At 40.7% G+C, this 121,896-nt stretch overlaps 2 protein-coding genes across 2 annotated transcripts; one reads left to right on the top strand and one right to left on the bottom strand.

The window, feature by feature from the left end:
- Positions 1–645: 645 nt before the first annotated feature.
- On the top strand, positions 646–73,942 carry FAM193A (family with sequence similarity 193 member A). Its single transcript, XM_065735847.1, has 22 exons — positions 646–1,125; positions 31,292–31,357; positions 34,264–34,509; positions 36,482–36,648; positions 36,930–37,097; positions 40,226–40,460; positions 42,768–42,892; positions 48,315–48,459; positions 52,827–52,904; positions 54,316–54,428; positions 54,584–54,826; positions 56,719–56,872; positions 56,966–57,145; positions 57,888–58,139; positions 60,478–60,676; positions 61,945–62,217; positions 62,557–62,839; positions 63,950–64,136; positions 65,798–66,028; positions 67,669–68,512; positions 71,198–71,279; positions 73,061–73,942. The coding sequence occupies exons 1-22, from the start codon at positions 856–858 to the stop codon at positions 73,152–73,154; spliced, it is 4,635 nt and encodes a 1,544-aa protein (XP_065591919.1). The 5' UTR covers positions 646–855; the 3' UTR covers positions 73,155–73,942.
- A 37,194-nt stretch (positions 73,943–111,136) lies between these two features.
- TNIP2 (TNFAIP3 interacting protein 2) lies at positions 111,137–118,693 on the bottom strand. Its single transcript, XM_065735846.1, has 6 exons — positions 118,197–118,693; positions 115,785–116,090; positions 113,956–114,039; positions 113,151–113,432; positions 112,676–112,807; positions 111,137–112,223 (listed from the first exon to the last, which is right to left on the bottom strand). The coding sequence occupies exons 1-6, from the start codon at positions 118,653–118,655 to the stop codon at positions 111,942–111,944; spliced, it is 1,545 nt and encodes a 514-aa protein (XP_065591918.1). The 5' UTR covers positions 118,656–118,693; the 3' UTR covers positions 111,137–111,941.
- Between the last annotated feature and the right edge of the window lie 3,203 nt (positions 118,694–121,896).

Below are 121,896 nucleotides of genomic sequence, written 5' to 3'. Positions count from 1 at the left end.
CCTGGCCGGGGCAGCAGGGTGTGAGGAACAGGGCCTTCTGCCTGCAGCCCACTGTGCCTAACCTCCATTTTAAGCCTTCCCTGCAGGGGCTCGGTGCCTCCTCACGCCCTGCACCCACGGGGGATGATAAAACGCGGCTCCCGCACAGCTCTTTATTGCAGGGACTCGGCCGGTGGTGCCGCTTAAATCTGGCTTCGCGGTGCTCACGTGAAGGAGGTATCGTGAGGCGGCCGCCATTCCCTGCGTTAGCCCCAGGGGAAGGCGGCCCCGCGCGCCTCAGCTTCCGCGGGAGCGCCCGGCCGCTGTGGCCCCTTTAAGACGCGGGGGCGCGCGTCACGTGCTTCTCGCTGGCTGCTGGGCGGCGGTGTAGTCCCTTGACCGGGGTGGCGACGTCGGCCGGCGGGGCTAACGGCGCCGGGCGGGACTACAGCTCCCAGGCGGCCTCGCGGCGGCGGCTGACGTCAACGGCCGCACCCGGCGGGATCCCGCGGGGCACGCCGGGAGTCGTAGTCCTCCGTCCCGCTAGCAGCGCGTTGGCGGGGAGCGAGAGAACTACGCTTCCCGGCGCGCCCCGCGGGGCGGGTTCCCGTCAGCGCGAGGGGGAGCCCCCCGACGTAAGGGGGGGATCACTTTCCCCTTGTGTCCGCCATATTGGACGGTAACTCTGCTCAGCGGCGCTGGGGCCGAGGGAGTCCCCGTTGCCGTGACAGTCGGTGCGCTCCGCTCCTCGGCGTGCTCCGTGCCCCGGCCCCGCCCGCCCCCTCCGCACCCGGGCTCTCGCCGCTGCCCCACGCTCCTTCCCCTCCTCCTTCTCCTCCCCCCCGCTCCCTCCTCCCCGCCCGGGTGTCAGGCGCGATGAGTCCGGCCGACGCCAAGCGCGGAGCCAAGCGCCGGAAGAACAAGCGGGGCGGCGGCCTCGGCAGCAGCGGCGGACCGGGACCCAGCGGCGGCGGCGGCGGCGCCGGAGCTCTGGGCAAGGCCGGGGCCGTGGCGGGAGCGGTCCCTCTGCGGGCTGCGAGCCAGGCGGCGGCCGGCGCGCCGAGCGCGGTGGGCGGCCTGCTGACAGCACCGGCGGCCGGCAGCGGAGCCCTGGGCGGCGGCGGCCAGGCGGCGGGACACGGCGAGGTGAGGCGGGACGCGGCCGCACATCCCCGGGGGCTGGGGGTGGGGGTGAGAAGAGCGCCATCCGCCCTCTCCTCGCCGCCCTTCGCCGGCCCGGGGGTGGGGGGCAGCTGGGGAGGGGCCCCCGGGGCTGTGGGGATGGGAGAGGCCCCGGCTCCTCGGCCTTTGTGGGGGAAGGGCGGCGCGGCGCCCTGCTGAGAGCCCCCGGCTGCGGGGTCCGCGCTTCAGGCCCCACCTTCGCGGAGCAGCTGGAGGGACGGGCCTCGGGGAGTGGGAATCGCGGAGGAGAGGGCTGGGAGCGCGGAGCGGAGCTGTGTTGGCACTGGGCAGCTTGGTTGGGCGTACGGCTACCTGGGAGGTTGGGCTGGGGCCTCAAAATCGGGTAGATCTGGTCCGTTATTCCAGAAGATGGTGACTCTTAGTAGGAGCTGAGCGTGGGGTGTAACTGGTTCTTTTTTTTTTCCCCCAAGAAATGGCTCGAGGATTAAACCTTTAGAAGGTGTCAGATGGCTCAAGTGATGAAGGAGTAAATAAGTTTATGTGCCTTTCTCTTATAAAGGTTGCCTCAGGTTTTTGTGTTGTTCACACAAAGGTCGTGTTGAGGTATTATATTGACAAAAGGATTTCCTGCTGACAGCATCTTCAGCCGGCCATGTGTGTCATGCATGCTCCGCTTCCTCTCTTGCCCTCGTGAACTTGTACACATGAGGGGGAAATAGAAGAAATGGCTTTTGTGCCATGGGGTGGTTGAAATGCCATTTGTGTAACGAATGGTCTATTTTTTTTTAACTTTCTATTTAATTTTTTACCTGTCTATTTTGCTAGGCCAATAAGCAATTGGGTAATTGTAGGTGAACTTTTTTCTTTTTAAAGCTTGCCTTTTTGTGCCATCATCTTTCAGTTACCTGAGGCTCACAGTGGTTCAGAGGAACCATCTGTGTGTTCTAATCTGATGCTTGCTTCAAGTGTTACTTCTGTTTGGGACAGTACCACTTATATGACTTATTCAGAAGAACATTGTGCGTAATGGTGAAGAGATGTGGAAGTTATTTGTAACTTTGTATATTGTCGCTGAGCTCTATTTTGGTGCAACCTCTTGCCAGGAGATGCATCTTTTTGTTTGATGTCTTAGAATGCAAGTTCTTCCTGGCACAGGTTCCTAGGTATCACTGGAATAAACGTGATAACGCCAAAGGAAGCAAACAATTGAATGATGCACAGAACAGCACAAGTGCGATTCAAATAGCAAAGGCTCCACAATCCCTGATATTTTGATCTCTTTGTGTCTTGTGGTTAGATGCAGGCCAGGACTTTGGTTGTCAAGTGATTGTACTCTATCAGATCTTTTGCTGAGATTTGCCTTAAAAGGCAGCAGCACTTCTAGGTTTTCTACTTTGTGGTTCTTCTTCATTTTGGACCAGGTAGTTCTTAGTAAGATCTCTTAGCCTTCAGGGGTCTTTGATTGAAGAAATTAAGTTGTACTTCCCAAATTAAATGCAGTATTTTGGCACTACGTTTCTGGAAAGTACTATTATCTATCACTTACACTAATGCATTATTTGTACTCTTCCTAGCGTGTGCAATATTATTTTGAAAACATTTGTGACTTTATCTAGTTTCTAAGAATTGTTTTGCTTATACTCTCGGATGTGCATATGATTTCATCAAATGTTTCTGTGTTTTACTTGTTAGCGTGGTAGGAGTGATCCTGAAGACTGGTGGACAGATGGGGAATTAAGAAATTTGTCAAATAAACCATTTAGTTAAGCTAGAATAAACCTGTGGCAAGGATCTTATTTGATCAAACAGTAAACATTAGAATTGGCTCATAATGGGGATAGGTAAATCCCAGCGCTCAGTTTCCAAAGGGTAAATGCCTGTGCGTAGAGATGCACCTTTAAATTTGGCATTGCTTCCTCCATACTTGTTACAGTGGCTTTTGATGTTTCCAATACCTCTCCAGTGATGCTGAAGCACAGAGTTCCAATACTTAACAGTTAAATGGTGATTTTGCTTCAGACATGAAATCTTAAAGCACCATTAACTTGTTACTTACTTGAAAATGTGATATCCTTAATGGTTAATAATTTGCTAATTAAGGGTACACAGTAAAAACAAGAGCGTGTTCTGTGAATGAAGGACTAGCATATGTTACTTCTGGATGGAGTTGAGAAAGAAAACTGTGTATTTTAGATGACTGATCACTTCTAAATTAGGTGCAATGTTTGTTTTGGCTGGCTGGAAAGTAAGCAACACACTAATAGCTGTAAAGTAGTAACCAGACTTGCTTTACTTGCATCTTACACAGCACGTTGTAAAGTTCCTGTTAGTGGGCAAGAAAACCAACAGCCAGTTCTCTGCTGGTCTTTTCTATTTGGAAATATAAGAAATAAGTATGTATATAACATTGAAAAAGAAAAAAAGGAAGGGGATGTTGGTATTTTTTGTAGAGTTTTCTAGTTCTGTGCTTTCTGTTCCATCTTGCATCGCTTCCCTGAGGTTAGGGCATCCATTCTGGTTATAGTAGGCACACTCTTCTATTGAAGTTGCATTAAATGCTTCTCTCAAAAGTTATCTAAAATACGCAATGAAATGGGAGGTTTAAGAGATGATTCTGTATGTGTTCTATGTTCTTCTCAATCCATAATTGTTTGGAATTAAGTATATATTAGGTATCTTTCATAAAACTGCTTTATTTCTGATTGAAACTGAAAGTGTTTGTTCCAGAATTGACATTCTAGCTGAGGCTATTGTAGCTAAGTAGTATATTTTAATTGAGCCTCTTATACATCGTCTTTGGAATATTATTTTTAAGACTGGAGACCAAATCATGTATTAGAGTGCATGCTAAGTGTTGTTCTGGGCTTCAGGTGGGTGACACCTAACAGAACCTTCCCGGAGGCTACCCTGCCCCGTGCACATGCTTTATTGGGTCAGAATTCACCCTTCACAGCACCAGCCTATGTTCTAGAATGATAGCAAAATGAAAGATGCTATGGCAATGTTTTGGTGCAAGGGAATATCTTGGTACTGGGAACTTGTAGCCATGTCTAATGGAACTGGAATTGGAACCCAAGTTATTTGTTCTGGTGTGGTGCTACAGCAACACTTCCCTAAGAGCTATGTTTCTTGTACAGAACTAATCACAGCAGCGTTTGGAAGAGTCTAGTATCCTACCAGTAATGGTCATTCGTAATCAGAAAATAAAATATTTTGAAGTTTCACGTGTATATCTAAAGAAACAGGCTATACTGTCTGCTTTAAATCATTTTAAACTCAATCGTATGTTGCATTAGGCCTTCTTAGTTTCTTCATTTTCATTTTTGGATGTTGGTTGGATTATTGATGCAGTAAGGAGCGTTGCATTATCTGAACCAACAAGTGCCCAACCACGAGTACCACCACTGTAGGAAGCTGGGCTGTACTTGATGTATTGGAGCACTTGGGGGTGAAGGGCTGGTATGTGTGGCTGTCCAGCTGCAGTGGGGTCTGCTTCAGCCCTGGCTGTCTTGTATTCAGCTGCATAATTCAGAAGCCATTTTACCATTTTCTTTCTTCCTTTTCTCAAGGTATTGTTTATATCTGTCAAGTGTAGTGATTATTAGATCTTGTATTTGAGAGCTGTCATAATGTCTGTAAAATATTTTGCAGGACTTCTCTTGTCTTAGAAGATATTGTTTCTTAAGTAGATATTCTATTCATAGCAAACTGTACCTTGCCACTCTGTACAGCAGGTTTGCTCATCAGCTTTGTAGTTCAGTGCTCCAGTTGATTGCATTTTACAGGTATCTGTGCTTGATTTGTTGTTTGAGGTTTTCCCTTTTCTCTCTTTCCCCCTCAGTGATTCAAACATTCAAAAGAAAAAGTATATGAAAGTGAGCTTTGTCATGAGCTCAGCTATCGATTTAATAGCTGGCATTTGTACTTCTCTGTGGCCCCAAAAAAGGCAAATGTATTTTTATCAATTTTTATTAAGGTTCAGGTAAATTAGATAATAATAATAATTAGTGTTGTAACTTCAGGTTGAGGAAGTAGATATTTTTATAAACTCAAAATACTTATTTTATGACAAAGAATCTTTGGACACTCCAGGAGCACATTTATTCCTCTAAATGTGGTTCAGTCTTCTTTTTTTTTTAAATTGAGGTGCAATCTCTGCCTTGAAAAGCTTATGCTCTGCTTGCTCCTTAATAAAAGGAGATGCAAGAGAGCAGATGAAACTATTAGGATTGGTTTTAGTTGGTATGGTTGAGTGAACTTGCTAATTTAGAAGGGGAATCTGTTGTGTTTAGAAGTTTGAAGTGTTCTAGTTAGATTCGTTTAAAGCAAGCTTAATGGTTGCATAACGTTCACATTAATAGCCTTTCTTAGCGTCTTCTCATGATCAGTTAAGGCATATTTCTGCTAATAGATGCGAGGCCACAGGCATACCCATTAGCTGTTCGTTCAGATCGTGTAATGCCGCTCCTGGGAAGCGTGTGCCTGCGTGTACTCATGACCTTGACGTATTTCCAATCCCCGATGGCACCATTTCTCCCCCACCTCCTGCACCTGCTGTATCATGGTCAATTGATAACGAGAGTAATTGGTTGTGAGTTGTGAAATGAAACGTGGGGAAAGTGTGTCCAAAAAAATTGCATCTGGGCAGTCGTGCCTCGTCTGTACTAGTGAGGTGTCCTACTATGGCTTTGTTATGATGGCAATGGATTTGTTTTTTCTTGCTGCATTGGTTACAAAGTGGTTGAGAGATTAAAGAGATATTTTTGACTATTTTAAAAAAAAGTAACTCCATTCCCCTCTCGTCTTTTGCTTCCTGACTGTAAGTGAAGCCTTCTTGGTTTAGGTTAGTTAAATTAACGTGAAAAGTTCCTCTTGAAATGGGTGCATATTGGTAACAATATTCAGGGTTCAGTCCAGTCTTGCCTTTTTTTACTGATCTAAAATAGTACTGAAGCTTCATTTTATGTATTTAATCTCATATTTTCTTTGTTACTTCATTTATCCTTTCGTGGTGGATTCCCACCATGAGGGGAGTCCTCAGGTCCCTTCTTATTTCAGTTTATGTATGGAAGGGATGATTCTTCTTCCCTGGCATTGTTGGGAGTATATGAAATTTCAGTTTGGTGGCACTGGGTACCTAAATGGGTCATGGTTATTCCCTGATGTATTTTCAGCAAATGTGGTCCTTAAAAAATAGAGATTTGCTGCAGTTTTGTTGTTAAGAAGTCATTAGGAGAAATAACTGAAAATCATCTTGATTTCTTAGGATATACAGAGCTTCTTTTGTGTGATAGCTGGGGCTCTGGAATTTATGTGGATCCTGGTAATCAAAGAAGATGTACTATTTGTTGGGCTTCTTCAGTGTTGGGAAGAAGAGGCCATTTGTCATCTTCTGAGTTATGATAACAGTTCCTACGCTTTTCTTTCTTGTGGTAATTTTTTACTGTAATAGTGACCAAGGTAGCTTTGAACTGCCCTGTTTTGAGGAAGAGCATTCTATATGTAAACTTTCTAGGATAGTTAAAATAAGGAAATATTTGAGTTAAATGCTGCAGTCCAGTTCCCTCTCTCTGTTAATAACTTCATCTGCAAGTTTTTTGTGCTGCAAATGAGGAGTTCAGCTGGGAGATGACATTTGTAATGCTGCCCTTAATGTTATTATGGGAACCGCCAAAATTGAGGCTTGTCAGGGAATGCAATAAAATAAATACACCATTATTTTCTTGACATGAGAGTTATTTAATTTTATATTGTTGAGATTCAAGGCAGCCTGTGACATTATTGACCTTCACCTCATAGCTGTGTGAGCAAATAAACCAGAGATAGTATGAAAGCTATGTCTGAGCAGCATAGTAATTCTCCTGAAGTACATTTTCTTAGGGCAAATAATTTGGTGTAGAATATACAGCTGATCTAGTGGTGCAGAGCTTAATCTGAGCACCACCTTAGAAAGTGAATTTCGGGTGAACAGATCACTGGGGTTGCCTGTGAGCTGTTCGAGACTGTTGAACTGAAGCTGTTTGTGTTTGGTAATAGTACTGGAGAGAGACTTCCTCGCAGTGTGAGCTTTAGCTGTGTTCTTATATAATCAACTTCTATTGTACAAACTACGCAGCTTAGGGAAAATGTAGTTCTCTCCATGCCAATAATAATAGGGGACACTTGAGTACCCGAGAGGGAGGCACTTCTGAATCATGCTGTGGAAGAACCATCTCTCTCCACTCTTTGTTATAGAAAGTCCTGGGGGAATTTGGTACAAGCTGGGTGTAGAGGGTTGGATAGTGAGACAATCTCTGTAGGAAATGGTATTTATCCTTTGCCTCTTCAGTTATGGCTTCCTCGTTGAAAATAAAATAGAAGTGGAGCTCAGAAGGGTTGAGATAACTCAATTTCCACTGTGACTGTTTCTTAAAACTGAAGGAAAAAAAAAAACCCAAAACAACTTTGCTCACTTCTAGTAAGTAAGAAAGGGCTGACAATTTCACATTTCTTGGAAGAAATGCTCCGAGTACCTCTATGAAACATACTATGTATATTCTTTTCTAAAACCTAGAGAAAGAAAATAGAGAAGGCTGTGGATGCTTCGATAGATCTACAGTGTTATTACATTGGCACATCATGAGGTAGATCCTCTCACACGATGCCTCCTGGCAGTAGTCATCCTTGAACACATCCATTTGTTGAGCTGCTTTGTAGTAGCTTTGTCAAGTGTGTGCTTCTTAAGGAGCTTCAGAAACACGAGAGCCCAGTCATTCAGGTAAATAATTAAATCTTTACAGGGTTACAGAAATCTTAATTCTGGAATCCAGAGCTTTGACCTTCATTTTGGTCTAGATCAGGTTCATCAGCAGTGGCATCTGGGCTTCAGGACTGTGGCTGGGGAGGTGGATTGCTGCTACTGCAGGAGGGCTGGGAGCCTGCCCTGCCAGGGGAGCAAGCACCGGTTGCTGCGAGTGCGCGTGGATGGCAGCAGCTTTTAGAAGAAAGCGGCTGGATATTTTTTAACTGATTTGGCAGCAGTTCAGTGGTCTGTGAGCTGTGAACAGATGGAGGATGTGATCAGCTGTTGGGGCAGTGTTTGCTGCCCTAAATAGCACTTGCTTGTCTTCTCCAGGGAAAAGGTACCAGGCTGGGTAGGTGTGTCCAGTTGGCAGCCCAGGGGACTTTGCTGTTCTAGATCTAAATCTTGAGATACCCATCTTTATTCTTCTATGCTAATTATGCCTGTGCTATCAAAAGTGTTGGTTAAATGATGCCTTGCAGTAGAATGTCAGCTATGTCAGCCTTCACTCATAAGTCAGTTGTTGCTCATTTTGGAAATTAGAGCTTCTTCTCTATTTAAAAATTAGTTCCTTGAATACCCCCAGGGTCGGTGCCTCCACCGCTGGGCAGCCCATTCCAGTGCCTGACTACTCTTTCAGAAAAGTGTTTCTTAACATCCAGTCTAAATCTCCCTGGTGCAACTTGAAGCCATTCCCTCTACTCCTGTCCTTAGCTACAAGAGAGAAGAGGCTGACCCCCAGCTCACTACAACCTCCCTTCAGAAAGCAGTAAGGTTTCCCCTGAGCCTCCTCTTGTCCAAACTGAACAATCGTGGTTCCCTCAGCCATTTCTCATAAGACTGTGCTCCAGACCCCTCATCAGCTTTGTTGACCTTCTCTGGATATGCTCCAGGGCTTTGATGTCTTTCTTGCAGTGAGGAGTCCAAAACTGAAAACAGTAGTCAAGGTGCAGCCTCACCAGTGCCGATTACAGAGGGACAGTTATTTCCCTGCTCCTTCTTGCAGCACTATTTCTGATACAAGCCAGGATGCCATTGGCCTTTTTGGCCACCTGGGCACACTGCTGGCTCATGTTCGGCCAAGTATTGAGCAGTACCCCCAGGTCTGTTTCTTCTGCACAGCCTTCCAGCCACTCTGCCCCAAGCCTGTAGCATTGTCTGGTGTTGTTGTGCCCAAAATGCAGGACCAGGCATTTGACTTTGTTGAACCTCGTCCTATTGGCTTCAACCCAGCTATCCAGTCTGTCCAGATCCCTGTATAGGGCTTCTGGGTTGGAGAGTGGAGTATCCTGAGAATAACTGGTCTTTTAAAGACAGACATAAAGAAGGCATAGCAAACCTCAGCCTTTTCCTTTATCGACAGTGGTCATGTTTCCAGTTGCATCCAGTAAAGAATGGAGATTCTCCTTGGTCCTCCTATTGCTGCTGATAAATTTGTAGAAGAGTTTCTTGTTCCCTTTTACCCCAGCATCCAGGTTGAGTTCAAGATGGGCTTTTGCCTTTCTAATTTTCTGTCTGCACATATTAGCAATTTCTTTGTACTCTTTCTGAGTTGCCTGTTCCTTCTTCCATAGGAGGTAGATTCTTTTTTTTCTCTCGGAGCCTAAGGAAAAGCTCCCTGTTCATCCATGCTTGTCTTCTTCCCCACCAGCTCATTTTGCGGCTCAGAGGGACAGCCTGCTCCTGTGCTTTAAAACTTCCTTCTTGAAGAGCAACTAGCTGTCCTGGACCCCTTTACTCTCCAAGACTGAATCCCAGGGGCCTTCCCCTACCAGTCTTCTGTACAGTTCAAAGTCCGCCCTCTGGAAGTCTCAGGTAGCAGTTTTGCTGTACCCCCTCCTGGTTCCACCAAGAATTGAGAATGCTACCATTTCATGGTCACTATCCAAGACAGCCCCTGACCTCCACATCTCCCACCAGACCTTCTCTGTGAACAGCAAGTCCAGTGGGGCAGCTTTTCTGATAGGCTCTCTCATCAGCTGCAGAAAGAAGTTATCTTCCATACACTCACTCTAGAAACCTCCTAGACTGAAGTCTACACTAGGGCTTTTAGCACTTAGACTTCTGTGGACAGCAGTGAAATAATTGAGATGTGTTTTTGTTTACTTCTCTTTTTTCTCTACCCCTGAAGGTGTGCTCACTCACCTTCCTTAGGAAATCCACTGGCGTAGTAGAGGTAACCATTGAAATTATTCCCCAGGCAGAGTATTGGAGATGGAAGGATAGAGCAGTAGGCGTGTTCCTCTACGGAAGCCTTAGGAGACTGGCAATGGTGGGAGTCCCATTTAGTTTATAATAGTCAGCTTTTGGGGAGAAAAACAGATAGGCATGTTGTGTTAGGACAGTCCATCTCATGAGGTAGCTTTCTTCTAAAATTGGTCATCTAAGGTAAGAAATGATCTGGCTTTACTCATCTGTCCCTCAGGTGGACTTGCCACAGGTGTGCAGTAGTGTGGCTGTCTAGCTGGTGTGTACTGCCATTACCGCCACTCACAACTGTTTAGGAGTTGTGAACCTGGGTGCGTACAAAGAGACCAAGTTCTGAACAAGACCCAGAAACAGCATCTTGATGTAATTCTGATCTCGGGTTGGTGTTGGGTTTTGTCACCATACTACTTATCCCAGTCTGTCAGAAGAAACGGGTGGCATTTTCAGATCTGGTACATTAAAGGAAATATGAGTCTGTTTTGTGGTTAGTGAATGAGGAAGGAAAGAATAAGACTAAAATGGTATTTCTTTTCCTCCCATGTGCCATGGGAGAAGGGTTCATTTGGATGAGGAGAAAGAACTGTAAAAGAGCAAATATTATTGATGTTACATGAAAAGAAGCTTAGCCTTTTGAGATACATGAATGAGCCGAGGAAGGAAGGACTCTCAAACGTCAGCTAAGCATGACTTTATGTAACCTGCTACTATTGAACGTGACTAATGAGGTTTTTTTTTAATGTATTGCTAATGACAGACACTCAAAACCTACAAAGGACATGGCCAAAACTGAAATATATTGGCATTGTAAACTGACTGAAAGAAGGCAGTCCATTGAATCCCAGCTATGGGAGACATCTTAATGCAAGCCATGAGTCTTTAAAATATGCTTTTCTTTTTAAGTTAAAACATAATCTTATTTGTAGCACTGGAATTTGTTGGAAAGTGCATGAAAAATAATGTAGGTGTAATGTTCTGCAAAGCGCTGTGAGGCTTCACCTTGGCTCCTGTTCTGCATGAAGCTTTGTGCAGTCAGGCTGTGGCAGTGGCAGCTCCTCGCAAACAAAAGAAGCGGCGTTGGGCAGAGGTGCCAGACTTGAATGCGCTCTGCCACCCGCTTCTCCTCTTTGATGCTTCTTTCAAAGAGAAGTAGTGCAAACAGCTGCGTGTTGGTGCCGCTGGAGTCGGTGTGCTAACTCTGGTCATTGCAAACTTTTTGCTTTCTTCTGTATTTTGGGACTGAAGTAGTTTTGCTTTTCAACAAAGATTTTTCTTCCTGAGTACAGAAATAGTAGCAGTAGCTCTCAGACCAGAGCTCTTTCAAGGCTATGAAGGTGGTCTTCTGCTGAGTTGTACACAAATGCTCAGCTATTTCTTAACATTATGTGGTAGCTGTTTATTTTCCTTTAAAAAAAAAATCTTGTTTTATTTTTCTCCCTGTGGCCTGGATGCAGCAAGCTAATAGTAACGGTGTGAATTTAGCAGTACTTGGAATTAACAGTTGCTGTAGCAAGCTTTGGATCAATGAGATTTAGTTAAGGAACCTCTTTCTAATTCTATAACCTTATCACAGTAGCACCCATTAGTTGGCGGCTTCAGACTTAATGTGGGGAGCTTTCCACCCAGGAGAAGGTGAGACTCTGCATTTGGATAATACTGATGTTGGTGTGAGCCCAGAGACTTTCACGGGCTGATATGTGAGAGTGCATGCTCATACGTGTGCGCACCGGTGTCCTCTCTCTTTTAAACGTGGTGTTCTTGAACGCGGGTTAATGATATTGCTCTCAAGATGTAGGTGTGAACTAAATTTTGTGTGCATGTAAATATTTTTGGATTAGGAGAACCTGTACGTATGTGAATGTTAAGTCGTCCTAAGTAAATGCTTGAAGATGTTTTGTTTTAATGCTGAGTTGCATAGTGAAGCCAATCATTTGGGAGCACAAGTTTGCCTGGAAAAGCAGATCTGAGCTGCTGTACAATTTTGCCAGCGTTTAGTGTTTAATTGGTGTGGAGTTAATGACCAAAAGATTTCTTAATTGCAGTAATGCTTCCAGGCTGCTTATCTTCAATAAGCTGCTACCACAACAGATGGCAGGTTAGTGGTTTAGCTGAGATTGACTGGAAGTTTTTCACCACTTTATTGGCCATAACTTATGTATGTGACTATAGAAAGTACATAGCTGAAAACGGAATTTTCATTGGAAAAGGTATCAGGTGAATTTTTGTTTTTATTTTGTCACTTAGCTAAAGATAAAACCGTGAAGTTCCTTCTGACTGTACAGAAGCGTTCTGTTTGTGTGATCATCTGTATTTCATCTTTGCTTCTTTTTCCTGGCTATTCCCATGATTTGTCTTCACTGACTGTGATTCTGTGCTCTTTGTCACGGACTCTGAGGAGTTGCACCAGTGTGTGCTGTGATTTGAGGCAGCTCGGAGCAGTGGGCTGGGGCAGATGGGTTTCAGTTGGCACTGTGCTGGCTGAGAGGCTAAAACACAGGAGGAGGAGTGGACAAACTAAAACTTCCACCACTTACCGATACACATTACTTAAAACAAACAAACAAAACCCCATTCACTTCCATTTTCAATGTGAAAAGGCAATGATATTTTTTTCTGTCCTGGAAGCAGACTACCATACTTGTACTCTTTACTTCCCTGGCTTGAATTTTGAAACCTTATGTAGGAGAGGCAGGAACTTTGTACTGAGGAACGTAGAATTGTAATGAAGTTAAATATTAATTACTATCTAATGTTTTAGGAAGGGCTGTCACTGGCTTTCAGAGTTAAGGGGGCAATCATGACCTTAATGATGCATATCTCGAATACTATGTCTGTTGCATATCTTTAAACTTGGCTGACATACGTTTTACAGTGAAAATGAAGAGGAATAATATTCTGTAGGTGTTTAAAGTTATTCTGAGCCTATATTTTCATTTATTTCCACTTTAGAGTATCACTTACAACTGTTCCATATCCGTGCTTTGCCTTTTGAACTTGGAGCTGGCTGAATAGCCCGCCTTGCCTCTAGTCTGCAATAACTCCTTACTCTGAAAACGCTTTGCTACATGCCTACCAAAATACTTGCCTTCACTGTCACTGTGTAATAAAGATATTGTTGCTGAATAGTTGGGAGGAGCGTTCATGGGTGTGGGTCTTGGAGGCTTTCTTGTTAAGGAGCCCTGTAGAATCTTGTTCTTGCGAGGTATTTGTGTATTGCAACAGAATTCCCCTCAAATTCCTTTCTCATAATCCAAGCTTGTTAGACTCTCAGTAGCTCTCGGTGGGAGCTCTGGCTGCTGGATAGTCCTTTGGTTCCTTCTGCACTTCTAAAACTATCTTCCTGTTTCATACCAGAGCTGAATGTAATGTTCCAGAACTTACCTGTGTTGTAAAATCTTAATTTCAAGTTTCGTTCCCTTTTACCTCATTCATTTCTCCCTCTCCTGGCCAACAGAGACAGCATTGGTTACATTTCTGCCAGCTGTTTGCGTATCTGCTCTCATAGTGACCTTATTGATGGAGGCACTACACTCTCACCAAGCAGCTCATTTTTGTCCTGAAATACTTTGCTGTTAGTTTTCTACTGTACGATCTGACTCTCCCTTGCTGCAGTTCAAGTACTTCATTGTTCGTTCTGTTTGAGAACTGACTGTTCCTCCCTGCAGTAAGCTGGGTGTCCCTGCCTCCTTCAGCCCGCCCTGACAGCTAATATTGCATGGATGTCATACTTGTTCTCTTGTAGTGTTTCTCTGTGCTGTTCATGTCTGCCTTGAAGAACTGCTCAGAATGAGTTGCAGTTCTCCATCTGAGACCTTCTGGAGCAGTATTAGGTGGAAGGATTATGTCATGTGTCGCATAAGCTTTATGTCCCGTTGTAGCATTAGCCTTTTTCCAAGTCTGACCTTGCTGACTCCCATGCATACTATTGCCTGCATCTGTTTGGAAATTCAAAGCAGTTCTATCTGATTCTTGATTTTTGTCTATTAAACAGTTTTCTCAGCAAGGCTATCAAAAACTTGATTAATCAAGTAAATAATGACTTTTTTGTTTTATTTTGTAAGTCTGTCATGGAAAAAAAAAAATGTACTGATTTGATGGCACTTGATTTTGACAAACCAAGAGTGGTGCTCCTCTTCTCAGTATCATCAAAGTGTTTAAGAAAAGTAGGTTCAGTGTACTTACTTGACCTTTCTGGGAGCTGAAGCAAGGCAGAATTGTTCCCTCGATGTATGTCCTTCATCTTCTTTTATTATTATTATTATCATTGTTTATTCCTTTTAAAGGAAGGTTTCACCTTAATCTAAACTTCTGGTATCTTGGGCATCCCCTTAAGTTTTTGAAGATGGTGTTATTGATTTCAAGATGGCACAAATGGTTTCCTGAGCAACTCAGTTGAATGCTATCAGATAGAGCCAACTTGAGCAGGAAAAAAATGAAACAGAAAACCACATGATATGGCTGTTCCCAACAGTAGTCTGACTCTGAGTGGGTATTTTTCCTCATTTGTTGGTGCTGGTTGTGCGAATCATATGCTTGTAGCTTTTCTCTGTAGTGAGAACCTGTTCTTTCTAAATTTGTTTTTTCCTCTTCAGTAACGGACTGATTCTTTCTCATTATTACTAATGCAGTGGCATACCAGTCTCAAACTGAGAAGTATTTCATTTTGTGCCTTTAGCCTTTTTGATTTGTCCCCTCCATTCTCTTGCTCTTGTTACGCATGTTATTCATTTTCTGTATGCTTTTTCTGAGTCATTATTCTCTTGCTCTGTTTTCTGTTCTCTCGCTGTGCTTGGTTGTCTTCACTTTGTTTGTGTCTTTTGCGCCATTTGGGAATTAGCTCTTCCCTGCCTTAGACTTATCTTCTCCGAGTTCTTATTTAATGATGTTAAATCTGTCTCAGTTTGTCTCTTGCTGTTCTTTTTTCCTTTCCTTCTTCAATAACCATTGACTTTATTGTTGCTTTTAATGAAACTGTCTCTGTGTTTACTGTCAACCACTTCTTTCTTGCTGTCTGCAGCTAAAGGGAGACTCTCTGGTTACTGTATATGTTCTGAAACTAGAAGTCAGCAAGTTCTTCAACTCCTGGTGGAGTTTTCTGTGTTCTGTTTCCAGCAGGTGCTTAAGTTGTTACTTTGTTGTGAGAAGAGATGTAGGTGTGGATGTAGTCTACCTTGATTTCAGCAAGGCGTTTGACACTGTATCCTTAGTCCACAGTATCCTTAAAAGAAAGCTGAGGAAATGTGGAAAAGATGAGTGGACAGCGAGGTGGGCTGAAAACTGGCTGACAGGCAGAGCTCAGAGTTGTGATCGGTGACACAGACTCAAGTTGGAGGCCTGTACTCAGCGGTGTTACTCAGGGATTGGTGCTGGGTCTGGTCCTGTTCAACATCTTCATGAGGGGATAGAGTCCACCCTCAACAAGTTCGATGATGATACAAAGCTGGGAGGAATGGCTGACACATTGGAAGGCTGTGCTGCCGTTCAGCGAGATCTGGACAGGCTGGAGAGTTGGGCAGAAAGGAACCAGATAAAGTCTAAGAAGAGCAAGTGTAGAGTCTTGCACCTAGGGAGGAATAACCGCATGTTCTGGTATGGGCTGGGGGATGAGTTGCAGGAGAGGAGCTCTGAGAAGAGGGACCTGGGTGCCCCGGTGGATGACAGGTTGGCCATGAGCCAGCTGTGTGCCCTGCTGGCCAAGACGGTCGGTGGGATCCTGGGGTGCATTGAAAAGAGTGTGGCCAGCAGGTCAAGGGAGGTGATCCTCCCCCTCCATTCTGCGCTGGTGAGGCCTCACCTGGAGCATTCCATCCATTTCTGGGCTCCCCAGTACAGAAAAGACAGGGATCTCAAGGAAAGAGTCCAGCAGAGGGCTACAAAGATGATAAAGGGCATGGAGCACCTCTTTTATATGAGGAAAGGCTGAGCAACCTGGGTCTGTTCAGCCTTGAGAAAAGAAGACTCAGATGTGGATCAGATCCCCTCTATAAATATCTAAGGAGCGGGAGGCAAAGGGATGAGGCCGAACTCTTCTCAGCAGTGTGTGGCAATAGGATGAGGGGAAATGGCCACAAACTGAAGCATAGGAAGTTCTGCACGAATGTGCGTGGGAGCTTCTTCACAGTGCAGTGACGGAGCACTGGCACAGCTGCACAGAGAGGTGGTGGAGTCTCCTTCTCTGATGTTCAAGACCCTCCTGGATGCCTACCTGTGCAACCTGGGCTAGGGAGCTGCTTTGGCAGGGGGTTGGACTCTGTGATCTCTAGAGGTCCCTTCCAACCCCTACAATTCTCTGTGACAATGGTACATGGGCTGCTTCAGCCCGGTTCTGTGATGATTGGGATGGGTGACCCACGCCCTGGGGAGAAGGAAGGGGAAAGGGAAAAGACGATAGGGGAGATGGGCCTAAAAACAAAATGATGATCCGAGGAGGAAAGCTAATTTACCTAAATAAGGTATCAGAATGCAAATTAACACAGTATAATTGGGATTGAAGCTAATAAATCAAATAAAATGAGAGGAGAGGGTGTCTGAAACACTAAACGCTGAAGGCGAGACGGCAGCGAGCACCCGCTGCTGGGTGATCTGAAAGGGAAGAGACTGTGTCTCATGACACGCAAACAGTTCTTATCTTTCTCTCTGAGTGGAAAACAGATTAAATGCAAAGCAACACAAAGTCCTCTGGAGTACGTAGTTCTTCTCTATTCAGACAGATGTACCTGGAGCTGTTGATGATCCATGGAGCTGGAACATTAATTCATTAACTCTCACTGCCCTACATGATGTTATGATGTGAAATACCAATACCAAATATCATAAAAACATGACACATGATTCTGTGAAGAGATCCTGTGCTTTTCCTTGCTCTGCCTCATGCTCAGAAGAAGTATCATCCACTTATTCACTGTTTCTGGCGGTGTGTAGTAAGGTTGCAGCTTGGTAGTGCTCATGTGCTTTGTGGTATTTATATCCGTTAGCTATACGGCATAACATCACCTGGCTTTTGGAATTAGTTTATTTAGTATTTTTTTCTTCTGTGAACTGATTGTGTCCCCATTTTGTTATTCTTCAAACTGGGAATAGACTTTGAGGCAGTAAATCATAGTCCTGATCATGTTTCTGTCTCATTTTCTCATCATATGCTAGAGTGCACATCGTTAACATGGTGCATTGGTTGCTTGTTTCACATCAACTTGATGTGGAAAATTACATTCTCTAGCTTCTTGGTCTTTTGTTGGGTTTCCAATGCTTATTTTGAAACATTTGTGTTTGCTTGTTTAATGAAGTAAATTCTTTGCACACAATCACCGAATCATAGTGGTTGGTAGGGACCTCTAGAGATCATAGAGACCAGCTCCCTGCACCAGGTTGCACAGGTAGGTGTCCAGGCAGGTCTTGAACTCCTTGGAGAAGTTTCCACACGCATTTGTGCAGAACTTCCTGTGCATCAGTTTGTGACCATTTCACTTCATCCTATCACCATACTTAGGTTAGCAAGCAGGATAGGCTTTTTTAATGTCTTAATTCCTTGAAATCTTCCTCGTTATTGCTCTTCAGCCTGCGGAGCCTCATCATGGGATTAGATAAAGCAGTTTCTTTCTGGTACCATTTCCAAGCACATGGGATTGGTGTTGTCTGCATGATTAATTAGTTCATCTCTGAGTTGTGGTGTGAAGGGCTGGTTGGGAACTTTTCAGCCTCTGCTTTCTTCAGGGATGTGTTACTGCTTCTTTCCTGTTCTCAGTCTGTGTTAGCAGTGTAACCAGTACCTGCATGTAAGATCAACCAGGAGCAGTAGCTGATGTGATGAAGGAACACTGAACAGACACCTTGAAGAAAGTATATGTCTGTCTGTAGGTTAGACTTGATATACATAATTTCTGTTTCCCTTAGTAGCTGCTGCAGTGAGTTACTTGGGGCTGAAGGAGGGCAGAGAACAATTACAAGAGTGGAAGGTGGAGCACACCAGATGTTATGGTTCAGTAGTGTATTTCATTTGGCTGTGAGAAAATTAATAAACTGTATGATGTATGAATATACAGTGGACAGCTGGAGCTGGACAGTTTTGGGATAATGAGGTGTTAAGACAGATAGTGTGATATGGATGCTAGCTCAACTTGCAGTTCATTAGCTCCATGTTCCAAGTAGGGCCTCTAACTGATTTTTTCAGTTCCCATGTTAACACTTACTTGCTGTGTCTTCTGTAATTCTGATGATTGTTCTTTAAGTCTGGCTATTACACTAGGGCTCTGCACCTTACTGATGCTCATCTTGCAGGATTGAAGGCACCTGGAACCAGAGAGCTTTCTCTGCCTTAGTTGTCTGTTCCTGTCCAAATACAGCATGTGCGATTTACCTGACAGCTTCATTCCTCAGTTGTGGGGGGAAAAGGAACCTAACTGGTTTCACATATTGTTTTTAGTTGGACCTACCACAGTAGGAAAATTTAGTTTTAGTTGGAAAAAGCTATTTCTCATGCATGGCTTTTCCTTCATGTCTCAGGAGACCTTGCTGTCAAGAGTGAGCATGGTTAACCCTTTACCAGTGTTCCTGATTAATCAGTTAAGGCCTGTTCTAGAGCATCTGCAGATTTCTCTGAAGATATCTGGTCAAGTAATTAATTCCTAAATGTTTGTCTTAGGTATCTTAAACCTGCCTTTGAACAAGCACAGCTTATTTTTCGGAGGGAAAGGCTGACACATTCTTAGGGCTTTTTGTTTTGCTTCAGTCCTCTTAGTTTTATGTATTCTTGTTTGGGATTGAAGTATGAACAGCAGATTAAACTCTGACAGCTGTGTGTTAGGAAAGAAAAAGACATATGCATGGTTGGTTCTTGCCAGCTCTAGTTGAGTGAATTCTGCATCTTTTAACTGCTCAGAACACTTCTGGCTGTTATACTGGGGAGGGAACACGTGTTTGAATGATCTTAACTATTAGGTTAATTATTAGCTTTTGGTATTTCTTTAGCATATGCTGCTGCATATTTACTGTAAAACTGTGGGGCATTGGTTTAGGAGAGGGAAGGCAGAACCTGATAGAAGGTAGATTGGTTGTGTTGGACTGTGTCATATTTGGCTACAAAGAAGGTGAGGGTTATGTGTGGAGTGTGTGCATCTAGTGAATTTTGGACGTGAGCAATTAAAACAAGATCTCTCTTTTTACCTGGAAAAGCCTGGGTTTTGGGGACTGCGCAGCTAGGCAGTACAGATGCAAATCTCCTTCACTCAAGTCTGAGCTTCTCCGCTATTAAGTTCTGTTACTCTGTATTTCTTCTGCCATTTCACTTGTCAACTGGGGAACTACATTTAAGGTTTGCAGGAAACAGTTAGAATACAACTAATTAATATATTTTAATAAGTAAAAGACGTGATTCTTCTCCTCCTGTTGTAGCTTAGTATTAAATTTGATTTTATTTCATACCTTATATTTCCAATTGTCAATACATTTACGAAACTCAAGTTAGTGAGCATTTTTGAGGGCTTCAAGCAGCACTGGTACTTAACAGTGTCTAAAAAATACAGCACAATGCATCTTAGAATCATGTTTCCTTATAGCAGTCTTTGGGATGAGCTCAAACCATTAAGGCAAATCCTTTTGTCCATTCAATTCCAAGTCCTGGTAAAGAATTCATATCTCAGAGAAAGTGTTTGGTTGCAAATACTGCAGGAGATGCTTGTGAACCCCCGAGCTCTTCTGAGTTATTTGGTGTTCCTTTAAGATGAGAAATATTTTGATTTTGGAGGAAGCTAGTGACTGAAAAATTGGAAGTGTGAAGTATAAAGATGATGATAATAACTTAAGATGAAAGAAAGAGTTATCAGTACAAATCATAAAGTATGGGTGCAGTCATAATGCTTAAAAACAAAAGTAGAAACAAAACTATTTCTGATATTTGTTTTCCAGTTTCCACACAGTATCCCAGATGGATGCAATACAAAATTTGGAGATGATATTAATGATATTAATTGCTGCTGGCTTTAGTTGAATGAATGTTCTTATTCAGCTAAGTAATCGATGGCACACAGGCATACTGTAGTTTTTTGGCTGCACAGCTTAAGAGCTGAGAGCCTCATACTGCCATTTGCTGGGTTTTGTTGAAAAATGCCTTTTCTTGTTGTTGCTGTTAGGGAAAGAACTAAGATAAAATCATAGACTGGATGAGCAAAGCTTATGTCCTTATGTGCTGGTTTGTGGCTTTCTGGTTTGTATGGCATTTCTACTTAAAAACATAGGGTTTTGATTCTTCCTGTCACTGCAAAGGAGCAGTGAACATGAAGGCATGTCATTATTTTGTTGAAGTAAACTGTAATATTTCCATGTTAAATCCATTTTCCACTTGTTCTCTTTCATTCAACGTAAGCATAGATTTTATGACCAAGATTAATGTTCTGTTTTTGTTCTGAAAGTGAGTTTTTCTGTTGTTGATGATGCTGTGAGAAAATGGCTCATGGGCTGAGGCTGTCCATTTGAACAGTGATGCTGTTTAAAAAGGAAACTTGACAGTTGGATAAAACTACTGTTGTCCCCCAGGGGCAATATCTTTCATCTGTTCCAATACAGTATGAATTTCACTATGGTAGATGATGTGTATTTCACTAGTATGTGTTTATGGTTTTAAACGTGGTGTCAGTTATCATTCTGAGACTTTAAGCTCTCTTGTGAGCTGAGGTGGATGGCTTTGGGCTCAAAGGAAGGGAAGACAAGATCAGACCTGCAAGTAAGAGGTGTTTCTCATGGCATCCAGGACCTCTTGCTTTCTCCTGCAGCAATCCTTCCCCACTGAAAGGCAATTAACCATTAACCACAGGAGGCGTCACGCAGCACTGCTCACCGTGCCATTAATAGCTGTTGCTTGGAAGCCTTCATCCTCCTCCGGGAAGGACGTGTGCTGGGCTGCAGAGACAGGAAAGCTTTGTCTTCTCTATGGCTTTTATCTTTTTGTCCTGGAAAGCTGTTGGTTATTAATTACTGTTGCAGCTGTAAATGGGTATGCGCCTGGTGGGTTTAGGGAACTGTGGTAATACTGTGAACTTGTGTTTCTGTTGCCTTGGAAGAAAACGTGAAACTTTATTCAGTGAAGTTTCTAAAGGGTAAAGTGTCTTGGATTAAAATAAATAAAAAAATCTCTCAAGTATATAGGATGAAGAAGCAGTTTTGATGCAAGTGTGGCCATGTATCATGTTACCCCAGATATATAGACGTTTGTGGTTGCAGTGCTGATGGCACCTAGGTACAAAAGCAGTGATTATTTTGTCATAAAAACCCCACCGAGTAGGTTGGGCCTTGACTCTACTTGTAATAGTATCCGATGGAGGAATAGGATGGTTATTTTGTATCTGGCACTGAATTCTTCCTGAGCGCCTGCTCTTCTGACTGCTTGGTAGGAGGGATCCTGAGGAAGGTGCTCCTGGCTTTCAAGGGCCAGGAGCTTTCTAGCTTTGCTGCTCCTCTGAAAGAATAAACTCTTCATCAGATGAAGTATCTGAATGCATAATGAAGAAAAAGAGGTGATAGAATAAAAATTGCTGAGTATTTGTAGCCTAGATGAATTCTGGTTCATATCACTTGCTTCCCGCAGTCTTGAAATAGGGTTTATGCTAGATGGTGTCTTTTGAGGAAACCTCCAAGCAGGAATTAATTCAGGAATTAATGCAGGAAGATTCTTGGCCTTTGTTAGACAAATTTTGCATGGCGCGGGCAGTACTTAAAAATATTTAAGTATGACTTATGTAGGCTTGCTTGTATTGGTGGAATTGAACTTAGAATTGTCTACAGATTTAGGAAGCACTTCAAGTAGGATCTGGACACTTGGTTCTACAACGCAACTGCATATTTAGTTTTTATGGTTTTTATTTTTTCCCTTAGGATTATATTTGGTAGTTATTAGTTGTCACATCAGACTTGAGAAAAGGGGAAAGTTATTGCTGTGCTTGTCATGAGAATAAATATACCCATCTGTAAGTTTCAGAGAGTTAACAGTTGAAGGTCTGCATCATTCAAATTAATTTACAAGGAAGGCATTTCTCCTTGTTTACTAAATGTAAATAAATGTATAACTCCTCTTCAGTATAATGTTTCTATAATTTCCAGCTTAAATGTCAAATGATTTCTGGTCATGGCCTTATGAAAGTCTGATCTATGTTCCATCACCTTTACAGTTCTTTTATGAATGCCACTTACTCTCTTAGAAATAGTAGCTTTTTTTCTGTGTGCAAACATTTTCCTGTTGTTGGGACTATAACTCATGAACTCTGTATTTCCTAGCAAGTGCTCATTTCCTGAAGGATGTAATTCAGATTGATTCAGCTAAAAGAGAAATTGAGAGTACAGGAGGAAGAACTAAAATATAGACATTACTCCTTTGCAGCTCATTACAGGATAAGGGTATCAGCATTCTTTTGGAAGTACAGCTTCAAAGTTGCCTGTTGTAGGTACTGTTTAAGGGGGAGGGGGGGAAGAAACTGCCAAACCTTCCCTAGAATGCTTGCAGTATTTTTGCAGTGTAGCCCATGTTGTTTAAAATGACTGTTCCTGAGCGTATCGTTTTGTCAAGGTTTGATGGATTTGTGTTCCTGTGTTTGAGGCTGCTAAGAGTTCAGTCTGTTCTGATTACTGTATTAGAGTAGAAATGTTATATCTTGACTCTGACAACCTGAAGGGGAAAAAAAAATGCATCTGGTTAATAAACAATTCTGTGTACATTCACAGGAAGTGTTTTTCAGAGGTCCTGCATTCTTAAAGAACTTAAAGTTGGAAGGTTTATTTTGGTTTTTTTTAAGCTACTCTGCTTTGTTCAGTGCTGTATTTCCTTCCTGCTGTATTTCTGAGATTGGTTGTGTGTGTGTATGTAAGTCATCTCAAAAGCAAAACAAAACTTTGATTATATATACTTTTTTTACAGTTATTTATTTTTTAAACCTACATATTTGATCTGTCAGTTGCTAACAGTGCATGGCTAGCAGTTTTCTGAACAGTGGAAAAACAAATGCCTTGTGGTTGAGTAGAGGTTGACTTGCTGCTCCCCTCCAGCCCAAGTTGGCCAGGTAACTAGGGGTTGAGTTTTAGCAGGAGGTAGGAGAGGCTTGTCATTTTCTTTTTGGGTAACCCTCCAATAGTGAGACAGGGACAACCTCCCACCGAACTCCACCCTCTGCATTAACCCTGTTGCTAAACCAGAAGGTATTGGTCTCTCTGGACAAATCCAGAGTATGCCTAATAATTATATTTCCATTTTTTAATAATTTCTCTCTCTAGGCTGAACCCCTGCAACGATAAATGCTTCACATTGCAAGAAGTATTTCCTTTGTAATAATTTCAGCTTGTTGAAAAGTCTCTTAACAATCTTTCACCTAATATTGAACATCCTAAGGAACTGCTGTTGGAAAAGAAGCACAAGTTGTATCTGGCATCTTGTGGGTGGGAGAAGGACCACTTTGCAGGGGTTTTCAGTCATTCGTAGTAAGCTTGGTTCAAATCTATATGCAGGGTAGATGAAGTTTTCTAGGTAAAGCCACCTCAGCTTGTCAGCTGGCTTGATCTCATTTATCACTGACGCAAATTTATTTTAGATACATTCTTCACTAAGCCACTGAGTTAGTATTGTTTACATAAATCCAAGTGACAACTTTTTAGTAATAAGACTTGTCAGAGGGAAGCCTTCAAAGAACCTGTCTTGCAAGTTAGTCCTATTCAGTAATTTTAATGGATAGGTGAAGCACTGCAATTCCACATTGCTACATCAGTTAAATAAAAGTGGCAATAGGAGTGTCACCAAACTGAATTCTTGTAGAGCTGATAGTGTATGAATAATGAGCATTTGTGAGGAAATTATAAACAAAATACATATAATAATGATAATAAACTATTGGCTAAGATGAAGTTTACTTGGGATCACACAAGCTTTCTTTTGGTGGTAGCATAATTTAAACTAGATAAAAGCCACTTTGTTTATAGATACTTCATGTGGAAGCACTTGGATAGCAAGTACCAGATTTTGAGTTAACATGATGATTACGTGATGCCAGCTGTATCTCAGAAATTTAATAGATTTGTGTTAATATCTTGTTCCTAACATGCTGAAAATTATATGCTTTACCTTTCAGAGAGTGAAATAAGTGACCTACTTGGCAACAGCCTTGTTAGCTTCTGGAACTGAGTGTTTGTTTTGTAATTGAGAGCAATACTTATGCTATCTGCTCAGCATTTTTCTGTCTTCTGCTTGTCTTTACAGACAAAACAAGTGCCGATTCTCTCAAGTTAAATGAATCATCTTTTTGTGATGCCAACATTGTCTCTCTTCCTCCTTCCCCATTACAACTGATTTCCTGTGCTTAGGTACATCATTCCCAGTGAAGCACGATGCAGGCATTGTACTGCAGCTGGCCAGTGTGCTTTACAGTCACAAGATGTCCAGCCTGCTGCAGCCACCTGTCTGTACACAACATCTTAAATCAGTGTTAGTGCCATGCTGCTGGTTGTCATGGCCAGATGATGCATGTTGTGGCTAATGTGCTCTTCTGCCACAAATCTCATTTTGATTCCTCTTGTTTCCCCAAATGTCCTCTGTGACCTCGAGGGGTTTGTGCAGTTCCCCTGTGCTACTCCCTGGCTGCCAAGTGGAGATTTGGTGATTTCTACTTGTGATCAGTATGGTGAGATGAAATGTTCGAGCTCTCTGACATGCTATGATATTAATGATTTCTATTAAGTACTATAGCCGTTAAGTGTAAATGTGCTCTGTGTTGGGCTCCAGCATAGGTATGGATTAACTGGACACATTAGCTGTATTGATGTGGAGGGCTTTCTGCCATCTGGAACTGGTGCCAGATTTCTCACTAATGCAGCTTGGCAGCTGTTCAACTTCTGGCAATTTCTGTTTCTCCCACTACGTAATTATTTCAGAGCTAAGAGGTAGTTTATCCACATTTGAGAATAACATTGAAATTCGGTGCTTCAAATTTTGGGGTATAATGAGAGTCGCCAAAGCCTTATAACGTTTCTCAGAATGCTTGCCTCTCCCCAGGCTTCGTTAATTCAGGTGGATTCATTGTAAAATGGCAGGCAGTCCAGTAGCTGTTGAAGGAAGGTGAAGGGGCTGGCGTGTCTCACTGACTGATTTATGGTTACGTTTTCCTTAATTGGAAAGTTTTCCCATCTCAACAGTTTGGACTGTGCTAGAATAAAACTCAGAAGGGATCATAGAGGAGGCTGTGAGTTTGTACTTGAAATACTATGCTCGGTAAAATGGATTAGTGGTCTGCACAATTAATCAGTAGGCTGAGTTGATACGGATACTTGAATTTTGATTATCACCACCTTATCTGTGATTTCTCTGGTTTCTGTTCGTACCTCTGCAATCCATATAGTAGGAACAAAGATCGTTTTTTGTGGGAAACCTTCCCAGCATTCCCTGTTGGTGCCTCTCAGCTGGTGACTCCTGCAGCTCCTCAGTAATCACTTCCTCTGCCCCCTGCAATGCTGAGGCTCCCTGGCAAGCAAGCGTGTGTGAACAAGTACAAGTGCATTCTGCTCTGTGTCACTAAAATGTGTAATTATCGCATTCACATCAGGTGTTATAGTATCGGTTTTCAAAGCAGGACACTGCTACTTCTAAATCAGTGTTGGATGCTATGGTATTTTGTACTTTTATCCCTGTAATAACCAAAACTATTTGCAGATGTTTATTCGTATACACCTTGCCCCCCTAAAAATGAAGCTCACTACAGTTTTGCTACTGTGTCATGTTAAACCATGGTAGGTAGGAACCTCCAAGCTGTTCACTGTTGCCAGTCACATATTTATACCAATTTACAAGTTACTCCTTAAAAGCTTTTTGGAATTAAATCCAAAAAGGATTTCTTTTTGTCTAAAACAATAATTAACTCTGATAGCTTCCTGAGTTTCATGAGCGTTGCTGTGCTAATAAACCTGGAAGTGTGTTACGCGTTGCTGATTACTTTCCTGCTTGTTAATTTTACATTCACCGTACTGTAGTGCTAGGAAGAAAACTTAATCCTCTTTAAATATGATTTTGGTATGGTTTCTTAAAAGGACTTGACCTCTCACTGCAAAATCTCGAGTTACTTAACAATGGAAAGCAAAATGGAAAAAACAAAAGTGTAGATATCTGCCTTCTGTTACTAAAACTTTATAGTCAAGGGCCTCTGTGGGGTGGGATTTCCTTGACTGTGGACAGGGAGTGGTGGTCACCTCCATGGAGGTGTATTGATGGTTTATTGCATTGTTGTATTTTTTTTTCACAATGTTGAAGATATATTATACTGTAATATCAGTTAGCTGCAGAGGTTATAGTCACCACTGAGAACGCTAAGGAACAGTGTTTGAAAACAATCCACAAACCTTGCTGTGCTAGAGGCCTGGCCAGCATGCTGTCCTGCCTGGCAGTGATTGGTACTAGAGGAATGGAGAGAGGAGCAGTGGTCTGTGTGTAGAGTACCCTTCTGTGTTAGCTTTCCGAGTCATAACAGCCCAGAGATATCCTGCATCACATTTTCTTTAGAATCGTGTTGAACCTGTATCTCACGCACGTTTTACAATCATTCTTTGAGGTGATCTGTGTGCTTGACTTCCATGATGCCCTATCCTTAAATCAATTAGGGGTTTGGGGCACAGATCTGGTTTCAGAAAGTGAAAATTTAGGCTATCTTCTTATATCTCTCAAGGCACAGGGAAAACTTTCTGCATATCCAGAAATCACGTAGGATTTTGTCAGCTCCATTCATCTGCCTGCAGAAGCTCAGTGACATACTGAGCTGTGACTTGAAGAGGAGGTGAACAGCTCTACCTGTGCCTGGACAGCACCCAAGGCAGAGCTCCACTGGGCTGCACAAGGGAGGTGTGCCCCCAGGAGGAACCGAGGCTGCTGCGTGCAGTGGGTTTGCTGGGGGTGGGCAGTGCTGTATGGGGAGCTGCTGGGATGGGATGGGTGCTCCCAAGAGAGCTTGGTGCAGAGCAGCTGTGGGGAATGTTTTTGGTCCAAGTGCAGGCAGGAGATCATACGGAATGGATTAGATATTCTGATGGCTTTCTGGAGGCTTTTCTGGGAGTGGAAGAGATAAGAGTGATAGGTTGCTTTGGTATTACTGTGACACTCATAGAAAGCATAGGCTCAGATGTTTCAACAAATGCAATTGTTTAGCTCCCTGTAAAAATAAATAAATAAATAAACTAATACACTGAATTAGTATAGAGTACCTTTGTTACATTAGGACACGTAGAATGAAATGTGTCCTTAATCTGTGCTCAGTGACGTCATTGTCTTCAGTGTGTGTCATTCCTAATGCACTTGACAGAGTCAATGCAAGTGCTATCTTTTTTCCTGTAGGAGAAATCTGATTAAATGCTGTGTTTGGAGCAGGCTGCCCAGACATGTGACGGTGTTGCTGTCCCTGGAGGTGTTCAGGAAGCATACAGATGTGGCACTGAGGGATGTGGTTTACTGGACGTGGTGATGTGTTGATGTTTGAGCTAGATGATCTTATTGGTCTCCTTCAATCTCAGTGGTTGTATGTTTCCATGATTTTTTTTTTCAGCAACACATTGCTGTTGAACTGCTGAGAGCTCATTGCTGATGAGTTGAATTTAATTTATTATTTCCTCTGCTTTTCCTCTTTTCCTGAGTTTTCATGAGACTTTCCATCTCTGTTTTTGTGGGGTGTGACATAACCAGGCTTCCACTCCAGGAAAGCCTGAGGTGTGTTTCCAGTGCAGTAATTCACCCCTCGGCTCTGGCTTTGGTTGCAACGTGCTGTTACAGCAGATTATGACAGACTTTGTTTGAGTGTGTGTGCTCTGATTGCTCAACCAGTTCGTCAAGGTCACTCAGGTGAGCTCGGAGTGTTGGTCACAACTGGGATTCTCACTTTCTTTGTAGTCTCTGGTGCAAATTATCCTGTGCAAATAGTCTGCCTGTTCTCCGGAAAATTCAGATTATAAAGAGGTGAGTTATTGTGGCAGCAGCTTGCAAGAAAGTGTTTGGTTTTTTTTCCATTGTAAGTAATGTCTATAGAAAGGAAAGGAAGATAATATTTTCTCCCAGTTAACATGGAGTGAAGAGGACATGCACAGTTCCTGTTTTCCTGATCTATTCCAGCTTTCCTTCTGGCATTTACCTGTACAAAATAGCTTTTTGAAACTAGAAGCTTTACAATAACTAAAATGCAGATCTATCTATCTATAAGTGTATACATGTATACACACACATACATCTTTTAATTTTTTTTTAAGAGCTTTTGGTTGTCCAGATTTGACAGTTGTCTAGATTTTTCCTTCCTTAAATTTATGCACACTGAATTGTATCTGTCAACATACTGCTCAGTAATTAGATCTTGTAAGGTCCTTCTGCCATCCTGCAGCATCTTGAGTAATGCGAAGAATTGGAAGTAATTGGTTAACTTGGTCAGATCAGGTACTTCCTTGCTAAAGACTTAGGACAAGGGTGGTTTCCATGTTTTGCTGTGGGATCTTAATAGATATTTTAGATACTTTTCTCCTTTGTTAGTGGTGAAGTAGGAAGCATGTGTTTTTGTATTGTAATTATTAGTGCAACTGTTAGATCATTAGGCTTCTCTAGGACTCTTGGTTGACTGATATCTGCTCTTGATGGCTGGTTCACGTATGTCCTGTTGCCCCCACACCTCCTGTCAGTGCCTTGCTTGGAAGGGGATCCTTCAGTGCATTTTCATCAAGGCTTTCCCTGGGAGGATATCTTTCAGCTCCTCCATAGTGAACAAGAAGAACGCATTCGGTGTTTCTGCCAGGACCTTTTCTTGTTTGAGCATTTCTTTACGCATCTGATGTTTGTTTACTTTAACCTTATAGGTCCTGACAGGCTCTTTACTCCCTATATTACTCAAGTGCTTTGAGAAAGGTGAAGGTTATAGTATTCATGCTTTTCTCCTCGTTTCTTTAAATTCTGGGTGAGAGTATCTCATTGTATTTTTTTTCTGTCTGTTTTAAGCTTGCTATTGTTTCAGCCCCATTTGGACTGCTTTTACAAGATTCTTCTAATATTTCCTCTAATATGCTATTCAGCCATCTCCCTCTCTTCCCTGTCAAGTCATTGTTCCCTTCCTGCCCATTCCTAAGTCTTTGCTGTGTATTGTTTTTTTTGTGATATTTTGACTGTTTCACATAATGTTGTAAATCTCCTTATTGCCTACAGACATTTTACTCCTAATGATTCTGTTTGTTTCACCTTGTGTAGTTTAAAAAAAACCCAAACAACGAAACACCCTTATTTTAAATTTCTTCGCGTTTGTTTCTCTTCCAGATATTATCACCACCACAAAATTTGGGGAGTTTGATACTAATATTTTGAATCGAGTAATGCACAGTGCCTAAGATCAAGAGGCACTGTGCTACTAACAGAAGACAAGGCAACTTGTTCCACGGAGCAGGCATTCCTGACATCCAGTATTGCCTTGCCATTTAGCGGATATTGGAAACATCCCAGTATTTTTCTCACCTTTTTCCAGTGTTTCTGGGTGCTCTTCTGGTCCCTGAACACCAACATGTTTCAATACTACAGCTGACACTTTTTTTGTGTGATTGTGGTCTTTGAGTGTAGAGAATGGAAATGTATTTCCTCAGTGTAAAAGTGGAGATTTGGGATGAATTTGTTCACTAGGATTTTCTCAGAAAAATGTTCTTAGAGCCGCAGATAGCAATTTAGTTCTGAAGTCTGAAATAGATTCTTTGTTTTCAAATACATATATATCCCACTGAGCAGTCAACCTACAGTACTTGGAAGTTCTCTTTCCTTGAAGAAATATTACTTTTTTTCCACTTTCCAAAAAGTGAATTAAAAAATAATAATAGCAGTGAACTTGTTACAGTTTTTGTTACCATCATTCCAGACCTGAGCTGCTTCAGTTGAGTGAGACGGAGGTGTTTCTTAAAATACCTGCTCTTCAAAGTTTGCGTGTAATACATTAGTAGTTGGGTTGTTTCCTATTTGTATCTTTCCAAGCAATTGTTTGAAGATTGTGTGTTATCCTCTGCCTGCCTGAAGATGCTGCCTTTCCAGAAATCTGAGTGGTTCATGAAGCAACTACTCACTGGTCTGGAGATGAGTGAAACCAAAGGGTGGTACTTCATATTGTGGAACTTCATTTTAAGTCTTGGGTTTGTTAGCAGGGCAACAATATTGTCTGACACGTCCGAGTGTTACCAGAGGTGCTGAGGTTCCCAAGTTAAATAGTGGAGTTGCTGTAGCTGTCTTGGAAGTGGTCTCAAAAATAATATCAGACAGTAGTGGGTAGAAAAATGAAGAGCAAAAAGAGGTTACCAAAACTAGGAGGGATGGAGTGGAAGCATGGGTTAAATTATGTCTGAAATTCAAGAGATGAACCAGTGCTCACAAGGATGGACGATGGGGGAGAAAAAAGAAGTAGAAAAAATTTGACTACCTCTCCTCCTCCCTTCCTTTTTTCAATCAAATGCCTTTACATTCCTCTTCCCATCACTGTGGTCTGGGGCTCTTTGCCATCATCGACTTCAGTTTGTGTGCTGTCTTAACTTTGCTCTTGTTCTAGTGTCTGCAGATAATACTCTATGAAAACACTTGTGGCTTTTGAAAAGCACTTCATTGCTATCTGGTGTAGCTTCTGTAACACAGTGCAGAAGAGATCTGAGAGATTTCTGTATGAATTATGACTGGCGTAGGAGGAAAGCTACTGCAATGCAATAGCTGGATGCAATTCAGTGGCTTCCTATGGAAGAGCCTTCCTGGTTAACATGGCACATTTTTCTAAGCAGTATTGTATTCAGCTTTCTAAAGGAAGGAATCTTTGGTAATTGTCTCAGTTCACAATAGAAGCTTAAAAGCAGAGAGCAAACAACCAAATACAGAGGGGAAGAAAGTTGTTTTGCTTTTGACTTAGTTTTTCCTGTATAAGTTCTTTCTGATCAGAGATGGATTGCTAATAAAATAGCTGTACTGCAAAAGCTTGAAAGACATAACTTGTTCAGTTTTGCATCTGTAGAATTTTATTACAAAAAAAAAAAAACTTATCCGTGTTTACGGTCAATCACTGAAATTTCAGAAGTTGTTTTATCAGCCCTCAGATTCAGGGGCAAGGTTATTTATTTATTTATTTTATTTGTAATGCTGTTTTTAGCATATAATTTGATTATTGTAACCATTCTGCTATTGATTTTTTCCAGGTTTCGCTAAATGGTGCACAGTTTACAGACGGTTCCGTTGGATCAGAGTTCACAGGTGTTTCTCAGGTAAGCACAGCCAGATTTTGTGGGTGTGTATGGCAGCAGACTCGTATTAATGGGAGAGAGAATTACAGTGTGGCATACAGAAGAAAACCCTGGAAAAGATCTGCAGTTTTGTTTGCATTAAGGATTTTGAGAACTGAAGTCAGTTTCTGATCACTTCACAGTTCGAGCTTTAAAAAGCAGGGAAAATAAAGTTTTATTGTTATAATAAGCTTGAAATTGGACATGGGCGTGAAAAAAGCTATGCAGTTTTATGGTAATAAAGCTATTCTTGGAAATAAATCTAAATACATAGCAGAGGCAGTTATTTCTGTTCCAGTTTGTCCTACTTCCAACTTTCCTTTGTGAATGTTATATCTGAACATGTTTCAGAGAGAGAAAGTGAGACTGGATGTTTTCTTGCAGAGATCCAGCTCTTTTTTTCATTATTTTTTTTTTGTTAAGCTTGACCGATGAAAAAGTCTCTTGCTTTGCTTAAAATACACCCTTAGCTCAACTCTGATTAAGCTAAGGAGAAATACAAAATATTTGCATGACCAAAATCTAAGCTGTTCAGAAAGCTAGTCACAGTTGTTCACTGCATTCATAATCTGTAAATACAGAATGGCAATTCATAGCATGCTTTTAGCATAACAAAACTAGTACAGGAATTGGTGATCTGTGTGATCTAGATTTTTGTCCAGGTTCTAGCTATTATCCTTTTAAAAGTAAACTACTTAGTGTCAGCACTTACATGTGTGGCCATCCCACTTTTCATTCTTAGCATGTTGACTACATCTTGCTTTTGTTTGGATCTTAAAATCTTTCTTTAAAGTTCTTGTCTGCAAGTATCAGCCAAGTTGGGAGACTCTGTTAGGATTTTACTGAGTCAGCAGGTTAGCAACCATTAAGATGCTTGTTCCTGCTCTGTTTGCCATTGTGTGTTTTTGTTTGTTTAATGGTACTGATAAAAACTTGCATAATTTAAGTTGTAGCTTCTAGAGGACCTTGTAGTGTGTCTGGGGTCTGTTTACCCTGAACTTTACCTTACTGGAAGTGTCAGGTTGCCTTCACTTCTGCATGTTTACATTGTTTCCTCTACTTTTCCTCCTTGTTGGAAGGTGTTCTGCAGCTGATGTTCGTAAGATTTTGCCTTCAGAAGCTGTAGAAGTGTCTTCCTCGTATCCACAGAGACATAATCTGGCTTTAGAAATGTATTCTAAGAAGGAGACTTTCAGGGCAGCCTCAGCAGCCTGCTGTGGTTTCTGTGCTGGGTTTAAGTATCAATATAGTATCTGCAGTTCAGGCAAGAGGAATGCTTAATTTCAGAAATCTGTTTGTGCTTGTAGAGGCAATAGGGGGATGGCCCCAGACCTCCAGGAGGCAGAGCAAGTCTTTCCTCTTAAAATCCAACAACCTGCATTAACACCTGGTAAAGATGTGTACTTGACTTGGTTAAGCATGAGTTCTCATTAAAACTGTTAAAATAAGTTTATCTTCAAGTTCTGAAAGGAGGAGTATTTGGGAACATTATTAAAATGTGGAGTTTTAAGGTCTGGAACTTAGTCTTTTTTTCCATATCACTGAATTAATTTTATAAATTCAAACAACATAAAAATTAGGCTCGTTAATGCTATGCCGTTTCTCTTCATATGTCAGCAACAGAGAATGGATTTGACTTACTGTGAAGACAAGCAGTCACTTGTGTTGTAGCTTGACTTAGTTCTTTTCTCTATAGCACTTGTTTCACCTATGCTTGTGCAGTACAGGCCTGCAGGATCATACTGCTGAATTTAGAGTAGTACATAGATAGATGCTTGTATGCTTTATTTGAATTGTGCCTTTCCTTTCAGAGAGAATATAACTGTTTTTTTCAGTATCTAAAAAGGGCCTACAAGAAAGCTGGAGAGGAGCTCCTTTGTCAGAGAGTATAGTGATAGGACAAGGGGTAAGCAACTCCAAGAGGATATGTTTAGATTAAATATTAGGAATAATTTTTTCAGTATAAGGGTGATGAGGCACTGGAACAGGGTACCCAGACAAGGTGTGAATAGTGCTGTCCCTGGAGGTGTTCAAGACCAGGTTCTATGTGGCTTTGAGCAACGCTGTCTAGTGAGAAATGTCCCTGTCCATGGCAGGGGGTTGGAACTAGATGGTCTTTAAGATCTCTTCTAACTCAAACATTTCCATGATTTTATGATTTTGAGGCTTGCATGGTGGATGTTAATAATGAGGGCAGAGCTAGTAGCTGTCCAATGGGACGAATCTGAGACTGTGCCTTTATAAAATCATAGGATAACCAAGGTTGGAAAAGACCTCCAAGATAATCTAGTCCATGTTTTGTTTCATCAGTTATAATTTTGCTGAGCTCCTGTGAAGTTATTTGGCTTGCTTTGCTTGACACGTTGTAGTGCACCAGGGCTGAACCACGATTTCATGCACAGTAGCATCCTGGAAGAGAATCTTGGTTGCCTCTGTCCTCATAAGTATATTTTATTCAGTAGTTGATTAGTGGCTTCACTGATCAATTTTGTTAAGGTGAAACTAAGCTTTTCTTTTACAATAAGCTGAGCTAAAAGTGTCTTTGATGCAACAAGTATTTCAAAAGGGAGGTGACACCGAACTTCAGAGCTATTACTTTCCTTTTCAATTCTGAGAATGACAACAGTAAAAGCAATAATACTTTTTATTTTTACTTAGTAGTTTTTCTGCTCTTAGACTTAATTATTTTAGAAAGGCAAGCCTCATCTCTGATTCTTAGATAGAATTTATTCATAATTGCAATTGTTTGCCAGGCTGTGGTATTTGATCTTAAGACAATCCAAATAGTCAGTGCTGAATGATAAGTTTTACTTTGAGAATCTCAGAATATATTTTTCGGGTATGTGTTCTGTGAATAACTGGTTCTCTCTCCCACCATTTATTTGTAGACACCATTTACCTTTGGCTTGGGCCAAAGGGCACCGTATACAACTGGTGAGCATTGTCTTCTTTGTAGAAGTGAACGAAAAGATAGTTCGCTTTCAGAGAGCGGAATAAAGAATTCTAGCAAAACAGCACTTTCCACATCTCCAAAAGCAAACAATATGCTGCATCTTCCACTGTGGGTGTGTCCAGACTGTAGACGAACAGTCGAAAAGGAGGAGAGGCATGCTACAATAGAGCAATCTCTTGTGGTAAGTTGAAGTACTTCAGTAGACTATGAAGATGTGCTATAAGATGCTGAATATGACTTTGTGCTTTGGCACCACTTAAACTGCAATTGCAGAGAGAGTATTTTAGTTGATGCTGAGTTTTTAATGTGAGCTAAATGAAACAGGTGAATTGTTCCATGCGTTCGAAAAATGGGAGGTTTCAAGTCTGGGATTTGGATAGCTGAATAGAGAAGTTCCTCTTGCTGTTGTTGCTTTTTCTTTCCTTAAGAAAGAAGGACAGCTTTTTGTAGTGTGCATGTAACAATAACTCATTCACAGCACTGCAAACACTGCTTTAATGTCCAGTGTAAGTATTTCAAGCTATGCTTTTTTTTTTTTAAGTATTAAAGAGTGTTCTCAAATGAGAATTCAGCCTCACTTAGGGGTGTCTTTGTCATGAAAAGACAAAAAAAAAGTTTGATGCCATGTCCAGCAATCCCCCATTTAAATTGAACTATCATACTATGTGGAAAAAACAAGTGTTCACAAATGATTTGGGAAGCTTTATGTTTCTGATAGTAGCCTGTAGGCATATACAGATTTTATTTCAATAAGCAAATCAGTGTGAAATAAGATTGTTTTTGTATAGCATATGCTGTTAAATTCATATTAACAGAGGGGTTCATGTGGGTTGTAATACAGAAGATTTAAGAGTATATTACTTGTGCTTACAGCTGAAGTTTGCTGATTTCCTTACTGTTAACAAGGGTTAGGAAAACTAATCCCAGAAGATTACATCAAAGGGGATTATATTAGTAGCTGCATGGTAACATATTGTAGAGATGACAAAGAACAGTTAAACTGAAGCACATTTTTGTTTAACTGAGTAAAAAGCTTTGACACATTTCACTGTAACTGAGCTCAAATAGTAAAGAAGTCATCCTGCATGTGCAAGCAAGGCAGAACTTGCTTTGTAGAAGTCTCATTAAGTCTTGGTGTCTGGCAAGAGAAATTTTTAAAAGCAAACTATTCTCAAGTTTCAGCAACTTTAAAAAGCATGTAAGTGGATTATACGGCTAGTCACATTTGGAAGAAACAGGTAGGAAAAAAAAAGAAGCTCAAAAATCTGTTCGGTCACTGCAAGCCAGAGTGTGAGTAGCTTGCTGCAGATGTTCTTGTGCACTGGCTGCTGTTGCTGTCATTACCTTGATGTTCTGATGCTTGATTTGCCTCAACACCAACCACAGTTGCTGCTCGTGCTGTCGGAAGTGGATGCATACAAGTTTGTTTTTATATCTGTCTTTATCCTGCTCCAGGATCAGGGTTGAAGCACAAAAAAACTTCCTGCTTCTGATCTGGGAGAGGTTTCTACCTGTCATCAAGGACAGCTGGTGGCAACCTGGGGAGGGTGCTGAAGGGGAAGCGTGGTTCAGAGGGTGGAGCATAGTGGAGAAACAGAAACTGGAGATCAAAATACCAGCAGCCTCTGGAGAGAGCTGTGTCATTTGTTAGCAGTGAGCAGCACTGCACGCAGGAGATGGAAAGCTGCTGTTACTGGGAACTGATGCTAACATCCATTACGGTCAAGTAGTATGTCTTGCTGTTATATACAAGGAGATTTTATGCTTTCTGTGGAATGGGTTGTTAAACTAAGAGAGTCAAACACACTGTCAAATAAGAGACTGAAGAGCTATTACTGGTTTATGTGGTTAATCGTGGATGATGCAACCCTTCTTTTAGCTTAGTTCATTGTTTATGCTGGACTGCATAAAAGTGATAATTATAACTAACGTGCTTCAGTTATTTGAAATGAAACTATTTACGTTGCTGGCTTTCTCAAGTCTATCTTGTGCATTTATTGGGCTCTTCGAAGATAAATTCTTTGTGGCTGGTTGTCTTCTCCCAAAATATATTCAGCACTAAGAATTGTCATGTTACTTGCCTATGTATTAACATTTCACACTTGAATCTTGGAAACCAAAGTTGCTGCCAGTTGTTTTTTTTTTTCTTTCAGAGCCAAGACTTTCTTTTGCACATGCCTCTTGGAAACAGTGGATCACAGCAGGAATCTGTAGGAGGAGGAAGGATAACTGTTGGTGCACAGACAGTGCCTGCTGCCGATCTTAACAGTTCCTCTCCTTCAGACATAGCATGCAACTGTGAGGCCTGTAATGAGCGCAGGTAAGAACTGAATTCAGACTTAAAACAATGCCTGTACTCAGCCTGTCAGCTGTCCTGTTGCTTATTTGTCAGCATATGCTTAAACTAATTCAGTGGGGCTGTCTGACAGTAGCATGAACTTAGGAATGATGGCTTTTATCCAATTTTTACTTTATTTTTGGCATGTGCTCTGTTTTAGGTATTTCTAGACATGATTTCCCTGATAAGTGGCTTCGGAATAGTGGGAATCGATACACTTGCATGATGTACAAATTGAGAGGGTTTTTTGTCATTGTTTGCAGAGAAATTTCAGCAGAGACTGAACGTGAATCTCAGCAGCTTCAAAATTACTGGTCAGAAGTAAGGTACATGGTTCGATGTATCTATCGCCAAGCTGGGACCCCTTTGGCAGACGACCAAGACCAATCTTTGGTACCAGATAAAGAAGGAATGAAAGAGCTGGTGGATAGGTATAACACTTAAAAAAATACTTATTAAGTACTAACAGTTTTTTCTAATGGGTTGTAATTTACTTAGAGTGGTTTTTTTAGAATTTTATTTACCAGCTGTAAGTCTGATAGCTTAGAATGATCGTCTCTCCACTAGAAGGAAAGGTTATAGAAGTCAGCTGTATTCCATGCAGGATTTTAAAGTGCTGGATTGAGTGTATGAAATGTGTGAGAAGTGTTTGTATGTGTCTGCAATAGGGATATGAGTGCCTAATTGTGAAAAGATCCCCAAAACCTTAATCCTTAAAAGTTATTGAGATGATTACTGCTACTAAAAAGATGCTGTTTAGCTTGCATTTCCTCCACATGAAACACCTTACTTTGTTGAACGAACTCAATTTTACAGCAGTGATTGCATTTATGGTAGCTGTAAGAGCTAGAAGTTACAGAAAGAAGATTTTGGCTGTTGATCATTAGGTGAGGAAGATTATGAGAAGTTTGTTCTCATTTCAGAAATTGAAAGTGCATCTTTTTCTAGGTATGGAGTCAGTGATGTGCTTTGTGTTCTTCAGTTGTCAGTTTGTTGTTTTTTTTTCCCTTAGGTGAACACTGTAGCTGTCTCCCAAGTGCTCCAGCATGTTCATTTTATTTTCTGTACAGTTCAGTGTGTGGACAAAGAGTAGATTCTCTCACTGGCTCTGTGCTTACTTAATTTACAAAGGTCTGACTGGACTAAACAACTGTAGATCTTAAGCAAAGTTTCTATTTGAGACGGTGCTGGCAAGGTAGAGAAACTTCTGAAAGATTTTAATCCAGTACAGCTCTTTGTGACTGTATTTCTGAATGAATCTTAGTAAATAATTAAATAAGCTTTTTGTGCTTCTGCTATAAAGATGGAGTGCTCTTTTTTGAACGTGAGTTGTGTGACTGTAGAGAAATACAGTATACCTTTCTGTTAGTCACACTCGGTTTATTTAAATTAAGCCATCAAAACATGCAGTGTAGTTTTTAAAAGAAAAGATTCTTAAATGTAGTGTAGTGTTTAGGTAATTAAACCTGAATCACAGCTATAGTTTTCCTCAATTGGAAAGCTTTGAAAACTGTAGCATGTGCTGTGTAGCTTTCTTACATACATGTTCTGTGTACATGGATGCCTTTCTCTAGAACTGTTTGGCACTGTTTGGAAGCATGATTAAAATATAAAAGGCAAGAAAAGGATTCCAAGGAATAAAATTTTCAATGTTACTATGATGTTTTTTTTTCACTCTAGAATTTCTTGTGGTCTTCAAATTATGAAATGAAATTAGGATGCTGAGATTGTATAGACACTGGTGAGTCCAGTCTGTGATGCTGATGGTCACACAAATTCAGCAGAACTAGTCATTGTAGGTACTGCAAACAATTTTTGTTTATTTCTAAAAAGGAATAGAAAGGAAAAAGGGTGTAGGTAGCATACCAAACATGCTGTGGCTAATTTAAAAGGCAAATTCCTTATTAGTAACTTCATGCTCAGCTGTGTTAAATGCGGCTGGCAAGAAAAAAATTACCTGCTTTGTTGAAAGTAGGCTGTAGTGCCAAATACTGTCCCTACTTTAAATCAGCGTACTTCATGACAGTGCAATAGTACTCTTATTTTGTAACTGATGAAGGAAGAGCTGGGACTAGGCAGCAGTGAATTTATTCATTTAAGTTGTAACTACTTATCTAGTCTCTTTGTTCTTCTCCACTTCCCTGCACTCCAAAAACCTGAGATGAATGCCTAAACTCCAAGCCACAGGACTTTAAATAGTACAATTTCACTTTAAAGTGCTTCAAAGCAACCATCATGTCCAGTGGCTCATTCTGAATATTGCTTTGATAGGAAGCTCTGAAGATGGCTGACTGAGATCCTGTTCTTCCTTTTAACTTAAGTGCCCACTGAGAATTATGAATTATGAAGTCCTTTCAAAGTCTGGTGACTAAACCTTTGTTAAGTATGAAAACTCTCTTATCGTATAGCTCTCTTCTGTATGTCAGTTCAGGCTCGTGTTATCTTCCATCCACCAAGTAGTTGCACCCAGACACACCATCAGCAGGAGAGAAATTCTAGAGTGTTGGATCTTTCGGTGTAGCCACCAAAGCACCTGTCCAGGAGCCAGAGAACCGTTTTCCTCTGTGTGAGGTGGTTCAAACCCATGTCTCATTTCCAGAATAGTGTCAGGCAGCTCGGTGCCATGCTTAGCTGTGCCTTTCAATATCTGCAGTGCTTCTTATTGGAAGACTGAAAGAGTGCACAGAGGGCAGTGTATTTCTGGAGCTTTTGTGTTAGTCTTCTTTGAGACAAAGAGTTCTCAAGTTCTGGTCTCTATGTTGGATTCAAAACAAAACTAAAATACAATCACTTGTCACTTCTAATGATTGCAGCTTGTGTGCTGTCAAGGCAGTACTGTAAGTCATGTTCTGTGAAGGACATTACTTATGGTCCTGTGAATCCTATATGTCTCTCTCTGTAGTAACATAGTTTTAATAAAAATGTAAAAAATGTTTTTGTACAGAAGATCTGCAACTTAGGGTAAGAAACTTGATGAAAATGAGAATCAGTTTAATGAATGTCTTAAAAATTTGGTGATTATATGAATTGTCTCTTTCAGTTGAATTTAACAATAGAGGAGTCTCACAAAGCAGTCACTGTTGAGTCCAGTCTGGTTAGTAAGTGTTTAGTCAAATGCTGACTGCCCAATGTGTCAAACATCTCCAATGGCTTGAGGTAAAAGACTATCCTACATACATTAATAGAGCCTAGATCTGGTTGTTCTAAATGGGACGTTTATTAAGGCTGTATGGAAGAATATGAAGAAGTTGTAACTAAGTATCTCTTTAAGGCTGTATGCCAAATAAGTAAGGGGTTTTGGCTCACAGCTAGTAGTGAAACACTGAGGTCCTAAATGAGTCCGTTCCTCAGGTGCAAATTTTCTTTGCTAGTCTTAAAGCTACTCAGTTCCATGGCATAGGGTTGTATTCTCCCAAATCTAAGGTAGTTCTGTAAACCCTAATAATTGTTTCTTTTTTTGTAATAATAATGAAGATAACCAGTAAGTATTTTTAGGAGAGTGAAAATTGTTCATTCGATTATTTTATTTTTTTTAATCACAAATATTCTAAAACTGCAGGCTTTGTGAAAGAGATCCATATCAGCTTTACCAACGATTGGAACAGCAAGCTAGAGAATACGTACTTGAAATGAAGGTTCGTCTGCTCAGACACTTGTCACTGGGATCTAAAGTTGCATCAACATTAGCAATACAAGGGCCACCCCAGGCACATCAGTTCATCTCACTCCTACTTGAAGAGTACAGCGCGCTCTGTCAGGCAGCGTGCACAATCAGCGCCTTCCTAGTTACTCTGGTAAGACTGAGAAAACAACCTGCTCAGAGTGATGCTAGCTGAGCTGCTTCTGGGTTCTTTAGGAAGTCGTCCGAGATTTGTGAACTATAAGGGCTGTGTCACACGTGGTTGGAAGTGAGGGCGTTCTGAAAATGCAAATTCTGTTTTTCACAGATGTGGGTCAGACATCTCTTAAAATGAATGCAGTGAAAATTGTGTGAAGAAAAAGGTGGTGTGTTGTTGTATTTGTTCTGAAATCTACAACATTTTAGATAACTCCACTGAATGGTTACAGCATTTCTCTGTTCTCTTCTCTTGAGAACCTCATGTAAAGGATGCGGAATTTTATTTGTAGCACTAAATCAAATTGTTTTAATATTTTTTTTCTGTGTTATTTTCCTTAAAATTAAGAATTGCTACTTGTAAAGATGACCTTTTCTCAGGAATTAATATTCTGCTCAATTGTTTTTGTCAGCTGATCGTGCTGACTTGTATTGGCAGGTAGAAAATATGTAATAGCTTTAAATCCTCTGTTCTTGGGTAACCGTGCAAGTAATACAGTAAACAAATGTCACAGTGACTGAGGTTATTAGTACATTCCTTGTACATGCATTTCCAATAGCCATGTCCAGTGCTTCCTTTTTCTTGGAAGTGGTGGAATTTTTTATCATGAGTTAGCTAAAAGTGATTGCCTGGGAATGTCAAGAAAGGAAAAGAGTCAGTAACAGATGATCACAGATAAGAAAGATGAGATGGAGGGAACCTGAGTGTCACTTCTGAGGTGGATCTGTTGTGAAATGGAATTGACCAAAGCAGGAAGATGTTTCTATGTAGAAACACAGCATATTTGGTGCTTTTTCCTGTTGCCTGTATTTTTTATTTGGCGTATAATCTTTCTCAGTTTTATCACTTTGATGCAGATGTGTGGTCACTGCCATTTCCTGTTAATTGGCATCTTTTAAGTCATCAAAACTAGGTGCTGGAGAGAAGAAACTCTTCAAGCTGAGTGGCACTGAACGTAGGAGTTTTCAGCTGCAAAGTGAACGGATTGCAGTACAAAAATTTGCTTTATCACAGTAGGATGACCAGTAATGAATTCAACAGTGCCAGCTGATCAGAAAATAATCTTCTCTATTTTTCCTCTGGTGATTATTATCAGTCAGTATTCAAGAAAACTTTTCAGCTATATGAAAATGAGATAATGACTTTGAGGCTATCCTCACCAATCTCTTCCTTTTCAGGCAAAACTCAAAGTAAAGCAAAAAGCCTCTTGTCTTACAAGTAATAAAAGAAAAAGGGCATTTTATAGTAGTTGTGAATATTTTGAAGTCACTATTCAAATTGAAGTAGTGCGTGTCTCTTGTGCAACTGGGAGGCAAAAAAAAAAAGCAACATATCTAAATAAGTACTAAAAGGAGAGCCTCGAACTTCTCAATTCTTTTTTTTTTTAAATCTTGATATTCTAGTATTTAGATCTTATAAGCATGTTTTATTTTTTTAAACCACCATGCTTAATAAAATTTTGAAATTCTGAAGTACTGTTATATTTCTGGCTACTTGACACTATAGTACATAGGCCTCACTTGCTGATCTGAAAGGACAGTTGCATTTAACTTTGCTGTATTAGCGAGTACTGCTGTAGAAAACTGTTTACTGCTGTCTGTATCTGGAAAGACTTAACTTGAAGGAAACATTGTTCCTGTCTTCGGTTCTGATGTCATGATAACAGATTTACTTTGTAGGTCTTGATATTCAAGGCATTTGTATATTAAGTAACATTAAATAGAATAACATTCTGCTTGTTAGAGAATTACAGACTGTTGGTCTCTTGGCTACTTAGAAAACCTGCAGTTTTGAAGCAGTTGCACTTTGAAAGAACTCTCTACTTGGCTTATATCAATTTTGAATAAAAATTACAACCTATCATCATATATCTGTTACTAGATAGGTTAAAAGAACTGAAAAACAACTGGTGATAGACAGTTGCTTGACAGGAGCCTGCTAATAACTGATTCATGAAATAAATCTTACAGTGCAGAAAAGAGTGGAAGCTTTCAACAGCACAGTCTGTTTATTGTGTGGTTGTTTTTTTTCCCCAATTCATGACAATTTAGAAAAGGTATGAAGCTGTGTCTACATAAATCATTAAAGAACTGCACAATAGTTTGAATATTAAAATGGAGTAATATCTCAACTGGATAATGCAGCCTGCTGGTTGAAGGGTTTAATAGAATATATATTTACATACATATATATTATAACCTGCAAAAAGCATTTCTTTACTTTGTTTTATAATATGAGCTTATTTGTGGTTGTTATTCATTATAGGAAAACGAACATTTGAAGAAATTTCAGGTGACATGGGAATTGCACAACAAGCATCTGTTTGAAAATCTGGTATTCTCTGAGCCACTCCTGCAGAATAGCTTGCCAACATTAGTGTCACAGCTAAGGTAAAGATTTAAACTTCACTTTTGTAAATTGAAGGAGAGAGCAAAATCTATGTTTGTAACCACCACTTTAAAACAACGACAGAACAGAACAACAGAAGTCTGCTACTTGTCCAGTTTGATAGGTAAGAAGCCTTTATCATAAGGCCAGTGGGATCCTGGGGTGTATTGAAAAGAGTATGGCCAGCAGGTCAAGGGAGGTGATCCTCCCCCTCTATTCTGCTCTGGTGAGGCCTCACCTGGAGTATTGTGTCCAGTTCTGGGTTCCCCAGTACAAAAAAGACAGGGATCTCAAGGAAAGAGCCAGCAAAGGGCTGCAAAGATGATAAAAGGCATGGGACACCTCTCTTATGAGGAAAGGCTGAGCAACCTGGGTCTGTTCAGCTTTGAGAAAAGAAGACTCAGAAGGGATCTGATCCACATCTATAATATCTAATGAGTGGGATGCAAAGGGACAAGGCTGAACTCTTCTCAGCAGTGTGTGGCGATAGGATGAGGGGAAATGGCCACAAACTGAAGCATAGGAAGTTCTGCACAGTGCAGTGACGGAGCTCTGGCACAGGCTGCACAGAGAGGTGGTGGGGTCTCCTTCTCTGGGGACATTCAAGACCCTCCTGGATGCCTACCTGTGCAACCTAGGCTAGGGAGCTGCTTTGGCAGGGAGGTTGGGCTCTGTGATCTCTAGAGGTCCCTTCCAACCCCTACAGTTCTGTGATCTGTATTCTGTTGAGCCAACCTGCTGGCATGACTTGCTTGTTAGAAAAATTACTACACTAATCTCCTTATTTGTAGGTTACCTAGTAAGATGACAGTGTCATATGAAAATGATGGTGTCTTGGCTGAATAGTAATGTCCTCTCTTGTCATAGGCACTGATACTGTTTCCATTGCTCTACGAGTGACTAGATGGCTATAAGACAAGACACACAAACGAAACAAAAAAGCCACCCTTGCTATGTGCTTGTAGATTGGATGGCATACTGCATTTCCTGGGGCTTTGAAATGTATACTTTGTTGTCAGGGTGGTTCTGTTTGTGTTTTGTGTACTTGAAAGTGCTTGTTTTGTGCAGGAAAAGTATTATTAATGTACAGAAATGTTGCTTTTCATCTCGAGTTCTGTTTAATCTTCATGATCTACAGCCATGCAGTGCTTGTGTTGACCTCTCTGACTTGTTTCTGATCAAGGTCTTAGTACTTCTGTGTATTTTTGTCTCACATGCTGTTTTGGATATTTTTTCCAAGCTACTAGAAACAGTTTGATTTAATGTCTCAGTTGCAAGAAATATTGCTTGTGACAAATGAGGAAACTTCTGAATTATGCTTTTGCAAGCAGTTGTTAGAAAGGAAAGCAGGATGACTTAATTGTCTCTAGACTGAGTACTGGGTTATTACCAGGACCCCATTTTCCTCTTCCAGGCAGGCAATTCTGTCACTCTGTTAAACAACATGTTGTTCAGATGCATGCTTTCCCTTTGATCACTTTGATCTGTGCTTGACTTTCCAGTACTGTTTTCAGTGACGCTGTTCTCAGGCATCTTGCTTATTTTCTGCCAAGGCTTCTCTGCGCTTCTTGATCCATCAGTTCTAGTTTATTGAGGCTGTTGATACTTCCTTTACTTATGGATATGAGAATGGTCTTATGTGAAACTTGGAGTCATTTCTTAACAGAAATGTTGGATTGCTTGCATTTACCTTTTCTCAAATGCTACTGGAATTCAAACCTAAGCAACAGATTTTTTTTTTTTTTTTTTTTTTTGTAGAGCTTCACTGTAGTGGCAGCTATCATCAAGTTTTAAAGACAGAATCCTCTTCCTTCAGGGATTCCTTTCTGGATATATCTGTGCTCCCTAGATAGTTTTAAGGGTGTTTCAGTTAAGGAACAAGGGTATTGCCAAGATTGATTCTCACAAGCCTTTTTGAAAGGAAGGATTCTACACAGACTTTTCCTGTTCCTTGATTTCTATCCTGTTTCTTTGGTAAGCATAGAGTACTGCTGTTACTTTTCACATGTCACATGTTTTTTACTCATCAGTTTTTTAGGCCTTAGTCTTCCCTAAAAAATGAGAGTAATTTGCCTTCTATTGTGAATTTGGTACCTTGTAGAGTAGAGGAATATCATAGCAGAGGCCTCATGTGGGCAAGCATCAGAATCAGCCTAGCCTTCCTGATCAGGTCTTCTTGAGTAGGAGACAAGTATTAACTTTTTTCACTGTTTGCTGCTGCTTTAAGAACCTTTATTTGAAGGAATAATGAACACTTCACAAACTGGGGTGCATTTGTATGTTGGTGATCTGTAATGTGTACACTAGAAATTCTCAAGGGTGAGAGAGGCTCCACCATTTCAGAGTGGGAAGATCTGAGTGGTTTGTCTCTTAACAGGTGGATAGGTAATTTTCCATAGATTTTATACCTAAAATCCTTTTTACGCATGCATATATAGACTTTGAGAGCCATTAATCTCTTAATTGGTCTTATTTCTAGATGTTGCATCTGTTAATGCTTCAAGAAGCAGGCAGAGGAGAAAACTTCTCGGTTGGGATTGAGCTCTAGGATAAATCTTTCCACCTATCACAGAAACATTCGTAAGCTCAGACATCAGTAGTTTTGGAAACTCTATTTGACATGATACAATTACAATAAATACTCACATTTTGATTGTTCCTGTAACTGTCATGAAGAGATTTGTCTGTCTGAAATGTTCAGAAATTTGAGACTCATTTTAAGTTTTTCTTATCTCCTTTTGAGTCATTGCCTTAAATGCATAGTTTGTTTTAACTGCATAGTGGTAAAAAAGCCTTTGAAGAATTCACACAAGTATTATGTTGTCTATTTTTTCTAGAAAATGGCATTTTAAACTTAACATATTTTCTCGACAGAAGCCTGTTCCTCATATGAATTCTAAGAGTAAGCATCTGCTTTCTCTCAGACTTACTGAAGGATAGGTAGTCTTGCTCCTTGTTCAGGATACAAAACGGACCCTTTTTTTTTTTTTTTTTTTTTTGGCCACAGTCAAGATTCCTGGATAGGCAGACCCTCTCACTTCTTCCCAACCCACACAGAATAGCAAATGGCAATAACATTGTCTGGATGGGATCAGCAGACTGGTAATCATCACTGACACTTAACCCTTTTCCAGTTTTGCCTTATTATGGTTAGAAAGTCTTTCTTTTAGGCAATAGATAAGGTGCTGCCAGAGTTCCATGACAGAAGACATTGGCTTTCTTGTTTTATTTTTCTCAAAATGTGAAATAGTGTTGTTTTGGCATCTTTGCTTCATATAGATTTTGAGCATTCACCCCATTTTCTCATCCCTTATCTGAATTACTTTATCATTTGTACATCTCTGGCTTTTTCAAAAGGCTTGGCACACCAAGGCACACCAACTAAGATATTTATAAAGCATGTTTGACATCTATAACAAATTCTCTTAAGGATGTTTAAATACAGCAGTCTTGAGGGGAGGTAGGTTAACTAGATGATGCAAGGTTAGCTGTGCCAGGAGTGATCATCTGCTCAGTGTGGACTACCAGGGTCTTAGTGGGTTGCAGCTTGTTCTGCTGCCTCTGATTTCTTTAGGAGTTGTGTAGAGTTGTACTGTGTGTAGACCAGCAGTAAGAGCTGTCTGTACGCTTGGAAACAATTAATCAGTAGGACTTTTAGATTAGATACTGTAATTGATAAGGGCTTATTTTCACTATTTAAGGTAATCCCATCACCTATTGCTTTACACATGCCTTGGGAATTCCGGTACATTTAGTGATAGCATGTAAATACGTGTTGATCTGTACTCAAGAGTCACAGTAAAAATTGAAAGTATTAACTCTGCTGCAGTGTTAATGGAAATTTTTTACAAAGAGTTTTGCTTGTAGCTTTAAATCTTACTTAAGTTAGATTTTGTGCAGAATTAATCTTTGTAAGAATAGTGCTATTCAACAACAGCTCTGAAAATAAATGTGACTCCTGAGAAGCAAGGATCAGAATTATGCATAATGTTGTCGTATCAAAAACACAGGCTGTAGGAAAAGGAGTGAATTGTGATCTTGGATTAGGAATTGTCAGTGTTTGCACTGATAATGAGGAAAAATTGTTAAACATTGATTCTTAAAGTTGCCATATGCCTTTGAAGTGGGTTTGCACCCTATCACAGAAGCATTTTCTGAGCTTCTAATGTATGGAATTATTCACATAGCTTTCTAAAGTGGTTGTGTTGCAGGTTCTAGGCAAAAACAACAGTAAGAAACTTGAGTTCATTGGTGAAGTGATGCTAATGGCCATAAGTTAATGATTACTGAGTTGTCTGTGCAGCTTGTTTATGCTTCATCACCCCTTAAATTTAAGGGCTTACAGGCAGAGCGTTAAGTTCTTTGTTTGGATTAGTGTCCAATTGCAGCTGAAATTTGTGACAAACCTCCCAGAAATGCTGGACCTGGGCTTTCATGTCAGCTGTTAAGGTATCTGTGCTTTGGTTTTGGCAGTGGCTTGTTAAGCCTTTTGACCAATGTACAACCTCTGTGCCTGGTTAAGTACCAGCTGGTTTCTCCATAATTACCCAGTAAGAGTAACATTGAGAAGGTTAGGTTTGTTTGAGCCAATTCATAGATCATTCCAATTCTGTGTGCTTTAAACTTACACCTAAGAGAATTTTGACTTCTCCCTGATTTTGTAGTCAAGATTTAGGGAGCTTGCTTATTTACTTGAGTTTTGCAATGATGTACTCTACAGCAAATACCTTTTTAAAAAACAAACAAACAAAAAACCAACCAAACAACAACAACAAAAAAACACAAATCCATTACAAAAGTGAACTAGTGGAAAGAAAACGAAGTCTTTTTCCTGTTCCTGGGACCCCTCCTGGGAACAGCCATCAATGAATGGTATAAGTGCATTTTGGAGTTGATGTCGCATCTTAAGTGATCGTAGATTACTGCACACAACCAGGTTATCTCTCTTGCGTCATTCCACAGTGTTTTACCTCCAGTTTGCCTAGTAATGTTTTTAGTATTGTTCATGACAGTTTAGGTTAACAAGCTTCTGCCTTTATTTTTACAATCTAACTGTTCAATAAATAGTCAACAGGTATATTTAACCTATAGGATTTGAAAGGATAAATATATCAAGGATCAAAATTTGAATAAATATTGCTCATCTGGTTACCCATGGAAAAGAGGCTCCAGAAAGGTTGCACTTCCCACATTCTTACTATTATTGGTTATAGAACACTGGAACAATTGGGTATTTTTTTTGAAAATTGATGAAAAATATTGATTTTGAGATGCAAGCAGTTATGTGGACCTAGGTGTATCAGTAATTGCGCTTCAGCATTTTACAGTCTGGTAGACCTGTGTGAGATTGTTTTTGTGGTTTTTTTTGTTTTTTATTTTTCCAGTCATATATCTCGTGTAACAAATGCTGCTTGATCTTTGTAGGCTTGGAACAACGCATGATTCCTGTAGTGAAGATATGTATAGTACCTTGCTACAAAGGTATCATCAGCTGGAACAGGAAATGGGGCAAGTTGCTGAAGCATGGCTTGAATGCCAGAAAAGAATAGATGATTATGTTGATGAACAGGTAAGAACTGTGTAAACAGTTCCATGACTCATTATGTTGGGAGTGGCCCATGGAAGGCTGTGCCTCTGGTGATGAATTTCTTTGGTATTGCTTTACAGAACTTTGAAGCTACAAAATATAACTTTTGTAGTGATGTCAGTCTTCCAAAATAGAGAAGAACTCTAATATGCCAAAATGGAACAGTAATTTTACAGAAATACCATCAAATTAATGAAGCAAGTTGTTATACTGTGGCTTGGAGATAGACTAAAGCCATTCAAAAATATTCAAAGACTATAAAATGCTCACAGTGCACTAATATGAATCTTTCTTCCCTAGTTGTTACTAGGGGAAAAAAATCTCTGTACACTGGACTTCAAAAATAATTACATTAAATGAAATTAATAAGAAGGGATGGCTTTAAAATGACTTTTATTTACACAAGTTGTGTAGTGTGACAGTGACCTTTGTACAGCATCAAAAAGCAGAACTTGTAAGTCTCACTACTTAAGTATTTGAGACATCTGTAGTTACCTGCTTTTTAACTGTGAATTTTTGCAGCTGATTATTGTCTGTGCTATGTTAGAGAACATAATGTTTTTGTACTGATTTGTATATTATCAAGAGCTTACTTTCAGAAAAGTTTGCTGTTCATTTTGAAAGTGATTATTTATGCTTTTCTAAAATTACTTGCTTGATTTTTGTCTGTAGTTCAAACAGTTCAAACAACTTGAGTAACTGAAGATAGAGTTTTATAGATTTTGTATAGATTTTTATAGATATTTGTATTATAGTTTTACGAACATTACAAGCACGGAGATCTAATTTAAGTCTTATTAATGCTGTGCTTTTATGGATAGTAAGGTGTTTTCATGTGTTATAGTTCACTGTAAATGTCCTTCAGAGGCTCTGCTGTGTGATGAAGATTTCTACCAGTAATTTCATTGCCTTCAAGACTGAGATAGGGCAGAAATAACTTTATTTTTGGAGATTGTTCTATATTGGGGTCTACATCACTGGGCTATCAGTCACGAAGTTTTCTCTTGGTCAGGCTGCTTTTGTGCACTTCAATAATAGATGGAAGCACTCTGAAATTTCACTTCTTGTGTTACTAATGTTCATTTTCCCCGTGGTGTCAGGGTGCTGTGGCTGTCCAGTAAGAAAGGGAACCCAGTTCAGTTCTCATCATATTGGAACTTTAACATGAATACATCCTATAAAATTTGCTTATTTAACTATATACAATAATTTTAATGGTCTTTTATTAAAACTGATGTTGGTGTTATCCATGGTAGTTATTATACTTTCTTAACCAAAAATAAATAATTCAGTCTGACCATCTTACCTGAATGTGCAGTGATATTGTTGTCAACAAGGCAGAAATCAGGGAGCCCAGCTACTACGGAAACTGTGGATCTTAACTGTGCATGCATGTTTGTTATTTGTTGCTTCTTGGCTCAATGAAGCAGTGAAGTTCTGCTGCTGCTGTATCAAAGACTAGAACGTGCAGATCAGCACAGATCAATGACCCTTCATCATCTTTGGAACTATATCTCAATGTTCAGACAAGTCATCAATGGAGATAGTACAGACCTCTCCTACAGTGTTTCACTGCTTGTTCTTGGGGAATAAAAGTAAATGCCTTTTGCAAGCAGTACAAATAATACCATTTTTTAAAGACTCTGTAAGACAGTCTTATAGTACTAATACACTCCTGTATTTGTATGTAATAAAACTCCAGAAAATCATTTATTCATATCAACACCTTTATTTGTGACAAGGTAAGGTTCTGAGGAAGATGTTCAAAGCATCTGAAATGCAAGAGTTTAAATATATTTAGTCTTTACCTCGAGGTCCTAGTGTTTTCCTTACCAAATTTAGATTGTATTTAACTTGGAAAGTCTTAAATATATTTGGACTGTTTCCATAAGTAATGGCTAGATAATCATATGTATTTTGTGGGCACTTCCATTTTTAATACTGCTGGCTCGAACAGAATGAAGGAATACAGAGCTCCCTTTGCATAGTTCCTCGAAAGTACAGAGTTTCTTGCTCAACTCTCTCTGTTGAGTTGGTTGGAGTCCTGGTGAGCAGAGTAGAAAATTATATTTTACTGGTATACTTGTTGGCGTTATTTTGTTATCTTTATACTACCTACATAAATCAATGAAATCTCTTTCTGGTTTTGGACACAGGGAGTTTGTGTTAAGAATTGTTTTATATTTCTTATGAAACAGGGTAGGAAAATAGATCCATTTGACAGATGGAATTTAGGGTGCTCAAAAGTACTATCTACATTTGATAGATTTTAAAGTTTGGAAGCATTGAGCATCCTGTGGAATATGTGCACACATCAGAGTTTCTTGTAGGAGATCTATTCTTATATATTAGTTCTGACTGAACTGTTAGTTTTGTTTTATGATTAAATCTGTTTCAGAGTGAAAGAATACTTGCTCACATGCCTGTCTCACTTTACCTTGTCTGATTGCTCTCCAACACTTTTTAGCCTTTAAATAAACAGGGTAGAAAGTAGAAGCATGGTGGTGGACATCTTTTTTCCATTGGGCAGCATTGCTGGCATGTTCACTGCAGATGTGTGAGGTTGAAATATAAATTTTCTGATAACATCTGAATTTGGGTTTCTTGCTTCCTGAAAGATATCCTGGGCATAAATCATGTGGTTTGTGTTGAAGCTCTTTTTCTCTACTGAAATAACAAATATTCATGAGGCAAAAAAGAAAAATGGTAGAAGTTATACCCTATTATTCACGGAATTAATAAAATACTTGCAGATATTCCTATAGGAAAGATTGCTAAGCTGGAAGTAGGAAAATGTTAATTTCAGCTCCTTCTTCCAATTAATACTGAATACCAAGTTCCAAGAGTTAATCTGTGTGATTTTCCCTGTCAGTTTCTTGGCAGGCTTGATTGACTAGGCAGCTCCCAAGTGATGCGCTGGGTGTTTTAAACAAGTGTAGGTGCTTGTCTTTCATGGTGAGTGTCTGGGCATCTAAAGCAATGAGCTCTGTTGGCTTTGAATGTAGCTTAAAGGTGCTCAGAGTGTGATAGTATAACTGAGATGAAATCTCTAGCTCTTCTGGTCTCAGGCCCTGCAGTAATTAGTAGTGTGTCTAAGAAATGGTACCAATGGTTCAAGGATATTTTGTACATGCTGTTCTGTTTAAAAAGGCACATGCATGAACATGATTAACTCTTTTTTCTTTTTCTTTTTTTTTTTTTGCTATTACTGTAACCTTACAGTACCAAGGGAAATCAAAATTCACAGTAGTAATTAGAATTGCATGCTGCTGATTGTGTTACAAATTGATTAGGTGAAACTCTGCCACTTAACACTGTTCCATATCCCCCATTTTAGAATTCCATTTTCCCTAGTTAAATAGTGTTAGAAGCAATAACTCGAATTAATATTCATGCATACAACTTTAGTTTGAGTTTTTGGAGAGATATTTCTGAAGAAAAAAGATTGCTAGTGACACAACCTACTGGACTCTGTTTTTGTTTTTTTTTTTAACAAATCTTTATGAAGGAGGTTGGTATATTCTAGTGTTAGAATTCTCTTTATTAACCAGGTAAGTGAAAAAAACACAAAAGATAACCTAAATAATTGCTTTTACGCACTAATGAGCTAGTGCTCTTAAAAAGGTGCAACGTATGGCAAGAGATTTTTTGTTCTTGTGTTTTGTTCTGCTAGAGTTTATGGAAATTTATTGGTTTTATCAGTGAGTTTGTTCACTAAATTAAAAAAAATAATAAATTGTTTCCATATAAGAAGTTATGGATTCTGCATTTGATTCAAGTGTGATTTGAGGCTTAGTAATTATGAAATATTTTTCCAGCTTTAGTTAAATCACAGGCATGAAATACATTGAGATAACAGGAGTAGTGTTAGTCTAGGTCACTACTTCATTTTGTTTGCTCTTATAATTTTTTTCACTCCTAAACTGGATGGTTAGTTCTACTTGTGGTTGGCACGGAGCCTGTGTTGAGGCCTTGTCAAAACTCCTCACTATATTTTAATGGATTTCAGTGGATTTGAGATGTGGAAGATTTAATGCCAAGCGCAACTGATGAAAAATACTATGAAAATACTTAATTTTTGGAGGGGAAGAAGCAAATACACACAAATCCTTAAGGAATACTAGTGGAAAAATCTGACTTCAAGTGTAAATGAATAAAAATTATATATTTAACAGATTCAAGTAGTGGGATTAGCAAATAAAAGAAGTGTCACATTGTCGAGTACACAAGTACTTTAAAAATGGTTACATTTAGGTAGGTTACATTTACAAAACTTTGATAGAACAACTGACTACAAGTGTATGATTTCTGTGATTAAACCAGTGAGTTTTCCTTAAATTCTGTTCTAGATGGCAATGAAAACAAAACAACGCATGCTAAAGGAAGACTGGGAATTTTTTAAACAGAGACGTTTTATTGAAGAGCAGGTAGGATTTTTTTTAACTATATTGAATAATACCAAGGCTCCATGAGTATTTTCCAAATGTAAATGTTTGTGTGTAGTATACTGTACTAGTTCCATATGATCTACTTGTGTGACTGTGCTGGGCTTTAAGCTTGATCAGATAAGATGCAAAGCAAGATCCAAGAAGAATATGTAAGCTTAGTTACTAAAAGGTAAGAATGTAAGCACCGTGGTCTTAGCACTGAATATGGAGTGTTAAAATTTTTGATGCTCCAGAAGGGGAATTTTCTGTGCCTTGGAGTGGGATCCAAAACAGCCAATACAGTGAACATGGAGCTGCCTCCATGTATGTGATAGGGGGTATTGTGTTCGAGAATGTATCAAATTCTCTTGTTTGTGCAGAGCTGGTGATTGAAAGAAACAGCAGCAGGGTAAGATGATTGCATCTATTCAGACTTTGGAGCTGGGAACCCTGGAGATGGCTCTTAAACCTGTTCTAGGGGTAAAACCTGAGCAGAGTTACCTGCTTGTTTTTAAGCTGTAGCCATAAGATTATAGATTGAATAGGCTAAAGCCAAGATTGGGTCTCTGTTCACGTACCACTATATAGAAGGAAATGCTAGTCATGAATCAGAGTGTATGATTATATGTTCTAATAAGCTTAAATTGCTCAGAACAGTCATCAGTGCCTTCTTCTATATGGAACGTAAGCATTTGTTAGCCACGTCTTTGGAACATCTGTTGGACAGGGCTCCTCAGATGACTTGAGGAAGAATCCTCTTTTTACTTTATCCTAATTGGGCTGAAGTGAGCTGTTAGCAAATGTCTGTTTAGGTAAAGGGCAGGTCTGAAACTTAGACACATCCTTGTTTAACCTAAGGTTTGTAGATGTCTAATTAAAGTAGGTGCTTTCAGGATTAGCCCTCTGCCAATTGGAGGTTATTTGGATTCTCTTTCTTTTCATTAATGTGGTGAAATCTTGTTTTGGGCAGCTTCTTCTTTGCTTGAGTTAATCCAGTTGTGGCTACACAAAGTCCTAATTTTTTTTGCAAGCTAAGGATGAGTTTGCATTCTTTCTTCATTTGTCATCAGTGTCATATTGTGCAGTGAAACGAGAACTGCTCAAGTTCAGTGTGTCAGCAGAAATACCATGCAGGATACATTTACATATGATTAAAGGAGGTCAACGTGACTACTTTACTTTTTCATAGAAGAAACAGTTTCTTTGAGGAGTTTCAGCACCACAAGTGTGTTGTTTGTAACTTGGAATCTTTTTAACTTGTGATCAAAATGCTGCTGTGATAAAACTTTATTTTAAAATATTTTGCCCAAAGAACCCTTTTTTATTATGTCATTTGTTAATCTGTTATACCATTGAATTGTTAATGGGAAGACTTGCACTACTAAAACAATGCCTTTATAATTTACTTCAGCTTAATAACAAGAAAGCACTAGCTGGGGAGAACAACTTCACAGATACAATGAGGCACATGCTGTCATCACGTTTGAGCATGCCTGACTGTCCCAACTGTAATTATAGAAGAAGGTGAGCAGATGTTTTTAACTTGAAATCATAATAAATCATTCATTTCTTGTGTTAGAGGAAAAAAAGGAAACACATTATTGCAAGAAAGAGTCTGGTTACTTCAAATGAATGCTACTTGAAGGTCGTAAAAGTCTGTAATCTTAATTCTTGAACAGATGTACTTGTGATGACTGCAGCCTTTCACACATTTTAACGTGTGGCATCATGGATTCTCCTATAACGGATGATATCCACATTAACCAGTTACCACTGCAAATTGATTCTGCTCCGGATTATCTATCTGAGATTCGCCCACCTAGTATGTCTTCAGCAAGTTCAGGATCGGGTTCCAGCTCGCCTATAACAATTCAGCAACATCCAAGGCTGATCCTCGCAGACAATGGTTCTGCACCAACTTTGTAAGTTCTCAGTTTTAAAAATTTGGGATAGTGAATTGAACTAAAGAAGGCAAGTTATACCGGCTGACCATCGTTAGATAATGCTGTTTTTACGTTAGAAAATTATAAGAAAATAAGTTAATCCTGATGCTGAATTCAGGAGCCCCCAAGTCCAATCTTATCTGTTGTGGAACAAAACAAATCTTAGAGGTTTTATTTTTATTTTTTAATTTCCAAAGATTTGGACTTGTTAGCACTACTAGAAGTATGCGTTATACATACTCTTCTGCTTTGAGATTACAGGGATGCTTTAAAGTGTCAATTTAAAAGAGAACATTTTCTTAATTTCAACAACGTAAATGGTGATATTTTTTCGTTGAGGAATGGTTGCTTCCTATTAATTTTTCTAGTTCCTAGGAAAGATTTTTTAGGCTCGCTGAAGGTGTTGTTAACTTGAGAATTGCATCAAGAATTCTTACTGTCAGAAGTACTTGCCATCCATTTTTATTTTGTTGAGATCACAGTGAGATTTGAGGTTTTAGTCTAATGGTAGGCTTCTGCCTCTACCATAATTCTGAACATATAAAACTGATTAACTGACTTCTGTATGTAGCTTGGGTGGAACTAGCCATCAGACTCTAATCATGTGATATTCTGGAATAGTATTTTAAAGAGGGGAGATAAAAACCTTCTGGTACTGGTGGGAATGTTACTTGAAGTACATGATGATTCTACAGTCAAGGAATAGCCATTAGGACTGTGTTAATGTGGTATGATGAATAATGGGAGAACAGATGCCTGGGATGCTTCTGATGAATATGACTTCACTAACTTAAGTTTCCTATTGCATCTGCTGTGATCTATGGTTTACTCTTCCACAACAGGACTAGAGTTTCTGAATCAATATGGGGCATGTTTGAAAACAGATTATGTGGCAACACAGTTAGCTGTGTAAGCATGTGCTTTGCTATTTCTGTAAACTCTCATGAGCTTTAATGCTGAAATTGAAACAAATAATGCAGAATTCAGAAAATAATCAAGTTGAATTTCAAGTATATACTGTAAGTAGGTTCTTTTGTTTTGTTTTGTTTTTTAAAGGGAAATATCACTGCTTCTTGAAGGAGAGATGTTTCTCATATTGGGCCTAAGCCTGCTTGTTTTATTTCCTCATTACACATTTGCCTTATGGTGCCATCATTTAAATTTTGGTCAAGTGTCCCATAGAAGCAAAAAGATACAGTGCCCAGTGTGAGAGCTCTGTTTTTTAAGAGCTTTCCAATTGCTGTAAAAACATGAACTGAAGAATCTTTGCAACACTTCCCTGGAATGGATAATAAAACACGCGTGTTCTAGCTGTCTGTAAAAAGAGAGAGAAGACTTTGGTTAAGATTGAGAAGTAGGATAACAGGAAAGCATTTAAGTGAGGAGTCATTTAGGAAGTCATTGTAGCTGAGAAATTTAAGGTTTGTTCAGTGCTGATTACTTACAGTTACTTGTTTTACATATTGTGTACATATTGTATTTTTTGGATCTTCATGCTTTCTTTAAGCAAAATCACTGGCATAAGTATTTTTCATCAAATTAAAGGTCATCTGTATCTTGTCATTATTAAGACAATAGATTTCATCGTCACAAGACATTGCTGGAATAATACACAGAAATAGCGGAGAATCCCACTTATAGTATCAATTAGCTGTTCAGGCATGAAGCTACTATATTTAGTAGGATTATACATAGATTGCTTGACTTTTATTTGAAAAATAAGGTCAGTTAACTCAAAAGAATGTAGTTGGCTTCCTAATTGGGGATTTTATACAAGTGATGTTCTCAATTTTATTTCATTTTGGTGACTGTTTTCTCAGTGACTGAGGTTACTGAGCACTGTGATTTATCTAAGCCTCTTTTCCTCTCAGTGGTAGTGATGATGAAGATGTTGCACCATTATCAGCAAAGTTTGCTGATATCTACCCATTAAATAATTACGATGATGCAGAAGTGGTAGCCAACATGAATGGAATTCACAGTGAGCTAAATGGCGGAGATGAAAACATGGCACTGAAAGATGAGGTACAACACTTAGATGGTCTTTTATTTGACATTTGGATCTTGCTGCTGAAGAAAAGCTTGTCCTTCGCTCCTGTGTTAATTAATTTTATACAGTCTCCTCAGGTGAGCAGTACCAGCAGCAGTTCCTCAGAAGCAGACGATGAAGAAGCGGATGGCGAGAGTAGTGGTGAACCACCAGGGACTCAAAAGGAGGAAATGCCTTTAGGAAAAAGGGCATTAAGGAAAGATGAAGCAAAAATTGATAGTCCACCACCTTCTTACCCCAGTCAACAGGTATTGTAACCTATGAAGGAGAAAACTACAACCTTTTAGTAACTACAGAAATTTGGCTGTTTGAGTGATAATACATTTATATCTTCAACCTGAGTTGTATCTTTGAATGTATTATCAGCAGGTAGCTGTGATACCTAGAATATGTTTCAGTTGATTGTATGTTGTCCTAGGTAATATCCTGCCTTTTTTCACAGTCTGAAATATGTTAGTTCTATTGAAGAGGGAAATCTAGAGCAGAGAGAAAAATTCCCTTAACTTACTGGCCAGGCTTTCCCTAAATCTTAGAACTTCTTCCAGCTTTGTCAGCTAATCAGCCCTTACCACTACTGTTGCATGTACTGTTTTTCCATATACTTGAGAACTTGTGAAATATAAACATCCAATTCCATGTTTGTAGATAGTTGCTAGGTTAATCCACTAATGTTATCGAGGTTTCCTATTCCTGTCTGCCCTTGATCATTTGTATCAAAATTTTGCTTATTGTCTCTGATAGTAGGCATTCAAAATCTGGTATCAAACTGTTAATCTTGAGGGCATTCTGTGCATAACTAAGATGAAGATCCTCCATTAGTGCTTTTAATTAATATTATTTTCATAATGAAGGAATTCTGTGGATGCTCTGGATTTATTAATGGATGTATTCAAAAGCAAATTGTATTTATGATTATTAAGAAAAAGGACAGAGGGAACTGTCTGATTGTATTGTCAGGTATATTGATTGTATTTTATTTTGCACTTTCAGGCTGACCAAGGTCCAAATGCTTGTGAATGTCATGTTTGCAAACAAGAAGCTTCTGGTCTAACAGCCTCTGCACTTGCAACTGGACGCCTGCCTGCTGGCCATCAGTTTATGAATCCTGAAAAGCCTGCACATCCTGCACTTCATCTTTATCCTCATATCCATGGACATATACCATTGCATACAATTCCCCACCTTCCTCGTCCGCTTATCCATCCCACCTTGTATACAGCTTCCCCCTTTACACACAATAAGGTAAGCCTGCCAAGGTAGATGCCTCCTGATCCTAGGAAATTACTGTATACTGGTATAAATGAGCAGGTGACTGAGTATCAGTAAAGCTGTAAACATTGCTTTTGAAACTGTGGTCTGTTCAGACTCTGGTAGGAGTCCTTTTAGGGGGGTATAGTGAAGTGTAAGGAACAGGGTATATTCAGAACTGGCGAAAGGCTCGTACAACAGAGCTAAGAGTAGCTTTCATCAGGAAGACTGATCATTTCCTTGCTTTCATTAGAGGGAATTTAAAGTCAAATGAGTCTTGAATGGTGGGGAGAGTAATGAGACTTTAGTCAGTGTAATAGGACTAATTAAATCTTCATTTAATATATATTGGAGGTCAAAATTTAATATTCCATTTTGGCGATAATGTTCTGAGATTTTTAGTTCAAAATACTAGCACTTTTTTATTTTTAGACAATTAGGCATAGGAGTCTTTTAAATGATTTTTGTGCTTTGAGAGAACTTGGTTTTTTGCACATTCTGCAAAATTCTTTCAACTCAAAGCATGTAAGTAATGAAAGAGAGAGAAGTGCAGAGCAGGGATTTAGACCTAATACCTCCTTTTAGGAGTATGAATCAAAAATCAAGAATTAATATTGATATGGTGCCATTTCACGTATTTCATTTAGTTGATCTATGGGCCCTGCTGAAAGGGGCAAAGACTCTGGTTACTACGATGCATTCCTCTCACCCTCTTTTTTTTGAACCCGAGATCTTGTGGTTGCAAGGAGAGAAGATAACTCACTGCGATGACCACTAATTATTTCTTAACATTGCTATTAACACATAAACTTTGTTTGTCCAATCTTATTTTTGTCTCTTCCCTCTCTGTTGTGTTGTGCTGACATTCCTTAACAGCCCATAGCCTTTCTTCTGAAATCCCAAATTGTTGTCCCCCACCTTCTGCCATCCTTCCTGCACTCTTCCCCCTCCCTTTTTAGCAGTCTTCTCAAGCTGCCATCCATGTGATACTCTCATCTCTTCTGTCATTCTTTTCAAAAGATCTTTGCATAGGGAAACATCTGCCATGTATTTTTGAGGCTGCACCAGCAGCCCCATGTGGAGTGGCAAGCTGCTAGCACTGAGTGGCTTTGTTATACTGGCCTGATCTATTAGTTCTGGCACAGCACCTGAACCAGCTGGGCTCCGTGTGTTTTTGTTGTGTGGGAGCTGGAAAGACATATGTGGAAGCTGAAGCTTTAGGGAGCTTTCATATCCGAACAGCCAGATGAATTTGGCAGAACTGGTAGTAAAGGAGTGAATAAATTCTGCCAGATCAGGGCTTGGTTCATTGTATCATGGATAGGCTGTTCTGTCCCTGTGATGTTTCCTTGTGCCCATGTATGCAAGTTTTCTTTTATGGAGGATGCTTGAGCTGTGCTGACCTTTCAAATCAGTCAGATAATGAAAATATCTGGATTAAAAAAACAGGAGATGATGAGTTTTCTTCACTGCATTTAGGCATTAGTGTCTGAAACATACTCAGCTGATACTTTTAATATTTGTCTACATCTGTATAGCTTTTCATTGCATTAAATGTAGTGCAGAAACAGGATAGAGTCACTTCCCTTCGGGTTTTTTAAAGGTGGCAGTAATTGAACGTAATGCTTGCTCTGCTCAAGGTCTCTCAAGCCTGAGCAACAGCGTGCCTTCGTAAAAGAGGAAGAAGTATTTCTTTTGTTTTCAGTTGCTTTTTAGAACACAAGGTTGCACTCATTGCCTGTTAAGTTTTAAGTCAGGAGCCTGTTAATACTTCTAGATGAGAAAAGTAGACAAATATAACCAAGTTGAAAATGTTGCTTCTGGATAATAGTGTTTTATTTGTTATTCTGCTGTGCTTGTTTCCAATCCTAAAGTTTTAGTAATCCCTTTATCACAGCTGTTTTGTGTGTTAATGGTTGTCATGTCACAGAAGGTTGTTTTTAGCAGCTTGGGCTTTGGAAGGTAATAATTCCTATTAAGTTCTACATTGACATAAATACTTCGTTTAATGAAAATTGAGGATCCACCAATATATATTAACCCGAGTTTTTTTGGATAATGTGTTTTTTTTGTATTCATATGTTATTGAAATCTAAAGGAAATGTTTATGATTATTAAATACACACTTGTACATAAAATCTGTATAATACATTATCTGCTTTTAAAAATCGACAGAGTGATCTTTTTATCTTTCTGGGAAATAATGTTTATTACCCTCAGCTTTTTATAATGCCCTTCACAATTGAAACAATTTATGATTTGAATGTTGCTGTTGGAGTGACTGTGTAAGCAAACAGAATATCAATGAGGAAAATACTCTCTATTTTTGTAGGCATTACCGCCAGCTCCAGTTCAGAATCATTCAAACAAGCATCAAGTATTCAATGCATCTCTCCAAGATCATATTTATCCAAGCTGTTTTGGGAGCACTCCAGATTGGAATAGCTCTAAATTTATAAGTCTCTGGGGATCAGAGATGATGAATGACAAGAACTGGAATCCTGCTACGTTTTTGCCTGATACAATTCCTGGTGAGGTTTTGTTACTACTTGACACTGACTAGTTAAAATCCTTATGTTGTGCAGCGGAATGTGGCACTTATTTCCAGGAATGATAGGTTTCATCATCATGTTCTTAATAAGATGGGATTCTGGCAGGGATTTGCTGCCATTTCTGCTTGAGTGGGACTGAAAATTGAAAAATAAATTCTTACATCTTGGGAATAGGACTCTAAAGGCAAAAGAATAGCATAGCATTTTTCACCTGTACCCATTGTGGAAGTATTTCCATCCTAGAATGTTTAGGATTGCAAAAAAATTGGAATTGAGGGGAAACTTAAGTTGCTTTTAATCTTCTGCCACAATGATTGGCTTATTTTCTACAGAGCTGCAAGAGCACTGGTAATGTGGCACTGCGTTCTCCTCCTTAACCTTGCACAGAGATAAACCTCCTCCTTCCAATAAAGGCATACACCTAGGAAGAGATTAATTTAGGCCAGAAAGCTTTTGGAGATATTAATGGTTGAAGTGAAATAGGAGAGGTTAATAAATAGAGAAATGAGCATGTACTTATCTTTCTATTGACGTCATAGCAAAGAAGTAGAAAACTCTTCTAAAATGTAATTTGTATGAAAAAGGAAGCCTGGTTTTATGTTTGACTTTTTTGCAGAGTGTTTTGCTGTTTGCTTGTATCAAGCTACTAAAGTGATATTAAAAAGAAAAGACATGAAGGACCTCCTAGAAAACCTCACCAGTAGTATATCTCATCTATGTACAAACATGGTTAGGAGCACCTTTTCTGGGAGATGGTTAGTGGCAGGCTTCTGTCTGATCACAAAGGTGTTGCCACAGATAGCTGGAAGTGCCAATAATTAAAGATTTATCACATCACATTGATAGAAGAATATGCTATTTCTTCGTATGTTGCAATTGTTGCATGGCTAATCTGGACTTTGTTATTGGAGTAGTGAAGTATCCAAGTTTAATTTTTCAAATATAAAGGTATGTAGATCTGTAGCCTCTTTGCTACTTGTTAACACGTGGCAGGATTCTTGAAACTGTAACTTCAAGGTTATTGGTTTCTTCTTTGAGACCTAGTGCATCTTATTACAGCTGTATTCAGGGCAAGGGGTTGCTTGGCAGGAGAGGATCACTTGTCTGATCTGACCCAGCCAACATTAACAACATGTCCTTGTTGATCTCGTAGCATCACCTCTAAATTATTACGTTTAATTCTGAGTTCCATAAAGACAATTCTGTCATTCTGTGATGCTTAATTATTCTGTGTACTTCAATTGAAGGGAATGATATGTTAACGCCAGCACTCTCGGAAATAAGACCTGAAGCACTTCCTACCACATCTAGCAATGAAGGAACAGCAGTTACTGATGGCAAAGAGAAGAAAAATGCTGCAAAGAAGAAATGTCTGTACAATTTCCAGGATGCCTTTATGGAAGCTAACAAAGTTGTCATGGCAACCTCTTCTGCTACTTCTTCTGTCTCCTGCACAGCTACTACAGTGCAGTCGAGCAGCAACCAATTCAAAGTGTCATCCAAGAGACCTTCATCAATAGGTAAGGATTTGTAATTCACACTCTTATTAGTAACTGACTCCAGTACGTATAACTAATCAAAGTTCTGTGTATGTTTGTTGTAGTTTGCATCTTGATGATTGTCTTTAATGTGTGTTCTTAGTACTGTTGAGTTTTAGTCTCTGTACTCCTAGCTAGAAGAAATTTTTAGAACATCTTTAATATTAGGGTTTGGGACTCCCAGTAGACAGATGTGGAAATACTGCATAGATTTTAGAGAGGCTGAGAACATCCACCATCTTGAGTGACTGTTTTGAGTACTTAATTGGAGATTTAATTTCTTTCAGTTGTAATCAGTTTCTTTTTTTCCTCCAAACTTAGGTGAAGTGTTCCACAATATTAATAAAGAGGACCATAGACATTCTGCACCAGTTGCACCACGAAATAGTCCTACCAGTTTAGCATCACTTCCTGCACTGTCTCCTGCTGCACTGTCTCCAGCTTCTACACCCCATCTTCCAAACCTTGCTGCTCCTTCTTTTCCCAAAACTGCTGCAACAGCCCCTGGGTTTGTGGATCCCCATTCAGGTCTTTGTCCTACTACGGTTGTACCTCCAACTTCCACTACAGACAGCTCTGTAAGTGCCCCTCCAAGTGTCTGCAGGTAAGTCTGGCACCTCAGTGATGAAATCAAAGCTTCAGTGATTCTTATAGAGTTGTATCTGTTGTTCCAAAGCACATGCTGTCCCACTGTTCTGCTGGGCTCTGTAATGCTAACTCTCAGCAGACAACAGAAAATAGTACTTGAATTGCTCAGGCTGACTAGCCAGAATGTTTTAGCTAACTAGCAGCTACCTACTGTTAAGTGTAGTGTTTTCTCATACTCTTTTCCTAATTTGAACAGTATTTTTCCCTCTGTTTTGGCCACTAGTTTTTGATAAAACTCCTTTTCTGGGGGAGCTGGAAGGGTCAGTTTCTTGCTTCAGAAAGACGCATATACGTTTTGTAGATGTGAGAGGTGTTTGGTATTTTTACCTTTCTAACATGAACAAAGAAATAATAACACTAGATGAGATCTTTCTTTAAATTAAATACTTCTTTACAGTTAAAGCAAGATCACATCTGTCATTCAACCCTTCTGGGACCTTGATATGATGGGCACATAGTCATGCAGATCCCTTGGAGGGGCTAAGCTGCTATGTAACTGCTTATTGAAGAGTCCTGCTTTATTTGTTTTTTTTTCCCTCTAAAATTTAAGTGGCAAACAAAATAATAACAGCATCTTGTTTTTATCCAAGTTGAGAAAAAAATCTGTCTAGAACCAGGGAATTTTAGAAATAAGATGTAGTATGAAGAGAGCTGAGCAATACCCAAGTGATAAGGCAAGTGACAGTTTCAGAACCGTTCCATACTAAAACTAAAAATTTCTGACTGGAATTATTTTACCTGGTTTAAGACAAGGAAGAACAGTTTCACAACTCAATTTGTAGGCTGCTTATCTAGTGAGTCACCTACTGAGCTTTTCGTAAGTCACTTTACCATGCGTGATTTTTTTTCTTTCTGCTTGGTTTTGAGCATCTCTATTTGAAAGCCACTTCGTGAAGGCCTTAGAATTTGGTACATCACTGGAGACTGATATCCCAGTTTGAGAGTCATTGTTCCTGGTAGATGTACGTGTAACTGTATGCTTTTTTGTTTTGTTTTGTTTTTCTTTTAAAAGTTATTTCTATTATTATCCAGAGCTTTTCACCAACTTCTTCTTCATTTCACACAGTGATCCTGACTGTGAGGGCCATCGCTGCGAGAACAGTAACACTTACGATCATCAGCAGTATGACGGAGAGGAGAGCCAAGATGAAGATAGCTGTTCAGAGCATAGCTCAAGTACCTCAACATCCACAAACCAGAAGGAAGGAAAATACTGTGACTGTTGTTACTGTGAATTCTTCGGCCATGGCGGAGTAAGTTGTTGGATTTTCAATTTTATTTTGCTTTTTTTTTTTTTTTAATGTATTCGTTATCAGTTGCATGGATCTTATTAGACTGCAGCTAAGGGGGAGTTGTGTTGAAACTCAGTAGAAGAGATGAGTAGCAAAAGGAAGTTCAGTGCATGGGCAGAAAATGATTTTTCATTGAAATGAAAAATCGAAACAAGACCATTCGCTTGAAAGCAAATAAAAAAAAGGCTAAAAGGTTTAGCAAGCAATTGACTTGGATAATAGATACCATGTTTGACTGTGAAACTGCAAATGGGCATTCTGCCATGTAGATATCTTCAAAAGTATATGTGCTCATCTAGAGTAGTGTAATTATTTATGATGTGGTAAGTTCAAGTCAAAATGCACTTAATAGAAGATGATTTATAAAAAACATTCGTAGCAATTCTATCTATAGAAATCTCAGTTCTCAGAGTATTTTCTTTAACGTGATATTATAAAAAACAACTACCCTTAAAGAACTCAAGCAGTGTAAGTTTAAATTACGTTTTTATCAAAGGAAAATTCAAGTGATAACATTCTCTGTTTTTATTATTACAATCGATCTGCTTTACTGGAGCATTTTGATAAGTGCTGACTTACATCTAGAAGGTATTTGAAAGAAATTAAATATTAAAGGTTATGCAAAATCTTTTATGTTCTTTATTTTATTACTAAGAGATTTGGTTGGAGCATCTTGAAGTTCATTTTGTACCTTTACATAGCTAGCAATTCTCATAATCAATTCATTTTCACAAGTGAAATGCTCAAAGCTACTTAAAGGTGCCACATGACGATTTTTCTTAACTTGAAATTGTATTTCATTGCTGGCCTTGTTTTACTTGAATGTGTATACTCTGGTTTTAATAGTCAGGTCACAAATGGACTTTGAGTCTCTGGCATTTTTTTATTTTGTATTTGAAGTAAAATTTGGGGCATGTATTTGGTTAGCAGCTATTTCATCTTAAAAGTCTGAAGTGAATTTAAAGGCCCTGCCCTATGGCTGAAAGGGACAAGGAGGGGATCCCATTTCTTGCTGCACTTTCCCACCATGCCCGTGTTTCATCTGTCTTTGACAGCTGTCCAACTGCACAGTAAGCTGTTCAATGTGCTGAAGTGGCAGAGCGCTACAGGATTATTTAGAAGTTAGTAATAGGCTTTGTTTTGCTGGTGTAGTGAGTTGAACTAGTGTTGCCCCAAATAGATGGACAGGCATTCTTGGTGCAGAGTAATCAATCTGAAGGCCAATGTAGCACAAACTCTGGCAGAGACTTGGTGGAAAATGACAACAGTAACAGATGTCTGCTTTTTCAAATCTTCAAATGTGGCACACCGAACACAGGAAAATATGAAAGTCTCTTCTGTGTTGTTAAAGGTCTTTGTCTTCTCACTTGTGTACTCCTCTGTAAAACTAGTCATTCTTCCAGTTGCAGAGTAGAGTTCACAAGCTAGCAACAAGCCTGGTAGGTCTGTTGGCTGTTAAATACACCTTCAGGTACGCCTACAAACAACATGGAATTTGGTGCTCCTGTATGAACCCTTATTTATTTATTTTTTAAGGTCTTTTACACTTTCAAAATCTTGAAAGTGTTAGGTCAGTGAAACTTCTGTGTTTAGTCACTAAATATTTCCCTGATTTCCTTTAGCCACCAGCTGCACCAACCAGTAGAAATTACGCAGAGATGCGAGAAAAACTTCGTTTACGTCTGACCAAAAGGAAGGAGGAGCAGCCCAAGAAGCCGGATCAGATCTCTGAAAGGGAAAGTGTTGTTGACCATCGAAAGGTGGAAGACTTGCTACAGTTCATAAACAGCTCTGAAACCAAACCAGTTAGCAGTTCTCGGGCAGCCAAGAGAGCAAGACATAAGCAAAGAAAAGTAAGATATGAATGTGTTTATCCTAACACCTCGTATCCTTTTAATCTGAAAGCATGTTTTGTGCCCGCCCTGTGAGTACACCCATGTGTGCTCACTTGATAATAATGGCCTAATAGTTTTCTTTGTCATGTGTGATATTCTGCCTGTTTGCTTATGTGAAGCTAGCTTACTAGCTTACTTTTCCTGATGCTATCTTAGAAGTTACTTAGACTAGGAAGATTTCTCACAGTGTTGCTGTCACGTTCTTAGTTTCAAGTCATCTTTATGTAGGAATTTCCCACACAGTTATTTTTAAGTTTCAGAAGTAAAAATCTGATTGCTGTATTGAATGGGCATTTTAGAAGTGCAGAAAATTAGGAAATTAGTGTTTCTTTATGGAATGATGGTTATGATGGATGACTGTAGGAAGACAAAAAACATGAGATCAATGCTTTCATGAAAGTGGAAAAGTCATGTTTTGATATTTGTAGCAAGATTGCATTGGGCATCTTGAAAGAGGTTGAGAACCATGCTGCGTGGTGACATGAAGGGCTATCCTAAGTTAGATCAAACTGTGAAGCTGCAAAGGAGTGGGGAATAAAAAATAAAATAGGTCACTTAAAAATGAAAATTGTTAAAACATTTAAAGCAAAAAAAAAAATTACCTTCAAAATTTAACAAGGAAATTGTTTTTAGAAAAAAATATCTGTTGAGTGTACAGTGGAAAATGATTTTTCTACGTTGAACAAAAAGAAAAATCGCTTTTCTTATTGCAATTTAATTTTCAACCTTAAGAATGAAGTTTAAATTGCAGTGAGATTGGTTGCTGAATGTTTACTTATTCTGATTATCTTGTTATGCGACTTCACAGTAAATATTTTGTGCTTGTGATTAGTTTGTTGGCACTAAGTCTGCATGCTATAAAGCTTCTGTAGGTTCGGAAGACCTGGTGCTCACATAAGAGGTTGATGTCATGCAAAAAGCCCCTTCTGTAACTGTGGAAAAGGAATCCTGTATATATGCTTTAAAATCTGTGAGAAGAGTGTATTAATGAGATTGTTCTCAGTGTATAGTTTTCATTTTGCTTATCATACAACATTAATATTCCATAAAGTTTCAAGAACTTGCAGTAATAGTTGGTAAAAGTCCTTTATATATTTGTTGTACATAGTTATGAACTTACAGCTAACAAAATGTTACCATCCTTAGTGTACTTAAGAGCCTTTAATGCATCTTTGATGTGCTTGGTTTTTTGTTTTGAGTTGTTTTTAATAACTGCAGCAAGAGAACAAATAAGTGATGCAACGTATGATACAAGGTTCAGTTACCTCAGTAATACACAAATAGATGAGAGAATCATTCATTTTCCACGTTTTTTGTTATTATAGAAATTCTTTGTATGAAGTTAAGCTTAGCAGGAGCAAAGAGCAGATGAACAGTTGATTCTGTCAATGCTCAGATGCATTACAGAAATTCCAAAAGGATTTTAATGTAATTTAAAAGGCAGGGTTTTTTTACAGTTTTTTATTTACTGCTGCATGCTCATTGATCAAATAAGTTGGTTATGCTAGCATTGAGACTTAAAATGTTCATGCAGAAAACTAATAGTGATAGCTAAAAATCTGATTTCCAAAACCAGTAATCTAATTGATACTTTGTAGCTTGAAGAAAAGGCTCGACTTGAAGCAGAAGCCAGGGAAAGGGAGCATCACCAGTTGCTTGAAGAGCAGAGGCGGCGAGAGGAGGAAGAGGAAGAGAGGCTGAAGCAAGAACTACAGCGGCTTCAGGAACTTCAGCAGTTGAGGGCTGTAAAGAAAAAGAAGAAAGAGCGAACAAGTAAAGACTGTCAGAAGGTGGATGTGCTTACTCAAAACTGCCAGGCAGCAAAGGAATCTGTCCCAAATGAACCCGAAGACATTCAGAATGGTACACTTGAGCAATCAGAAAAGATAGAAACCTCCTCTGGTTCACTGTCGAGACACGTGAATCACACGGAACAGAGGCCGCTGTCAGAGACGGGCTGTGAACCATCCAATGCTGTGAACACTAGAGACTCAAAACTGCTTTATCAGAAAGAGGGAAGTGTAAAGCAGCATGAACCCCTCTCATTTCTGCTTGATATTATGCATCAACATAAAGAAGGAAACAACAAACAGAAACTAAAGCAAATAAACAAACCATGTGCTGAACAAGTGAAAAAGCCTGTTGAGTCCTCCAAAGCAGCTGAGGTTCAGAATAAAACCAGAAACCAAATAGAATCCAAAGCAAAAGCAGCAGAGCTCCCAACACTTGCAGAACCTAAAAAAGAAGAGAAGAAATTAAACAACAACAACAAAAAACAGTTGAACCACGTAAAGGAAGAGAAAGCACCCATCACAAGTGAATCCCCTTCACCTAGTGAACAGCAGCAAAATAATAAGCTAATACTTGCAGATTCTCCTCAACCGAAAGGCAAGAGCAAGAAAAACAAGAAGAAAAAAGGGGACAAAGTCAACAATTCCATTGGTAAGAAAAATGAAGCTTGTTCATTTCCTTCTTTACTGTTATTACTGAAGTCTAGATGTTTAAAATCTTTAGTCAATCTGGTAATGTAAAACAAATCTTAACAACAAAAACCCAGAGAAATTGGTGTCAGGAAAATCTCAAGTCAGTGCAAATATAACTTCAGTTTGTTTTCAGGGTGCTCGCTGGTGATGCACAATCAGAAGATAACATTTCCTTTTAGGATATGTTTATATACTTCTAGTGAAGAGATGTAAAAGGTGTTAAATCTTGAATATGATAGCATATGCCACTGTCTTTGTAGGGTTTTGTCAGTAAAGAAAGCCAATCTTATCTGCAAAGCATGTATTTCTTAAGAAGTATTCTGTATATTGAAGTAGCATGCTAAATTCCAGTTTGAACTTATTTAAAAGCAAGGATGTACCTCATACAGAAATGTATTTAGTCTAAAACTGATCTCAAGAAGAAATTAATGAATTCTGCAGTCAAAGAATGACCGTTCCTACATTTTCTTTACTTGGTGGTAATAATTATTTTCATAGATTATTTACATCAACAGGTGTAGTAAACTAGTTTACTATTTTTTACTTGCCAATGTGAAAACTTAGTGGAATTTGCTTAATTCATTATATTGTTTTCTGTGTGAACATCAGTTTGTACTAGGTTATGCACCTGATAATAATAATAGAAACATAGAATTCTGAGTTCACTCAAACAAGTTGCACTGACATAATTTTTTTCCCATTGCATTTTTTCTTTTTGTCTCCTGTGAACTTATAAGGCTATTACCAAAGCTGATGAACACATTCATTGCTACAGATTTGCTTTGGCAGTGTGCTAATCTATCTGCTGGTTTGTGCCATTGATGTGTTCCTGAGTGAGCTTGGTCCCTCCTGGGGCTGGTCAGGGCAGCTTTGTGGTACAGAAATGTGCTCGGAGCACACAGCTGAGCAGCAGCAGTGCACAAGTGGAGTGTTTGCTAGAATAACTTAATATTGCAGTTCACACTGCTGTGCTGCTTGGTAAGCATGTAACAGCTCAATCCTCCAGTGGCAGTCTGTGCAGGAACACAGCACTGAATGTTTTTCTCCTATACTTCAGTTCTTCTGAATACTATGTTGTCCTGTGGTTTTGCTTTGTTTTTTTTAATTTACAGAGAGCAGTGTATTCCAGTCACTGAAGTAAGATGAAACTCCAATCTTTTCTAGTTTAGAGACATTTGAAGGAAACTTCTGCATAGGGGTGGGTGGTTTACTATAGGAGGAATTTAGGTCACTTCTTGCATCCTTTCCTCTCTCTGTGTATTTATATATACACACAGACACATTTTTTTCTGCTATTAAAACAAGTATACTTAACAATTCCTGAAAACCGGTGCTCAAATGTAGGAAACATAGGGGCATGAGTCTGATTTTATAAAGAAAAAATTGTGTGACTCTGGATCTGGGCTGGGGAGGCACTTGGAGTGGTTCTGACTTCAGAACCAGAAGAAAGATGCTGTGATATGCAATTTTATTTTATTTTTTGCTATAATTTCCTAAAGATACTGGGTTGACAGACAAACTAGCAAAAGGCACAAAAGGTGAGCTGTGGGAAAATATACAGGTATAGTAGAACTGAGGTAACAAATACTTTGTTTTCAGATGAAACATAAAGCCAGAGAACATCGCTTCTGATGCAGTCTTGGTTTCTTGGAGAAATAGGCTGGCAGAGTATTCTGACTCCCCTTTTTAAAGAGGCTGGGATATAGGGATACAGGGCTTTCAGGTTCTCCAGAAATAAGTTGCAAGGCAAAGAAATGTAATTTTTGAGCTGTCGGGAAAGTCTTTAGGGAAAAGTTCTCTGCTGTCATAGTTCCAAGGGTTCTGGAAAGGTGTGATATGTAGTAGGTGCTCTCAGTTGTGTCTTTGAGTCTCGCTGTCTTTGGAATGTGTTCTGAATCTGTCTCAGAAATGGGAATAGTGCAGAATACAAAGGGAGACTTTGAGGAGAAAATTCTTAACCTGGTTTCTACTGTAAATTACATTTTTTGAAGTATTTGTGATAGAAAGTACAAGAAAAAGAAATGGCTGGAGCAGTTTAATATGCCAATAGTTACAATAGCTGACACTTGGATTTTTTGACCATGTCAAAATATTAGAAGAATGTTTAAAAAAGAATCTTAATTGCAAATAGCATGACTTGCACACACAGCCTATAACGTCCCAGAGGGGGTACTACAGTTCTTCAAAACCAGAATTTTTTAATTTTTTTCTTTAGAAATACATTTTTTTCAGCCTTTCTAAAGCTGCCTTTCTAGTAGCAAGGCCATCGAATTTCAGGCAATCAAGCACGATTCATTTCCTATCTGATTCATCACATTCTTCATGTAATTTGACATTTCTCATGTGTATTCCAGGTTTTTGGCGTCTTTTACAATCCATGTGATCAGTAAATTACTGTTAATTTGTCTCATCCTTGTTTCAAACGTATCTCCTTTAAAGACTGATTGGAGATAGTAGTGTGAGATTAGTAACTCGTTTTCAATTACAATTTTGTATTAATTCAGCCTAAATATGAATAATCACTCATCTACAAAGCTCAGACAGTTCTCAAACAAAAAAAAAAATCATTTAATCCAGCTTCTTCCTTTCTCTTTTCCCCTTTTCCCATGGAAGCTAATGTAGTGTAATCCTTTTCCCTTTGTAGATGATGTTTTTCTACCCAAAGACATTGATCTAGACAGTGTGGAAATGGATGAAACAGAGCGAGAAGTGGAGTACTTTAAAAGGTAAAGTGCTGTAATTCCTGCACGTAAAGCTGTTATTGTTCTTCATGACCAAATCCTAGGATCATCTCTCTGTCCCTCAAGTTCTCAACAAGATTTTCAGAATATCCCCAACTTTTTTTTTCTATAAGCAAAATCTGAATATTTCTTTTATTGTCCACATGGAAAAGACATGGACAAAGTACTTTCTCTTTGTTTGTTTTTTTAAAGTAAATATGATAAATACTATGTAATGTTTTCTGAACTTACGTACTTCTGGCAGTCTGTGTGACTGGGAAGTAATACACAAATGAATCATGCAAAAGACATGTGCTTGTCTGTGCTGGATATTATTTCTGTACAAAATTCATGTGTTATTTAAATCAATGTTATAGTGTATTAAAGTTGAAATATCCAGAAATACATACTCACTATTCTTAAATATGACCAACTTGTGCCAGCTAACAGATTTAGTTATTTAGATTGCAGTTTTATAGTTGAAACATGACATATATTAAGTACTGCTAGTGAAGAAATGTATTATTTTTGTGTAAAATTATGGCTGAAATTCATACAAGAGTTTGCCATACATGATTCCAGATGAACAGTTATAATATGGTACAGTTATGAGTTTTAATCAATTCAATGATAGAATCTGTTTAACTTTCATCTGCTAGGAAGTATGTGTATCTGTCCTGTTTTTTGTATACCTGATTAGAAGAGGTGCATGGAATGCCCTGATAAATGCTGCCCTAGCTAAATACCATGAAGACACCTTTAATATATGTCATCTAATAATTTCCAGCATAATCAACAGCAGTCTAGCAACATTGCTTGTTATCCATGCAGTAAGCTCCGCAGGAATTCATCTTCTTTAGTGATAGTTTATTAATTTATCATCCTTTCTTCTTGCTTTGGAGTAGAGTGACAGATAGATTATTGCACCCTGACTTCAAATTCAGTTTTGCAACCTGCTTCTAACTTTGGCATGGAAAGAACAGAAGAAATCTACTTCTGAACGTCCACTGTACCATTCTGATTTCTCTCCTTCTCTCTACTCCCCTTATTTGCTTTTCAGTTCTTACAGAAACCATGCAGCCTTCCATAGAGGGGTTTTACATAGGAGTTACCTTGATGCTGTCATGGAACTTTCAGGCTAAACAAGCCACACCAGCCCTCAATAAATGACTTGAGCATGAATTAACTGTCCCTGAAATGCCTGTTTCTTAGTGCATGCCAGCCTTTTTTCCAAGAGTCCTTCCCTAAGTGTGCATTGTGCCCAGTGATTTTTCTGTGCTGAAGATTCTTTGTGGAAAGAATGTGTGTAGACTTTGTGCTATTACAAACATCCGTTCCCCAAATCTTTGTTTCAAATGCAACTTTGCTAAAGACACACTGGTGTGAAGAAAGAGCACCATTCTATGCCCTTGGCACTTCTGCTTTATAAATTACCTACTATTTATTCTTATTGTTACAAGGGTTTTGGTAAATGCAGTCATGTCTGCTCTGGTTTTAGTTGATACTCAGCAAGCTTCTGTGCTGATAAATATGTGCTATTCTTTGCTTCTTTTCCCAGTTGTTCTTGGCAATACAGTGATGTTTAAAGTTACTGATCTACATGGTTAATGGGCAAGTCATTTTTTTTTAATATGATTCTTCTAAGAAGTTTTGCCCTTCTGAATGGAAACTGCCCTTCAAAAAAGGGATGCCATCAGTGGGTTTTTTCTTTTTTTTCTTTTTTTTTTTAATTTTGTTTAAGTATATTGGTTTCACTTGATCAATTTATTTTATTTTATTTTTTTCAGATTCTGCTTGGATTCTGCCAGACAGACAAGGCAGAGACTTTCCATCAACTGGTCCAATTTTAGCTTGAAAAAAACCACCTTTGCTGCACACTGAAATGACACAAGATGGGGAGGGAATCCTGCAGGAATCAATGAACGACGACTCCACTTACCTGTCCTGCTGTGCTGAGAGCTTATCTGGTCTTGAGCCAGTGCTGCCTTGCCTTGTCCCCAGTGCTGTGTGGATCTGCACTGAACCCTTTGGCCTGATAATTCTTGCGGACTGAAAAATTGCCACTTTCTACCTGAATTTGTTAGCTTGTGTGCTTGTAGTCTGTGAGTGAGACTTACTTGATTGTAGCTGTATGCCGTTGGAGATGAAACAATAGCTCTTTTCCATCTCCTTCTGAATGCCTTGGCCTCAAAGACTTTAAATTGCTTAGGCTTGGGTGGAGGCCAAAATACTAGTTTGCATCATCTGCAGTGGCTCCTGTCACTTCTGCATCTAGCTATGTTTTGTCATTCTGACTCCTGACAGAGGAATGGACCTAGTCAGTTGTGCTTTCATCTGCTCCAAAATTCTCCTGACATGACTTCATGAAAAAGAGGCTCTTACGGGACAAGTATTTCCTCAGTTCTTTCACAATCTACTGTTTAAGAGTGTACAAGTTACGCTATTTGTGTTTTGATTTTTTTTTTCCTGACTTGTAGCCAGCTTGTGTAAGAATACTTGCAGAATGAGAAAATTTAAAAAAAGAACAGTACTCACACTATCGAATCTGTTATAGAGTGTATAATTGTATTAACACTGAAGCCTAACTGGCTACTTTTTTAACATATTGTTAAGTAATATTAAAATCATGTCTTTCTTTTTGAAAGATGGAATACATTAGTATGGCAGAAGACCTGTGTCTTGCTTTTTTCTACTTGGGTGGGGTGAGGGAAGAAACAAACGTACTTGGATTGAAAGTGATGTTCCAAACTGAATCTAACCTATCAGAATTGGTCAGTGAGTGCTACTTAATGCTAGCATGTTTCTCTAGGAACGTTTGTTTTCCACCTCACGTGGTGGTAAAACCTTTCTGCTAGTGCAACAAAGATTCCTGCTGAATGCTGGAGTTGTTTGTGAATTCTGTGAATTAATATAATGCTTCTATTTTAATAGATACTTTCAGAAATGAAATAATACAAATATTTCCAATGTAATATTAGGGTAGAAACAAATTAGGTGGGCTCATTGTTACTGTTGTGTAAGTATTTAACAATTTAGTGGTGTTTTACAGGTTGCATAGTCTTGGTCTGTGTAAAGACAATGCACTTAGAAACATTTCTCTGATACTCTATGGTAATTAGAATAGAGCTACGATTCAGTTGGATGACCATATTTACCCAAATTATAAGGCCAGTCTTCCATTTTTATTTCCCTTACATAAAATTTATTTTCTTTACAGAAAATAAAACTTCCATTCAGTATATATTTGAAAGGACAATGCAGTTTCAGAGTTCATTAGTTTCCTTTTCCAGAACCATTCCCATGCTTGTTGTTTTTTTTTTTAATTCTACTTGCTAACATATTTTGTGATACAGCTGCTAGGCTTGAGACTACTTTTCAAGATACAGTACAACTACACTTGGCTTGAGACTTGAGAACATTGAATGAATTGCTGCTTCCATTTTCCCTTTAAGGCCAAAATGTAGCAGGAGGATTGGCTTGGCTACAAACCACTGAGATATACCTACCATTTCGTATCCGTCTTCTGCCAGACCTGGAGTTCCTGTCCTAGATTCTGCTGCTCATCCAGAATATAGTTACTCAGTTTACATGCAGCCATTGTAGGTAAATGAGATCTAAGTCTTCTCGTGTAGAGGAGGGGATGGTACAATACCTGTTATCAAAATACTGACCTGGGGCTTAAAGGGGAAGAAGAAAGTAATATTATAGCCTCAATTTTTTGATGGAGTATCATAACATATTATGGAGTAACTTAACATTTTTATTTACCTGTGCAGGAGGAATACCATCTCAGACCTAAAAACTACTATCTATACCATTGAGCTTTTGCTGTCTCTGCAAATACTGTATACTGTTCAAAATACCTGCCTCAATCACTGGAGAAGAGTGGGCTTTGCTCTTCCTTGAGACCATTGAGACTTGCATCTGTTGCATCCTGAATTAAGTCTTAGTTACATAAGGGTTTAAATGCTTATAATATGGCACAGTGGCTGTGAAAAATGCTATTAAAACTCCCAAAGCTGGATGTCTTAGAAGTCTTTGCAGGCTTTCTGAGTTCTAAACTGCAACACAAGGTGGCAGTGTATGTCGTCACTGGTACCTTCTATGTCTGATCTAAAATTGGGGCACAGAGTGGAGCAGTGAGTTGATGTCACGTGACCAAACGGTGGTGCAGATTCTATCTTTTCTAGATTAGGAAAGCTTTGAAGAATACTGAGTTATTTTTAATGGTGCTATTAGTTTCTACTAATAAACTGAGAAGAAAATGTAGTCTTTATTCTTTGTTAACAAAGATGTTATGAGTAATACATGATTATGACATGCTTTTCTTTATTTTTAAATTCTCAATTAGGAGAACAGAAGGACTTCTTGGGGAGTCCTAGGGAATATGTGTCTGCATTAATTATCTTTTTCAAATACACTTACCTGAAGCTTCATCGTGTGTTATCAGTATAACTGATGTGATTGCATGCAGTGCACAGAAAGCACGACGTTGAAATCTGAATGGATCTGTTGTTGTTGCACCTTGATGAGAACTTGCAGGCAAGTCATGTTTTTCTCAGTTCTTAATTAAGTGAAGATAAGTGCAGAGTGGTCTGGGAGGCACGAGATTTTAAAGTAATAAACTCAGTTCTATGAGTTTAGTGGCCTTGGGCAAATGAGCTAATTACTGCCTCTGTACTCATTAAATGGTTTTAATAAGGATTTGCTGAATTATGAGTGTGTTTATCTAGTGCCCAAGTAGTGATGTGAAATCTATTGAAATCCAACACTAAAACCTTTAATTGGATGCAGAAATGCTGTGTGACTTCAGATGCGTTAAATCCAGATACAGTAAGTACGCTCAGATATAACTTTGAGTAGAAGAGACCTCTATAAATACATTATAATTGAGTGAATTTCTCACTGTTGCTCTTTTCTGGGGTAACTTGTTCAAAGGAAGATGTCTTCTCTCTTTTCTGTTTTTCCAACTGAACCAAGAAATTATACCAGACCTCTGGCATCATTTCTATTCCTCACATCTGTGTGTTCAGTTTCAGCTTTGCTGCAGCTTTTAGCTGTATTGTTGGGCCTCCTTCAGCTCAGTGCTTAGAGGCATGGAAGAAGGTACCTGTTGATGCACTCAGAATCTGCGTGAGGTGATGAAACATGCATCAGGTAAAGCTTCGTTTTTCCTGTAACTGTACTGTCCAGAAGAAATGTTCTGCTTACAAAGGTGAGAGTTACAAATGGGATTTTCACATGGATCGTGTCCAATTTCTGCCTTGTGGTATATAGAAATTGTAAAACAAAAAGAGAGAATGTATATATTGATCATCTACTCACAGTTTTCCCCAGTGGTATTTTTGTAAACCTTCTACCAATCTGAATGTATTTTTTTTTAATCAGAAATGGGTAATAATATTATGTCATTAGCTGTCTTTTATGCAGAATCACTAGGAGAGCAGTTGGCATGAAATCTGGGTCTGTAACGTAAATATTCATTGCAGTACTACTGTGTGACAGAAGTACAGCAATCCACAAATCTGCATAGATGCAACATAGCGTGAGAGAGCAACTTGACAGTTCTCTAGAAATCATCAGACTAACTTCTGATAAGCACGTGGTAATCTTGTGTCAACACTTGCCTTCATTTTCTTCACCAGTTTTCCTGAAAGCTGAACAGAGAACTCAAGCCAACATCTCATTGACAGGCCCTAATAGCCAAAAAATGGTCACCTCAGATATGTTAACTGGCAAAGAATGTATAGGAACCTAACATTTTTGCTACAAAATATTTATATCCAGCTTGACGACATTATAAAAAGAAGCAGTATGCAGTTGTGGGACCTGTAGAGAAAAAAAGATGCATATACTATGCATACTACACACTAAAATTAATAAAATACTATAGTGATGAACTCATGTGATTATCTGCGACTTACGTTATGTGAACTAGTACGCATTCCACATGAAGTATGTCACAGCTTATACAAGTCTGATTTTTTGAGAGAAAGATGTCTAGACTTGCTTTCCAGTTTTGGTTTCCTTTAAGCAGACCATTGACTCAAGTTAGCACAGCAGTTTGGGATGGCAGTCTTGTTCATGCAAGAAGCAAGATGTTGTCTGAGGTTCCTTTTTTCTTATGATTAAAGTACAGGATTTAAATCCAGGGCTCTGGAGTGGCAAGTTGGGGTGCTGAATTCATCAGACCAGATAAGTGTATTGCTGCCTGCTGTTGCTTTGACAGATTGCATGCTGCAAACCACTCATCTGCATCAACTTACTGGAGAATGATTTTGTGTTAACTGGCAATGCCTAATCAGCAAAGTGCCTTTCTTTCAAGAAAAGAAAGGGGGGGGGGGGTGTCAAGTAACTTAGAATCAGCTTTTTGAACATATAAGCCTTATCTCACACACCCTGTATTCAAGACATTTTACAACATTTTTGTCCATTTGTTGCTTGACCATAAACTGGATTCTACACTGCAGCTAAGAGCGGTTAAGTTGAGTTTTTCTGTTTTTTGTTTTCTTGTTTTGTTTTGTTTTTTTCCCCACAGAATCAGATTCACAGGTTGGCTGAGAGTAGTTGGGACCTCTGGGTCCCTCTGGTCTAACTCCTGCCTCCAGCAGGGCCACCCCGAGCAGGGTGCCCAAGCCCGTGCCCAGGCAGCTTTTGAAGCTCTTCTAGAAGGAAACCCCACAAACTCTTTGGGTCCTTGTGCCAGCTCTTCCCTACCTGCATAGTAAAGAAGCATTTCCTGATGTTCAGATAGATCCTTCAGTGTTCCAGTTTATTCTGTCTGCCTCTTGTCCTGGCACTGGACACAATTGAGAAGAGCATGGTTCTGCCATCCCTTCAGGTATCTGTAGGCAGTGATAAGTTAAGGGCAAATAAGAAATAGACAATTTCTAAGAGAAACAGTTCCTTTTGGAACGACTTCAACAGACTAGTGGGGGAAGACAAATTTTATATATCATTTCATCACCTTATTCACTTACTTACGTTGATTTTATCAGGGTATAACTTCTTTGCTACAGTGAGTGAATTCTCATAACTGCATGTGAGACTACAGCTCTGTGTCCTGCTGACTGTGAAAGATGTGGTAGCTTGAACTGTTTCTTGAAAGTGGGAGTAGCAGTACTCTTGCCTTCCTCTATTCTGTTATACAATGTCATATTTTATATTTCTTAATTGAGTTTACTCTTACTTTCTATAGCAGCCTGCAGATAAAGTCCTTGCCTCCTGGTTAGCAAGGGAACAGGCTCTTCTATTTGAAAAGCATAATGGAAACACAGCTTGCTGTCGTTCATCTTATATGCAGCTTCTACTTGCATCTTTCTTTGTCATCCATCTTACAGGCTTTAAAAGGTACTCTTCCTTTCTGACACTCTGAGGGCATATCTGAAAAATCCATTTAAAGAACTGGTGAACCTTTCAATAATGTAACTGGGTTGTATGTTACTTGCCCAAGCCATTTGTGGTCTACAGTGAAACCGTTTCAGTCATTCATTCTGCCTGCTGCCTTTGAGCCCATGTCATTTACATTGTTCATACTTTGCATATTTCACCAGGTGGGGAAAATTTCTGAATGCTTTTCTGTGGAAAAGCTTATTCTTTCAGTACACCATGAGTTACGTTCCTTGAGTGAGAGGTATTTTCATTGTGTAAAATTGAGTATTGACTGTATGTTTTCAAAAAGAAAATAAATCTGGGAGTTCTTGTTGTTTCTGTGCAATCCTGTGAGAAGCTGGCCTAATGTTTATAAGTATAGAGAGGGGGTGAGAACAGAATTAAGGCAAAAAGCTTGTCTGTTATGTAATGCTCCTTATCTGAGCTGTAAAGTGTTTAACACCTGGCATAGCAATTTGTCAAACAACCTGCAAGAAGAAGCTTTGAATACATCACTTACCTGTTTAGGATTGTATTTTACTGAATATTTATTGGTAAGTGGATACAAAAGCATTATTGGTAGTTGTAATATAATGCACATGTAAAGTTGCAAGAAGTTTCAGATGTTACTGAAATTCTCTGATGAGCAGCTGGGGTTGTAATACTACACGGGTGTTGAAAAAGTGAGAAAATGAGAATTAAGCAGATCAGTGTAATGATTGAGTGGTATGAGAAATAATTCTCAAGCAACATCAGAAGCAAATTATTTCTTAATTGCAGTTCAAATACCACCAGTGGTGATCATTACAGAAATGAATTTTCTGAAACCCTTTTTTAACCCCCCTGTAAGCAGTGGGTAATCAAAATGTGCCACAGTGGAGTTAATGGAGAGAGTTAGCATCTTCTTACTTGGTCTGAGTTTTCAGTCTCTTTGTCGGTCTCTTGCTTTTGTTACTGGTAGCTGGTATGTTGTTTTGTTTTGTTTTTTACATCAGTCTATGCTTGTGCAATAGGAATGTCATTTCTGCATGCTTAGGAACATCTTAGGCATAGAAACTTTGGGGTCTTGGATGGATTAGGCATGGAAAGAGATGTCCTAGTTCAAGATGTTGCCAAAATGGTGTATGGAAGTAGACTAAACACAGAAGTCTTAGAATGAAGTCATTACCCATATAAAGGTATGTTTGTCTCTCAGTGTCTTTTAAATAATCTGGTATAGGGATTGGCCTGCTAGCCAATTCCCTTTTCCCATACCAGCAACCTGTGAGCATGTGAAGTTAGGAGTTAAAGACTGTGGGAGCTGGAGCCCAAGTGCAGTGTTAGATGGTAATCTCCAGACTTGGCTGAGTGATTCTGCTTACTGCTTAGTGTCTTGTTTAAACAAACAAAAACACTTACGTTTCTAAACTGGGAGATTATAATCTATACCTGAGATTTGTTTTTTTATGGCAGTTGACATTCTTCACAATATTTAACTCCTGGCAACACAGATTCACCCAAACAAAAGTACCCCAGTGAGGAAATAGTGCAGCTGGTTGAGAAATTGTGGAAGTAATGGTGTTTTGAAATGACCGAGGAGGAGAAAAACAGAAGCCTAATGCTTTTTGGGTATGATCTGGAATGCCTCTGTGTGTTAGATTGCAGGAGATAATGCAACATAAATGAGAAAAGCATGCATGTTACCTATTTCAATTACATGTATGAAAGTTAACGTTCTCATTCATTGTGTGATGAAATGGTCTAACAGGCCTGTGGTCTTAACATATTCAAAACGTTATCTTTGAGTTTAAACGTGGCACAGAGATGTTGAGTTCAGATCCTACTTCCTCTTTATGTTTTTCTGCCTGTGGTAACATTTTGTAGGCATAGACTTTATAAAACCCATTATTCCATGACTATATTCAACAAATGTTGTGCACAGCCCAACTTAATTGTATCTTCTGTGAGAACCAAAATGAGGTAGCTGTGAGTAAATGAAGAAGGGGGAAAAAAGGTATTTTAAAAATATTTCTAAAATACATACTAAAGGTTTTTTTTTTTTTCCATCATGAACTCTTTAGTGGTTCCTTTTTTTTCCTGCATTGTAGCTTGCTTTATAGAGCATGTAGAAGTTTTTAAGTGCGAGTTTTTTATGACTTACAGCTATTTGAAGAGGTTGCTTTATTCTGTTGGAGAAGAAATTTAATCCACTTACTTTCTGAACTAGCTTTTGCTTCAAATTTCTGACAGTATTTCTCATTTATTGCTAACCCCTGTAATTCAGTAGCTAATCATCAAACTGAGATTTGGCCTTTCGTTATGATAATTACTAATGAATAGCTGGATTGTATTTAAAATGATTGTATTTAAAACTGACACTAATTTCCCAGACCAGTGTACAACTGGAATAGCTGGGGCAGGAAAGAGGTGAGGCACTTCCTTCCTTCTTGCAGAAGAAGCAGGGTGCAAAGGGGAAAATGGCTTTGCCCAAGTTGCTATGGGAGAATTTGAAACACTTGGACATCAAAACCAGTTCTCCAGAAGCCTGTGGCCATGACTGGATTACAAACCTGACTTACATTGTGAGAGCTTTTATGGGTCTAGATTTAAAAACTTTTAAAGGAAAAGAAAGGTGATTTTGCACAGTGTAAAGCCTTTGAGTTTTTGGCTTCATGGTGTTCTGTGTACTGAATGTTCTGTTCTTTTGTGCAATTTCAACCACCACATCCCAAGCTGTCTCAACAGTTGTTCCTTCTTGCTTTTAACAAACCCTGTGACTGAGGTTCTCTGAAAATAGTTATGAAGAAATTAGGTTGTGTAAGCAATAATGTGTTGTGGAGACTTTGTGACAGTAGAACTTATGAATTAGTACTATGTTTTCTAGTTTCTTTCAGTGAAACTCTTATCTCATGTGTGTCTGTAAGGCTGCCATTATGGCATAGTCCTTCTTATTGTGTGTGGACAGATGCTTGGCTAAAACGAGATGAAGCAACCTCTACTAGTCAGACCATGTTGTGATTAAGCTTGATAGGGTCAAAATGAAGTAAAATTCCTAGATAAAGGGGAGAGAATCTGGGTTCTTTTCAGCTCATTAGTTTCAAGCATAGTAAAAGCATTTCTTGTTCTGCAGGAGGTAGTCAGTGAGGTACATAGGAACTGTTGATTTCCTGATCTTCTGTCATCTCATAAACATTTTAATAAAGTGGGAAGTAACTCAAAGCTGTGACCAGGGAGTAATCCAGACACTTAGTGCTTTGTTTTTCTATGTATCTTTCACATCCTGCTCCTAATTTGTAATAATTTTGTCCTTACCACATCAGGGAGTCAGGTTGATCTCGTTGCAGTTTTCCCTGTCACCACGTTTTCTTGAGGGAGTAGGAGCTGTGAAGTGATCTAAAATCTACATATCACTATTCTACATGGAAAGATGTGTTGATCATTATTAAATAGCTCTTCTATGTCCCTGAAGGATTTTTATTCTTTAGAGCACAGAATTGGAGGTATGGGGGAAATTTTCATCTGTTAGGTGTCTTGCAAATTTTTAGTAGCATCTGTTAGGTGAGGTGCTAGGAGCATTAAAGGCTAATCAATGGTGTGGGTTGTGTTCTGGGGTCTGCATAGACTTATCTGCTACAGTATCACCATCCTATATATGAAAAAATTATGACTTAAATCTTGAATGCTCTGGAGGTTATGTTCTGTTCTTCCCCTAGGATGAGTTGCTGGAATACTTTTGCTCCCTTTTAGTAGCATTCTGGCAGTCCCTGGTTGTAAGAGCTGACCTGGAAGGGAAATGCTTTGCCTGTAATGAGAGTGGTGTGGCCTGTACCGAAGTTCATCTGCTCTGCACCCAAGTGAGCTTCCTGTTTCTGTTCACTGTCATCTTCTGCTGTCTGTCACTGCCAGCAGTAGATGCTTTTTCATGACTAGAGATCAGTGTCAGGACAATTCAAAAATTCATCCAGTTTTTAAATATCTTCAGTTTCTTTGTCCCTGTTATCCCATGCATTGTGTCTCATTGCACATATCTCAAAGGGCAGGTAAGAGCAAGATGAGCTCTTTGAGCAGAGCATAGCAGCTGTGCTCTGGTGGGGGCAGGAAAATGACTGGAATGTCCATTCAAAAAATAAAAATAGCACCAATGCAGTTTGCTTTTCCTGCCCAAGTATTTGGGACTGTCAACTGGTCATCAGAAAGAATACTGTACATTCTGCCTGGCTCTACAAGGCAGGAGAGTTGGGAGAAACCAGAAGACAAAAGTAGCTTTATGAGTTTGGCTGGAATTCTAATTGTATTCTCTCTGTGTTAATTAAGAAAATGAATGTTTAGCACACATCAGTGAAGACAGGTAATGTGCCCTAGAGAGCATTACCAGCTGGACTCATGGCACAGCAGGGAATAGCAGGGTGATTACAGGCTGGGAAGTGGAGCAAGAGCAGCTGTGCTGAGCATCCTGTGCCCACTCCACTGCCAGCAGGGCTGGGACTGGCTGCTGCTGGTACTCTCATGCAGCATGGGTGGGAGGAGGATGGTCGGGGAAAGCCTGCACCCAGCAGAGCATTTGTCTACTGCTCATCAGGAAATGGGCATTTACAGAGGTTTTGGCTTCCCTTTCAGATTTTGAACTTGTCTCAATTCTACATGACTCAGTCTAGTTTGACAATTCCAGGAGATGGACTTAGGCCATACACGTTTCAAGATGCCAAGTCACCACATCCCTGCCTACTGCATTTGTGTGCTAGCCTGGCTGCAAACACAGAGCATAGGCTGCACTTATCACAGTGACCATGAGCCCTGAAATCTGGTTGGCCATGGAAGTGTAACGTGTTGCAGCCTGGGCATTTCGCAAAGCTAGCTTTGAGAGCAGATCAGTTTATCTAGATGTTGTCCCAGTTTGACCTTAAACCTTTTAGGATGGAGGCTGCGACCTCCATTTGCAGTGTGTTTAATGATTTATTAATTGTAATAAATTGTCATTTTAGTAATTATTGTTCATTTTATAGCTTCAAATCATTTTTTCATGTCACTAAGTTTTCTTTTTATATATATATATATTTTAAAATGTACCTGAAAAAGTTCTGGGTATGTATTAACTGCTGTTTAAGGATTTGCCACTGAAGCAGCGTTCCCAGTTTTTCATTTTGTTTGTTCTCTCCCCACTTTTTTTTTTAAATCTCCACTTTCTTTACCTCCTTATTTTTTTTCCTTTCATGGTTCCTTATCTATTCTGAAGATAGTGGTAGAGGAAGGACTGTTTTTGATGTGTTCTGGGCTGGGGTTGTTTCAGCACCTTTTAAATATCTAAAACCATTTGATGTTCCTTCTAGTGAGCTAAGTATCACCTCAATTCCCTAAGGAGCTCAAGGATGGAACAGTGAGATGAGAACAGAATGTAGATCTGCTGTTTCTAGATCACCAACTTTCCTTGACAGTTTGTATTCAAATAACTTATCCTGGTTTAGCTCTGCCTTGAGGCAGAGATTCTGTTCTTATGCGAGGTTACACTATGTGACAAAACTATGTTGTAAACATTGTGGTAAGTGTTTTTTCTCTTCAGAGTAGTGTAGTAACTGGCATGCAGTGTGATATATTTGTCGATGTTGTTGTGGGCTGTTCTTTGTTGACACAGAATATTGTTCCACTTCTGGTACATCATGGTTGTTTCAGACCTTTCCCTTTTCTGACCTACACAAGCTGTGTGTCACATTAAGAAAACACTAAATAAATGGCATTGGGGTTTTCCCTGTCTGGAATTAGTTTTTGACCTTAGGCTACTATAAGCAACATTTACTAAAAGCCCCCGCTGGTTTTCCTGGTGGGCTTAAAGAAACCTATGAATAGCTTTTTGTGAGTTAATGATTGCAGGAGGAGTGGAGGGGATGGTGTGAATGCTGCATATGCAGTGCGGGCTGATGATTGCTTGAATGAGTGGACTTCCTGCTTCAGAGGTAAAGAATGAATGGTCTCTCCTCATAGTTTCATTTTTATTGTAAAAGGTACTTGAACAGCTCAGTGGTGTCTGCAGCCCTACGCAAGTGCTGCCTAGACAGTCATTTCCATTGTTTGCAGAAAAAGTCCAGCTGCCACACTAATGGGAAGTTGAGGCTTTCAGTTCATTAAAGCAAGCATCTGTGAGTGCATGTACTCAGCTGAGAATGTTGCAGTGTCAAGAAAGGTCTGAAAAAGTCTTCAATTTTAAAAGCTTCCTTTGTCTCAAGATACACACTGTAACAGCTCAGCTGTATGTGCTGGGAATAAGTGCGTAGTTGCAGCATCTTTGTGTTATTGCTTGACCTTGCTTTACTTATAAATTAGGGAAAAAAAAAAAGATTACATTTGGAAGATTGCAGTGAATTTGGAAGATGTACGTGGAGTTATCTTTCTGGTGGTTCAACTAAAGGGCATGAGAACTGATTTAGATATTCCTTATATTTTTATTCATTTTCCTAGTTTTTGCCTGTTTTGTTCCCTTTGAGCTGATTTTCCTGTGTTTGGAGGTTAGCTCCTTCAAATTGGTTATTACTATGATGTAAAATTAATGTGATGCAGGTAGTTTAGGAAGGTGGTCTTGTATGGTTATTTTTTTAAACCCTTTTGCTCTACTTTGGTCAGAATACTGCTGTTTTACAAAGCAGCAGCAGGATGCTGATGACTCGCATTAAGAAACCATATCCACATTAACAGTTGCATCCAAGCCTTAAAGGAGGAGGAGTCTTAAAGGGAGGCATCAACCCTTGGTGATGGGGGGAAGCAATTATGTTTTTTCTGATATCAAAGAATGTTATAATAAGAGAACGGCTTGAATTGGAAGGGACCTTCTAAAATCATCCTGTTCCAACCCCTTTGCCATGGGCAGAGTTGCCAATCACTAAATCAGGTACTAAATTAAGTTGCTGAGCACCCCATCCAACCTGACGTTGAATATCTCCGTGGATGGTGCATCCACAGCTGCTCTGAACAGCCCATTACAGTGCCTCACCATCTCCTGGGTAAAAAGTTTTTTCCTCTTAACATCTAACCTAAATTTCCCCTCTTTTAAAACCATCTCCCTTTTTCCTATCACTATCAGACAGTGTGTAAAGTCTGTTGCCCTCCTGATTAAGCTCCCTTCAAGTACCGGAAGGAAACATTGAGGTTCTCCCTGGGGCCTTCTATTCTCCAAGCTGACCAAGTTCATCCTTACACCGTAGGAGAGGTGCTCCAGCCCTCCTCTAGAGCTGCTCTAACAACACTGCATCTTTTTTTGTGCAGGAGGTCCCCAGCCTGTGTACAGTAGTCCAGTTCGGCCTCACAAGGACAGAATAGAAGGGAACAATCTCCTCCCTGCCCTGCTGGTCACCCCTCTTTTAATGCAGCCCAGGATACTGTTGGCCTTCTGGGCTCTAAGTGTACCCTGCTGGCTCATGTCCAGAGTTTTGTCCACAGATTCCCTAAGTCCTTCTCTGCAGGGCTGGGCTTGGTGAGTTCTTCCAGTATGTAACTGGACCCTGCAACACAGAGCTCTTGTCTTTGTTAAATCTCATGTAGGCCCACTTTTCAAGCTTGTCTCAGACCTTCTGAATGGCATCCTTTCCTTCCTTTGTACCAGCTGCTCCACTCAGCTTGGTGTTGACTGCAAACTTGCTGAGTCTGCACTCAATCCCACTGTCTTTGTCACTGGTAAAGATGCAGAGGACCACCAGTCCCAAGATGGAGCCACTGGGGGACACCACTTGTCATGGCCTCTGCCTGGGTGTAGAGCCAGTGACCACAAACCTCTGGCTGTGACCATCCAACCAATTTTTAATTTAATTCCATTAAGTAGTCCACCCTTCTAATCTGTATCTCTGCAATTTAAAGAGGGCAACGTTATGTGTCGCTCCATTGTGTTCTCACCTGAGATGCTGGTGTTTGGAAACATAATTCTAGTAGTTCTTGCTCCTGGTAGTGTAATTTACATGGTAAGAACTGTGGATGAACTTAAAATAACTATTTCTAATACGCATTGGTATGTTAGGTCTTCTGTCCTTATGTGTAGCAGCTTTTCAGTTTTGTCACGGCTGTATTTAAGATGATAGACTGTGATTACATTAGTACCTTAGTTTTTCATTAGATTGACAAAGAATTTATGATGCCACCTGGGAAATTTATAACTAAAATAACTGAGATTGGAAGAGACTCTTTCAGGTTGTCATGTCTGGTTTGCTGAAGTAGTCCCTAGTCCATTCTTTTTTAGCTCTGGGTCATGTGTTGTTTGTGCAGACTCAACATTCAGTGAACTCTGAGAACACCTTCCCAGCAAGGTAAATATCTTATGGTTTTGGTCTTTTTTCTGCTCTTTGTGATTGCACCAACATTGCCCTTGCTGCTGAGATGCCTTTTAAATGCCTTCTGCACCCTGCCTGTCTTTTAAGTCCAACAAAACTTTCACTTCCCTAACCCCTATGTAGGGGCACTCTGTAGACTTTTCTAATCTCTCTCTTTCATATTGTAAGCAGCTTTTATGGTATAGAGTAGTTTTGTGTTTCTGTAGATTTAAGTTGATCTGCCTCTTATGATTCTGTCAGTCTTTAAACGTAGTTTGCAAATATGCCATATCCCAGATGAAAAACATGGTCTTTCACCTAGTTAATAGTCTTGCATAAGTATATGCATGTGTTGTGTTTCTGTGATAACTTCTATTCAGACTTCTGTCAGATTTAATTTGTCTTCAGTGCTTTTCTGGTTGTGTCTGTCATGTAATGGACTTGAGAATTAGTCCCCAGTGATGGAGAACTAGAGAAATTTTTCTTCCTCTCTCCATTGTAAAGGAGCAGAATCAGATAGTGTCTGACCTGTTACTTCCTCCTCCTCTTCTCAGAAGCTGGAAGACTGCAGTTCCTGGCTCCCACATCCTCATCTCTACTCAGATATATGCATCAACTACTGATAATTATAAGAACTCCATGGTTCTTCAGGTGAATTCCATTAAGGTTGTCATGGCTCCTAAACTGTGCCCTGACTAGGTGAAGAGGAACTATCCTAGAACAATTATTAGGAGCTCAGTATGCACTTCCCCTGAGCACTTCTCCATAGCTGTGGAAGTTACTATGTGCTCATCTGCTGTAGTATCTCAGTAGCTTCTCCTTGTCCTTTCTCTTTGAGGGGCGTCTGCTGTGTGTGGTCTGAGAGAGTCTTTCAAAAGAGAAACCAGCTGACCATTGTGATTTATCCCTTCCTCTTCCACCCCTCAAACTTCTGCCCACTGTCAGGTGGAATTCTCTTATAAAAGCTCCAGAGGAGGGTCCATGTTCTTTTGTATGTGCTTCTTATGGCACAACACACTTGTCTGCTGTCACACCTATGTCTATGCTATGGAGTGGCTGTTGTCAGTGAGCTATGATTGAATTGCTTGGGTTTGTGTTCTCCTTCCCTGCCCCTGCATATAGCCAGAAGAACGTGCCTTGCAATGGTTCTGGTAAAAACACTGTAATAAAATAGAGCAGAGACTGATGGAATCTGTAAACCCTTGGGATGGAGTGTCTTGCTGTGTCATATTATTGTAGGTAGATAGAATATGAAGGTAGAAACATTGTATTAATAGAATTACTTTCAAGAAGGAGATAGACCTTTTTGCATGCTTTGGCAGTATCAGAATGTCTTACTGTAACTTTTTTAGCTTGTTGTTTATCTGCCATTAAATATCAGAAGAGTAGGTTTTTTGGGGCAACTTCATTTTCTGAGTGTGGTAACTACTCTGTCTGTGTTTGCTTGCGCCATGGGCGCTACCACTTAACACACCAAAAGATTGTCATTTGCTTTTCTCCTTTGATGAATACTTTCTCCTGTTTTACCAAGCCTCTGTCTACTTTCTGCTTCTAGGCTCATTAAAACATAATTAGTCTTCATGTACATTAGTATCGATTGTGTTGCCACAAGAAGATATTTGGTCGAAAGTAACTTCAAGAAGCTGTCAGCTCTGGCTCCAATCAGTTGTCCATCAGCTGTGTTCCTCTCTGCTCCTGGCATCTGTTTCTGCAGGAAACCAAGGAGGAATAGCCCTGCATCTCAGAACATTGCTGCTTCCTCCTGATTTGTGACTCAGATTCACCTGTGGGGAGCAGAGTAGGAGAGACACAGCTGCTGAAGGGCATTTCAGTTTAAGGGAAGGTAGGTCTGAGCCAGAGTTGGAGGCTGGAGGAGTAGAGACAGCTTGCAGCCAACCAGACTATCTTCTGCAAGCACACTGTACCTGGGCTTCAGCCTTGGTTCAGCTTGTCCTCAGCTGAAGGCAGCACAGCACTCTACCAGAGGCAGCAGGATGGAGGAGATCAAAATACCAGCAAATGAATGATTTTTATTGTCATTTCTTATTTCCCTGCCGCATACCTCATGACTGCAGTTAGACAGTGCCTGGTGTAGCAATGTCTTTTCCCATAGCAATTTTGTCCCCAGCTAAGTGCACACTATGCTTTGAGTGAGGCAAGGGTATCCTGGTGATGATATAAATATGCAGCCATAGCATGTGTGCAGAGAAACTGATTTGATGCTTTGCTGAAGAGAGTGACTTCTTAGTTCCGAGTGTGCTTATTCTTGTAACCCTAATAACCTTTCACTACAGTTTATGCTACTTAAACAAGTATAAAAAAAAACCAAAAAACAGTGCTCTGTTACGATTTTTAAGCTTGCTTAGTGCTTCTTGTATAAATGTTCATGCTGAGGAGATGTATGACATCCATAAGGTCAAGTGGAGATAAACTGCAAAGTGAAATAACTTGCTGAAAATTAGAGTAAGTCACTGAGTGTGGCATCTTACCATGTCCATTGGCTCCTCTTCATGTTTAAGCCTCATTTAGACTTGGACTGAACAACTCTGTAGCTCATGAATCAAGCTAGCAGCACGTGTTAGGAAGTGTAAGCTGATTACTATTCCTAAGAAAAGTTTTCCTTCTCCCCCCATGGCTTTACTACGTTATGTGATTTGAATGCAAAATATGAATATATTTGGAACTACCTTTGAACAGGATCTGTCACTAGGTTGAAAGACTATATTGTTCAAAATATATTTAAGGAATGTGTTTATTATGCTTAAATATTCTATTTTGTTTTCTACAAGTTAGATTGTCATCTGCTGTAGAAAACTGCAGGGCCTTTTTGCCCAATCTTGAAAAATGATAGCAAGGGGGAAGCATTCTCATAATTACTGCAAAGTGGTATTTTGGCTTTGTCAGATGAAGGGTCTTTTAACCAACTGATATTTCTTCATTTTTAGTGTTTGATTCTGCTCTGGCTCTTCATAGAGCAGTCATAATTGGAAGTTTGTGTCGTGTCCAGCAGTGCAAGTGTGTAATACAAAGTGGAATTCAGCCTAATGAATGCAGCTTTCTGTGTTTCCTCACTGATAAAGAATGAATGTGAGCCATGAGACAAGGCAGAGGGTAAGATGAGTTCACTGTCATTTGAGAGCCATTAATCTGATGCAAATGCTTTCTCTTCCCTAGCTGATCTCTTTTTGAAATGTTGCCCAGTTTTAAGTGTCAAAAGCAAATGAAGCAGATGAACCATACTGCCTCATACTTATGTTCCACAAGCTACACGTTTCTCAATTACAGCTTTTCAAACTGGAGCAAATGTAGAGCACGTTGACACAGGCTGTGTTGAGGCTAACCTCTGCTTTTGGCCATGAGGTTTTCAAACCCTTGTGGTGAAGGCTAGTGATGCTCAAAATGAATCCCACCAACAATTTCCACACTTTTGTCTTCCCTGCTGTGGAGAAGAGTTGTTTAAAATATCACCATACCTCAACCACAGTCTGGTTGTAGTGGCTTAATCTTGCAGTAGTTCTGGCCAGCTTGGTAATTCCAGCCCACTGTTCATGTGTAGGTTGCTCAGCTGTCCTGGGGCATTTCCATGCAATGTTCCCAAGCTGACATTGGACGTCTGACTTTGTTCCTGTCTAGAAGTACTTGCATCTTTGGCTGCAGCCCCAGCTCCATGAAGCTGCTGATGAAATTCCTGTTGACTTCAGCAGACTTGGCATTTCCCACTTGTTGCTTCCTTCATTCTTGTGTTCATTCATATCTGCTTTTGTGCTCAGCTCTCCTCTCTTAGCCCTTCCTCCACCACTCGTCTACTTTAAAGATGACAGAGGTGTGTAGAAACAGCACGTTCTACCATCTTCAGAAAGGTTAGTTTGTGGTTTCCTGGAGAGTCTAAGCTTGTGTCTAGCTTGCTTGTCAGACCTTTTTCATTTTTTTTCTTACGAAACTTGTGTTGAAGACCCAGCCTTGCAGAGGAAACCATCTTTTACCAAACCACAGCAGCAACAGAATAGTCAAACGGAATTATCCCCCTCCCCAAAACTGTCTGAAAGATCACATAAGTGGCACAGTTTCACAGCCCTGAGAATTTCACTGCTTTGCAATGGGAATGCACACACTGAATAGGAAATCCCAAAATGTTCCACTGTGTCTGCCTCAAAGAGCCAGTCTGCTTAGTCTCATATCAACTCCTTTTAGGGTTTTTCTTCTGCGTGGGGGTAGGGCTGGGGGATTTGACTTCTACCTACATAACAATTAGCTCAATTAGCAGGAGATCTCATCCAAACTGTGCGTGTGCTGAAGAGGTTGTACACTAGGGTCATACTGAATTTTGACTAGATTGAGCTAGAACTGAGAATGAAGTAGACGTTTTTCAAGTGATTTGCTGCCTGTCATGGTCCTTTTCTTTCTAGACTGCAGAGTTTACTAAAACGTGAACTCATTTCAGCATCAGTACAAAATCAGTGTTTGATTCATTTGTACTATTAGCATTGTTCTGTTGGTGCCCAGTTTGGGGAATTTGCAGATTATCTGTGGTTATATGCTGTTCACCTTTCTCTTGGGTGGCTTTTTTTCTGCTAAAAGATAATGCTGTCTATTAGACGTTTTTAACATGCTATCTCTGATTGTAGATACTGCAGTCACATTGACTAACAATATACTTAGCACAAACAGATGTCACTGGAAGTATCTGTGTCAGTAATGGTCGGTGAAAGTTTTTTATCTGATTCAACTTGCTAATTTTAAGTAATACTTTTTTAACAAAGGACATGAGTCATCACTGTTAATTGGTGACTGTCCATGGGATCAAGAAAAACAAAATTCTGTCTTTACCTATATAGGAAACTTGTGTAAGCATTAAAAAAAAAACCCACTAGTTGTGTTGTATTCACTTTTCAGGTTGTTAGAAGAGGGTAATAATTTGTTAGTTCAGTTTAGTGGTTCAAAGAATCTTTTGAACAAGAGAAGTAATGTAAATTAGCACAAAGTCAGAATTGAAACTGGAATTTATATTGAAAAGGCTGGTCACTGTCTTGTCCAGAAGCTGATGAGCATCCAAGAATTTTTGCATACTATTTACAACATCCTCATGGAACAGTCACAGATTTTTATTTTGATTAAGAAGAATATCTTGCAGATTAAAATGAGAATCTGTGGGTTTGCATGTCACTGCATCTTGCTGTTGGAAGTGTCTCTTCCTGCGTAGTTCCTTTTGTTTAATTTGGTTGGCTCAGACTCCTCAGGTTTATCTGAGTTTTCCAGCCCTACTCTTTCACAATTCATTGTCGGGAATAATTCAGCTCAAGGTTTATAATAAGTCAGCAAAGGGCCAAATTCTGCTTCTGGTGTTGGTAGACAAAATAACCTATTAATACTACCTGTTAAAAGTGAATGTTTATTTCTCATTGTAAGCAATGGCTTTCTTATAATCCCTTTAGGTGGGATTGGTATGCTACATTTTATGTAGCGTGCTGAATAAATTACATTTGCATTCGATTTTTTCCTCTTTTTTTAATGTCTTACTTGTGTTGGTTCAGGAATTCCTTGAAGCACAGCTTTTTTTTTTTTTTTTGTTATAAGAAATCAGAAAGATGGGAGGGAAGGCTGAGTTGAAGGCTAAGGAAGCCCTGTTTCCCCCACTCCAGGAGGTCTCAGCAGTGGCTGTCTGTCAGAATTTGTGTGGATATGGAGCAGGTTTGAAGATGACTGTTGTCAATACACAGGGATTGCAGCCACCTGTTTACAGTTGTGTCCCCATGCCTGCAGGTGGAGGCTCACCCACATGCAATACCTACAGTGGGATCTCCACACATATCACAGTCAACATCTTCTAAAGGCCCTGTAGTCTCAAACTTTTTTCTGCAGGCAAGGAAAGGGACAAATATCACTTGGATTTAATGCTTTGCAGGTATCATGACAGAGTGAAGAAGTGTAGGTGGTACTGTGTGTAAGGAGATTGTCATTCCATTCTTTTCCATCTCATCCTTCCCCTTGAGTTTTTGCAGGGTTGATGTTTGCTGCAACATACGTTTCTGTTTCGGGCAGATCCTTGTGCCAGAGTCAAGAGGGAAATTGTTTGAAAGTATTGCAAGCAGGCTGGAGCGGGAGAGAGAAGAGACTATTATGGCAGAAAGGTGTTTTGATAGAGTGTGAATTGTCAGGTGTGGTCACTTCTATTTTGTCTGTGCACTGCTTCAACACTGTCCTGCCTCTGCAAAGCCTTTACACTGCTGTGTTTCTCTAGGGCTCAGAAACATGATCAGGAGCCTGGTTATGGTTCAGAGCTTGCCTTCTAAAAACAACAAAATAAGCCACTGTTGTTTGCAAGCACCTGGCATAACCTGGAGGCTGGGGGACAAGTGGCACAAGGAATCTGTTCAAGATGGACAGTGTGCCCCACATGGTTGTGAGATAAGGCAGAGCCCTGGTCATGAGTGAGAGATAACGTCTGGCACACGGCAGCTCTGACCACAGGTACAGACTGCAGTAGCTGGATGGGGAGGCAAGGGGGAAAACCCAAAAGAATTTGAAAATCTACTTGAAAAAAAAAAAAGTCTTAGCCCTCTGGCTGCACATTATGCTAGAAAAAACTGCACACGTAACGTTCAAGAAACAAGCCGTAAAAGAGGCCACACTGCAAGATGAAAGATTTTTTTTGACGTGATGTACTAGTGATGAAAACTGCCAGAGGATGTCACAGTTGATGACTTAAGGATGGAATTTCCACATTGCTTCTGAGTCCTCTTGGTTATGCGGTGACGCCAGCCCTTAAGGGTTACTTTAATGCTGATGGTTTTGTAAGAGCTTTTAGTGTGCAGCCACTGCTTTTTATTTTGGGCATTAGCACTCACATCTCAGGAGTGAATTTGTATTACGTTTCCATGTTTCTGCCAAGGAAATGTGAGAAATCCTTTCCTGTTCCTGTACGGTCAGAGGAGTCCAGGGGGAGAGAATGGCTTGGTTCATTCTTTGAACGAATGAGTGAAAGTGCCCAGTGATGTTACGCAGTCTGATGCATTTCTGGATGCTCTTTGGAGTCCAAAGATGGACTTCATCTTACAGGAACAAGAAGATGCAAATAGCTCTGCATGTTTGCAGTTCCCAGTAATGGGGCTGTGTTTTTGATTCTGGTTGCTTTCTGCATAGAGGCAAGCAGAACTGTACTGGTAGGTAGCAGTGCAGTAATGGAAACAGCATTTCTGTAAGAGATGAATGCGGCTGGTAGTTTGCTTTAAGGGTGAACACCTCAAGATTCACTCCTACTCTTCTGGTGCGTTAGGCCAGTGTGCTCAAAGCTATTGAAATGAGGCTGAGGAGGAGGAAAAGTATATTTCTTCACCCATAATTTCATGATTTCGGTTCCTGATGTTATTGGTGGTTTCTCAGGGTCAGTACTGAGACAAGTCACCTGAGGTGATTCTTATTGTAACTTCTTGGAGGACTCGCTAAACTATTCATTATAAACATGAAATGTGTCCCCCTTTAAGTAACACTTGAGCATTATGGTATCACAGTGGCTGACAGGACTCAACGCTTCTGTTTCATTCCTGGAATGGTTTGCAACCCCCTGGTCAAATATCAGATAAGATGGACACGGTGTGTTTTCTCTGTTGCATCAAGATCTGTGATGTTTAAAAACGTGATGTTCTAGGAGAAGTTCATAGCTGCCAGCAGTAATTGCTTCTGTCAGCCCAAGTTTCATGATAAATGAGTATGTTCTTCTGTGCATGTGCCCCCTGGGTCATGGTTATTTGCAAAACTTGTTTGAATAAGTTATGGTGAAGTATGTATCAGGCTTTCCCATGCAGCTGTTATCCTTTGGCTCTTGTTAAAAAGCATGCTTCTCAGCTTCCTGTGCACTGTCCTTAGGCTCTGCAGCGTGCTGCTTGTGATGAAATCAGGGAATTTCAGCAAGCTTGAGGAGGAAGTGAATGTTCAGTTCTCCTGCATGGTCATGTTCAAAAGTACTCTGATAAAGTGGGGGGGCAAGGTCAGATAGCTCCAGAAAATGACTTTTGCTGGCACAAGTAGGTACAGCATCACTGAATTTTTGTAAGAAACAAATCTTCAACAGTGGAATTTTGGACTAAGTCCTAAGACAGTTATACTGTCTGTATGGGTTTTGAAACAAATGGCATGGTCTGGAGCTGGCAGGTGGTTAACCAAAGGGAATTTCATTTTGCTATGGCAATAGGAAACCACAAAGCATGCATCTTCCTCCAGGTCATGCAGTGGGCATTCAGAGAAAAAATCCTGGGGGTGGAGGATGTGGGGAAGGTGCTAAAAATTCAAATCTGAGTTGCTCTGGTCTATTCAGAGGGACTAACGTTATCTTCCAGGTGGGTGGAAAGTGATGTGTGGCACCCAGATACCTTGAATTGCTCTTCTGTCTTGTTAGACCTATCAAGATGCATTGTCAGATTGTACTGAAGTCTGCCTCTTGCAAAGGGCATTTCTAAGTACTTTCACCAAGTGTTGTGCTCACTGGTGCATTTGTTGTAAGTCAATTACAATGTCTTGCTCAAAAAGGTCCCTCTTAAAAGAATTGATTAGAATACTTGAGTTTTAGGCTACTATATTTGTGCTGGGTGGTATTCTATTCTACTGAACAAGCACGTTTTCTTCTCCTGAACAGACGAACTGAAGGTGGCTTACAAATAAAGAAAACCTAATTATTGATCTTTCAGATGCTTTATACATCTTGGGAGGATTTTAAGAGAAGAAAGCAGCGTAGATAAAATGCAAGAAGCCAACTGTTTCAGCTTGCTTTGTACTATAGGAATATCTATCCTTTCGGTGGAATTGCTGCCTAGATTGGCCCTTTTTGGTGCATTTTATGGGAAAAATTGAGTAGGGATATGTGGATCCAAAAAGGTATTCTGTAATATCAAACTCTTGACAGTTTTCACTTGTCCTTCAGGTGGCTGTTGCTATATGTGCACCAGCAGATAATTCATAAGAGTGATTTGCATGATCTACTAATTTGACTTTTGTTCTATCAGTTTTCCAGATATTCTGATCTTGTTAGAATGAGCAGAATTAAAATTAATTATACAAATCCCCAACCAAGTCCTTGACTTTGCAGTAAAGAATCTCCCAGAAACAAGAAGCAGTACAGAGCATTGCTCCCTTTCCGTGCATGTTAATGTATGATTGTCAAAAGGGCAATCCTTGGTAAAGGGCCTAGGGCTCAGCCTCTGGCAGAGGCCAGTAATGAGTAACATGGTGAGGACTGTTTGCCCTGTTGTTAATGTAACTTCCCTGAGGATTCCCTGCTGGCTTTCTTCAGCTAACAGTTGAGGGACTTCCTCAGATAGATGATGCATCTTTTCTTGTGTTTGAAATCTAGAAGACCTTTCTTCCTTCAGTTCATTTTTCATGCTACTCATCCTTTTGATAATCCAAACATCCTGCTACAGTGAATTCCTAAATCTAGGTTTTCTTTCATGCAGTAATTCTGTGGTATTTTTTTCCAGTGGATGCCCACTGGTGAAAACCAGTGACTAATAATCCTCTGTTCACCTTCTTGTTCTCTAATGATTTTATAACTTAAGGCATCAGTCATCTCTCTTCCTACCTAAAAAGGTTGAGCTTATTAAGTCTTTGTTTGGCAACCTTTCTGTACCCGTTTCTATCCAGTTTCCTTTTTGTATATTTTATGTGCTGTCTGTATCTCATTTATTAGGAGTTGACCCAAGCTGTTCAGTTTGCAACAAGAAATGGTTTTATAACTCACCACAGTCTCTTTGGCTTTCCTGATAATTCCCCAATCCTCTTTGTCTTGTAGTGGCATCTGATCCCTGCCTTGATATCTTCAGGGAGCTTAGAACTCAGATCTTGAAATGGTGAAGGATGTAGCATTTCCTGGAATGGCTCACGATAGATATTCTTCCTCTGAGTACTAGTTTAGATTTACAGGGGAAGGAAATCCCGGTAGATAACAGTTAAGATGTGGATCTGTGGTTTTTCTGCAGGTGATTTACTAGTGAGGGAGATGTCTTTATATTGTTATTGTTACAAGTTACAGTATCCATTCCCCTCAGGTCCAGTCCATGTTCATTTTCAGCTTTTTCCTCCATCCCTTCCCAGTTTCTGAGCAATGGAGAGGAAAATCTTCCCTAAAAATGTTCATGTTCCTTTTCTGCTTTCAAGGGAGGAGACTTGAGTCATGCTTCGAGGTTCTGATAATTTGCCTGATTACAAAAGTCAAATTGCTTTTTTTTTTTTTTTTTTTTAAGAAAAGTTTGATTTTAAGAAGAAGAGGGCTTTAAAAGAAAACAGGAAGCTGATGTTGGCAGTCTGATCTGTGCTGCGTGAGGAATCTGATTTCAGAAGCCTTCCCAAATGCAGGCTTAAGGGATGCAAACTGCCCTGACTTTTGCAGCAGTTGAGGAATTCTGTCACCGACTTGCACTGCTCTCTCTTTTATAGGAAAGTGAAGACTGTAAAACTTGGTATGTTGGTGTTACGTGCTAATGCATTCTTGATCCTACAAAAACTAGAAAAAAACTACCACATGAAGGTCACAGTGTCCACCAAGAGATGCAGGTGTTCAGCAGAGCTTTGGAACTAGTAGTGTGAGGAGATGACCAGTGCTGTGGCTGAAGCTTTTCATGAATTTTTGTAGAATCTTGATGAGTTCTAAAGAATGCTGGTCTTACTTCTGAAGCTGTTCATTTTTCTCTCTTTTAGAAATAAGTCTAGTAAAAGGTAACCTATCTGTACGTAGCCTTGTTTTGAAACAGCACATTAAAAAAGAAACAAAAAGAGGCCTCAGTGTGCAGCACTTGGCTTGGACTTTTGAAGAACTCTGTCACCTTCCATCCACTCTGGTGTGTCTGTGGAGTCGTGTACTGGGGCTGAAGCAAATATATGTTGCATTTTCTTCTGTTTCACCTGCTTTTACTCATTATTTTCTTGGATGACTTTTTTTTGTCATTCCTCCTGAACTCTGTGCTAAGGAAAACAAAGGTGTCTGGTGACAGTCAGCATGGCTTCACTAATGGCAAATTGTACCTGACAAATTTGGTGGCCTTCTATGGCAGGATTGCAGCACTGGATAAGGAAAGAGCAATGGATGTCATCCACTTGCAAAGTGTTTGATGCTGTCCCACATGACAGTGTTGTCTTTAAATTGGGGAGACATTGATTTGATGGATGGACCACTCAATGGATACGGAGTGGACCTCTCAGTGGTCACACTGAGAGTTGTGGCCCAAGGGGAGATCAGTGGCATTTGCTCAGGAGTCAGTACCTGGACGGGCACTATTTAAAATGCTTGCTGGCAACATGGAAATTGAGATTGAATGCAGTCTCGGCAAGTTTGGCAACACCAAGCTGTGCAGCTGACACACTGCAGGGGTGGCATGCATTCCAGAGGGATGTTAACTGGTTTGAGAAGTGGGTCCGTGTGAACCTCATGAGGTTTAGCAATAGCAAGTGCAAGGTGCTACACCTGGGTAAAGCAATACCAAGCACATGCTGGGGAGAGGTTAGGTTGAGAGCAGCCCTGAAAGAGAAGGATGTGGGATGTTGGTTGATGAGAAGCAGTATGCTCTTGTAGCTTGGAAGGCCAAACAGTGTCCTGGGCTGCATCAAAAGAAGGGTGGCCAGCAGTGAGGGAGAGGGGATTGTCCCCCTCTACTCTGCTCTCATGAGACCCCATCTGGAGTACTTCATCCAGGTCTGGGGCCTTCAGCACAAGAAGGATATGGAGCTGTTTGAGCAGGTTTGGAGGAAGGCTAAAAAGATGATCAGTGTGCTGGAGCACCTTTCCTGTGGAGGCAGGCTGAGAGAGCTGAACTTGTTCAGTCTAGAAAAGAGAACTCACAGGGAGTGTACTTTTTTTTTCTTCTCTCCTATTGTTTTGTGTTAGTCACCAGTGCTGATTAAATCCCAATCCAAATTAGAGTTAAGATGACTCTGCTGCCAGAGTGTCAAGAAAAAAAAGGTGAAAACTGATAGGGTGCTATAGCTGAATCTGACTCTGCATGTACAGTAGCTGTCCGTATATCTGTCAGCCCAAAGGTGGTGGTGGCTTGTGCAAGGGCCAGGAGAAAAGAAATGAAAGGCTCAGCCTAGGTGGGTGGAGAAGGAAAGAGGCAGCTGCGAAGTAGAAGAGCTGTCAGAAGGGATTCAGCTACTTGAAATATGTATCACAGGAATGACTTAGATCTGCTCAGCTGGAGGCCTGGGGAGGCTGGAAGAGCAACCTTCTCTGTCTTTTATTCAATTCAGGCAAATAAGGAAGTTAGTTTGCTGGAGATCCTGAGTAGTGCATGGTGATACAAAATGTTCCTCTGTATTTTATGTAAGTTAGAGGAAGTGCAGCTTCCCAACTCCTAGGCAGGCACTTTGCAGAATGTGGAACCAAGTCATTTCCAAATTGCAGTGTTTAAGGAAGCAATTAAAGCAGGGTTAGATATTTGAAATAACTAAAAATGCCAGGACTGAAGATACTTGTGAGGTTTTGTAAAGTTAGTTTTGTCTTGGAGAAAGCTGACCATGAAGAACAAAAACATTTATTGAAACAACCTCAGTTAAACTGTTGGCTCTTCCAGGAGAGAAGCAGAAAGCTCGTGAACCAGGGGGTGTCTGAAGGTAGGGACAGACACAGTGGCATTCCTTCCAGTGCCTGTCAGTGTTGATGAGTTCAGGACTGAAGCAAAAGGCATCTCTGAGTTACCTGCTGGCCACAGCAGTGCCCTACAGCAGAAAAGGTTCATGCCCTGGCACCAGATTGAAACGTGCACATGTGCGATCCCCACACATGGGCTGTTGTGTTAATAATGTTGCGTATGTGGATTTGGATGATGCTTCGTGGGCAGTGCTTGTGAGCAAGCATGGGAGGCAATGCATGGCATGGCTTCCTTTGAGTTTGGTACAGGCGTACTGCATGGTGCACACTGTGTCTGAGAAGGGTCGGGTAGCAACAAGCAGTGCTATGTTTGAAGTTGAGTGAAATGGAGGAAGGGATTCCTCCATCCCTGTGAGTGCCTGAACTGGATTTGGTCCAGTTCAGGCTCCCCTCCAGAGCACATCAGAGCTGCCAGCTGCCACGGGGCTTCACAGCCTTCATGGAGGAGGGTCATAGATCCACAGCCTAAGCCCCAGACATGGCAGGAAAGAGAAATTTTTCCTGGGAAGAATGCAAGGAGTTTTCCAATTGGGTAAGCTGATGAAATTTGCTGGGCTGGAAGGAGACTGTAGCTCCTGTGCCTTCTACAAGGGTGCAACCTGGTTTTCCTCAGTCTTCTGACCTGTTGTCATAGTTTCTAATCTTTTCCTTAGAAACTCCTTTGTTCTTTTGTCTGTTTTCGCCATGTTTTTCTTGATGTAGAGGTTTCAAAGCACAGGGCAGCTCTTGAGCTGCGCTTTGCTAATGCTATGTAGCACAGAGGGATTTCTTCATATCCAGCTGACAAAGCTCCTGTTTGTTTTCTGCAGTTTGATGTCTGACTTATTTACAGCAATCTGTGACTCATTCCAGCCTCTCAGCTGCCCTAAGGAATTGGCTTGTTAATGATTCCCTGTCCGGTGTTTATGCAATTAATGAGTCCTGAAATTGCCTAACATTGCAATGTCCTTGCTAAATTGCCTGCATTGTTCAAACCAGCTGTCCGGTTTGCCAAAGCTGTTCTGATTTGTCACCTATGTGCTAGCTACCTTCTTTTAGCTTGAGATCTGCATGTGAATTTTAATATGTCTCCATTAGTGGTAGTGGAAATATTTGTGTATTTGATCCAGGACCAATCTTGAAGTTGCCTAGATGATATATTCTTCAACTGGTTGGTTTTGTACACCTTGAGATAATACTTTTCTTAGTTGTCTTAAGGAAAATGGCATGTCAACAAGGTTGCGCCAGGGAAGATTTAGATTAGACCTCAGGAAGCATTTCTTTTCTGAAAGAGTGGTCAGGCACTGGAATGGCCTGCCTAGGGAGGTGGTTGAGGCACCATCCCTAGTGCTGTTCAAGAAGCGTTTAGATGAGGTGCTAAAGGACTTAATTTAGTAGTTGGGTAGAGATAGTGATAGGAGGATGGTTGGACTAGATGATCTTATAGGTCCTTTCCAACCTTATGAACTTATGAACTTATATCTGCTATTTTTCCTGTCCCCAAGAGTTGCTGTCTTAGAGGAAACTATCAGTTTGACCGTGTGTAGCAACCAGCATGGATTTGTCAAGAATAAACTTGCTGTCATGTAGGTACTTGATTTCATATGCTTGCTCTTTTCTGGGGGTACAGAATTTGAAGCAAGATTATTTATTTTATTTTATTTTAAAGATGCTTGTCCTTTTTGATCTTCTAGAGTTTCACCTGTCCTCCATCACTTCCCAAACAAGACCATGTATGTTTGGGAATTCAAAGCATTTAACCAACTTCTCATACATGCTTTGGTGATGAATGGTAGCAACAAAGCCATTTGGAAAATCAGTTTATCCAAAGACACCCTAGTTTAAACTCATTCTCCTCCATTATCACTCTCACTTGGTTGAAGTGCTCTGTTAGCAGCTCACACCTGCAAAGGAGGGAGAGTTATTGCACTCTTGGATTGTGCAAGTATTTTTCTCTTGGTTAGAGTCCAGCTTCTTCCTTTGTCTTCCTCTTTCAGTTTAATACTAAATGTGATATGCACCCAAATGAGATTCAAATGAACATGCACAAGTTCAGTACAATCATATACTTGTCATATTAAGATCAGCAGTTTGGTAACATTGGTGCTGAGCAACGCCTTTCCTTCCTTCACTGTAAGTATGGGTACTTCAGATCCTGGTTTAGAAAACAATGTCAGTTCTAGTTTCTGAGTTAGACAGAGGTCAGCGTCGCTGGGTCGCCTTCGTGCAGCCTAGGGAAAAGCACTTGAGGCTGCAAGGCCATGTTCATGATGCACTTGCAAACTCATGTGAGAGTTTCCAGTGTGACCGCTTGGTGTTAGTCAATGCTGCTGTTTCCTCACCTTGATGAACAAAGGAGTCACATCAACTTCTTAATAATAAAAGTGGGGAATACTACAAAGGCTGACAACAGGCATAAGGGATTTTTGTTATCGCCCACTAGTTTGCACATGATCTGATGTGATTCATAGTCTTCACAAAGTGGGAGAGCAACCACAAAGAGAAGGACAGTTTTAGAAATATCATCTAGTAGAGTAGTGAGGAAATCAGACACAACAAACAAATGGAAATAGTTGCAGTACCCCAGGTTTACCGTAAAACCTTCACAAGCTGCAAAATATACAGCAACTACAGACTGTGAAGTCAGGAAATAAAGGATAACTGATTAAAATAAAATGCAGTAAGGACAGAGATTTATAGTGAAAATGTACAATTGGGGTTTTATCTTGCTATCATTTAGAGGCCTAAGTTACCAGATAGGTACCTGCCTTGGACCTCGGAGGGTTTCAAGGTTCTCTTTTTGGACCAGTCTGTTAGCTGGGTTTTCTAATCAAGTCTGTGTACTGAGGAATTTATTTTGTGTCCAAAAAAAAAAAAAAATGGAGGATTTATTTTTCTCTTCACTGCCCATCTCTGCAAGCAACAGGCAGCATCATGATTCTTACAAGCACTTGAAGTAGTGTTTCTCTTGGAAACCATGCCAAAAAAAGCTATTTTTCTGATTGTTAAGTACTGATGCCTATTATAACTAGTTTTTGCCTTGTGTTTTAGCTGAGGCTTTAGATATCTCCTCTGTATGTCCAAGGTATGTATATTTATTTGTAGATCTTGGCTGTTGTTTGCGGCAGTTAAATAAACAAATCTCTCAGGATGAGATCCGGGTGAAGGAGAGAAATAAGTCTGGTTTTTGTTTTTTTTTTAAGTGTAACAATTCACTTTAGCACAAGTTGGCATCTTCTGAACACACACTGTGGCTCTTGCTTCACAGAGATTCTGGCTTTCCAGCAAAAGGTGCCTGAGCTGCTTTGCACTGACAGCTGAGCTTGTTAACTGCCTCAGCCCTAAGCCTCTTGTGTAGATCAGACTATTCTTCATTCTTAAGTAATAGCATTGTTAATTGGAGTAATTGCAGCAGTGGTAGAACTACAGGTTGTGCTGGTGTGGTGTGCTGAAAGGGTGTTATGAGTTGCTCTCTGAACTCTTCAGTGGTTGTACTTTTGCTTTTCAGAGCAACACCTACTTGGAAATAAAGGTTAATGAGACATTGATACAGAGCAGCAGCTTCTGAACCACAGCCTGTTCAAGGGAGTCAAGGAATGGGATGGTGTTGAGCATGCTAGGGATGTTCTTGTTCTGAGATTTTCAATTGGCTTAGCTTTCAAAGGTTCTCAGTGTATTTAAAAGTTGCTCTGCACAGAAATCATTTTAACAATTCAATTACCTAACCCCGAACATTGCCACAGCCTTAAACAGTAGTGGTGCACCAGGCTTCAGAAGTAGCATCTTCAAACTGGGCATGTGGAGTCTGCAACTGCCTGAAGGTGGAGGTGGATATGACTGCTTGCTGGTAGTTAAAAAGCTGACTGGGACAGACAGCTCAGGTACAGAACCAGATCTCACAGCTTGATTTTTCAGTGCCAGCTGTGGGGAGGAAAACCATAGCTTGCTTGAGTCCTGTGGGAAGAGGAGCCCCAGCTGAGTCTGTAGCTTCACTCTATGAAGTGGCTACACAGGTGGCCTGAAACTCAAGATTTTGGCATGCTCAGCCAAGAACTCTCTCAGCCAAACTGTAGGGTTGTTTCACTGAAAATGCATCAAAGTAGTTGTGCAACGTTTGCACAAAGCGTGTTCTGATTTGTGTTAGTGCAATCTCTGTGAGAACTGCTGGATGCTTTTGTGTTTTGCCACGAAGCCCAGTGCTCAAGTGAATCACTGCCATCTGTTTTCCTTGAGTTGAAAGCTGAACAGTACAAGAGGGAAGTGGAATTTGATTTTCCAAGTCCAGTCAAACATTAAACACTTGCTAAGTAGCCTTATAGCTTGAAGACCAGCTGCTCCAAGATGCAGAAGAATCACTCTAGGTACACTAACCCAGCTTATTTATGGGGATCCTTTACTCTAGGTGCTGGGGGCATTATGTACCCCATTGACTGGGGAAGCAACTTCTCTTTTAGAAATTAGTATTTATTCTGAATATTGATTGCAGCAAAATAGGAATACTTGCAAATACTCTCCATGCAAGTGTGTCTTTGTGGGGCTTCACTCCAAAGCTGACTGCAAGGAAGAAAAAAAACCAAACAGCACTCAGCCTATGAGAATTGGTTTTACTGCTTAAGTATTTCTCAACCTCATTGCTGCACCGTGTATGCAACAACTGCTATTAGTGCATGCAAGAGTATGGCAGAGGCAGAAGGGAGTGTGTCCCCACGCTGTTTTGCAACACTGCACTTTTGAAGTTCCTCGGCTGTGCTAAGAGGATGTGGTTATTCAGTTTTGCTGCTGTTTCAAGAAGGATTGAGCTCCAGTAAACTTTCCCTGAAAGAGTCACCTGGAAACCACAGAGCTAAAACTTCCTGAGAAGGGAGAAGCCACCAGTGGGAGATAGGAACATAGGGCTAGATGAGCACAAATCCTGAGTTCAGGAGAACACTGAGACCAGTGAAATGCCCCCTGCATGGAAGCACTGCACAGCACATGCTATTTTTGCCCTGAATGGTTATTCTTAGGAGCTGAAGCCTTTGACATTCTGTGGGAGGGGACACAACACCTGCAAGGGGTATGTGAGTGCAACACAACAAAGCCTCAGAAGGCTTCACAAAATCAGTTGCCAGTCATTCTTGGGGTGAGGGTGGCTGTACTAATCATTTTTTTCCACTGCAAGCTTTTCCTCCCCAGGAGCTGCCACCGTGCAGCAAGTTTAGGGGATTCCACATCTAGTTATCAAAGGATGGATCTTGTGTGGGAGGGGAAAGCCTGCCTGCACCCCACACTGGCTCCTCGTGTCAGCCACAGAGGTTCATCTAAAAAGATGATTTCATGTACAGAGATGCCTTTAAAGCACCGTGCTGTGGTCCCACTGCCTTGTCTCAGTGTCACCTCATCTTGCTGTCTCTTTCAAGCCAGCTTCACCATATTCTCCTTCCCAGACTGGCTTCACTCTATGCCACTGCCGGCAGCAGGTGCAATGCAGGGTGTTACAGAGCTATTCTCTGCAGGGATGAATTCCTGCTTTGCACACAGTGGTTTTCAGGTGTCAGAGGCTGCTTATTAGTTCCTGAAACAGTTTTGGTATCTCTCTTCCAGTGACAGAAGCATGGCACTGAGGAGGTGGAAAACTAAAATCCCTTTTTGTCTTAGCACAGGCACCTGACTTGTGCACATGCATGCCCCTTGTCTGATTCCAGGCCATTGAATTCCTCTTCTCTTCCTCTGTGGTGCCATGTTGCTTTTGTTTTCATCCTGTCACCTGCTCTTTGGAGGGCTGCTTTCCATTTCTAGTGTTAGTCTTCATCTTACAGTTACAGGTGCTGTGTGTTGCAGCTTCCTGTCTACAACACTGATGGCTGCTGCTCTTTTGGGTTGTGCTTGCTCTCTCAGGAGGCCACAGCCAATCTTTTCAGGGTCTGTACATGCACTAGACTCTTGCATCTCTCTCCCTCTGTACAAGTGAATGCTGGTAACTGGAGGGCTGTTCTTCTAAGTGCAATTAAGAGCACTGGAGTAGGTCACTGTGAGTCTTGTTATTGAATTCTGTAGTTGTAGTCAGTGAGGACTCTGATTTGTAATCTCACTCCTGCAGCTGATAAGTGAAAGTTTAACAGCATTTACAGCTTGGTGTATGCATGCCCTGTACGTGCACTTGTTTCTTATGATGCACCTGCTCTGCAGAGTGCTGCAGCAAAGCAGTCTTCCTGTGCATCCCAGCCTCCTTGCTGGGCACAGGGGGACACATCCTTCACCCAAAGAGTTCACCTAATCCTTCACCTAACCGTTCACAGTGAGCATTTGTTTGATCCACAGATCCAGGTACAGGATGTGCCTCCTAGGGAAGGGTTTGCGGACCCCATAGCAGGGGACATGTTTCCCTGGAGAGCTGTTCCCAAGAAGACCTTCTCCAGTGCCATCCCCAGGTAAGCTGTGAACATGGGGAAAGATTGAAAAAGTGTCCATAGTGCCCGCCACACGTGTGGCAGGCATTGTTTACTTGCATGGAAATTACGTGCTTCAGGGGTGACACCATGTTGTCAGTAAGGCTCTGCCTGTGTGGACTCCAGCACCAGTGCTGCTGTCATTTTTTCGCTCTTGGATTGTCCTATTGTGACATGAGGGTTAGAGGTGGTCTTGTGCAACTGGGTGCTGTTAAGGGTGGGGACTGCTCTGGCTCTTGTTTTCTAGGCACCAGGTCACCCCAGGGGCTTGCTGCATGTCTCCAGCAATGCAGAGCAGAGTCTGCACTCAAAGAACAGATCCTAAAATGGATGCAATTTGTGCATCTACAGGTGACGTGTTCCTGCTGGTAGGGTTCATTGCTTCTCCAACATAGGGCTCAGATCAGGGCTGCTCTTGGTGGGGGGAAAGGAAGCCCTGTGTCAGAGCAGCCAGGAACAAAGATCCCTGTCTCTCTCTGGGGGCATCCGGTTGTCACCTGCCAGTTGTTGCAGAGGGTGGCACTTAGGAAGGCTCTGTCCTTGCCACTTGTTGAGGCTCAACCAGGCCTCACAGAAGGTGGAGTGGGTATACTGTGCTGAGAACCATTAAAGTAGGTTTGCATTGGCTAGGGTGAGTTCAGGTGATGAGAAGTAGGATGCTGATGAGTGCACGTGATCTCACACCCTGCCTAGTTTCCCTGTTTCTTGATAGATGGTGATCAGTTTTCCTTATGGAAAAGGCTGTGTGGGTGCCTGATCTTCCTTCAGATGTGATGATGAGGGTGTGAGGGCTGTGGGTGGCTGAGCTCCTTTCTTCAATTGTTCCCCTCTCCTATGTGCTGCAATGTCTGTGTCCCAAGGGAGGTGGAGGCCCTGCCGTGTGCTGTGGCCTCGCTTTGTGAGCATCACCTTGCTTCTCTGAGCTGGAGACCCAGGTGGCTGTTGCAGGTGGCTGCTGTGGGGTGAGCTGCAGCTGGCCCTGAATGGGGAGGGCTGTGGGGCACAGCTGGAGCCAGGCTTGGCTGGTCCCTCGCCCATGAAGAGATGTAGTGGGGCCAACACAGGGCTCACCTTGTAACACATGTGTTTTGCCTGTGAAAGCTGCCTGTGATGTGTGCATATAGCCAAGAAGGTGAAGTGCCTCTTGGAGGGGGAAGGAGATTATTTTCATGTCATTATAGATTTAGTGAAGAGATTGGATACAGTGGTGTGGCACTGAGTGGGTGGGTGACAGCATGAGCAGTCAGAGCCATCCTGCTTGCTGCTGTGGCCTGGTTCCCCAGGTTGGTGCTGGGAACTGGCCCAGGGAACAAGTGTGTTTAAGCCAATTGTGTGCTTCTAACACTGCGTTTTTGTTGGTTTGTTTTTTAATGCCTTCTAGAAATAAGTTTTGTCATAACCCCTCCACTGGTCTGGTGCTGTCCACGCTGTGCTGTGGAACCATTATGAGCTCCTGAAGGAGGTCAGCAGGCAGCATAGATGACAGACAACTAGCACATGTCGTGAAAGATTCTTTCACCACTGGCTTCTCACCCATAAACGTGAAAAGAGGAGGAAAAAGTGGATGTGATAACAAGAAAAGGAGAGACCGCACTGAATGGCAGCAGGAGCAGAGGTACACCAGCATGCATAGAGCCATGTTGAACCTCAGTGCCTTGAACATCCACTGGAGGAGTGGGTTCAAAAGCTCTCCTGACCTTCCTGGAGCCCTGACACCCCCATGCAGGATGTGCTTAGTAAGCTGCAGCAAGCAAACTCGGCTGGGCACTGCCCTTAGCTGGGGATGTGAGGCATCAGGTGAGAAACCAAAGCACGCAGCAGCAGTGAGAGCTGCTTATCCTGGTATTGCTCTGCTTTGCTGCTTTGACCTAATAACACATAGGTGTTTCTCATGCTTTAGATCTTTAGCTGAAACTCACAGGCTGATTGCTACTGGAGCATGCTGCTAAGAAATATTACTACAGCACACTCTAAATTCACATAGGTTTTATAGAAAAAGAATTTGAGACTTCTCTTTTTTTTTAGAATGAGAAGCACTGCTGTTCTGAGTATGATGGTGTGGCATGCTGTTTGGAATTTCCCTTGCTTTCTATATATACACATGCAGCAAAGCCACAGGAAGTAGAAGTTAAAAAAATAAAAACAGCCATAGAACATAGGTATCCTCTTGAACAAATTTTATTCTTGTCATTGGTTTTATCATTAGTGGGCACTTAATCTTGAGGCATCACTTCAGGCTTGTTTTAAAACATCTGATGCCCTGTAAATTGTTGGAGGGGGAAACGCATTGCCTTAAAGTTGCTGAAAATTTGTGAGGATTTTTAGGCTATTGGTTCTGTAGTTCTGTACTTTCTGTGCTACAGAAGGCAACTAGATTGTTGATCTTCTCTCTCTTGGGGCTTTTGGGGTGGGGACTAACTGCTGAGGTTTCTCCCATTTGTCTCTTCTGTGATTCAGTGAGTCACTCTTGCCTACAGTTGCTGTCGTGGTAATGTGCTGAGGGCCTATTTCTGCATGGCAACCACCATAGTTGGCATTATTAGTAAACAGCTTTAAAACCCCAACCAGAATATAGTATCGTTAAGTCCTGCAGCTGTGAAGGCCGACTTGCTACCACTCGGGACTGAATCCGTGGTCTGAAAACCTTATTGTTTGTGGCAACCCTGGCTCTGAACTCATGCTGCTTTGGACAGCAAAACTTGAGGAGAGTGATTCTAAAGAGAGAGCAATTCTAGGAGAAGGGATGGGCTTAATCATGAGGAGAGATGGACAAATACACCCGGGCATCTCTGAATGTGTGATAATACATTCATACAAGGCCTAGAGGCAGTTACCTGTCTTCTTCAAGATATCACAGACCTGCAGGGGGACATCTGCCTGCCTTTTAGTACTGTTCTGCCTCTCAAGTAAAGGCACTGCTCATCAGAGCGAGAAATCATTGTCAGAAATCAGAATGGGCCTGATAACAGGTTATCTTGGATGCCTTTGGCAGCTGATGTAGCACATAAGGGACTGAGTTGCATACGGTCATGAAGACTTTCTGCATGGTTTCAAGAGTTTGTGCAATTTTATAAATGTTTTCAGTGAACATATGTCGTACAAACGGTTTATGAAAGTTCATAAAGTTTATGCTGCTCATGCTGCTTTCATTTTACGCAGTTCCTTTCTTACTCATGCGTCTTCATTGCTTTCTGTTGGGAAAGGAGCTGTGTTGCTTTCCCCGTCTGAGCAAACAAGATGCAGGCTGTGTGGACAGCCATCCAAGTGGCAGAGAAAAACTGAGTGAGGCCAGAGGAGCTTTCCTTAATATAAAGAGTTCAAAAATGGTGGGAATTGATGGCTGCTTTTACTTCAGTGTTGGAGCAGTGGAGCTGATGGTACCAGCTTACAATTCGAGGAACCTGAACTGTGGATGTAGGAGTTGGTAGGAATTGCTTGGGAAGCACTGATGTGTATGCTATGCTTGCAGAGGAGATGGCAAAGCACTGGGTAAGACTTTTTTTAGGACAGATCGTGTATGCCTTATAAGCTGAATCAAACATTTGTGTGTAGAAGACACTGGTAGTTTAGTTTTACAGTGTCTAATTGGTTTCTTGGTTAAGCACAAAGAGAAATAGATATGGCTCTTCCTACTAGTGTTGGGCAAAAATAGGAAGTAGTAAAATAGCCCCAAAGCTGAGGTGTTTTTATGCTGAAAGGCAGCAGATCTATCCTGGATTTTTGACACTGATATTCAAATTTCAGTCTTTCATCTTACAGCTTTAGGCTCTGAGAGACTTGCTGTGACCTATGCTTGATCTATGACTTGATCAGTTTGCATTTGGTGGGTCAACGTGGCCCTCTTGGTAGGCCCAGTTTCCCTGCATTCAATTCACCTGAATCTTCCTTTTCCAGGAACTGCATTCCAACCTCTGCTTTGACAGGGAGGGAACTATTTTACAGACTTGAAACAATATCAAGGATATCTTCTGTTGATTTCTGTGTACTGCAGCTTCCTGTATCTAATTCTTCCATCCGTATCTATATAGTTGTATTTCAGTCGGTGCAACTATACCCACAGGCTAGTACTAATTTATGTTAAAACCATAAACAAGGTTTGCCTAGGGAGACAACAGGCAAAAGAAATAAAATAACCATTGAGAGATTAGTTTATGCCACAGGAAGTTTAATCATAATTTTCTCAGCATATATTCTGTGTGCTACGTCTGATCTCTGAGACCTTAGAAGGCAGTGTGCAAAATGGTCACCCTAAAAATCACAGGATTTCTTACACATCTTGCTCAAGGATTGGCTCTGGGCCATGAGGTGGACTACTGCTGTCCCAAGGAAAGGAAATTCCCTTTCATCCAAGGAGAGCAGCTTTCCCTCTGTGAAGTTCTAGTTCTTCCAGCTGCTCTGCAACCATCCAGATGTTCATCACACAGACAGCACTGCTGTGGTGCTTTGCTATGTGTGGTGGGGAGAGAGGAGTGTACCATTTCCCCACAAGCTTTGTGAACGTGGACCACAGCAAAGGACATTTTGTTCATGTACTTATGTTGAAACTACATGGAAACAGGAAGAAGAGAACAGATCAAAATTCAGTGCCGTGTGGGAAAATAAACTGGAGATTGGATTTAACTCCTAGCAAGCTGCTGTTCACCAAGAGCGACTCCTCTCTATGGGAGATCAAGTTGATGCTATAAAAAATCCTTATAATTATTGGAAGCTGAGGGGGAAGTAAAAAATAATACCACTATAGCCTGTGCAAATGCACAATCCTCTTTAAGTGTGCTCCTGAAAAGGAAGCAAAGCAGAAGACAAAGGTGGTGTTAAATAGGGTGGCTGGATTTCTTTGGTTTATTTTTCTATACATCATTTAGCTGTGACCTATTAAGAAATACTGGGAGCTATGGCTGAGAAAAATCCTCCAGCCCTATTGTGCAGACATTGTAAGGTCTAATCTTTGTTCTCAAAACAGCTTCCTCATACAGCTCAGGGACTGCCTCCCGTGCAGTCAGGACATGAAGATATTTAATCTAGCAGTGGCGTAGTCCCAAATGTTATGCAGCAGTGTAGGGCATTAAACATATTCTCATACATCTGAAATGTCATTTGTCCTCCAAAATGAGTGACTTTCAGTGTATTTGAATATAGTTTGGGATGCTGGTTATCACTGCAGAAAGGAATAACTCATACCTGAAACCGTGACATTTAGTTAGCCACTAGCTAACATACTTTGACTTTTTAACTTTACACTAAAAGACAGTTTTGACTACAGTAAAGCAACTGCACAACCGCTTTTATTATAAAAAATAATACTTAAGTAAAATTGGAATACAATAATTATACAAACACCTTTGCAAATGTGTGAATTATTTATGGCACAGAAAAAAAAATAAATATCCCTGTACATTGTTTCTGTGCAAAGAGACAGGCTAGTGTTAGTCAACAACCAGCCCTTGGAAGTTTTCTTTACTTCTCTTGCTTTCAGTTGAACATAAGGATTTTCAGGTAAGATGTCTGAAAGTTCAGCTTCAGTCTCCAAGAAAATACTTTCACTTTTAATCCAGATAAAGGACAGGAAGATTTTTCCTATCTTATGCCAAACTGCTCCTCCCGCATTCTTCAGCACACACTGTTTGGAAGAGAGTGATGTTTTTGAGTTCGGTGACTCTTTTCCACACACCTTCAGACTGCTGGGAACAGTTTGACTCAAAAGTCAAACTGCAGTCTACTGTGAGTTTTGTTTTCTTTAGTTTGTAGTAGAATTTGCATTATGCTTGCATTGCTCGCAGTTAAGTTCTTCACAGAAACATTTTGCTTTTTGTCAGAGTCTTTCATGCAGTCCAAGAGAAGGCAAAATCAAGTAAGAGGTAGATCCTGTTCATCCTCCTAGTTCCTAAGAGCTGTCCATTTGAATTACTCTGATCTAGGACTATAGGAGTTGGGCTAAGTTTTCCAAGTTTTACTGTCTATAAAGTAGTGATTGATTTATGTGCCCCACATCACATTGTCACTGGCAGCATTCCGTAACGTGCTTGAGAAATTCATCACTGAGTTCATCACTGAAAAATCTCATACAGTGAGGACATCTAAGTTCACCCTGTGCCCTGCCCTCTGATCCTGAGTTCCCATTGTCTGCAGGTGGGGAAGTCTGCTCAGATTGTGAGGCTATTCTTCTTGTGCCTGGTTGGCCTGGGTTGCTGCCTCGTAGATGTTCAACTTTTGTCTGTAGATGCACATGATTTTGGTTACCAGTGTGAACTCTGAAACGACTGCTCGTGTCTCTGGAGTCCTAGAAAGACAAAGAAGAGCTGTTGGAAAAAAAAATGAAGTATATTCTTCAAAATCATTTTACCACCTTTATCTGAACCGAGGCTTAGGTTTTTAGCTGAAGATTTGCAAATAGAATAGGCAACGTTGATTCAGAAAAGCAGACTTGTAGAAAACAGGACAGAGCTAGCATGCTACTTTGAAGATGCCCTTTTGTTACCAAAGTCAATTTTCTCTGTCTTCCTTATAACGATTCACAATTACTGTGGTCAGTGAAAAGAGGGAAAAAGGACTGGAAAGAGATTTGTATGTAGTGGGATGCATCTCCACTGGAGCACAGACACAAAGCAACAGTTTCTGATAGCTGCACAAACTGAAATGCCTTTAGAAGCACTAAGTTTTTTTTAATGTTTTTTAAAAGTACATTTTAGATGAGATGTTCTCGTTTGAAAAACTGTTGTTTCACTTGCTTACCTTCTTGCCTTCTTGTTTTCTTGCTAGCTGGTGTTGCAGACATGAAACTTCTAGCTGAAGTTCTTGTATTTTACTCTGTGCTCGTTCCCTGTCTGATCTTTCTGACGTGAAATCATCTTTATAAACCAGGACCTGAAAAAGAATTGTTAGTATGTTAACTAAGTTAGAGTATGGCAGGTTGGGTTTAAGAGTTGAGGCTGAGAGTCTTCACTCTGTAAGCCCTTATTTTCAGAATCTCAGTATGTTGTTTCTATTACATCTGTGCTTTAATGGCAGTTATACTTTTTAGATCTTTTTTTTTTGACAAAATATTAATGGCAGCAGAACTGCACGTATTCTTTAAGTAGGGTTTCTTCTTCCAAGTGTTGATAAGTAGCCAGATGAGGCAAGACAAGTGGCAGAAGGAAAAGATTTGAGGTCTGGGGGAAAAGAAAGAAGTCTCAAATCTAATGGGGGGGGGGGGGAAATTACTAACCTGTTGCTCCAGCATTTGTATGCGCTCATTATCTCCTTCTCTAGCCTTCTTCATGTCTTCTAATTCTCTCCTTGACTTTTTGCACTCATTCATTTTTTCTTCCAGTAGCTTGTTTAGTCGGAGTATCTCCTTTTGCATCAGCTCAGAATTGGTTTGTGCTGAAGATATCCCATGCTGCTGTTCCAATTGTGACTTCAGCTCTTTCAGCTGCAAGTGGAGTCGCTTCACATACTCATCTCTACTGGCATCATACTTCTGCCACTTTGCATTCAAGTCTTCCACCTGAAAGACCACCCAGCAATGTCATACAACACAAAGATGCAACCTTCCAGGCTTTCATAGACTGTCTATAGGGGCAGGACCCAAATTTCTCTACACATATACTATATAATATGCTGACTCAACCGCTGAGTGTTGATGAGCTACTTCATGGGAGCATAGAAGGTCATTATGCTATAAGCTGGGTCTTCATAGGAAGCCTTCCCCATCTGCCAAGCCATAGAGATAGCATTAAATCACATGGAATGGGAAGGGTTGGTAGTCACCCTCAGACTGGTGCCATTCTTCCAGAGTGGAATACTGATGCAGGGAAGGAACAAGAAGGCCATTTCCTTCTGCAGTATTTTTAACAACCAAATTATATTTAAAATAACGTAATAATCTGTTATTTGTCAAGAGAACAGAGACAATGCTGAAAAGACTAAACCAATCTGGGAATTGCATTAAACTGGAAGGGGTAAAACCCAGTTAATCCAAGTACTGTAATTCAAAATAATCCCATTTTGTATAACATAGAAGTACTCACATGAGCTACTTTCTGTTTTAACATTCTGTTTTCATCTTGTAGTTTGCATATGAGGGCTTGAAGTGGAGTTTCATTGTCTAATACCTGTAAATTTCAGATAAAGTGTTATTTAGCTATGCTGTTATACTGGAGGTAACTTCTCTTGTAAGTACTTGCTATCAGTAACAAATACATACATTTGCCTCCTTCTTTCTCTGTAATTCTTATGCTATACTAAGAGAATAGCATACAGCTTTTCACCTTAATAAGCACAACATAATCAGTTTTTCACTAACTTGGTACTGCTTTTAAGTATGTCTGTGTGGTCTCAAAATCAGGTTGCACTCTAAGCCTCCTAAAGCAACAAGGCCAACTATAACTCACATGCCAACGGGTCAGGTGCTGTTGTCAGCAGTGTAGACAGTTTACTTGGGGTTACTGGAAACTGTATTTGGAGTGGGGAAAAATGCATGACGGGGCACATACATGCCTTCATCTCACTCTGCTATTACTGCCAATTTTGGCTACTACAAGGAAGAAATCACTCTTAAAAAAAGCTGCATGCTAAACTGACTGAAAGGATACAACTTTTTTTTTTTTTTTACAGTTGTGACATCTGCTTTAAAAAAACCCCAGTGTACGTGAGTAATTTAGATCACTTTTGTACAAAATTCCCTAGAATCAGCTAGTACTTGCCTCTGAAATTTCTCTTCAACAGGGAAGTCCCCGCTGGACAAGGTTAGCTAGTTATTACATACATCAAAGTCAATCGAGTTTCCTTTTTATCAATTATATCACGTATGAGAACACTGGAAGCTTCAAGTCCCTTATACAGTCCTTCTTTCTTATACCAACTCCACCTCTACTATTTCTTAGAGGTAATTTTAACGTGATTAAGTTTCCTTTAGAAGTGCTCCTTGAGTGTTTAACAGAGGGGAAGGGACCCACACATGTATTTATCACAAAATCATTGGTGCACGATCATCCAAAACACAGCTTTACCACCACATAATGAAATCACACGACAGAACTATACGTGCTACACAGTGCTACAGCACTGGTTTTAAGAGACAGCAGCTCTAATGGTATTCAGTTCTGGTATTTTCATGAATTACTTCATCACTGCAACCCACCGTGGTTTCTGGAACCACCTTCACTGAAAGGCTCCAACTAAAGTGATGTTGTAAAGCCACAACAGTGTGACAAAATCCAGGTGTTTGCACCCCCCCTCCCCCCCAGGACATTTCTGCCCCTTTCCTATCACAAAGCACTTTGTCTAAACACGCTTGCTGGAGAGAAGCATTATCTTAGAGTGGGAGGGCAAAGGGGAACCCCAGAGCAAAAATAGGTAAGATGCTTTACCTGCTCTTTCCTAACCAACTTTCTGTAGCTCCGTACTACACACGCAAAGCCACGTGCTATAGAGTTATTAATTGAAATACTACATTTAAGAAAATTATTCCTTATTTTGTGACTTAGTTGCTTACAGCAATCATCACATATTGCCCTCAAAAACTCAGCACCATCTGGTGATGCACACGTTCTTCAGCCTCAAGAAGGAATCTGCCTGCTGTCTGTGCAGGGAAGAACTGCAGTCAGGGAGTTGCTGAGGTTATAAATGCCCATGAAAAGTCAGAGAAAAATGAGATGGACAGAACTTAAGTGCCTGACAACTGCTTCAACCCCCAACTGATGGTAGTTCAGTTCTTCAGAGGTGACCATTGTAGTTTTTTCACCATGCAAAAATTATTTGAAGGCACAATTAGAAAGCAGTGAGAAACGTAACTGTGTTATAAAGAGTACTTCAGAAGCTATTAGTACACGCACAAAACATAGCAGCTGAAAAATACCTGATTAGATCTTTCAGTAGCAATCTGGTCATCCGAATTCCCCTTCTCTTTTCTTTGCTTCTCTTCTAAACATTTTGCCAGATGCTGACACATTTCTGCTGTGGATGCTAATTTGCGTTGAAGCTGATGAGTTTCATCCGTGAGTGACCGGCACAGAACATCGCTGGTGGCCTGCGCCTTCTCTCGCTCTGCCAAGCTCTTCTGAAGTCGTAAGATTTCTCTCTCCTTTTCATATGGAGGCTGATTTATCATCTGCTCTATCTCAGCGTTTTTCTCCTCTAGCTGCTGATTCAACTTCTGCACTTCCTAAACATAAGGAAGGAGGAAGTTATTTGAAGTGAAGTGAACGCAAAAGCCAAAACGTAAGATTGAATTTTAACATTGTGGTGATTCCATATTGCTGCTATGCTCCCTGCAAAGTAGTTAAAAGGTAAAAATAAATCATTTCTATGTAACACACAACCTTAGAACTGACAGATCAGTCAGAGTCAGAAACTGCCCAGGCAGCCATCCAAGCACTTCCTGGTCAGCACAACAGAAACATGCAGAAATGTGCCAAGATATTATGAAATCCATTTACAGCAGCTACAAAACAAAGATGGAACTTACAAGAAGCACTTAAAAGGAATAACTGAGGCAACTGAGAAATGCCTCCTAGTCCTGCATTATAAATGACCAGACAGTAGAGATTTGCCTCCAAAAAGATACTGGAGCTGGTAAGTCATCTTAACAAAAAAAAAAAAACAAGCATCCTTATTGCCTGGAACTGTGACAAGGGCAAAGCAGAGCAGCAGCTCTCCCACCTAAGAAAGGATGAGTGATAAGGACAAGCAAACAAAGTTAAATCCTTTAGCAGCAGTAACTATTGGCAATAGCTGGCTCCAACATAGCTGACTCCTGGGAAACTCTTATAAAAGAAACGCGTATCTCATTGCTGCACATTCTTGCTGAATCAAGACCGTGGGTCATCCACACTGCATCACGTTAGCATCTAACCTGTCCTCTGAGAGGAAAGAAGCCAGCTTACTGACAGGTACAACTGCTCTCAGGTAGCATGCATCCACAGTACACCAGCCCTGGCTTGGCCAAAAGCAGCCTGTGCCCATCATCCCCAAAACGCAAAGGACACTGGTGGGTGGCAGACCTCTGCAGAGCCAGTGCTGCCCTGAGCAAGGATTCAAGCTTGACTTGACCCCATCAGTTCTTCAGGAGCACTGATGGGATGTATGCCAGAGAAATCACCTCCACCACATGGGCCTCCAACTTCAGAAAGCATCTCATTTGTTGTTATTTTTAGTGGTGGCATTTTCAGTGTTTCAGAATAGAAAAAAACATTTATTTCTAAAAATAAAAAAAAAATAAAATTTCCAGTGTAACTTACAGAAATAGTACTCATTACTGACATTTAAATTCTTTCACGTTGTGCTGAATTTCCCCTTTGCTACAGATTAAAGGCATTCAGTGTCAGGCTCCAGAACGTATTTGGATCCCACCGGTCTGTGAGTGCCACTGAGATCACCTCTTACTACAAATTTCCAGACCTGAACACATTTACACGCATTTTAGGTGAGTGTCATATGTGGAAAATGTTTTGTATAAACATTAGGTCAAGAGACGGCTTATGACAGAAACACTTGTTTCAGTTTTAAGTACTGCTTCTTGGTTTGGAAATTCCTCCTTCATACAGCTTCGTACAGAAAGAAAAGCTTAAAAATTCTTCAAGCATTGTAAGACTGAGCATGGGAAAGTCTTAGCGACAGCCCCAAAAATAGTGCCTGGGGGAGAGGGGGGGGAGCACAGCTCTGTGCTGTGTCACAAAAGGGATCCTATCTCCCCCAGTCTGTCTTGTCACTATGCAGAGTTCAAGTCTCCTGATACTGAAGCACGATGACTGTCAGTACAACACCAACCACTGCTTTCAAGAGAGTAACAGAGAAAGGGGTGTTACCTATCGTTTGTCCTTCACTTGTACCAACTGTTTCTGGTGCACAGGTACTTCTGAGTTGGAAGGGAGCCTTGAAGGCCGCCTCGTCCTCCTCCCCTGCTATCAGCAGGGACACCCACAGCTCCACCGGGTGCTCCGGGCATCCATCCTGACCTCGGCTGCGTCCAGGGCCGGCACAGCCGGGCAACCCATTCCAGTGCCTCACCACTGCTACTGCACAAAACTTTTACCCCTTACACCCCATTTAACCTCTCCTCTTCTAGTCTGAAACCATTTCCCCTTGCCCTATCCCAACCTTCCCCCCTTTAGGTAGGGAAGGGCCGCTCTCAGCTCTCCTCGGAGCCTTCTCTCCCTCCACGCCGACCATCCCCAGCTCTCACAACAGCTCCGTGACGGCTCGCACCGCCTCGCTGTGCGTCCGCGGTGCAGCCCCGAGCCCACGGCGGTGTCAGCGGGCCCGGCCTCACCTGGCTCAGCTCCTCCACCCGCAGCGCCGAGTGCCGCTCGCAGTCCCGCAGCCGCTCCTGGGCCTGCCCCAGCTGCTCCAGCAAGCTTTCCACCAGCGACGGGGCGGGTTCGGCCACCGCCTCGCTGCTTCCCCGCCGCTGCTGCTGCTGCTGCTGCTGCCGGGCCAGGCTGCCCCGCAGCTCCCGCACCGTCGCGTCCTTAGCGGCGAGCTGCAGCTGGAGCTGCTTCAGCTGCTGGGCGGACTCGTGGTACAGCGCGCAGAGCGCATTGTAGCGCGGCACTTTGCTCTTCAGGCTCCTGTTCTCGCGGTGCAGCTTTTCCAGCGTTTCCTCCACCTGCCTGAAGCGGGACACCAGCGGGTCCGCGCTGCCGGCCTCGCTCACCGAGCACATAGCGGGGGGGGACGGGGTCCGCTCGCACCGCCGCCCCTTCTCTCCGTCCTCCGGGCCGAGCTGCATGCGAACCGCGGAGCGGGGCCGGCTTCGCTCTTCCACCTCCCCCCACCCCCCAGCGCAGGAGGGGCCGCACGCATTTAAGGCTGCAGGTCCCGCCCCGCCGCCGCTTACGGAGCGGGGAAGCCCGCAGCGGGGCGGGCTGCGCTGCCCCGGGGCGCCGAGCGGGGGAACCCCGCGGCTCCCGGAGCCGGGTCGGGGCGGGCTGGGAGCTGGGGCCGCGGAGGAGGAGGACAGCGAGGGGCTTACGGTGCTGAGAGCGGCGGGGGGCTGCGAGCCGGGGCTCATCCGGCGTTGCGAAAGCGCCGCGCCGTCCCAGCAGGAGCCGTCCCGATAGGAGCTGCGGGGATTTCCGGGCGCGGGGAGGGGACTTCCCCCCACCCCACCCCACCCGCAGCCCGGCCCGCTCACACCCCCCGGCTGCGGGGCTGAGGGCCGCAGCCTCTGTAGGTTCGGTTGTTTTGTTACCTGAGTCACGCTGGAAAGGATTAAGCAGCAACCGGATGCAGTAGCGTTGTTAAGGTTAACGAAGAGCTCCGCGCTCACCTGGTCCAACCCAGCCCGTCCCTCACGGACGCTGAGTGCCATCCCTCAGTGCCATCTCTGCTCTTGACCTCGTTTTTCCAAACGTCCAGCTCACGTTCAGCAGTTAGTTTTGCTGTTTATACGAACACAAGTTGAATTCACGGAGATTCCAGACTCCGCGCGGGAGAAAATGGTGACAGGCCTGCCCGGGATGCATGGCTGCGCTACTCTGGGTATTTCATCTTTTTTCTAGTGCTGATACTCCATCGTTACACACTGAAATCATGGGATGTGAAGATGTGGAGCAAACGCAGATTTTGACCCATTAATTGAAGACAGAGTTATGTGCTGCAACCATAAGACACTTTTTCCTAGGAACGAATGAAAGTTTGCCCCTAAAAAACTCCAGCATTTTGTAGTTTTCATGCTTGTTCATAAGAAAAGCAAAAAAACAATGTATTAATTTCCATTTTTGGTATCGTTGTACCACCGTCAGCCCTGAGTGAAAAATTTGAAGCAAAACTGCTTTTGTTGGCTGATGAAATTTGTTGTAGAAACAAATGGCAACGTACAAGTAACAGAGAAATCTGCTTGGTTTCCTGCCAGTTCAGCTAGTGAGCCCCAAGCATCTGCAGATATGGCAGCAGCATCTTCAGACCAACATCAGCAAGTTTAGGCAGTTAGCAAAAAGAATAGCTTATAAAGCAGTTGTGTTCCTAATGCAGTATCAATATATTAAAATTAAGCATCGCATCTGATTACTGAAATCCCGATCTGAATGGATCTTTGAATAAAGCCAGAGGAAAACACCACTGGCTTGAGGGAAATTTGCCCTGCGTAAATCCTGAGTAAGAAATGGATCCCTTAGGTTCTTGGGCATGCCCTTGGATGACTGTTCCCTTTTGTCAGTTCTGAAATGTGGAGGAATTCTCGGGAATTCAGTGACTGGAAGCTGTGCCAGAATGTGAGTCAGACCCTGCGACGTGTTCGCAGTGACCTGGCTTTTCCTGGATTGCCTTCAGCTCAGCACGTTTGCTGATAAAGCAGCTGGTGTGGTGAGAGGCACTGCGTTGGTCATTTCTCAGTGTGAGACACTGAAATGATGGCTTGTTACGTGCAGTAATTGTGAACAGAAGTACAGAACAGCAGGTATGCTCTGTGCTACTTCATGCAGTTTTTTAGCTGTGATCTCCAGGTGTTGTTTGGCACAGTGGATTGGTTGCAGCTGTCTCACATCGCCACTAGTGTTCTTGGAAGGCAAGCTGTGGCCTAATGGCACTCATAAGATGTTCCGGGGCTTTTGGCTGACCTAATAAACAGAACTGATTCAAAAGTAGCAAGCAATCCTCTTGCTGCTGTATGATGTTGAATCAACAGCAGTCCACACCTCCTTTGCTGTTGACTCTGCAGTGCAAACAGGAGTAGAAAGTCAGTGCTGACTTACTGGCCCCAGTGACATCCCCTGATACAGCTCTGAGTTCTCATCTCTACCGAAGATGCCCAACTCAGAGCCCTGCGTGTGTTTGACAGTCTAAGTTTTGTGCTAAACGCATTCAGAGTTTATATTTCTGTGACTCATAGGTTAACACAAATCCACAGCCGTGTTTACTGCCCTTCTGTAAACATCCTTTATATATGGTATTGTGTTGGTTGTTCTGTGAATTCGCTGTTCCACATGTTGGAATGGGAAACCTGAGAGGTTACTGTGGGGACATTCAGTACTCCCAGGCTGGGTGATCTCACTGCTATTACGTACAAATGTGGTTATTTCTCTGCTTTGAGTTTCTGGTCTGCATTGCAACATTTTTCTTTCAGTCATGTTTTCAGTTTATACACATACAGTATTTAGTGTTGTTAGGAGAAATAGTATGGTTTTCATTTCTTTCAAGTGTAAGTTTTTCCATGTGTTTTTTATCTGATTTGAACTTTGGAGAATGCCAAAACCCGAAGTGTTTTGCTGTTTTGGGCAAATTCCCAGGACCCTAATCACAGTGTGGCTGGAATAGCCAGAATGAGGAGCCACGAAGTGGGACAGATATGAAGCAATCTGCTTGCTTTTCACTAACTCTTCTTTTTGCCTTTATTTGGACTTAGGCAGTTCAGCCTCATCTTTATGGGTGAGAGTAGATAAACAGGATATGCACATCTGCATATCTTATTTGTGCCTTTTGATCAGTTTGATGTCCAAGCAATACGCTTCTTTCTGTTTTGCTCTGTTACACTTTAATGCTTTAGATCTTTGCTGCATTCTGCCTTTTGGTTCAGGTTTCTTTATCCTGTGATGGATATTGCTTCCACTAAGTAGTTGTTCTGTTTCAGGCCCTGCTCTCACAGGAGCAGAGCACAGGGGCAGGATCAGCTCCCTCGCCCTGCTTTTGGCCACATGTCTTTTGATACAGTCTGGGATACAGTTGGCTTTCTGGGCTGCAAGGGCACGCTGCTGGCTCACGTCCAGCTTGCCATCCACCCGTACACCCAGATCTTTTTTGGGAGTCTTTTTCTTCTTGCTATCTTTACTTTTTGCAGTGTCTCTTTTGTTTGCCCGTGGCTCAGTAGTACCAGTTCACTGGATCTGTCTTTGCAGACTGCAGTTTATTTCTAGTCGTGATGCTCCCTCAATCTGAGAAGCTGGTGTACTATGCTCAGTCCTTGCAGCTCCATCATGAGTTCGAGCTGTAGTTTTATTTAGAGGAATGTGAAAACTCAGAAGGTCTCAAAAACT

This window comes from Cyrtonyx montezumae, unplaced genomic scaffold (assembly GCF_038088225.1).
Source record: "Cyrtonyx montezumae isolate F1298 unplaced genomic scaffold, pur_monq_1.0 scaffold_2, whole genome shotgun sequence".
Lineage (NCBI taxonomy): Eukaryota > Metazoa > Chordata > Aves > Galliformes > Odontophoridae > Cyrtonyx > Cyrtonyx montezumae.
This window is presented reverse-complemented; position numbering and strand designations above follow the sequence as displayed.

Bases quoted from the DNA above. Each gene is read 5' to 3' on its own strand.
- FAM193A (XM_065735847.1), top strand. From the start codon at position 856: ATGAGTCCGGCCGACGCCAAGCGCGGAGCCAAGCGCCGGAAGAACAAG. The intron at 54,429-54,583 runs GTGAGCAGATGT...ATTCTTGAACAG, and splicing joins AACTGTAATTATAGAAGAAG to ATGTACTTGTGATGACTGCA. The intron at 58,140-60,477 runs GTAAGCCTGCCA...CTATTTTTGTAG, and splicing joins CCCCCTTTACACACAATAAG to GCATTACCGCCAGCTCCAGT.
- TNIP2 (XM_065735846.1), bottom strand. From the start codon at position 118,655: ATGCAGCTCGGCCCGGAGGACGGAGAGAAGGGGCGGCGGTGCGAGCGG. The intron at 113,433-113,955 runs GTGAGTACTTCT...GTGGTCTTTCAG, and splicing joins TAAAACAGAAAGTAGCTCAT to GTGGAAGACTTGAATGCAAA. The intron at 112,808-113,150 runs GTTAGTAATTTC...ATTCTTTTTCAG, and splicing joins TACAAATGCTGGAGCAACAG to GTCCTGGTTTATAAAGATGA.